The following is a 144,179-nucleotide window of genomic DNA, read 5'->3' as shown; positions in this document are numbered from 1 at the left end:
GGCCCACCTCTTGCCCAAAAATTTGGAGAGGTTGACAATGATCAAGATGAATCAGCACTTCATACCACCAGATAACAAAATATGTGAATCCACGCAGGAAGAAGAGGACACCGACTTAGGTGACGGAAGTTCTTCTCTGTTAACTGACCAACTCCCATCTCAATTCACAGAGTTTGAGGACGAGCTCTAATTCCCTGACATCTAGGCCTGAAACTGACTTCCTTTTTTTTTCGTCCTGACTCCTTATTCACTTTTACTCCTGTGTGTCTTTCTTTGTTTTGCAACTTTTACCACAACACAACTCTAATCACAATAAATCCATCAGCAGCACTATCTTCCTCTTATTTCCTTATTGAAGTTGCTACTGTCTGCAATCCTGAAGTTCACAAGTTCACAACTCAGTCATGCTCCTCTATCCTCCTCCTCCAAACTCCCCCTATCCATTTCCCTCAAGGCAGATGGCTGAATTACGCAGAATGAAGAAACTGTCACTTCGTAGACGAGTCCCCTCAAAAGAAGTGGTACTGGAATTACTGACTATATGCTAATTGCTGACAGTTACTTCTGAAACTGACATGAGAGGCTGCCCTGTGGGCCTTCACTTTAAGAACAAGATGTGGACAAAAAGTGGAACAGGTAATGAATAATGAGATGGCATGCAGTGGACAGAACTGGCTGTCTGGCTCTGATGAAAGTACTTGCTGTTTGTTTGTTGTGCATGAAATGAATCATCATATGTCTTCTGTTATTATTTAATCTTTTACACACTAAATGTAATTCAAGTCTACTCTTGTTTTTCACCTTGTTAAATACAAATTGTACTTCTACTGCAGGGGCCACTACGTTGCATTTTTTAATATGCAAAATGTCCTTGGACTCACTGTGTGCGTAGACTGCGACTGCATGAACAACATTAAGTTGCCAATATACCATGATGTTGATGAGTTTTGAGGATCAAAGTTACATAATATCTTTTTTATTTACAGTCACTCACTAGGATGGATGGATCATCATCGTCGGTTTATGGACGAACTATGGCAAACGAGTGGCAAACAGGTAAACCAGTCAACAACAACTACAGCAGAACTACATGTCTGTCTAGTCGTGGTATGGAGTGGTCGAGCCAGTTTAGAGTTGTTATTCCAGAGTCCAGATAACACTTCATGTAAAATTACGGCTATGGCTGCGTGGCTTGCTGCATACAATTAGATATTCTTTGTCTGTCTGTGTCACAGAGGTATACTACATCAGGTTGCTTCACTCAGTGGTGCCTTCCTTGACTGTCTGCATGGCCCTGGCCTGCTGTGCTGTGTGCTAATTACTATCCTTGAAAAGGAGACTCAGAGTACGCACTTTAGAAATAATGCTTGTATGTAATACTACTGTTGCCTCTGAAACTAAAAGTGTTATTTTTGCACTACACACCGTACCTTATATATATTTTTCCCGTGGTGTTGTTTAATATCACCTCCTGTTTTTCCATCAACAATTACAGGCCGGCTTTTACCCTGTGCGATTGGAAAAACGATTAACTCAGGCTTACCATTAGCGATCCGCCATTCCGCATCCGCCAGGCAGGTAGTGGACAGTGTGTCTGTCTGGTCACCAAGATTGATCGACGGAGTGTCAGATGGAATGGAGGAGTACCGCGAATAGGAGGAATGGCTGGATGCATGCAACGTCCCAAATTGAACAGGACAACTATAACATACAGTTACAGTATCCTCTTCACTTCTCCTTATCTTTTAAATAATGTTATTGTTGTGAACTTCAATGATAGTGACTCTGTGCATTTGTTTGCTCTCTGCTTCAAATTCATCCCTCCAGCTATTTGATGAGTTTCTTTGCTATTTTTAAAACTAATTTAATGTACTAATAAGTGTTTTTTTTTCTCTCAGGGCAGAGAGGCAAGTGAAATTGTGTAATTACTGCAGCCCTGTACTGTCAAATAATGTTTCTTCATAGTTAGTAAGTTGTAGTAAGTACTACTTTTCCGTAACCTAACCATCCATTTAGCAAACAACTTCATGAATGCAGAAGTGCACTTCCTTTATGTCCCTTAAAAGATTTATGGATATCTTCGTATCTAAAGATTTGTTTTTCTTCATTTGTTGTTTGTCCGTGCGGTGTTTTTTTTCCTCTCTCCACAAAACTTTCCCAAAAACCCCCATTCCCATGCAAATTTCAAACCCTAAGCCTCTTCCCCCGGGCTGTGTGGATTTCATTGTGTTGTGGCTAAATGACAACAATAATTCCACACACTTGCTGGGGAGGATAAGGTCAAAGCAACAGAAAATCAATTTCAAGGATGGTGAAGGAATCCGAGGATATATTCTTACTGTGTACTGTACTATCTATCATACTGTTCTAATGCTACGCTCAGGCCTCTCAATGTTTCATTTACTTTTTTTTCATATGCTGCAACTGCCAGTGTGTACCACTACTACTACCACCACCACAACAATGACATTTCGTCTGTCCAGGATTTCATAGCCAACCTTAATCGCCATTAGCCATGCACCCAGCCTGGTGCCTAGCCCTATTCTCAAACACGAATCACAGGTAAGATAAGCATTTTGGGGGAGGAAGAATAATGGTGTAGGAGGAGAGGAGAGACTGACGGTAGTACTAGTAAAGTAATAGGTCAATTGAATTCAGTAAATCTGTCAGTGGCACTTTTGTACAAATTTGGCCGATTAGACAATTTGCATCAACCAGCCAGTTAAGTTTCAGGAAAACAAACGTACAGTTAACCCCCCGCCTCCCCACAAAACATTTAAAAAAAGCGTATGCTATGTTTAAGTAGAGAAATACATCATTATTGGAGCCCTAACAAAAATAAACTATCCCACAAGAAGACCCAACCCACCCCACTTCCTAACCCCAACCAATGTCCATGGAATCAAATCAGTCCCCATAAGTCCAAAAACCCCAACGCCCAATTCCCACACCCCCAAAAGTCTTTAAAAAAGGGGCAAGGGACAGTCTCTCCTCTACTTCCGACGGCGGTGTCCTTTGGCCAGGTGGTCACGATGCTCTCTGCGGAGGTCTTGAGCAGGGTTTTCAGCCTCGCCACCTCCTGCTCAAGGTTGGATGCAGCTGTCGTGGATGTTGATGTCGACAGCGACTGCGTGCCCTCCTCCGCCTGGGCCACCAGCCGCCGATATTCTGCGACGAATGCCTCCAGCTTCCGTTGCCGGGCACTTCTAGCCACCTCATTCCTTGTTAGTTTGGAAGGAGCATCTATAGGAAGAAAGAAAAACATACTGTAACCAATGCTCTTTAAGATTAATGCAAAATAATTCAGCAGAAAGTTGTGTCACAGTAGCACTAGCAATTTGCAAGCACAGTACATAACATTTGTGGCATGTATCTATCTAACCTCGCACTTCGTCGCCCTCTGCTCTAACATTAGTGGGAGTTTCACGAATTATACTAACACTATATGGACTCACTACATTAGACTCAGAGAGTACACCAGTCTTCTTCTTCTCTCTTGTTTAGCGAAATTGGTACGTAAACTTGTGGAAACCGGCATATTGCCAGCACAGTCAACTTGCACCCGACCAAAACAGATGGAAGCCATGATGACACAGACTTGCGTTACTGTTACCAGTCCAGTACATGCAGGTGGTGAAGCTCTTGCATTTCTATAATGGGCGGCACTGGCCATACTCTGTTACAAAGGCTACTGCTTAGTTAATTTAACTTTCTCCCTGCCCTGCCCCTGACTACTACAAAAGGAAAATTAAAAATATAAATAATATGATCATCTATTCCTTCACAGTATATTTCCTTCCATATGGGATGACATTTAGGTGCTTGGTTTTTGATTGAGTGAACACCGATAGGCCACACATGAATGACAGAGTTGTAAAAAAATTATTACCAGAGGTAGTGAGTGAGTGGTTACCGTAATCTCGATATATGCTGTGCTTGCAAACTTCTGTTACTAGTCCTGGTAGTATTCTGAAAAATTACCACTTCTACTTTCCTCGGCTTTGCTACTCTGGCACGGACGTGCGTAGTTGCATGCTCTTCAAAGTAACACTCTTCATCCAGTGACCGTCTACTCTGTGTACATACACCTATGCTAAATATGAGGAAGATACCATACAGGCAGGCAGACATCCATCCATTCAAAGTAAATGTCAATCATTCTTCTTAATGTCTGACTCTCAACTGGACAAACTTTACTTTTTCTCACCGAAAAACAACGTTTTGCTTTTTTTTTGTAAAACGCCAGCCATGCATCCGTGCTTGACTTGCATTTGAATTTGAACCAAAGGATGTATTGCGCACACATACAGTTTCTTTTTCACCCACCCAGGCAGTCCTCTTTTCTTTCTCCTTCCACCCATCCTTGCTTCAGCCTTCAGCCGGCCATGCATCAGACCATGCATCAGATTCCCAGCCACCTCAGGCAGCATTAAAAAACAAGTATCATTCTTTGCCAGTCATTAATTTTCACTCGCTCGTCCTTCCTTACACCCTTCTTTCCCTTTTCGTTCATCCCATTCATCAAGTTTATCTCTGATCTGACTTGGCTTCTCGATAAAACTTTCACAGCTGAGTTGTAGTCAGATTTAGCGGAGGCCATTGGTTACTCGTCAACACCCGCCGCTATTGCTAATGAGAAGTCAAGGGTGACTGTCTTCTACCTAGTTGACAAAAACTTAGTTCTAAATTTGTAAGTCTTCTTAACAGTAAAGTGTACTTGTACTGTACAACATATACACCCCTGCAGAGAGTCCACTCTGCAATCTCAATAAGTAAGGAATATAATAGCTTACCAATGCCCGCCACTACTGTGGCATCCCCCACAGCAGTTCCTGCTGGCTGTGGCACCGCATCTGACCCTGGAGTGGCCACCTCTGCGCTGGCCCCGGCACTGGTGATTGGCTGTGTCGATGGTGGTACGCCTAGAAAAAATATTTAATATCTTTAAATGCCATATACACCACTCCCTATTTTGTCTAGGAATGAAAAAAAGTTACTAGTACTACATAAACAAATTTAATAATTTGTGACTCTCTAGTCTAAACTAACAATTTCCCTTTCCTTCAGGGACGGGTGTTTTTCATTCATGCTTAGCCATAACATGTGATGCTACACTTTTTGATACAACTGATGAATGCTTGCTTTTTAACACGCACCATTTTTCTCATAACAGACAGAAGCTTCCCTTCTATGAACACGAGCAAGATCATCATCATTTCTTAGTCGGAGTCGTCAACCATTCATCCCCACCAAGACTTTAAGTTCCAACCAGGTGAGGGCTCTCCAACAATTAATGTGTGAAATCAGCCACTTTTCAGTCGTTCTCCGTTTGTTATAAGACAATGATTTTAATAAATGTTTTTATATAATGCACAATTAAAATTTTTACAGAGTACACACAGAGCTACTTGTTTTACTTTTAATAAAGCTTTAAAACGTACATAGACTCTGTGGTTTTTGGTCAGGAGTGAGTGAGCGAAAGGGTTTGCAGTTTGTAAGCATGAGTCAGTGACAATGAGAGGTCGGGACTCTGACTCCATAGTCTTATGTTCTCTGGGTTGTATAATCATTGGGGTTCATTGCTGCATTCGGGAGCAAAATAATTACTCTCTGACAAACAAGCTAGTCAGTAAGAAGATTGGGTGTTCACCTTCTGGTATGACAGAGGTATGTGGAAAGTCTAACTACGCCTATTATAATTTATAACCAATGCCCTATTTCTTGTCCATAGTTCTGTATGTGCAGGATAGTCCCTGCAACAGTAGTAGTATGTCCTCCTATCCAATCAAAAAGTAAACTAGTATCTTATTCTTGGTGGCCATTGACATTTTATTGTTGGGAATTGTCAAAGCATAAACATTTAGAAGACTTCAATAGACATTATGGACAACCCAGACGACTGCACTCAGTGCCTAGAGCTATTGCTGAATAGGAGTTTTGTTTAACAGTACACCTTTTGCCAACTGTGCAAGCTTAGCTAGCTACAAAGACAGACTAATAATAATCTAGCAGTAGCACAGAGAGTCATAGTAGAGGCAGGATAAGAATTTAGAAACAGTCTACAAGAAGGTCAAAGAAGATTTAGGAAAAAATAGAATTATGAGGAACATTTGGAATAAATAGCTGCTGTAAAAGATAGGGAAGTATAATTAGTAATATTACCAGGAAAACTTACTGGGGCCAGCAGAGGAGCCCTCGGCGGACCTATCCTGGCCTTCCTGTTGTTCCTGCTCCGCGGGCGCTGCTACCTCCTCCTCTGTCCTCTTGCCCCTGGGGCAGCTGATGTACAACATGAAAGGAAGACACAAACATCAATGAATGTTGTCAACCAAATCAAACATTTCAAAAAAACAATACCAAATTATTTCGGGGAAATAGACAACAATTGCACTAAATTTATTGACCTATCTGATGTGGTCTACTAGGATATTAGTATTGCTGGATTCGCAGACCGTCTACTTGGAAAGTTATGTAACTCACTAAACCAACTACAAAAAGGTTCCACTACGACTGTCAGGCAGCACTCCACAGCATGCAAAGTGACAGATACAGTCCGTCATGATTGCAGACCACTAAAAACTTTCCTACTAAATAATCAGTCATAATATACTCAAACTATCAATCCAACACCACTATCTTGTGGCAGGAGTTAGAGTCTCTAGTGTCTAGCATTACGTAGGTCTGTAAAGTACTCACTCATACAAAATCGGTCAGGCCAAATGATCACAAAATTGAAAATAAGTAAGCATAGTAGCACCCCCAGTGAGCAGGTGAGCACCTGCAATCACAGAAGCTTTTGAAACATAATTTATCTGCAATGTAATCGGCAGCATTCTTCCTCTTTGGAAAAAACTAATTGCAATATCATAACACAGAGCAGGAGAAAACAAAGTAGTGATTAAATACTAGCTACTACTACTCACCAAGGCCCGGGATCTCGACTATAAGCAGGTCGAACAGGTCTTGCTCCCGGTCCAGGATGTCGGACCACCAGTGCGTCGCCTGGTTGTAGGTGCGCCGGACCCCAGACTCCTGATACATGGCCCGGCACACCTTCCCCCATAGCTGGCGACGCTCCCGGAACCTGTACCCAGCACCGGGCCTGTCGCCTGCCGCAACGGTCTTGGGGGGGTGGCGCTGGATGAAGAAAACCAGTGCGGCCACTTCCACTGTGCTGAAGATCTCCCGGGCTACTACTGCCTCCCCCCTTAAGTGCCCGCAAGGGAGCCGGGTACGAGGGCGGGACCCTACCCCTTTATATTCTTTCTGGCTTCCTTTGCCATGGTCCTGGACAGGTCCTGGACAGGAAAGGAAAATAAAATAGGAAAGCAAGAATAGGGAAAAAGTAAATAAAAGAATAGAGTTAAATAAAATGGTTTTAAGTAACCAAAGGTAGAAAAAAACACAAAATATAGATGTAGAAATATAAAGAGTTAAAAAAATTAAAACAAAGTCCAAAGAAACAAAGGATTGCAAAGATTAAAGGAGGATTGAAAAAGCATGCCTCGAACCATAGCAATGAATGAAAAACAAGAGGGCTGCGCCTATTACGACCGCGGGGGTATATTTGCGTGATATTTCCTCCGCGAGCACGCAAAAACGGACGTGAACACGTAATTGTGGCCCGCACGTTGGAACTGCACAATGCGAGCATGCAACTGGCGCTTGGAAACGGAAATACGCAACGTGAACAATGAAAACAAGATGGCCGTGCCCATGTACGACCGCACGGGTAACTTCGTGGTCGCCGCACTGAAAAAAAAAATACGCAAACACGCAAAGCACCCCGCGAACATGCAAAAATTAAAAAATGCGGACCGCGAATTCGCTTTCACGCAAATTCTCGTACCGCGAATTCGTAAATTTCACCCATACTTAACCAAAAGTCTAACTTTACTACTACTAAAGTTAGTCTTTTAGTCCAAGTTAAACTTTTGGTCTAAACTTAGACCAAAAGTCTAACTTTACTACTATTACAGTTAGACTTTTGGTCCAAGTTGGACTTTTGGTCTAAACTTAGACCAAATTTCTAACTTTACTACTACTAAAGTTAGACGTTTCGTCTAAACTTAGACCAAAAGTCGAACTTTAGTAGTAGTGAAGTTAGACTTTAGGTCTAAACTTAGACTTCAGGTCTAAAGTTAAACTATTGTTCTAAGTTTACCTTTGTAAATCAGGCCCTTCATCTTTCAGTATAGCAAGCATTATAACTTCAAATCCCTTTAGTTGTGACAAAACATATTACATTTTATTTTTGTTTGTCAGTCACTTCATCAATCTACATCGTATAAATGTTTACTAAATAATTTAATTAAAAACATCTCTTGTTAAGGTGAACTCTTCTAGATTAAACACCAAATGTTTCCTTTAAACTTAGTAAAACAATCTATGTGAGTACTATAAATTTTGTAGCAAAAACTCTCTGAATCCATTGTGTCATGAGTAACGTGTGCAAGTATCATTGAGACACATAAGACTCATGTGCAAGGTGTACATTCATTTTGTGTGTCAAGCTCCAGTTATATTTAGGTATTGTTACATACAAAGGGTAAGCAGTATTGCACTGCACCAATCTCCCCTCTGATGTCAAATCAAGCCATCACATCCATCTCTTATTAGATGTACAAATTACAGCTTTGTTGCGTCATCATTTTCCTTCTGAAATTTTCCTGACATTTTAGGCCTGATTACGATGTTGGGCAGATTTGCATATGCTCAACACTGTCTCAGTCCTCCGGTCTGTGGTCCCAACAAGCTAATTACAATGTGACCAAACACTGTTCAGTTATATACTCTCATTTCTCAAAGGGAGCTCATGGTACGGCCGTAAACCAGCAGTAAGACAAGGTCACATTGAGAAATGGGAGATGTTCTTCATCCCTGCACCCCGTGGCTGGCTCCTCAAGGGGCCTGCCACATGGTGCAGAGATCAACACTCAGCCCCCAACCAGAGGCCAAACAAACAAGGGGTCCCTGCTGGGGGCCCCCAAGCATGCTTTCTGACATGGTTTCCATATCGGACAGGCCGGCGTGGAAACCGTGTCAGAAACCGTGCATCATAATCCTAAGGGCGTAAAGGTCAGCCCTTTGGGATTATGAGCCGGCTCTGACTAGCCAACGGGCTCCATGAACCTGTCAGAAGCCACCCAGAATAACCGTCCGGTTTACTTTCCGACCATCAGCATTTTAATGCAGCAGTCGTAAAGTAAATCGAGGGGCAACTTACAATGCAGCCCGGAAGGTTCCGACCGTCAGTCGGAGCTTTACGGGCTACATTGTAATCGGCCCCTTTATCTCATCAACAATTTTACTCTGTCTCTCTTATAGTTCTACATATTCACCTTTGCTTTTCACTCCCTTTCTTACTTGTGCACGCCTGTACACTTTAACAATTACAAATAACAATAATATACAAAAAGCAATTATCACCAAGGGTCTGAAGATGATTCCAATTATTCGGCTCCCTAGATTACCAAACCATATGTCTTTAGCAGAAAATCTATTCCCAATTGCTTCCCAAGCACCTGTTGCTATAAACCCTTTCAGATCTTTCCTCAATCAGCAATGTTACAAGTATATTTCTCAGATCTTTACTCTCATCTGGGATATAAGTAAAACATTGTTGAACTTTTAACATCTGGTGAACCCCGCGCTTCTTCGTGGCTGCACTCTTTTCTGAGCAATCGCACCCAGGCAGTACATATGAGACAGTTCCATTCCAAGCCCAGCCCCATCAGTTGTGGAGTCCCCCACGGAGCTTCACTAAGCCCCACCCTTTTCAATGTCTATATGTCATCTCTTGCCAAAATTGGAAGGAAGTGGGGCATTGGCATCTGCTCCTATGTGGATGGCACGCAACTGCTGGTGGCCTTGGACGAGAGACCCAACATTATCGAATCCAAATTACATGACTGTCTCTCGGAAATGGCCCAGTGGATGCATTCACACTGCCTGAAGCTGAACGCCGGAAAATCTGAAATCTTCTGTTTGGCGGCGCCAAACGTGTGTGGAATGACTCATGGTGGCCACCCTTGCTGGGTATGGCCCCCATCCCTGAACTACATGCAAGGAATCTGGGCGTCATTATGGATGACGCCCTGTCCATGAAAGATCATGTGCGATCCCTCTGCGGTAAAGGCTTCACCATCCTGAAGCTTCTTGCCAGACTATTTCCCTGGAAACCCCTGGACTGTAGACGTTCAGTTACTCAAGCCTTATTGGTTAGTCACCTGGATTATGGCAAAGCGCTATTTGTAGGTATGAATGAGCAACTGTTTTCACGTCTACAGGTATTGCAGAACTCGGCGGCTAAACTCATCTGTAACAAAGGCAAGCTCGAATCGGCCTCGGAATGCCTGAAGAAACTGCACTGGCTGCCAATGCGCCAGAGGGCGGTCTTCAAACTGCTCAGTCATGCCCAAAGGGCCCTAAAAAAGACTGGTCCCACTATTCTTCAAGGGAAGATTGAATTTTACGTCCCCATAAGGAACCTACGCTCACTCCAGTCTGCCCTGGCTAGGACTAAGCGTATTTATAAAGTAAGGACAGGTGGCCGCTCATTCTCCCACCTAGCAGCAAAGAAGTGGAATGAGCTTCCCCTTCCCCTTGCGCTCTACAAATACCGCAAAATAAAAAATAACAATTAATAAATAAACCGGTCCTAGGATGCTTGATTCAGGTCCAGGGAAGACATGGCTTGGCAGTTAGGGCTGGACTATTCTCATGAGGCAAGGGTCAAGGCTGATTTGCATATGGCCATGTCTGAACTGGGGTGGTGTGGAGTGCAAAAAAACAATGGATTTAGGCCCAGAACTCTGTACTGGGGTGAATGTATGACATTGTTCTGCATTCTTTCCATCAATTGTTGTTTTTGCCTATGCACGGATACTACATGCTGGAGATGTGGACACCACGATGCGACATTCATACACTTGGCGTGGTCCTGTAGACCAATAGCGCAATTTTGGTTAGAGGTAATAAGACATATTGGAGACATTCCCATCGTTCAGGTACCACTCACACCATTGGTAGCGTTATTGGGGTATGTCTAGGAAGTCCCAAAGGGATCTCGAAAGTTGGTGTCAATGCTACTACTGCTGGACAAACGTCAAGTGGCAATACACTGGAAGAGATCACGCCACCCGCAGTTGCTGGTCGGCTACATACAGTCACTTACTGTAAGGACCAATTGACCCGATATTGGTAGGTAATGCCCAGCCGATCCAGGCCAGTAGATATTTGGGAGCCATACATTACATGGTTGGAATCGAGGGGTGCTGATCACCGTTCAGGCACTGTTGCGTGATATGCATAATTCTGCAGTGGACTGGGTGCGAGAGATGTGGGGAAGGTGAACAATAGGGATAGGGGATAGTATTGAAGGTACCATATACAAGGGTTATCCATCAGATGTAACCAGATATTCCATGTGGAACTAGACATGGACAGATTGAGCGGATGTTGGCAGATGGGGAGGGGGGTGGGAGGTATATGTACAATTATTAGTTTATTGAAGGTTGATATTTGCAGGATTGAACCGGATGCTATTTTGGTAATTTATTTTACTGCTGTCGCTACAGATGCTTTCATATAGATTTATGATTGACTCACATTCGCTGCCAGGCCCCCGGGATGTCGGCGTTCAAGCTGTGTGTTTAATTATAGTTTGTTGATATTCCACGCTGCGGGCCCCAGGGTTGTAAGCACAATGAAGCTGTGTACAGTTGACCAACCAAAATAAACTCTTTAAAACTCAAAAAAAAAATTATAAGCGAAATAACTAAAACTATAGTTGCAAAAACAAATTCTCCTTCACATACACATTTTGTGTTAGGCTCCCTGAGTTCACTAGTGACAGACAGTTAGCTTTAGAAGAAGAAGCAGCATTATTTTTAGAAGTTAGTTTTCACTTGCTCGAGCAGCAAAGCACAGATCAAATGTCTTTTCGATAGTCAAATGCAACTTTGTAGATGCTCAGTTCGAATACACTGATGACTATTTGCAGAACAAGCTGAGTCAGTCGTTCTAGTGGCAATGCAATTTCAAATCTCAGTTCAGCCACAAAGTTCAGTTAAAGGAGGTTCAAGTGGATGTTAATTGTTAAAGCAAAAGGTGTGAAAAGCTCTCTTCAAATCATTGGCTGCCAAGAAAGTCCATTCATGTGAGGAGTACCTCTGGCAGGGTACTATTACTATCTTTGATTTTTTTACTGTTGGCCCTCCGTCCTTGCTATCATTCTGGCCAAATTTATCTAGGATAGTGTGAGGCACATGCACTTCAATTAGACAGCGTCTTCCTCTCTCCTGTCTTCTGGGTCATCCGTCTCCAGTTACAATTTGCATTACTATTGCCCCAAGCCCTTTGCTAGGGTCAGATCCTCATGTTGTCAACTTTACTGAATTAGACCCTTCTGTACCGACAGCGGTTGACTCTCTTGGACCCTTCTCAGGCCAAATGAGTGATGTCCCAGCAGCTTGCTAATTCCCAACAGTTTGACTAGCTGGCTCCCTCTATCTCACTGTAACCACTGGTACATCAGGAACAGGTTTGAGGCGGGCAGTAGCCTCTCCAACTTAGTGGGGGAGAGAATACACCCCACTGCAGCCAATCCTTTACAGTAATCAAGAATCATGGTGGCGATCACAAGCACATTCGCAATCACAGATTGTTGTCTCATTGCCCTTCCCATGATGATTTCATCGACCAAATATACTGTCCTCATGTCTAAAGTGCGTTGCAGACTGACCAACACAAAGTAATGCATCAAGCCACTTCAGGGATGTGGAAACACACACTTTCGCAAAACTGGATTTCAATGTGCCATCTATTTGCTCCACAATACCAGAAGCCTTTGGTCTGTAATTGCAATGTAGTGCCTGCTCCACTTGTAATTCTGCACATAACATGTTCAGGACATCATCTTAAAATGAGTTCCTTGGTCTGACTTTAGAGAAGTGGGAAAACCATAACGTGGTATTATCTCTCTCAGCAAGACTTTGAACACCTTGAGACTGTCATTCATCCTAGTTGGGTAAGCTTCCACCCACCGGGAAAATAGGCACACAATCACTAGAACATACCTCAATCCGTTACAGACGGGCAACTCTATTAAATCCATTTGAATTCTATTGAAGTGACCTCCTGATCTCCCTATGTGGCTCATTATTAATGGTGTTTTCCTCCCTGCATTTTTTTGTTGACATACCACGCATCTGTGACACAGGCTTTCAGCCATCAATCTGAATCTTGGATTGAACCATGTTTGTCTAAAAAGGCACACCATTATGTCTCTTCCCACGTGTGCGGGACCATGGTAATGCCTATACTTAGGTGGTAACAAGCTGTCTGGTAACACTGGTTTTCAATCTACACTTCATTCGCATCACTTTTAACACAACCTGCTCTGATTCAACTGAGCTGTTCTGCTTCTGGTACTTCTTCCTGCAATCTCAGACAACAACAGATTGCAATTTGTGACATCTGAACTTTAATTGATGTGGGCCCCATTAAAGGTGCAAACATTTATTTTGCATTACATAGGAGTCTCGTCTGCATACTTGTTGCCCACTTTCACATAGACTGTACCTTATCTATGGGCAGCAAACTTCACCACTGCAATTTTGGTAGGCAATTGTATGGCGTGGAGAGGATTTTGAATGCTCAATCCATTTCCAAGAATACTGTACTCCCTTGAAATCTCATGGCAAATTTACCGACTTTATATACACAATCCAACACCACCCCCAAGCAGGAAATTCCTCTCCTACCCAAGTAAAAAAAAACCTAAAGGCAAGCTCCCACTTCCTTCATTCATGGCAGGTGAAATAAATAGGCCTGGGCGAAGCACTACGCTACGCTCGCGGAGTTTGCGAAGTTTGCGCAACTTCACACTACGCGAGCTGCACGTAGCACAGTGCGAACATGTGTAGTGCAGCATAGCGTAGGCAGCGCTCATTTTTTGCTTGTTCGCGGTCCTGAACGTCATGTACGCGACCGCGAGCAAGCAAAATTACATCCCGGAGAGATTCTCAACGCAGGGAGGTAAGGTTTCTCATTGTGAGTGGTTGTGCATGCTCGCGACCGCTCTCAATGAGAAACTACCAGTTTGCGTTGAGAAAGCTGCAGCTCGAGTAATAATCTACTCGAGCAGCAGAAAACTACAGCTCGCACTGTGCAAGTTGACGTTTTCAATGATTGCATAGTGCCGGATGCTTGTCCGCACTGTGCAATCATTGAAAATGCATCTTGCACAGTGCAAACATGCTACTACGCAGCTCGCGTAGTGTTACGTGAAGTTTGCGTAGTGCGAAGTGCACTTCGCGTAGCTTCGCGTAGCACTACTACGCGAACTACGCCCACCCTTAGAAATAAGCACATGAAGTATAAAATGAATGCCAAGGAAAGAGAATATGTATTCCTACTTTTAAGGTTGAGCCTTGATAGCACATGCGCTGTCTGGAGACCTCTTGTATACACTTCATAGCCTTACATCCTTCCCATTGCTTTATAATTGTAACTTGGGTTGTCCTTCCAAAATGCATGCTTGCTATTGGTGAATGCTTCCTCTTTGTCCCTCTTTTTTGTTTCCTCCCACTGAGGAGGCATCAAGTACAGTGGGCCTCATTTATGAGAAATGACGCATCGCTGCGTGAAAGCAGCGATGCGTCACTTCTCAGTGCGCACTCCTTGCGACATTCCTGATGCGTTATATTTAATGTATGACGCATCATGTCGCAAGGAGTTACAGATACGTCAGTATTTCTGACGTATCTGTAAGTGCAAAAGTGACGCATTGCTGGAGTGTGTCACAAAAGTGACGCAACTACAGCAATGCGTCCTTTCACATGGGGCAAGCCCCATGTGAAAGGGCCTGCGTCAGTCTTACGCCTGCTGTGAGGCAGGCGCAAGATTTTGACGCAACGGCGTCCTAAAAGTGACGCAGTGAAATCTCATAGATTTCACTGCGTCACTTCTACGACCCTTCCTTGAGTCAATACGCCCCCCTTGCATACATTATACCTGGAGCAGGTATAATATGGCGCAGGGGTTTACAAAGTGACGCATCTACCTAGATGCATCACTTTGTAAATATGACGCAACAAGGCGCATTTTTTACGCCACTGGTGCGTCACAAAAAGTGACGCCATGGCGGCGTAAAAGTGACCCATAGCCTCATAAATGAGGGCCCATGTCTTTAAGCTTTCATAGTTTATATGCACGATTATTAGACTATTTCTTCCTTTTATTCCTGTTCGTTATTGTTTGTCTGTGTTCAGCTTCAGCACCCGCAGCTGCTTGCATTTCAATGCTGCATTTCACCCTCCCATCTCCTCTCATGTTGCCACATGCCCGCCCCAACTAACCCCACATCCCTGTTTTTTTTTTTTTTAAATTCCTATGCAATGCTGTTCTGCCAGATTTCTGATGAGCGCATGAGGCATTGCATCCCCTCCCACTCCCTCTTGCTAAGCATGTGAGAAGCTCTTTGAGACCTCACACCTTTCTTATTTTCTGCACAAGCCCACTTGGTATTGTAGGTACAGAGAAATTATGTGATTTGCTTAAAATCACATGATGTTGAAGCATGTTCTGAGACTCGAACCGGGTTCCCCAGCTCCATAGTCAGCACAGCACATCCCCACCACGGGAAAAATTGCTCAATTAACAATGCAAAATTATGTTGCATACAAACTGTATTTGGAAACAGTCATCTGAATAAGATTTTGCTGCGCACCCTTCACTATGGCCACACCCGGTTTGACTTTATTTCCGTGCTTATAGCTGCATACTTTTGCTTTTCAGGCTAAGTGTCCGGCCCCTTTCTCCTGCATCTTCTGTTGGCTATGAAACTCCTTGAACTGAACATTATTGGTAGTTCCTCCATGAACCCACCTTCAATCTAAGAGCATTGAAGGTGGGTCTAGGAGGGTTGAGGAGCGACCTCTGACCCTGTTTGCAGGCATGTCGCTTCCCACGCCACCACAAGGCTGCCAGCTGCCTCGTACCTGCTCCCTGCCACCCGCCTGTTTTCCTGCTGTTTCCCGCTCCTTCCCGCCGCTGCTTCCCTGTGGCCCTAACCACTGCTCCCCATTGGACACCCGCTCCTGCCTCCCAGCTGCTCCTCCCTCCCTATCCCCCTCTTATGGAGGTCACGCAGTGGACGCGCCTGTACCACACCCAGCGCCAGAACCCCTGGACACTGTGAACGCCACAACACCAGACTCCGCTACGACGCCAGCACCCTCTAAGCATTCAACACCGGCTGAAACCACAACTGCTTGCAAGCCACCCAAACTAGACTCACAGACCTTCCTCCTGCCACACCTGTAGGTTCATGTGCGACAGAGCCTCCAAACCTCCAAGGACTGGACCCAACCATCTCCGCTGCCTTTTCCTCAACATCCGCTCTGCACACAAACACGCCGTCGAGCTCTGGGATCTACTCGACAGCTCGACCCCAGACGTGGCCTTCCTGACCGAGACCTGGTAGAACGACTCCTCGGCGCCAAATATCGCCATAGCCATCCCAGACGGCTACAAGATCACCCGCAGGGATCGTGCCAACAGAATTGGAGGAGGAATATCCATCGTCCACAAGTCCACCCTCAAGGTCACCACCCACGCAGACAACACCCTCAACACCGCCGAACACCTTCACTTCCGGATCCACACCAACCCCAACACCACCCTCAGAGGAACACTCATCTACAGACCCCCGAGCTCAATTCAGTGACTCCATTGCCGACCTCGCCAGCACCCACGCACTCGCCTCCATGGACTACATTCTCCTCGGGGACCTGAATTTCCACCTCGAGAACAACAATGACGCCAACTCCGCCACCCTGATCGACAACCTCGTCAGCCTCGGCCTCAGATAACTCGTCACTGCACCTACCCACGCCGCTGGCCGCACGCTGGACTCCGTCTTCTCCACAGGCACCCACGTCACCTTCGACCACCCCACCGAACTCCACTAGACCGACCACCACTGCATCTATTTCACCTTCAATAAACCAACCACGCACTACCACACCCAACAGCTACCTCGCTGGTGCTGGAGCAAAGTCACCCAAGACCAGCTGATCACCACCCTCACCCAAACCCCACCCACTGACCCCACCAACCCAGACAGCACAGCCCGCAACCTCAGACAGTGGATCGACAACTGTGCCAACACCCTCGCCCCACTCAAGAAACCCTCCAACGCCAGCAAGAGAGCCACCTGGTTCACCAACGAGCTGCACACCTCCAAACGTGCATGCCGGAAACTGGAGAAGATATGGCTCCACGAATGCACTCTGGACAACCACGCAGCCTACAAGGACGCCACCCGCAGACATCACCACCTCATCATCACACTAGCCAAGAGATCCTCCTTCAAAGACCCCCTGGAAAACAACGCACAAGACAGCAAAGAGCTTTTCAGCATCGTAAAGGAACTATCCAACCCCAGCGCCAACGACATACTGCCCTCACAAGAACTGTGCATCTCACTGGCCATCTTCTTCCACCGCAAAATCGCTGACATCCATGACAGCTTCAACACCATGACCGCCCAACTACGCCAGACCCCATCTCCCCTGTGAAGACCACCAGCGCCAACCGCCTGACCTCCTGGTCCAACGTCAATGACGACGAGACACGCAAGGTCATGAACTCCATCCACTCAGGATCTCCGTCAGACCCGTGCTCACACCACGTATTCAACAAAGCAGATGCTGCCATCGCACCCCAACTACAGAAGGTCATCAACATCTCCTTCGAAACAGCGACATTCCCGGAAATCTTGAAACACGCCGAAATCAACGCCCTCCTCAAGAAGCCCAATGCGGACCTCAAGAACTTCCGGCCCATCTCCCTACTCCCGTTCCCGGCGAAGGTCATCAAGAAAACCGTCAACATGCAACTGGCCCGCCACCTGGAAGACAACAACATCTTGGACCTGTCCCAGTCCGGATTCAGACGAAACCATCACACCGAGACAGCCCTCATCGCCGCCACAGATGACAGCAGGCACCAACTAGACATTGGCAAAACATTAGCCCTCATCCTCCTGGACCTGTCAGCTGCCTTCGACACGATCTGCCATCGCACTCTAAAGTCGCGCCTCCTAGAAGCCGGAATCCAAGAGAAGGCCCTTGACTGGACCACGTCCTTCCTCTCCGGCAGAACCCAGAGCGTCCGCCTCCCGCCCTTCTGATCCGAGGCAATCGAACATCATCTGCGGCGTCCCAAAGGGCTCATCCCTCAGCCTGACGCTGTTCAACATCTACATGGCCCCCCTCACTCAAGTGGCCCGCCAACACGATCTCAATATAATCTCCTACGCTGACAACACCCAGCTAATCCTCTCCCTCACCAAGGACCCGCACACCGCCAAAACCAACCACCGCAAGGGAATGAAGGCAGTCGCCGACTGGATGAGGAACAGCCGTCTGAAGCTGAACCAGGACAAGATGGAGGTACTCATCCTCGGACCCACCCCCTCAGCCTGGGACGACTCCTGGTGGCCGACCACACTGGGACCAGCACCAACACCCACCAACCATGCACACAACCTAGGATTCATCCTCGTCTCCTCCCTCTCCATGTCTAAACAGGTCCACACCGTCTCCTCCTCCTGCTACAACACCCTCAGCATGCTCCGCAGGATCTACAAGTGGATCCCGACCAAAACAAGAAGAATGGTGACACAGGCCCTCGTCAGCAGCAGACTGGACTATGGCAACGCACTCTACGCAGGAATTCCAGCCAAGCACCTACGACGACTACAACGCATCCAAAACGCCTCCGCCCCACTGATCGTCAACGTCCCCCGCCACAGCCACATCGCCCCCCACCTGAGAGACCTACACTGGCTCCCCGTCAACAAGAAGATCACCTTCAAGCTCCTCACCCACGCACACAAAGCACTCCACAACGCCGGACCAGCCTACCTGAACAGCAGACTCAGCTTCTACACCCCCATTCGCCAGCTCCGCTCCACCAGCCTCGCCCTCGCCGCTGTTCCCCGCATTGAGTGAACAACCTCCAGCAACAGATCCTTCTCCTACCTCGCCGCCAAGACCTGGAACACCCTCCCTACCTTCCTACGGCAGACCCAAGACCTACTCACCTTCAGAAGACTCCTCAAGACCTGGCTCTTCGAGCAGTAGCAGCACCCCCTCCCCTCAGCACCTTGAGACCCTCACAGGTAAGTAGCGTGCTTTACAAATACTCTGATTGATTGATTGATTGATTGATTGATTGTGTTTCCTGGCAACTGGACGTTTTACACTGGTGCAAGCTGTGCTGTGGCTTCAGCAAAGAGCAGGTGGCTGCGCCCGGACTTGATAAGTATACTCTACTGATTGTATCGTTTGGTTTCACCTACTATTTCCTCGGGCCTAGGAATGATGATTCTATGGCTTGCACCCTGCCTCTATCCCACATAATGACTTTGCAATCTGAATGTTATCCAGTTTCACCATACTACGTTTGCGCTCAATTGAGACTTTTGCATGCCTTTGCTATCGGATATGGATGTGGGAGGTCTGTCGCCTGGTTTCCCTTGCCCCTGTGCTTCTTCCTTCCCCTAGCTTTTTTGCAGCCTCCCTTGTGGAGTCACCACCACATCCCTGCTGCTCTTTCCATCTTGCCCACACCAAATCTCTGCTTCATTGTTTTCATCCGCTCTCTTTGTTTATTTTTGCAGTTTTATGTAGCTGGAACTATAAACAAGGTTACATTCATATTTTTTAGGTACAGGGAGATTAAGCGATTTTCCACGAATCACAGGATATTGAGCCAAAGGTGAAACTTAAACCTGGTTCCCCAGTTCCAAAGTCGTCAGCTCTGACCATTACGACACATCCTCTCCTATTCGGGAACTTTGGCAAATTGTTGAGCAGATCACAAAAAGAGTAGCGATCCCATGAGAAGTGGCATTCACACAAAGCAATTGTGCATACCTCTAAATAACAAATTATCTTTATTTGGTACCTGATTCTGCACTTATACCTATGTAACACAGATTATACCGTGGCAAGACTCCCCTGGGGAATTCATGCACTAGCTTGTTTAGATTTCATCCGGTGCCAACTGATGACATTTGGTATTTTTTTCCTACAATTAACAACAAGTTTCTTTGGTATATGTTTATACAGATTTTGAAGCAGAAGCTACGCAAAGACACAACACATAAACATAATGCCCTTTCTGGACCGCAGCCCTGTCTATAACTCTGCCTTCCTTATAAGTCAATTCCTGTTCCCTTTTAATCAAAACTTTAGGGCAATCCTATTTCCTTTCCCGAAATCTTTGTCCATCACTCTCTTAAAGGGAACTGTTTGGGCTGCTCCAATTGAAGCTTGACACAATTATTCACATCAAGGTCTGTGTGATCAGCAGAAATATAACGTTTCATTTATGCTCTGTCAGGCTCTTTAAGGAGTCCTGACACTTGTCTTTTTCCAATAGCCTTAGTATTTGTAGGTATAAATTAGCAGTCTAAACACTTATCTCCGCAGCGCGTTGTTATCTTCATTTTAACCTATCAGAATCAGCAGAGCTATGGATAAAAATGAAAACATTTTTAGAATCCCCTTTTTTCCATCATGATTTTTTCAAATTTGTTTGTGTGTGCTTGGTGGGGCCAAGGTAAAATGCAATTATACTTCTAAGTTTGTTTGCCACTTTGATTACCCTATTAGATTAGAATGTCAATTAAATGGCTTTTATATACATACATACAGAAGCCAATATGTTATGTTAAGTTATGTTGTTATGTTATGTTATGTTATGTTATGTTATGTTATGTTATGTTATGTTATGTTATGTTATGTTATGTTATGTTATGTTATGTTATGTTATGTTATGGTGTCTTGTAGAGCGCGACAGCTGCCCCAGCAAAGGGGAGTCCCGGCGCTAAAAGAAAAAACTGACAGACAGCAGAGTAACACCAGCTAGTTTGTGGGGAAAAGAAGAGTCTTAAAAGCCTTAAATTCTATTTTGTATTAAAGGCCTGTACTTTTAAATATTACGGCCCATATGTGTGAATTGCGCAATTTCATTTTAGGAAATCACAAAGATTTCCTAAATACTTTTTCCTTACAGCGATTGCGATTCCGTAGAACATTGCAATTATTGTTATTTGCAATTCACAAATTGGGATTTCATCGGATTTACTATTCAGGAATCGAAAATGTGAAATTTTGTATGTATGGGCCAAAATCCTTCTGGTGCTTGCACCAGAACGTTTTTCCTGTGCACTGCAGGTAGACTGATCATGCCCATTGTACTGAGAACGTGCTATGGTGAACAGTTCATGGAACGTAGTTAATCAGAAATGCAGAGACTGGGTCTATGCTCCTCTCGAGAGAACTTGAAACAGTGGTAAGATTACAGCTTGAATTGAGATGGGATCATGTTATCCAGGCTCGTGCTCCTTCTACTTGTTCCAATTAAAATAGACAATTATCTTTACGTTCCTTGTCTTCTTTGAAGGTGGCACCTTAGATTTAGCAAGCTTTTGAAGTCCAGGCTATTCAGAGCTGCATGATATATTCCCTCAATGGTTATTCTTCAAACTTCAGCACCACCAGTACACCTACATTCGTGAAAGCGTCGTCAAAAGTAAAAAAATTTGACCGAACATAGGAGCATATTACCAACAAGTAGCGATATTTATCGCTAAATAGGCTTATCAACGATTTTTTTATCGCTGAGTATCGCCGAAATGTATCGCTGAGATAACGTGCTATTAGCAACGTTTATCTCCAAAGGAATACATTTTCCGGCGATAGTGGCGAAATGCGTGAATATCGCTGAAAATACAGCAATATTCACGTACTAGCGACGAAATGCTCTTAGCCATGTTATCCACCTCCCATTGGATAACATGGCTAAGAACTGGTCTGGGCAGGTGTTTTTGGAGATATTCGCGCTTAGCGCGAATATTTCCATCGCTACGCCTGCCTTGCTAATAGTGGATAGCGACGTTAGCGACTGCTTTCAGTCGCTAACAGGTTGGGTACACCCACTTTGCATGTCATTAGCGATAAATATCACTGACATGCAAAGCGGGCCCCACACCGCTCGCTATCGCCTACAAGCTGTCGCTAACTGCTGTTAGCGACAGCTTGCTAATAGGGCAATAGAATTAGCGCCGCTTAGCGGACGAAAACGGCTGCTAAAGCGGCGATAATTCACTATCACCTCCCTTGATAATATGCCCCATAATACTACAAACAGTGGGATTATTGCACCCCCCCCTATTCGCAAAGCAAGAAGGCTTACTAAGAAAGGGCCTGAGAATGGTACACAACCACAAGGGAATAGTGAAGTAAGCACTCCAGGTATTGCAGTCATGACTACGTCAACCTTAGACTTCCAGATGTCAGATTGATGAAAACCCATCCTCATAAAAAAAAACACAAAATGTTGTTTTGATTTCTGCTTGTGATCAAAGAGAAATCTAGCAGTAGAATTTTCTACTTCAAAAACAGTAAACCACTGAAAATAACGAAGCAAACAATGTCAGCTGTACCTAACAGCAGGAATGAGAGGCACCCCCCGCATTTAGGGGAGGGGTGCCTTTAGTGGGATTTTAGTGCCAAGGGAACGGTTTTGTTTCCCTGAAAGTGGGCAAGGGGAGGGATGCCTGAAATGCCATTAAAGAAGGAGAAGCATTGGTGGTCCCTCCCCTTAGGTGATAAAATAGCTGGAATCAAGCGAGCAGCCCTCTTTGTCCTCTCGCCTCGTGGAGTAGCCAGAAAGGCGCAGCGGGAACAGTCTGCTTTGGGTGGCTACCTGGGCCCGGCGGCGTTGGAGACTCGCAGAGGTGAGGGGGCCTCACGCGTAGTTTAGGAAGCGTATGGGGCAACACTAGCTCAATAATAATGGCCTATTGTTGAAAGCAATTTTTCATAACGGGAAGCGCGGCTGGGTGTTACTAAGTTGGGAAACTCTTTGAAGGTTTAACGTGTGGGTTGTTTCGGCATCCACCGCCACTATATCTTGTGATTCACTGTTTGCTACCTCTTACATTTCGTTTGCTTGTGATGCTTGCACGGGTTCCAACATGGCCTGTTTGGTGTTTGTTCTTATGCCTCAGGGTCTAGCAAATTATTGCAGTGCGTTACATTTAATTGTACTTTGTTTTCTCTTGTGGCCGGCACACTTCGTTATAACTGACGCACAATCTTAAGGCAGACCCTGGGGGCTTATTTGCAATCCCCTTGCGCTATTTGTAAATATGCCCCCCTGTTTTAAACCTGCACGTTCAGACCTTACAAACTCCTGTGTAGTTTCTTTAGGGGCAATTCGCAGAAAAGACGCGTTGAAGCCTCGTCAGAGGTAGTAAGCGCTAGATAAATACAATTGTATTACAATACAGTACAATACAATACATCGATCTTTTACATTTTAAAATCGGCAAATATGAAGCTTAGCATGTCATTTCCTGTTTTCCACGGTGGTGCGCTTGAGTGGGTTTTTAGCAGTCTGGCCCACCAAAACCAGTATAAATGCAAGCGATTTCATGTTTGTGTAAAGCAATGCACGATGAGGCGAAGTGGCGAAAATATATGAACACGTTGTGGAATGCAGCATAGTTTTGACATGTTTTCGTTTAATGCTAATAATGCTGGTAATAGAAAGGGGAGGGGGGGGGGGACCACTACTCCCCTGAACATTATACATGCCAGTCAAGACTGTATGATTGTTAAAAAATTGGATTAATACTAATAGTGGCCTGTTTATTTAATACGTTGGATAAATACCAGCTTTTTCTCTTAAGTTAATTAAATCTTATGTCACTTTTTCATTGAGGCTTACACCCCTTTTCTTTAAACCACCACTTTCTCCCTTTTTTCTGGCACCCTTATAGAAGCACTAGCTCTTTCCTTTACCGTTCGCTGTGAATACTGTACAAATGTATATAAATAAATGTTTCGCTGTATTTGGAGTACTCTATTAAAACTCCTTTTTGTAAATAAATGAGTTGTGATAGGTGGTTGCTTTTCCAATGGAATGAACATTTTATGATTTAATCATTTTGGAGGTGAATAGCTTTAATCCTCGTTGAATTTCAGAAGTGATAAACTGTGAGCATATGATTGATTGATCCAACCAATAAATACGGGTTGGGCCATTGTTTTTGATAATACTGACTACCCAGGTCCAACAACCGTTTTGGGTTACCCCATTTTTATAATGGCCGTTCTCAAAGTCAGCATGTTTCTAGGAGCGCTCTTAGTCATTGGTGAGTTGGGATTTTATTCACAACACAAGTTGATTCCCCATGCCCACTTGATGGGAATGACCGCAAATATAGAGCAGCATTTGACCCTGCTGTAGCTCTGCGGAACCTATCTGAGTAAAATCTCAGCGTGCCCCAGGACCAAGAACAGACTTTTTACGTCTGATGTGGGCATGCTCTCAGTTACAAAGTTATTGGTTGGATGCAATCATAGGTTGCAGGGGGCAATGGGGAAAGTAAGTGTTCCGTCCATACTGTTGTGTACCCTTGTGGAATATTGGGTTTGCAAGGACCTCTGGGCATCAGCAGACAATTTTTAAGTATGTGGAATATGGGGTTGCAAGGACCTCTGGGCATTAGCAGACAGTTTAAGTATGCGGGTCAGTGCAGACAATGGTTCTGTTCTATTTTACACCTGGAAAAATCACGAAAACAGGAGTACATTTTTCTGGGTTGAAGAAATAAGCAACACTGTCGGGGAGTAGTTAAAAGGTGGAAATGGTGCTCATCAAGGTTGAATAAGACTGTTTTTAGGGCTGTTACCCATTCTGGTGAACGAGTGCTGCCAGCAAATAAAATGGTAATTCCCATAGATTTCAGGGGCTGAGTGTGTGTTTGATGCTGAGCGTGCTTGCATAGCTTACGCATAGGTATGAGAAGCTTCAGAGAGCATTGGAGCTCCAGCGGTTATACCGGGAAATTGCTTGGGGTTAATAAAGATGAACTTTCTGCTCCACACATATGAGCGCCTTCGAAGTGGAAGACCATCTAATATTAACTGCTTGCTTTCTTTTCCTTTATATGCTGGCGAGGGCGCACTTTGCTGAGAAGGGCGGTAACATGGTCGCCGGACGGCAACTGGTAGGAACTTAAGGATGGCCATCATGTCGGTGCCAGCAAACATGGGAAGGAGTCCAGGTTCTCTGTGGTAACAGTATGTATCTTGCCATAGGATATGCCATGGTGGTGGAATGGGGACCTGAACGGCAAGAAGGGAAGCAAGTTCGCGTCTCAGTGGGCTCATTGGTATGGGGATACTTTGTCAGATACAAGTTTCTCCCTTGGTGCTAACACGTCAAAATTTTGGTGGTGGCTAAACATTAAGGGGGATTATCCTCGGGGGCCAGGTGGATAGAGCTTGCCCAGCTAGCCCGGTGGGGTGACCTCACCGTTGTAGTGTCCTCCTTTGAGCTTGGTTGCTAAAACTCTTTATGGTATCTTTTACACACAGTAAGAAACAAGTGGGCATGGTGCCGGGCAGATTGTCAGATATGCAAAAAAACGATCGTATGGTTTCACACCTAGGTAAGGAGTTTTTGTGTAAGTTAAACCGAATTTAGAAATGTTTTGTTTTCTTGTGAAGAAATTGCATGCTACTGTCTGTCTAACTGAAAAGACCCAATCATTTCTCAATGAATTAGAATGCAAAGATAGACTGTGGGATGCCCACAGTCAAGGGAGTGCACAGCTATTGGACAAGAATGTCTCAAATAAAGCTATTTCAATTTAGTTAAAACACAAGTAATCAAAAATGCTCAAGGGCAAAAAGGTTTTATCAAATTTCAAATCATCATTTTGCAAAAGAACATAAACCCATGGCTACAAACATTGTATGCATGCTAATAGTCATGTATCGCTCTTACAAATGTTTCATTATTTAGTTAATTGAGTAACATAAGATTGTGCTTAAACATGTAAATCTGAAACACAATCATTGACTTTAAAAATCCCAATGCATTTCCGGTTCAAAATCGGAACCCTTCTCCAGGGGAGAATCAATTCTGTCAATAAAGGTGTCTTCCCAATGTCGATCCAATCCACAGTAATCTATAACACAACAAACGCAGTAAGTCTACTGCATCCCGAGACTTAGGATTTGCACTCTAAAGTAAAATAGGTGCTCATTACAGAAAGTGAATGGAAAGTTCTATTCTTGTCTTTGTCTTCTTAAAGTGAGTAAATAGATTCCAGCATTATAAGATCACCCCAATGTGTGTATCATGCATTTATGATAATCGGTGACAAAGATACCACACCCTAGAGTTGATATAAACAAATGTATTGTGTGGAAGCGGAAAAAAATAGCTTGCCTTTTGGAGTTCACGTAATCACCATGGATCTTAACTCAAACGGTAAAAGTAAACACAAGGTGGTCCCGACTGATCTCACAGGATCAAGGTAACCTGTGGGACATGAATGCGGCAACTGTCAATAGTGTATACTAGGGTGGTGGGTATTTAGAAAGAGTAAGCCTGAAAGACCGCTCTCACCTTAGTCACTGAAGTACTTGCGTCCGTCAATGCTCGGGACGTAATCTTCGTGGGACCTAAAAAAGCATTATCGTATTATAAGTATCGGGACCCACAGTCGTGTCTTAAAGTCTAAAGAATGTATGACATTTAGTAGTTTACATACCCGAAGTGAGTAATGGTTTGTGTTTTCTTCTATCGAAATATCCCCGGAGGCAGCAGAACGCCGATGTAGCATCGTGTAGGAAGTATCCCACAGTGCTTCGCGAATTTAAAGAGTCAGTGTCATGGTCCGAAGTGCACGTTGAACTTTATTAAATAAGACTGTCCTGTCTTCACATAGCGTTCTCAGTATGTAAAGAAGCATGTATTCTGCTAGTGTGTGTTACTATAAGGTGAAGGTATGTAAAGCGTATCACTGGATGCTTTTAAAATGTGAACTCTGAACTCCGATTCAATTGGGGTTGAAAACTTTATTGGTTTGAGAGATGTCTCCTGCGCGGCGGCTTATCAGTGCGATGAGGGCATTTCTATAGGGTATACAAATATGCCGTATAAGCAAAGGTGACCCGTGGGTACATTAAAACTTATTGGTATTATGAATAGAGAAATGTGCCAAAGTAAAAGTGAGATAAAAATACATTTTGGGTAAAAGGAAAGATAGTCATGAGAAAAGTTGCGTGCAAATCCTTTACGGATTCAAAGAAGTGATGCAATTATTCTCATATGCTTCTGTTACAAAAAACATAACATTTCATAATGATCATTGAGCCCATTTGGGGCTACTGTGCCTAATGTTTTTATCCAGTAAGTTTCCCTATGTTCTAGGGCTGTGTTTTAGTCGATACCTGAGTTATTGCTAATACATTCCAGGACTGTTAAACGCAACTGTGGTATAGTGTGTCCTGCCGTTCCCCAATGTGAAGCCAGGGGGGGGAGTTGTATTTTTATTTCTAATTCTACTCTTGTGTTCTATGATACGTGTCTTGATTTTCCTGCTGGTTCTGCCTACATAGACTAGGCCGCAGGGGCATTTAATTGCGAATACTACTTTTTCTGAGTTACAGTCAGTGTTTCAATTTTATTGAATTGCCCGTCTGCGGGTGCATGAAATTGTCACCAAGAATTACATTACTGCATTGGCCACAGTTGTGGCATTTTGTCATCCCTTTGAATGATTTTACTGGCTCTTCATGTTGAGATTTCAATAGTTCACGTACATTCCTGGATCTATTATGTGCAAACAGTGGAGGATCAGGAAAGAGAAGCTGAAAGTCTGGTTCGTTTTCAATAATTTCCCAACGCCTTCTGATTATAGTTTTGATTTGTGCCGCTTGGGTAGAATATTTTAACACGAAAACTTCTTGCTGGGATGTTGTTCTGGTGGAGGCTCTAAGTAGGTCCTTCCTAGATTTTTGCGCTGTCTTTTGTTCTGCTTCGTTTAGTATTTCCAGTGGGTAACCTCTAGCTTGATATTTGAGTTTTTGGTCTTCAATCTGTTGCTTGCATTGCTGTTCATTTGACGTGATCCTTTTTATTCTCGTGACCTGAGAGGTTGGTAAATGTTTTTTCAATGAGAACAGGTGAGCACTTTTGAAGTGCAATGCACTATTTACATCAGTGGGTTTTCTGTATACTGATGTGGTTAAACCTGCCGTGGTTTTGTGAATCTCTATATCCAGTAAATGTATTTTTGCTTCTTGAATGTCATATGTAAATTTAATTCTGGAATTGTATGTGTTCAATGTTTTGATGGAGTCTTCTAGCAGAGTCTTGTTACCTTTCCATATGACTAAAATGTCATTGATATAACAGAAAAATGCGACTGCATTGGTTTTCCAAATTGGGTTGGTGAGAATATGTTGATGCTCAAAGTAGGCCATGAAAGTGTTTGCATACGAGGGGACTCCGGGAAAGCCCATTGATGTACCCGTCTTCTGTAAATAAAATTTATTTTGCCAAATGAAATAACTGTGGTACAAAGAAAAGTGTAACAGTTCCAAGCGAAAAATTGCTTGTTCGGGTGGTATGGTAAAGGCCAGCAACCTCCATTCCACTGCCTCTAAGCCTTTATTGTGCGCTATTGAAGTGTATAAGGCCACAACATCTATTGTGCACAAGAGAATGTCATCGTTGAATACTTCTTGAATTGCATCCAATTTCAAGAGACAGTCCGTGGTATCTTTTATGTAAGTTTCCTAAGTTTGTACAAGTGGTTGAAGATGATGATCCACAAAGTGTCCTATAGCTTCATGTATGGAATTGCATCCGGCCACTATTGTCAGAAATGTCATATTATGGCATCACATTACGTAGAACAGACATTGCAATATAATCGGTTTATCCATAAGCACTTGTCTCTCATTAATGACAAGTCTCTCATCATCAATTACTTTGAGCTCACTGGGGTTAATTTCACTTAATTTAATAACCCCTAATTTATTTCATGCACGATTTTAGCAGGTTTTTGACACACTGGAGTTTGTTTCACTTGACTTTAATAACACTAGCAGGCCTAATGTATTCCTGCACCATTTCATCACGTTTCTGAAACCATTTAATCTGGTAACTGCAAGGAACTGTTGGATCGTAGCTCAGTGGGGACTGTAGTAGGGGGATTTAGGCCTGCAGAACATGAGCAGATCATCTCATATGGTGCATGTTAGGACCTAACATAGGCTTTTCAAATCCCTTTGGAGTAGTGATTAAGGGCACGCAAGGTTACCTTGCGCCAGTTGCAGGTGCAGGGGTTGGTGGGGCAACTCAATTTTGCTTTATGAATTATGCCCATGGGCAGGGTCTTCTCCAGGAATATTGACAGGGCGATGTCAGGTTTAAGGAAAAAACACCACCACACTAGGCTATCGGTGGGGGTATAGGATGACTTGGTCACGTGGAGACAATTTTGGAGTGTTTCAATGGTTCGGGGATTGGGCAACACCCGGCACAGGCGAACAGTGAGTTAGAGCGTTACACAGATGCGGCTGGTAGTGTGGGGTTCGGTGCAGTGCTAGGTCAAGGTGACTAGAGAACAAGCGCATTTTTTTTTGGTCAGGCAGCATGTCGGTACTCCTGGCAGTGAACAGTCAAAGGACACGTGGGTACTTCGCTTGCTTCAAGAGATGGTGCGGGGTTGCCTCAGGCGTAATGTGTATTTTACGGCCAAACATGTACCGGGTGTGGATAATGAAGTGGCTGAGGCTCTGTCTCTTTTTAAGTTGACAGAATTCAGAGCGTGATGGCCGCAGGTGGGCGTTCAGATGACGGTCTTCCTGGAAAGCCTAAACAGGTTTTGGGCCCCATTGCTCCCGAACTCATAGCGGCGTCAATGGCACCCAAGACTAAGTGGATGTATGAGAAGGCATGGCAGGTATACATAGAAGTGGTGTGGAAAGATGGGAGCACAGTGGAATTCACCAGACAGGGGGTGCTACGGTTCATAGTTCATCAGAAAGAGAAGGGGCAGTCGTTGACCGTTGTTAGGAGGCAGTTGTCGGCAATTGCCTTCTTTGCTGGATTAAAAGAGGTAGCGGATCCTTCCAAGTATGTTAGAGTTAGGCGGGCTCTAAAGGTTTGGGAAAGGCTGGCTCCAAGCGTGAAGGATAACAGGAGACCGATAGATGCCAGTAGGTTGGTAAATATCCTGAGCGTGTTACCCCAGGTGTGTTGGTCGTCATACGTAGTACATCTGCTGAGATTTGCGTATTCCTTCGCCTTTTTAGGAGCATTCAGGATATCGGAACTCGTATCGAGCTCTAAGGTGGACAGAATAGGAGGGATTGGCCTGGGTAATGTGGGGTGGCCGGGGACGACGTAATGCAGGTCAGAGTAAGGAGGTCAAAAACGGGCCCGCTAGGGAAAGCCGCTTGGGTCCAGCTACCATTAAGCGCTATGTCAGACTACAGCTGGTATAGGTAGGAACCAGGGGTTTCGGGGGTTTGATAATTATGCCCTCTTCTGTCTTTTGTCTGGGTGCTTATATGCAGTGGTGTCAAGTAAAGAGACGCAGGTATGCTGGTGTGGAGATTCGGTTATACACAGAACCCGGAGAATTGGGAATGCAAAGGGCCATGGGAGTCAACCATAATTGGTTAGGTATTGATGGGCATCGTGTGGAGGACATTGCAGGCCATTTGCAGAGTGCGCTGGACGATGGTATGCCCATTCCAGATATGTTGGTTATTCACTCGGGGGTGAAAATATGGTTCCAGTGGCAGGAGGGGATGAAGAAGGCCCTGTTCTCTACCTTCTCATGGGTCAAGAGAGTATTGCCGGACACCATTATATTATGGTCAGAGGTGTTCGCTAGTAGAGTCTGGGGTGATGGAGTGTCTTTAGCCGCTGTGAACACATCTGTGGGAAAACTGAATCGAGAGGTAGTGAAACTATAGCAGGGTTCGCAAATTCATCCCAGTAGGCATAGTATGCTGCAGGCATTAAACTCAAATTTGTATTGGGCAGAGGGATTGGAGCTGTCCAGGGCAGGATTGGAGCTGTTTGTCAAAACTATACTGGGGGGCTTTGGAGTTGCATTCAAAAGTATAGCCCAGAGCATCACAAATGGAAGGTGGAGCAGCTTGGGAGGGGGGGCAAGAGCGCCAGTAGGCTACTTGCCCGTTGGGGGGGCCCAGGACAAGAGGAAAACGGCCTCACCTTGCAACAGGAAGGCAGTCATTGGGGCTCTGGGCTGGCGAGAGAGGGGGCTGTCCTGCTGGTGGTCCTGGACTCTCCGGCCCTACCCTAGTAGCCGGTGCTTAGATGAAGCAACATGGTATCTCATATGGACAAAGTGGTAAGGGGTTGGGATGTTGGTACAACACGCCTCGAGTGGCTCTAGAGATGCCGAATTGTAAATACATGGTAACCTGAGGCGCAGATGGATACGGCGCCTCCTTATGTTCAGTAATGGTATTAAGTGGTAAGGGGTTGGGTTGTGTCCTGCTGGTACAACCCGCCTCGTGTGGATCTAGAGCTGACGATTTGTAAATACATGGTAACCTGGATACTGCGCCTCCTTATGTTCAGTAATGGTATTTTGATGGTTAATAAAATTGGTCAAAAGTTGGAGATTTAATAACAAATAAAGATGGTGTTATTGACAAGTAATAAAAGCTACACAGTGAACACCAAGTTCGTGTAAAGTGTCTTTGTGGTGGGGGGGTGGTGGACGAATGGCATGGATATCCCCACTATGCTTCTTTTGCTTAGTCTAAATAATGCTACACTGCCTTTCTGTGTGAGCAGTGAATAATTTATGATCTTGTGGCTATACAGTGACTTAACACATATTTGTTGAATTTCATGCGCTTATGTGGGTGATTATTTTCTAGACAGAACTCGCCTCATACTGTGCAAGTTGTCACCAAGAAGTCGACTGCAAATTTGAGAGTCACTATTGGTCGCCTCTGTCGAGTTAGACAAACCCCCCAAGAAGGATGCTACGACATAAGCCAACACAATTACAACGTGGAGCTTGGTTCCTAGATTACTCTACTCAATGCCACACTCTTTTTTTCTTTACATAATTGTCTGAAATACAGCTTCTCACCCTAGAAGCAATAACTGTTGTAACGGTGCACATCTGGCTTTTTAACATTACACCTTAATGTAGGCTGCATTTCATTAAGCCACCCGCTATTGAATTTTACTTGTGTTACCAACACATCTGTAATTGATGTATTAAATGCAGCTGGTTTAAAAACGTCTTTGTACTGAATGTCACTTCGCATTGAATTAAACATCTCTTCATTATGAGTTAGCATAATAAACGTTGACTCATTCACGGGTCGACTCATTTGTACAGTGTTATATTGCCTTGCTGTAGTGCTGTATGTTAAATGTGGTTTATTTTTATGATTATCAGTACATTCATTTTTCTTCAAGATGTTAGAGCATCTAATCTGAGGTAAGGTGTAAATCATGAAATAATGAAATTACCTACATGTATGCTCGCAGATGAATAATTAAGGGAGACAGTTTTACACCCCAGGCGTTTCATTGCAGGGCCCTTAAAGCAACACAGTAAGCAAATATGATTTCATACACCACTTGTTAAGCAAGAGATCAAGTCTGAGATGACTAATTCGTTTCTAGGAGGCTGCAATTGATAAGCAATTCCCAATATTTTGTCACTGGCTAGAGTTGCAGGGAAAGAAACATCAGCCAAAATGTTTCTTGTTGGGTATGACACAACCACTATTAACAGACTGTAGGAAATCCACCATATTTGCATGCTCAACCTAGCCAAATTTGTCACCTTTTCTGTCCCCTGCTTTGCTGGCGTTAGACTTCTAAGCACTTTACCAATGTTAATCAGGAGAAAAAGGGCATGCGCTCTGCCTTTAAATATGGTTACATTTGCTTATTCCTGATTGGCACATTTACCATGTCTATATGTCCCTAGAATATGGTGTCGAGAATTCGTCCGGGGCCTAGTTAAATGTCACCCAGTGTAGCATGACTGCTGCAGTGTAAAACCTGCAGAGTCACCTGTCAAAAAACCCTTTTTGTCAGGTAGACTGTCACTTTTATATATTAGTAAGTCACACCTATATTTACCATGTAGCCCACAAGCCAGGATGTTTGGTAAAAGTGGGACATGTAAAAAAGTAATAGTACTATGTCCCTACAGTGAGAAGGCTTAAAAAGCTATTCTCACTGTGGCAGGTCAGCTGTCCTATCAGTTGCGTAGCTAGAGCTTGTGCCGACCGGTTCTATTCCTCAGATTGCTGCCCCAGAGGGGGAAGGGTGCTGGGAAAAAGGACGACGAGCACTTGAAAGAGGTCTGAGAGACAGGTAGTATAGCCGCTAATAGTTACCGCGATCATGCAAGTTACATGCACATACATGACACGGTCCAAGGCTACACAGTTGAATACACCGGTGACCAGCAGTACAAAGGAGAACACACAGACTGCATGATCTATCTGGAGATTCAGAAAACTCGCATGTGACATCTATCAGAGAGCTGCGTGAACGATTAACTAGAAATTACTTTAGCACAATGCAAACATACACATACATGACACTGTTCGGGGATCTGTCATCTACAGCTGACATTAAATGACCAAACATCATGGTCCCCCCATTAAAGCAGTGGGGACGTGCACACATGTGATGTGCTCTGGGGACCCAAAATCAACATAACAGTGTTGAAGCCTGTGATTCTTTATCTTTCAAAAACAGCAAATCAATTATTCACAGGGAATGACTCACTATGTGCCCTTAGAACTAAGCTCGGTACAAAAGGGGGTGGTGATGGATGGAGCATCTGAATCAATTAAACACTCACACCCAGTCAAAAGATCTGGGTTTAATCCATCACCGTTCTTTATCTCACTCTGCCACCCCAGTTCAGACATGGCTATATGCAAATCAGTCTGACCCTGTGCCTCATGGTAACAGTCCAGCCCGAACTGCCAAGCCATGTCTTCCTTGGACCGGAAACAAGCTTCCGAGGACCGGTTTCTGGCATTCCAGCCGTCTTCAGCCCGGCTTGCTTGAATCCAGCGGCAAAGTGAGCACGGGACTCATGTCTGAGCATACCCTGCCACACTTATGGCGGCCAAAGGCGGTACAAAAGGAGGTGGTGATGGACGGAGCATCTGAATCAATCAAACACTCACACCCAGTCAAAAGATCTGGGTTTAATCCATCACCGTTCTTTACCCCGCTCAGCCACCCCAGTTCAGACATGGCTATATGCAAATTAGTCTGACCCTGTGCCTCATAGGAACAGTCCAGCCCGAACTGCCAAGCCATGTCTTCCCTGCACCAGAAACAAGCTTCCGAGGATCGGTTTCTGGCATTCCAGCCGTCTTCAGCCCAGCTTGCTTGAATCCAGTGGCAAAGTGAGCAAGGGACTCACGTCTGAGCATACCCTGCCACACTTATGGCGGCCAAAAGCGTTACAAAAGGGGGTGGTGATGGACGGAGCATCTGAATCAATAGAACACTCACACCCAGTCAAAAGATCTGGGTTTAATTCATCACCGTTCTTTAGCCCACTCTGCCACCCCAGTTCAGACATGGTTATAAGAAAATCAGTCTGACCCTGTGCCTCATGGGAACAGTCCAGCCCGAACTGCCAAGCCATGTCTTCCCTGGACCTGAAACAAGCTTCCGAGGACCGGTTTCTGGCATTCCAGCCGTCTTCAGCCCAGCTTGCTTGAATCCAGTGGCAAAGTGAGCAAGGGACTCACCTCTGAGCATACCCTGCCACACTTATGGCGGCCAAAAGCGGTACAAAAGGGATTGGTAATGGACGGAGCATCTGAATCAATCAAACACTCACACCCAGTCAAAAGATCTGGGTTTAATTCATCACCGTTCTTTAGCCCACTCTGCCACCCCAGTTCAGACATGGCTATATGCAAATCAGTCTGACCCTGTGCCTCATGGGAACAGTCCAGCCCGAACTGCCAAGCCATGTCTTCCCTGCACCAGAAACAAGCTTCCGAGGATCGGTTTCTGGCATTCCAGCCGTCTTCAGCCCAGCTTGCTTGAATCCAGTGGCAAAGTGAGCAAGGGACTCACGTCTGAGCATACCCTGCCACACTTATGGCGGCCAAAAGCGTTACAAAAGGGGGTGGTGATGGACGGAGCATCTGAATCAATCAAACACTCACACCCAGTCAAAAGATCTGGGTTTAATTCATCACCGTTCTTTAGCCCACTCTGCCACCCCAGTTCAGACATGGTTATATGCAAATCAGTCTGACCCTGTGCCTCATGGGAACAGTCCAGCCCGAACTGCCAAGCCATGTCTTCCCTGGACCTGAAACAAGCTTCCGAGGACCGGTTTCTGGAATTCCAGCCGTCTTCAGCCCAGCTTGCTTGAATCCAGTGGCAAAGTGAGCAAGGGACTCACCTCTGAGCATACCCTGCCACACTTATGGCGGCCAAAAGCGGTACAAAAGGGATTGGTAATGGACGGAGCATCTGAATCAATCAAACACTCACACCCAGTCAAAAGATCTGGGTTTAATTCATCACCGTTCTTTAGCCCACTCTGCCACCCCAGTTCAGACATGGCTATATGCAAATCAGTCTGACCCTGTGCCTCGTGGACTGTTCCCATGAGGCACAGGGTCAGACTGATTTGCATATAGCCATGTCTGAACTGGGGTGGCAGAGTGGGCTAATGAATGGTGATGGATTAAACCCAGATCTTTTGACTGGGTGTGAGTGTTTGATTGATTCAGATGCTCCGTCCATCACCACCCCCTTTTGTACCGCTTAGAACTAAACTCAGCACAAATGGGTCAGTCAGCTCCACAACCTTGCCAACACAGACCAGATACAAAGCCCACTCTGGTGACCCAAAGGCAATAACCAGGGGTCGCGCCCTGTCATTACTTCTAAGCAGCAGCAACCAACTCCCTGGGAATTAAAAGAGGTGTGCTCTTGGGACATAAAGCCCGCTTGTAATAGTGCATCTCTCCTTCAGAGCTGCCTCAGCACACACATGGTGCACAGCCTGCCCAGGGGGCATAAAAGTTAAAATACAGGGAGGGGCGACAAATTATCATCACAATCCTTAAACACAGCTGTAGGGGCCATAGGAACATGTTCAACCCTATTTAAGGTCCGGGACAAACTGATTCGTCACTGCGACACTCTGTGGAATAATCAGAAGACACAAGAAACATTACATTTTTCTGCAATTTTGTTTTCACATTACTTTTAAGGTAACCAACATTGTTAAAAGTCCGCAAAAATAGTAAAATCATAATAATGTGTCTAGTATGGAACGGCAAGGCTCTGTAACACACATCACTGTAACATACATCTTCAACTGCCTCTCAGACCCGAATGTAGGCATGCCAGAATCATGGTCTGGAGAAAGATAGTCACTTAAAAGAAGTCTGAATACGAAGTAAGTTATGTGTGCATTTACGCATGTGTGTTTCAGTATGTCCATGGCTCAATCATGGAGAGTAGCAGCTAGCTACTACTGATGTCGCTCTACTCACAGACATCTGAGAATAAAGCCCTTCATCAGATCCCTTACGCATTTCAAAAGGTTCATAACCTTAGTGGTACACAGACATGGATGCGCCTAGACAACTGCTGACTGACTGGAGCAATCACACTGGCAACCTGCGATCACAACTGGAGCTCTCGCAACACCAGGTTCTTCTCTTGTATCTTTATCTCAATCTTTTGTGTTCCTTTCCTCTCACAAGCCAAAACTCTTAAGGTAAATAGCTCACACGCCATTCAACTCTCTCTAGAACTATAGGCTCTACAGATGAATGCATTATTTAGGAAGAGAGAGTAGAAAGGCTTGCCTGTGCTTGCAGGTAAACCATGAGAGAATAGAAGCAGAAAGGCCAGTTTATCCCTGCTGTTTCCTGAGCAGAATTACAAGAACACATCGACATAAGGGCAGGGTACAGACTGGCATTCAATCAATCAATCAAGAACTTGTAGAGCGCACTACCTACCCATGTGGGTCTCAAGGCGCTGGGGGAAAAAGGGGGTGGGAGCCGCTACTGGTCGAACAGCCCGGTCTTGAGTAGCCTCCTGAAGGTCAGCAAGTCTTGGGTCTGTCATAGGCTCAGTGGGAGGCTGTTCCAGGTCTTTGTGACGAGGTGGGAGAAGGATCTGCCACCAGTGGTTGTTCTTCAGATGCAAGGGACTGTGGCGAGGGCGAGGATAGTTTGATGCACATAGGAAATACAAATATTTACTAAGGAAAATGCAAAAAGACGTATTATAATTAGTGTACAGTGTCATTTAATCACACTGGGCTCCTAATCATTTATACATTTGGTAATATAATGTTAAAAACAGTGCCCCAGGAGGGGGGGGGGGGTGAGCGTGTTGTGATTAGGGCAAGGATTAGGGAGTGAATATACAAATGTGTGATTCATACAGTATATTATTTATACAACAAGGCGGCTTATGAATCAGCCAAATTATTCAAACAGTGTCCTAATTCCCTAAAAGCCATGTTCAAATATCAAAATCACAGTGACCCATCACTGTTGTTAAAACTGGCTATTGTATCAAGTGTCGACGTATCAACCCCTATAGGATTGTAGGTAAATGAGTCCCTTACGTCGGGGTCTTCCTCAGGACAATGATGGTGAAAGAGGGGAAGGGTTGTAACCTTGGAAAAAGATGAGAGAACATTCAGAAAGGGGAATATATTAAGGGTCACAGGTATGAGTCTGCTACTTAACCCTAGAAGAGGCCCTTGTGGGCCTGGACGTAAGAAGGATGGGCGCATAGGCTCCAGTAAGGCGAGCGAGAATCAAAACAGCCTGCAGAAAAAATGAGCAGGTTCAGTAAGAAATCTAGAACCCAACATCATCAATTAATTGGACAAAGAAACACTACTTACACAAATGGTCTTAATCCCTGAAAGTCAGTGCAAAGGCCATGCGTACAACTCAATAGTGTCTTTGAAATCACGAAAGTTCCTTGGTAACATCATAGTGGGCAATTAAGCTCCTTAATTAAGAAGCTCTAAACCAAAAAAAGTAGGGGAAAAGAAGGGGTAATGAATAACAGTTCTACTGAGTGCCACAGGGGCATTTGGGAAAACAAAAAACAAAAATTGGATCAAAAGCAGATAGTCTAGGGTCCTGGCGTCTGTCCTAGTTTTTATGAAGTGATAACATGGCATATTAGAACGTAGTATGTTTAGGCGCACCCATGGTGTAGAGGCGGGGCTACATACTAACAGGAAATGGAAAAGCCACTTGCCCTAGGGTTAAAAGGCAGGGTTTGGGAATAAAGAATGGCAACAAACTGAATTTAAAAACATCATCCCAAACAGTAAAAATGCATCATCATCTAAACCTACGCACGGAACAATTGCGTGTGCAGAGAATATGCTGCATTGCTAGGAAGGCTATAATAATAGTGGTCATCAGGGTAAACAGGTTACACATAAACAATAGAGGCTAATCTTATCTAATGAAACTGACAAAGGCTTACTGCTGCTCCGTAGCGCTTCTCTCTACAAAAGAGGGAACAGGAGTGATGGACAACGCCACATAAGTAAGCTGCCAGGAGCCGGAAAAAAACATGTACACGTGCCAACTGGCAGTTCTTCATTAGGCGTCAAGGAAGAAAGATTTAACAGGCCATACACAACGTGATAGTTACAAGTGGAATGTCTAGTGTGTGTCTCAGTAAAGTAAATACCTGAGCTAGCGTATAGAATTAATTAAAGAAACAACGCATGAGGGAGGAGCCAAGCTGGCGCTCGGATCGGACGTGTAGTCCCTCGGCTCCGGGGACCGTCTCCGCCTTCGAGCCTCTCCTGCCAGATATCCTGTACCGAAGTGGCTGATTTCGACAGCAGACGCACTCCGGCGACCCGCCATGAAATCCTAGAGCATTTGCTCTTTAGCAAGTTGAGGAAACGCTCGGACGCAGTTGACGGCCCGCATCGGCATAAAGACCGGGACCTCGCGTGACTATCGAGGCCGGCCGTCAGATGCGCGTTCCCGGGCTTGGTGACTGTGAGGTCCCGATTGGCAGTTATCGTCGGGCAGCGGACCCTGCACCCACGTCCCGCTGCACTGTTGGCGCTGCGACAAGTGCACCAGGCTACAACTGTGAGGCTAAGGGCACTCGCACTGCTGTTTGTGTGCTTATTGCCTGCATTTCGTCCCGCTAATGGTGATGGGCTTCCGACCTGGCCAGGTACTCGGAACTAAGCGGGGCGACATATTGGACGGACTGAACTATTATCTGCACCCAGGCCCAGTCATCTGCCCTCGCAGTACGCCCAGTTGTTCTCCTAGGGTGCGCAGCCTGTTCCGACCCGGGGAATCCCTGCCTGACGCTATGGTGGACATGCTGTTATGTATCCTGGCGAGTTGGCTGTGATTTGTGTTTCTGGACCCACTGAGCGGAAAGACATGCCTGATATACTGTGTGCTACCTCTCACAGCTATGGGAGTATATTGGAAGCGGTCATCTCCTTCCGATCTGAGGCTCTACGCTTTGGCTGCGCCCTGCTGGACAAGATGGAGGGCATCCTCAGTGCATCGACCCGTCCCAAGATGGCCGACTTGCAGGGTCTCGGCGCCGCTCTTTGTTCCACCTTCGCCTGTGATACGATGGCGTCCACTGGGGTCGGTGGCACCCTTGTGACCCCAAGCCTGTCACTACCATCAGTTGCGGGAGATTGGCTCCCGAAATCGTATACCCCTCCGGAGCCTCCGCCACGACGTGAGCCCTCCCTCCTCGCCATGGTCGCGGATCCCCGAGACTCGCCCCGAGAGGTGATGGACGCAGGGATCTCCCTCCCTGCCCTGGCTGTACCCGGAGAGTTTGCGATGGCGTGCTCGGCGCTTTCTTTGGGGCTCCTGGATTTAACTGCCCTGGATGCATCGAGTCACCTGCACCGCGGTTATTTCCCTGGACTGCCGTCTGCACCTACATCGACCACACGGGTCTGCGGTGGTAAGGAGAAAACGGGACAAGGATAGACGCTTCCCTTATCGAACTGGTGGATTTCTTGTTACTGATTGTGACGGAGGGGGACATGTTGTTGGTATTCTGTTTTACTGATATTGCCGCTGTGCTCCAATCTGTGCTCTGGGACTGTTTTATGGCCATCAGGCCACTGACTCCTGCTCTTGCACCGTTCTTGCGGGTGGGGCAGCCGGGGACCTAGTTTTCTTTGAGTGACCGGGACATGTATCGGTGGTGCTAGAAGACTATTACGGGGGCCTACGCTTGGGTTGGGTGTTGCTGCCTTACATACACTGTGCGCTGCTGCTGTGACTCCAGTTTTTTCTGCATATTGGGCATGTTACTATTATTGGGCGTCAGACTACTGCTGCTACTATTGGTATGAGATGGCGGAGCTGGGGGACGGATAGTGGGCTCCTCCCCACCTTTCTTTATTTTATGAGAGTTTTAGGATTCTATCCTTTTCTTACTCTCAATATTTCGGGACTCCTTTTATTGGGCGACAGGCACACTGCTAGGGGGGGACAGGCCGTAGCCAGCTGCAGGGGTGCAGGGTGGGGGGTACTTGGGGGGCGGGGTTGCTTTCTTTTTGTTTTTCTTTTTTGTTCTATGGGCCTTCTATTCTTTTCCCCTTTTTTCCTTCCCTGGGGTTTAGACGTTTCTTTTCTGGGTGCCACGCAGCGACTCTGGTGTTTTCTTCTGCTACAATATTGCCTATCCTGATTGTCCTATACCAGTATTGACTTGTTGTACTACGATATCCTGTTTATGTCTATCCTACAAGGAAAACTTTTAAAACTAGACCTCAGTCCTTCTGTAATGCATCCTCTGTGCTTTCAGTAAGTTGTAATGTACCGTATGTGTGAGCCCCTGGGCTCCTGTTGACTTGTAATTGCCTTTTTCTATCAATAAAGGTCTTCCAAAAATTAAAAAAAAAAAAAAAAAAAGAAACAACGCATAAGTTAGTTAAAGAAAAGCAGTTAAGCATTTTGAGTGAAAAAGCAGGACATTAATTACACATAAAGGTGGTCCAAATTACCTTATGCCAATGGGATAAGATCGTCAAGCGAGGCCAGGTCCATTCTAATGTCTCTCTGCTCAGCACCTTCTCCGTGTCCGCGGTCTGCCAGAGGCCAAATTCCACATCAATGGTGGCATTAACAGTTAGGCAGGGGGTCTGCTGTGCCTCATTTGACATAGAATGCCGTCCACATATTGGCGCGAACAGCTCGAGCGCAAGGAGCCTCACTATAGGAGCGTCACAGGCCTATGAGGTGCTGGTGTGCGTGCGCTGCACGCTGCAGGCACCAGTTGCAAGCAGCAGGTGATGGTGCACTGGTTGCCCATTGCGGTGGCATTTATAATTTATTTGGGGATGCTGACACTACTGGAACAGTAGTGTCAGCGCCCCCAAATTAATTATAAATGCTGCCGCAACAGGCCACCAATGATGCGCGGCCATCGCCCCAAAAATAGTGCCGACTGGGGTGTCCCTCCCCCCCAGATACACCCCTGGGTCCTATGCAGAGAACCAGTGTATCAATTATAATACTAATGCTGCATCACAAGAATGGTACCAGCTAGAATAGTAGGGAAACCACTATTGGTAACCATTACTTAAACTCCAAATCAATGGTGAAGTTGGATATTTAATACATATTAAAGCAAAGTTACTTTTAGAAAGTTAACTTTACCCTGCCTGAAGCTCCTGGATGCTAATCTGCAAAAACTCTCCAGCAACTCCCAGCCAGTGCTTCGCTTTAAGGAGCTGTGATTGGGATGTGAAATTCCTCTCAGGGGCTACCTAATAGGTCATCTTAGTTGGCAGGTTGACCAGAATGGTTAGGGAAGAATCCTTTGAGCTCCGCAGAATTTTTAGTGTGGGGCTATGGGCATATGGATGGCAACATTGTCAAGTCCTGCCTGACAGGTACTGCAGCATTTGGAAAAGTTTGGGGCACTTGAAAGTGAGCAAACAAGATGTCAGGACTACTGTGCCCTGTTTCTCCCGGATGCCGGGTCTGCTTCAAACTGGATTTTAGTGTTAGACACGTGGGTACACAAGTGATTTCCCCATGACACTTTCCCAGCCCTGAGACCCCAATTTAAGTCTGCGCAATTACTTTCACCATTTTGAAAAAGGCCATTTGGGCCTGTTTAGGAAAGCAAACAAGGACTACTGGAAAAGTGGGTAAGATTGTCCTTTCATTGATTGAAACTTCTAAATCATTGTTTAAGGAGTGCCCACGAGTCACCCACATCCAGCAGCTGGTGCCAGGCATAAATGTGGCACCCCAAGGTACCATCCACAGATCACTTTGTGGGCCTGCAGAAGAGGACTGGACATTCTGTCTGTGACCTTAGAGAAGCCCTGAAGTGCTAGACTTGCTCCCTCCTCATGTACCCAGGGCAAATAAGTGAACTGAATCAATGTATTGACCTTCTGTGAGCTACATTGAACACAACCAAGAGGCCTTTTCCCTAAAGTACTCAGCTGACAACAGGCATCTAGACCTAGACTAAACTGTGCAGGTGCCATTGCCTGACTCCCTACTTGCCTTCTCTTGAGATTCTGGAAGCATTAGAAGTTTGTTTGAGCACCAGAAGAAAGTCAGGAAACTTTTTCGAACTTTTTGACTTCAAGACTTTCCATCAAGACCAAACCTCTTCTTGTATCCGACTTGGGCCCCATCGCGTGTGCTGTAAATTTGGGAGCCTTAGAAGGGTACTTCAGTAGTTGTCAGGCCAACAAAAGAACGTTTGAAAATGTTTAAAAACTTTTTGACTTCCAGACTTTTCACCTGGATCTTGTCTAGTGCGTAATTTGAAATGAGTTGCCTCTAGGCGTTTGTAGCGGGGCACAATTGGGTTGTAGTTGAAGGCAGTGCAAGTTTCTCTCAGTGGGGTAGTATGGTGTTCAGTGGGGAGAGGATGTGGCACTATGGTCAGAGCTGCCGAATTTGGAACTGGGGAACCAGGTTCAGCCTTCATGACCAGTCCACCAGACCAATCTCCCTAAGGGAGCATATTTTCTTGCTAGACCTTGGAAGGACCCGCAAGACCTTACAAGCCCTGGTGTCTTAGCACCAGCAGGTGAACCCTAGCAGTGGCAAGTATGGGTTAACCTTGAAGGCCTGTCTACCACAATCCCTATTGAAGCCCACCGCAAGTCTTTTGGGCAGGCCTGCGAAGCAGCACCCCCTTGAGCAACAGTGACTCTGTCATTGAGGTCACAGGACCCTTGAGCAGGGAGGCTCTAGTGCGGTGCAAACAGTGAGATCACATTGAGAGCTGACTTTTGGTCATGTTTGGGAGTATATTATGTTTCTAAAAGCACTTGCTGCCTCCTTCCGGGCCTCCAGGAATTTTCGGCAACAATAAAAATGTCATGAAACTCCGGTGATCAATGTTCTTCCTAGAGAGAGATGGAGGTTTGTCAAGTGGAAGTTTTGACTCATGGATAGGTAGCGCAGAGGGTTAATGTGCTCGCTGCAAAGAACATGTACCATGCAGATCACTAAGTCCACATAATGTAAATAGGCCCGTGGATTACTGCTTTTCTCAGAGAGATCCTATTGGTACTTGCAGTTTATAAGTCAAAATCCTAACATAGAACAATGAGCTATTAACTGTCATCTAAGAGCTGCATGCCAACTGCAAGGTATAATTTACATCCTTATGTTTTTTTCCCCAGTCTTTGATTAACATAATGTTGTGAAAAGGGTTCACTTGAACTGAAATCAATTCTGGTTATTAAAGAGAACTTCCAACCATGGTATTACGGTCTAAATTCAGAGTTTGTGTTTCTCCAGATCAATCACTATTAAACTATACTGCCTACTAGTACGATTGTCATGTGACTCCCAGTCATTTGTCTTATGTAAAATTACCTATTGTGATTTACACAAGTATTATTGATTATCTCTGTGTAATGTGTGATATAAAGTTCTCTGACACTCTAAACTGGTATCAGTGGTGCTGTTTATCAAATTAAATGCATCTGAGAGAGAGTGTAGTTATGGAGACTTGAGGGGCACTGTTAAAGGGTGGTAGTGAGGGAATCTGTTGCAGAGCAAGTCATTGGGGGCACCAATCTTGTCGCACAGGGCTCCACCAGTGCTAAATCTGGCCACATCTACTTCCCCCTTGAATCTGTAGCATACATTCAAGTCAATGTATGATTTAGCAGTGGTCTCGGTTGTTCTAAGTCTTTTTTTGTTTATGTACAATTCTTTATTTGTTTGCAATGGTGTCTTGTAATTTTGTACTATATGTGTTGTGTTTTTGCACTTAACATAATTCTGGCGAGTAAAGAGCACACACACAAAAAAGATTGTCCTACGTCTCCTAGAATGGGAGTGTGGGATTCTGGTGAGAGGACTTACGTTAAAACAAATTACGTAATGTCATCCTAAGGAAGCACTATAATGGCACAGAAAGATAAGGGAGCCTTTTGAAATGTGCAATTATATCCATGGTGTGAGAGGTTTTCTCTTGTGTAATTTTATATTTTGAATGATCCCGCCCCTCATTACCTCAACAGGATCTCCCCCCTTTATGAGGCAGAACTGGAAATTGTATCATGCACTCATCTGGAAACAATCTGTTAACGAGGAGTAAATAATATAGATCTTGGTGAGACCTGCACCTAGCTTTTCCATCTAATGAGACAAATGTAATCCATTTAACAGTTTTAAAATATATGGACTTATTTCATTTGTATATTTATCTTTTTGTCCATGTTACTGATATCCACATTAGGTCTCTTCAGGGATGCGAAATAAGATCAATAGTCCTGCGATGTCACTTTCTAAGATGTCACTTCTTGTGATGTTACCAAGGGCGGCTCCTTCACGAGGGCGGAGGAGCAACGCCCCACTACTTTCTTGCAAAAGCAGAAACACAAAATGCTACAATGTCCATTTTATGTTTCTGCTTCTTGCACTGCTAAAAAGCAGAAGTGTTTCGTTGGGGGCGGGCGGGTCTGTTTTAGGACAGGGGAGGATTGCCTTCATAACTGCTAAGGGCGCTGACTGTTCGGCCAAACCAGTCTTGCGCACTCTGGCCTTTCTCTATGTAGGCTGCAATGTAGCCTACATGGGGAAAATGGCCTCCCCATAGGTGCCTCGCTGGTCGGCGTCCTGATCAATCACAACGCAGCCATTGCAGCATTATGATTGGCTTAGGGGAGGGGAGGGGAGGGAGGCTGCCTGCTTCATGTTCTCCCCCAACTTCTGAACTCCCACAAGACCATCCACCCGCGAGTCATGCCGGCTGTGACTGGAAGATACATGCAGATTAGAGGGGCCTCACATCTTCTCCTTCGCCCGGGGCCCCAGTAGTTCTAGGACCGGCCCTGAATATGACTATTGGATCAAAAGGAGTTGGACACCTGGAATCGGGCAATTGGGTTTCAGAACCTCCACCCAGAACCTCTGAATATGAAGGCAAATCCACCACATATGTATTAATGGGCCCATCTTCCCAAAACCCTTCAAGCAAAGCTCCAAACCCCCCATAATGGAATGGAGCTAGGTGGGAGACAGGTAGTTTAAAGGCATAATATAATTTCAAGGATGGTGCTTAAGGGCCATCTTACAAAAAAAGACGGATGTCCCTTTGATCTCATGATTGTCCCACCAACTCATTTGGAGGGCAGTAGATGACATTGTCTTTCCACTAGCAAAACCTATTTGGCAGGTGTGATGTTACTGGAAATGGTTGATTGCCTTAAGGGAGTGCCTAATCATACATTTGAAAGAAAGATCGGAGATAAAAGGAAAAAAAATAGAGATCATTGAAAGAGAGGGAGATATTACAAAGAGACTAGAGAAACATAAAGGCAAAAAAGTTAAAACTGTAGCCTGAAAGGGGTACATAAAGATACAATTTAGATATAATTATAAATGAAAAGGTGAAAAATATAACACTATAAAAAAGGACTAAAAGGAAAGAATGACGCTTAACAAAGAAAGAAGACAGAGCAAGAGTGAGAAAAAAATTAAATGTTGCTTAATTGTACATTGCAGTTACACGAGGGCACTGAACAATTTATCCCTTCAAATCAAATCGTAAGGGATTTATGAAGCGCGCAGGCACTCCAAGAGTTCCCTGGCGCTACAGGTTTGTTAACCACTGATATCACTGTAAGGGAAGAGTTAGTAACGAAAGCAACAAGAGGTGATTGCATTGTCCTTTTGGGATTACGTCCTTTCACTTGCAATTTACCCACATGGCTATATTATAGGCCTCATTTTTCTGTAACCGAGCAATTCAGTCGTGAGGCTCATTTGATGCTTTTGTTTAATCTATCTGTAATTAATCAGACTCTCTTTCCATAGGCTATAAAACTGGCACATTTAATTTTCTCCTTTGGCAGAAATGTTCGATTAATTGTTATTGAGAGGTCACTTCCTTGAGATCTCACCTCTCTGGGAAGAGGGGCTCTGGGAGGAAGGGAATGCATATCTCTGTGCTCAGGAATGCCGGGCATATGGCTGGAGGGCTTGCGGATGTATGTTCCTTAATGTGGCAACCATGAAGCTGATGTGCAAAAGCCCTAACATTTACAATGTGCACAACAATAGAATCATTAATTTGCTTATGCTTATGCAAACACAAACATCACGGTGGCAGGGCAATGGCGGGGAAACAACCCTTACAATGCAGTCATCACATCGCACTACATTTATAACGCAGTCATTACATCACAACATCCTTTACAACGCATGTCACTACAATGCAGCCATTACATTGCATGCACTGCAACGCATGACACTACACTGCATGTCACTGCAATGCAGGCATGACATCGCATGTCATTACAACGCATACCATTACAACACATAGTACCCCTACACTATCCAACACTTAATCTACTGTTGCAACCCCTGAAGTTAGAATAGTAATTTTTACCCCTACACTATCCAACACTTACCCTACTGTTGCACCCCCTGGAGTTAGAATAGTAATTAATACCCCTACACTATCCAACACTTCCCTTAAATGCAATGTAATGGTATGTATTGTAAAGGTATAATGCGATGTAATGGAGTGCGTTGTAAATGTAGTTTTAAAAAATTTGTTGTAATGGTATGCAATGTAAATGTATGCCTTGTAAGGGATGTTGCAGTGTAAAAACTGTGTTGTAAAGGCAATGGTTGTAAAATCATATTTTCCAATGGGGTTGCAGTAGAGAGCACCATAGCAAAGTCTGCAAACCCATGAGCTGGTGGGTGGCTCGAAGAACGCATGGAGGTCATATTAGTGACCAAGCATGGGCCTATGAAACCTAAAGCGGCGATATTTGAAGGGGTGGCAATTGTGAGAATACAGCCATCAGAGGAAATGTCTTTGTGTGACAGACCTATCAGATCTGAAAAACACTAATTTCATTGGCCCACTGAGTGTCTAGCGAAATGAGCCTGCAACTAATATATTTACTGTGAATTGTTTACAAGTAGGTCTGTCCAATTCCTGGTGAGATGCACCCAGCATCAGCAGTACAAATATAGCTGCAAAAAATGCAAAAACACTTTACAAACTCCTCAGTTTTATCCCACCTTTCATATAATCCCACCGTATAAATAATATTTGCCAATAATGCATACCAGATCAACAATAAATATCCTGCCCATATTTAGTTTTTCTCACTAGTATTTGGCAGTGATTGGAGGCACAATGGGAAATCAGTTACTAGTCATAGTATTTTGCAACCGGGCAGACTGCACTGCTATGAATAATCACCATTCTTTATTTCTCTGTTGTAAGTAAACTGGTTACAGTGGGGTATCATGAAGGTGTGAGGGAGGAGGTAGGGAGCGGAACTGGGCAATGAAGCAGATGAGAGAGGATGTGGCAAAGCAACCGAGCAGCCAACTTTGAAGCTGGGGAACCAGGTTCGAATCTCGGCGTTGGTTCAGCATCCTGTGATTCTGGGCAAATCACTTACGTGCAGGCAGGTAAAACCTAAAAAGTGGATCATCTGAGGCCCCCTTCCCCACCTGAACAGGAGCAGCTAAAATTAAAACATCCTGAGCACTGTAAGGCAAAATCCTTTGGGAGTCTTGTCAGACCATAGAGGCATCCTCCGGTTGTGCAGCAGAACACATGGTTTAAGGAAACTTGCTGTGTCACTGTGTTTTTCGGGCAGTACAGGACAAGAACACCCCCAAAGAGCCGGTGCCGAGAGGATAGAAAATATTACACATCTCCATGGCAGCTCGCCACTCTGTGACACCCACCTCACTAAGCAGCTCCTGAGGAGTCCAAATAGCGAGGGCACGGGGTGCGTGCAAGATTAACAGAGATAATGTCAGGGCCGGACTGGGAACCACAACTGGCCCTTGCAAAGTGATCACCCCTCCCACTCAGGGGGGGCTGGGGGGGTTGAGGTGCTGTCGAGCTCTTTGCCGGGGACTGGTTTATGGCCAATTTTGGTTCAGGGCCGATTTTGGGGCCCAAAACCGGCCCCCACCCGTGCGGTGCTATAGGGATTGCCCGGGGCCCGCTATGGCCAGTCCGGCCTTGGAGAATGCCCTTGTGTAGCCTTAACAAATGCTTCTTGGCCATGCATTGATGCTAGGTAAATTAGTTCCAAGGCAACAAGGAATGTAAAAACAAGGCATCCTAGGCAAGAATGTAAAAAACAATGCATGCTGACAGGATGAGATAAATGGTGTTAAGAAGCACATTATAAAAGCATGCAGCTAGGTAAAGATAACAAAATGTAAACAGTAAACGCTGTGCAGCCTTAAGCAAAACCAATAACTGCTGTGTGTGCAACAAGCAAATTAAAGTAGTTCCACCTATCAAAGCGACATGTGGCAGATGAGAATGAATACTTTGGCCACTGGAGACTGATAAGAGAAAGACACATGGTACAACAAGAAACAGAATGCCTACAACCAATGAAAAGGGGGAAACGTAAATTGACAAGAACACTAACCAGTAAGAAAGGAAGGTGGGATGTAAGTTCCTTTTAAGATATATTAAATACAATAGATTTCACAAGCACAGCATATATACATGTAACAACCAACTGCAAGGCTTTGATGAAGTGTGGAGCAGATTCCTAAAATACACACACTTGATTATTTACACTGGGGCATTTAGCAAGAGGGGTTTTCTATATTTTATCTTATACAATAGTTTTGACTCCTGTGCAAAGTCAAGTTGCAATTTTTAGGAGAGGCGATATAATATGCATACTGTGATAACCTCTACCTGACTCATAAGGCGGAGGAGGCAGTACATTGTATTGAGATCCATTACTGTGGAAGATGTGAATAGTATATTTTGTGGGAAAATAATCTGATATTTCCTTGCTATTGTTTTCGTTTCACTAAAGACTGGAAAGTATTACTGTGAAGGATTATTCTGATTTGCTATCACATATTAAGTATGCACATGTGGAGTTATAAAAAGAATTGAAATAGGAACTCCCAAAAAAGAGTGTTCACAACCTCGTTTTCCCCAGTAATGACATTACATGTCAAGTCTTGAATTTTCCATATGCTGCTCTGTGAAGCTAGGAATGCCCATTGTGATATTAGATAGAATAGTGTGAATTTTTATGAAATAATGTCATCCGTCAAAAACAAGCAGATATTTCTTACACATTTTGCAGAAATAAACATGCCATGGCTGGTTTAAAACAATATTGCTGATTTTTTTATGTTCAGTAACCTCTCCAAACTTTTGCATCCATTGTCAGGAACATCTGGAAGAGGACTTTGCACAGGTAGATTTAAGTCGGGATTCAGCATTTCCTCTATATATTGGGTTTCCCATTACCACAGAACTCTAAATCAGGTCCTAAACATTTGTTCATGTTTTTCCCTATATATATTTTGACTTTTTGAATTTATTTCTACTTGCCTCTCTTTAACTCTGCCTTGAAGTTTCAGCTGGCTAGTTGATCGTTCATAGCTGCTTGTTGTGTGTGTGGGAGGGGAGTGGGGAGGGGGGATGAACATGCAAATCATTTTCTGTAGCTATTGATAAAACCAGTGCTAATGCTTATGATGATACACTCGCATATACAAACAAAATCGTATTGTTATTGTCAAATTTGCCTCTCATTCTCCATCAACCTAGACCCCAAAATACATGAAAAAGCAGGCTTTGCAACCCAGGCTCACAGTAACTGATTGACAGGTCACAGGTGGGGTGACAGGTATCCGGCAGACAAACGTGTGAATACGAAACTCAGGTCCATCCCCCAGATAAGTGCAGTAACACTACAATGCTCCAGGGAAATTGACAAAATAAAATACATATGGCCAGAGGGGTACAAGCATTCCCAAGCACCATAAAATCAGATGTCACATGGAGTTAGGAACATACAGCCAATCAGGACACAGCACATACATTACACGTAGTGATCATGCACACCTCAGGCTGGACATCTTGACACAGTACGCACTGGCACAAGTTGGGTCCAAACAAGGTCGAGCCATCTGCATTTGTTATTAAAGACCCTTGATTTATGACTCCACAGACAAGGCCCACATTCTTTGCCAAACAAGGATCACCAGACGCTCTTTTATTGTACTCGAAACTATATATAAGCCTAATCAAAGTTAATATATTTTGAGATAGTTCTCGGATCCATTTCTGTGGGTAGCACTCCTAGCTGAAGTGTTTAACTAAATCAACTGTTCCTGTTTTGCCAACCACCTCTTGTCTTTGTGTTTTTCAAGGTAAATTCATATTCGAGCAACATTGACTCTGCAAGGATCATTCACATTCCTGGGATAATAATTGGCTCATTGTAAGGACGTGAGTGAGTTTCTTTTACTCTTTTTATGAATAAACATAAGCAACACCAGGAATATTTCCCAAGATTTCTGCACATCAACCAAACCATATGCTTAAGATCCAATTGTCATCATATGCACAGGATGAATTGCCAAACTGATGAGTCTCAACTACTGCCATTACTATTACTGTTGTGATAAAAACAAATGCAAACAAGGGTACAAAGATACCTTATATGAAATTAACAAATCGTTCATAATGAAGTGTAGTAGATACAAATGCTATTAACAGAGTAATTAGGCACCTACATGTACTCGCGGCGATCTGATGAATCACTCTTGGAGAACAGAGGTCTTCAAATAAACACCAGTTTTGCTACACATCTTCTAATTATATGTGAATCACAAACTACATATAATGGGGCTGACACTGTTGTGACAGCCATTTGTGAATTTTACCTTACACAGTAGCATACCGATACCCTGAACAGTTACGACTTGTGATGCACACACCTAATGTGGTTAAATTCTGAATTCATTCAATTATTTGTTTCCCTACACACCTAGGAGCTTTTTTATGAGAGGCTTGCATTACAGGAGAGTTACATTTTTTGACACTCTGGTGATCCAAGCCACTCACTCATATCCATGAGGCTTTGCAAAGCCACTCTGCATGGCCTCATAGATAAGGAGTAAGACAAAACAATGCAAGTCACTGCTTTGCCTTACTCAGCATCGAGAAGGCATTCCATGGGTGTTGGGATGGGTTTTCCTACGGAGCACCCATTAATTTTGATGCTGCCCCAGATTTACTTAATCATATAAACCTGGGCAAAATCTTACACCTCACCAGAGCAGGCATAATGAGGAGAAATATTTTTATTGTCCTCCTTTTTTCCTCTTTCCATATGTGCTTCATTCTGCAGCACATATAGGAAGAGAAAAACACCTCTTGGGATTATTTTTGTCCAAGAAGGCGTCTCTTCCTGCACAAAAACTATCCTGCCTGCAACGCAGGCACCTTTTATCATGGAGCACAAGTGCCTAGAGTGACACTAGGCAATGTATTGCGGGCCAGCACTGAGGTAAGGAAAGAAATGCGCCGTATTTTGTAAATACAGTGCATTCCTGCCCTTTCACATTGGCGTAGGGCAGCACAGCAAGAAGACTTGCGGGACAGCCCTAAGACAATGCCTCATAATTGAGGCCTCGAATATTTTTGTTGTCGGAACCACTCAATGACTGGTTCAGGTGCACCCATAGGGACTCATTTATGTAAAGCAAAACAATATTCCCAATTCCGATCTCTGAAAGACGACAGGGCAGAGTCTTATAGCCCACGATATTGAATGCTGCTTAGAGGCCCAAAAGGAAAATTGCAGCCAAATCAACTTGATCTAAGATCTCCTCTATGGCTCCAGCTGTTTCCATGTCCCTACTGGAGCAGAAACCAAGTTGGCAAGCACCAAGCAAGTTGAATCTTCCAAAAAGAAAGCTAATTGTTGTACTACCACTTTTTCACTAACATTCCCTAAAATTGGAGAAGGGTTGTAGGTTGGTAGTTTTCTAACACTTCTCTAGTTGTGTTACTTCTTTTTTCAGTAGGGGAGTTACTACTCTTTTCTTCCACTTCAAGGGAACTTCAACAAGACATAGATAATAACTCACTATATTCTTAAGAGTTGGGGCAATGACTTTGATATTTGAGTGTAGGAAAAACATAGGACAGCTATCATGTTGGGAGGTTGATTTAATGGTGTTACATGTCAATGTGGCTTCTTCTAAGTTTATGGAGCAAACTTGCCCTATTTTACTTCCGTTTTGGTCACTTCAGAAGGAAGCAAATCACAAGGAAGAGATGGGTGACAGTTTCTCATTTCCAAGTATATTGTCTGGATTTTTGTTACAAAATAACAAGCAAATTCTTCACATAATTTTTGCAAGGAAAGGGATAGTGATTTTAGAAGCCTATAGCACTCCAAAGCACTTGACAGCCTTACATAGACCTAGGTAGACCCCAGGGATTTAGTGATTCCAGCTGTTGACCATGCATCACCCACACTCACTGTGCCTCTTCTGCAATGGGTGCAGAAACAGTAGTTTTATAAAAACGTTTTCCTTGAGCCATTTCAGTCTTCCTGACTCTCTTTTACCCTTTCTCAAACACCTAATTCATTTACTCATGGCACCTTTTATGGCTCATATAATAATAATAATAATAACAACAATAATAATAATAATAATAATAATAATAATAATAATAATAATAATAATAATAATAATATTAATAATAATAACAATAATAATAATAAGCCTCTCCTGTTACAACAAAATCCTTCTTTGATGATCTCTAATCCATTGCAGAGTATCTCATCCCCTTTGACTTGAAGCTGACTTGAGGATACACATATATAAAATTACCTCTTCCTCACTAGCACATTCACTTCTCCTCTATATTCATATTTGCTCTCTTAAGTGTGATCTTATCTCTGACTCTCTCCTTCAGTTGACTTGGCCCACTTCAAATCTGTTTGCTTTTGCATCACCAAGCCTCTCACAATTTTTTCTGTATTCTTCCCTGGCCACCTCATTAGTTTAAGCTTCATTTTCCATAGAATTTCTTTTTTTCTTTCATTTACAAAGAGGAAAGGGTCCCAATGGATCATTCTCTTTTTCAAATGCATTACCACTTCCTTTGGGGTATCAGTAAATTATGAATACCTGGCAGCATGATTTTGGTTGGAAAGCATTGATACATAAGATACCAAATAATGATTGGAAGGGGAGCCTGAAACATGCCCCTTTGAGATATCAAATTGGTATCCATTCAAAATCCCGTTTTAGAAGTCAAAAGAACATTTTAGGAGTCAGATACATTTTTCTGACTCCTACATGGATTTTAATTGTTTCAAAACACACATTTACGGCTGTCAGAATTGTAAATGCATCAGGCCTCAGGCCTTTAATACAGGTTGTGCACTATATGCTTCAGATGAACACACCTAGCCAGGGGCGCTGATGGATGGAGAAGTGTGCACTGCAATGGACAAACACTGGTAAACAGTGAGTTATGCATCCTAGCTGGGGCAGGGATGTGTAACACATATGCACTAGAGAATTTGGGCAAAGAATATGAGGCTTGAACCAGCAATTGGTGGTTATTGAATTGCAGAATATGAAACATGATTATTCAAGTAATTCAGGCTATGCCATGTTCTGGATAAAAATTTGTGCACAGATTTATTCTTCTGTAAGAGGTGTCACCCCTGTAGTGGTGGCACTTAATGCTTGTTAGAACTGGGGGTCTCTAGTTGGCAGAGGTAGGTACCACTGTCCAAATAGGGACCCTTGCTTCTAGTCAGGATAAGGAGAAAACCCTCTGAGATAACCCCTGTTCACCCTCTAGGTAGCTTGGCACGAGCAGTCAAGGCTAATCAGAAGGCAATGTGTAAAGTATTTGTACCAACACAACAACAAACTGACTCCACAACAGTTTTAGAAAAATAAAGGTATTTAATTTAAACTACACAAGACCAAAACAACAAAAAAACAACATGCACAGTTCAAGAATATGGTTGCGAAAGAGTTCTTAAGGTTGCAATAAAAATAATCCACCGATACGTGAAACGTTCACAGTTGTGTCACGTTTAGCCAACAGTACCTTTAAATGTGACAAAGTTCCAAAAGCAGTAGCTGGTCCGGTGGAAAACAAGCGATGCGTTGCTCCTGAGATCTGGGGGAGGCGATTGCGACAGCCCCGCTGCAGCAGCGGGCGTGTTGCGACAAATCCGGTCTGTAGGGGGAGGAAGGCCACTTGTATGGATTCCGGTGCGTAGGTTCCGTAGGAAGTTTGTTCTCGCAAAGGCACGATGTGACAATCTTTGGAGTTGCGACGATATCCGGGGCGACGATGCGCGGACCAACGGTGATCTTCTCTTTCACAGCTCCTCGATGCGATGGCTTCGGCGATCACACTCGCAGTGACGTGATGCGGTGCGCAAGCAGGCGGTGCGGCGATCTCACCCAGCGACGACAGGCTCTGCGACAACATTCGCAGTGATGTTAGACTTCCCGCACAGATCGGGTGCATCCCGCAAGCGAAGGATGTGATGGCTCTGACAGCGGCAACAGGCGCTGCGACGATCTCGGCCTTCGTAGCGGCGGGAATTTCCTCGCTCTGTCGGGGATGCGCTCCACAGCGAGCGATGCGATAACTTTTCTGTAGCAAAGTCTTTAAATATTGCTTTCCAGTTTCCCAGCACAGGTACAACTTTCAGATGCCCCACACATGGGCCACGCACTCCAGGAAGGACAGAACTCTCTCAGTAGAGCTCAGGGGAAGCTGGTGGTGAAGTCCTTTTGTTCCTGGGACTTTAAAACAGGGAGCCAGCTCTTCTCAGGCCCTTGGAGATTCCTTCAAGCAAGGGGACACAGCACAAAGCAAAGTCCTTCCCCTCTCCTTGGCAGCAAAGCAACAGCAGGGCAATCCAGCAGATCAACAGCTGGACAATCTTCCTTCTTCAGTTTCAGCTTTCTCCTTGGCAGAGGTTACTTCTTGATTCCAGGATGATCTAATTTTCTGTTGTCATGGGTCCTGTACTTATACCCCTAAAAGTCTTTGTTCTCTTTGTGCAAGTGGGCCCTGAGTCCGGTCTGAACTAGGTCTGGGTGTTTCTTGAGCACTTTGTTTTCCTGGCTTCTCCTTTCCTTTCAGAGGGAGGGGCAGGGTCGTCAGCCGCCCAGCAAGAGGTGGAGCCAACATTGTGGAAGGCAGGCACAGCCCTATTCAGGCCTGTGTTCTATCTCCTCCCACCACTCAAGTTGCAAATGCAGTCATCCAGCCTAGGTCTGACTCAGCCAGCCTCCTGAGGAATCCCCAGCCCCTGTCACTCTCAAACCAGACAGTCAATACACAAACAGGCCAAGGCACACAGGAAGGTGAGACAAGAGAACAGCAACTTTCTAAAAGTGCTGTTCTCAAACACAGGATTCAAAAACAACCTTTCCTAAAAGATGTGTTAATAAATTCTGAGTTCACGAATACTAGACTCTTATGTCCTATCTTGTTCCTATGGGAAGATATGCTGGTAGCCACTTTAGCCAGCATCCCCCATGTGAACCTAAGGAGCAAGATAGCCTTACAATAGTGAAAAACGAAAATGGGCCTTCCATAGGGGTGACCAATGTGCACAAAAGGGAAGGGTTAGGCCTGGTCCGTGGGGACCCTGACCACGAGAACATGGAAGTTAACAGACTGCACACAGGCACTGCGGTGGAAGGCCAGAGACACCATTTTGGGGCTACTCATGTGGGTGGCAGAATCAGTGCTGCAGGCCCACTAGTAGCATTTGTCATCATCAGCCCTGGCACACCCAGTGCACTTTACTGGGCACTTCTTGGTGATACAAATATGCCAATCATGTATATCCAATCATCATTACAATTTACACAGGGAGCACTTACACCCTGGCACTGATCAGCACAGAATCAAAAATACAGGAGGTAGAGGCCAAAAAGACAGGGGAAACCAAGCCAAAGATGCCAGGTCTAACAATGCTGTTCATGAAAATGACTGTGAAATGATTAAGTTGTTTCATATGTGTTTGCCAATAACTGGTTAATGAGCAATACCCTTGGGGCATTTTGTGCTATACCCATCAAAATATAAATGTTAACTAATAAAAATGTGTCTGCCCTAACCGTCCTTTGATTTAATTATTTTGAAAGCTGTAGAAATTGTATTATACAGAGAGTGCAGGTTACCTTATATGTCAGGCATATTTTAAGGATTTATTATCCTCTGATGTGCCTTAATAAGAGCAAAACCAGTCTTCAGGTGCTATTGTTCTGGTTCAGAGAGGACCTGGGCTGGCAGTTCAGATTGGACTTTTTCCATTAAAGAAGGGTCAAGACCGATTTTCATATGGCCGGGTGCCAACTGAGGTGGCATGGTGTGTAAAGTAACAATAGACTGGGATGTGGCATGAGTGAATACTGGTGGCTGAAATTAATTTAAGCGTTTCATTTATTACTTCATGTATACTTCAGCTGGACCATTATTTGGCAAAAGTGTGGGCAGAAACTGGTCCAGGTGAATGTCTCATTGAACCTTGGTATTATCCACCCTTGCTTATTTTTAATTAGTGGACAATTATTAAAGGTCTTTCCTTGGGTTTACCTGAAGGTATGCTTATCCTCCCTGGATCCCTACTCTATCCAGTAATTATATTGTAAAGAAGTCCCTCATACTGCGGTTTGAGTGCACCCTGGTAGTATCATCTTATCAGTGAGGGATGAGCATGCCAATTATAAGGCATGCCAGAAGATGTGGGTGAGGCTTCCTCATCCAGTATAATGGACTCATGAAGAGTTGACTAAGGCATAGGACAGTGCAATGTTGGGTACTACCAAAAACACCATTGCTTTATTGTATTTGTCTGTGATTTCATGTAGGATGTGAAATGGTTATACCTCCTTCTCTCCCTTGGTGATGAGGTATTAAAGTGTAACTAATAATTATTCTACCTGTACTCAGGTACTATAATGTACATTATATGTGACATTATGATAACAAGTAATGGTTTTTCATTGGTGTATTCATATTTTGCATGCAATGGAACACTTCGTTTTATACTTGCAAAGCTTTATACTGCCAAAAGGTCAAATAACTTACAATATAATGTCACCTACCTGCCTTCCCCTCACATGATGGAATTTGAACAGGACCAACATAAATGGTGAAGGAGTTTTGGGAGAAATCTAAGGAAACATTTAAGGCCATTCCCGGTGAAACATGGAAATGATGGGAGAGAAACCCTTTCTGCATGCACCCATATGACGAAGATGTGAAAATGTGTAAACATAAAATGCAGCACCCTTGAATACAGACAAACAGGATCAAATTCTCTGTAAATGTTTAATAATACTATTTTGTTGATCTACGGACACAACCTCAATTCCCTATGTTGCTGATTCTACACATGATAAAACCCACCAGGACCTTGCAAATGTGGTTCTTTCTCTTAGATGCAGAAGAGGAAGGGTTTACATTTTTGCCGCTGTTAGACCTGGCATCATTTGGCGTGATGTCCCATGCCTTTTTTTCTTCTGATCTCCAGTTTTTGATTGTGTGCTGCATTTTGTTTTGATGGTTTTAGGACATTGGGCACTTTATCACTGATAAAGTGCAACTGCTCCCTGTGTAAAACGTATTGTTATTTGGTTTTATCCATGATTAGCATGTTTGATTTACTAGTAAGTCCCTAGTAAAGTGCACCAGGCATGTTCAGCGCCTGTAAATCAAGTGCTGCTAGTTGGCCTGCAGCACTGATTGTACCATCCACATGAGTAGCCCTTCAAACATGTCTCAGACTTTCCACTGCAGTGTCTGTGTGTGCAATTTCAAACTGCCATTTCGACCCAAACCTTCCCTTTATTACATGTAAGGCACTCATAAGGTACGCCCAAGGCAGCCAAATGGGCAGGGTGCAGTGTATTTAAAAAGTAGAATATGAACTGGTTTCTTTTACATGTCCTGATAATGAAATACTGCTAATTTTGTTTTTCATTATTGCAAGGATTATCTCTCTCATATAGTAACATGAGCATTGCCTTGAATTATATTTTAAGTGTAATTTCCCACTGGGAGCAGATAAAGATATGGAGTTTGGGGTCTCTGAACAATCTGTCAAAACCTCCAACTTGAACTCTAATTCTTTGCTCTTCAGGGCTAGATCTGCTCCAATGGGTTATTAATGTACTCCCTGAGACATACAACATTACTTTATCAAAACATGTTTATTGATTTTTTAAATTATTTCATTATTGGTATCCAAAACTTCAAAACCCATACATAATATTAAAACATGTTCTAATTTTTCCTTGTTTGGTTTGATTGTCTCCCTTTTCTCCCAGACCTTAAATGTAACATTTAGTGGGGGTTCCCATATTTAGGAGTTTGGGGTCTCTGAACCCACAATTTAAAAGTACACCTTTTGGTCAAATTGGTTTTTAAATTGTGTGTTTGAAAAAGCCACTTTTAGAAAGTGGGCATTTTCTTGCTTAACGATTCTGTACCTCTGCCGGTCTGTAAAATCTACGTCTAGGTTAGGATGACAGTTGGCCTTTTGGGCACTCACTCTAGACACTCCCACAAAGGGAGCTGAGATATACATTACCAATCCTGATGGACCATCGCCAGCTGATGGGCCTTCCTGAGCTTGAATGGTGGGTGTAGTTGCCACTGACACCTGAATAGGTCTGTGCCTGTTCTCAAACAAAGCTGTCCCCACCCCGTGTAGTGTGTCTGGAGACAGGTCAGGGAACGGCATGGTTTTGTGTAGTACATTTACTTTCCTTTGAAGTTTGCTTAATTCAAAGTATTAGACCTCTGACACTCTCAAATCAAAACACTTCTGGACCAAAGGACATTCTGCCAGGATGAAGACATGAATGCTATAGGAGGGACTACCACTCTGCCTATTGCTTAGTTGTGCTGGCCTGCTGCTTTCTGCTTGTGTGCTAGAAGAGAAAGGACTGGACTTGCTTTTTGAATCCTGCTTCCGGGGCTCTCCAAGGACTTGTGCTTGCTTGCCTCCAGGTAAAAACTCTCATGGCCATCAAAGACTTCACCTACCAGTGCCTGGGCTCTTCTGCTCAGAGCTCCAACTTTCAAAGTGGTGTCACATCCAGTTCCAGGGCCCTTGTAAGTGCAAACTGGCGAGAAAGTCCATGCAACAACTTTCAGCGCCTGTTTTCTCAATGCAGGACCACTATGCGGCTGAAAAATCGATGCATCATCACTGAGCAGCTGAAGAATCGATGCATCGCCTGGTGTGCAGCAGAAAAAACAACGCAGTCCAAATCCCAAGCACCGTGTCACCGACCTCTATGGCACAGGCTATGTCTCTGATGTAGTCACTGCTTTGCTGCTGAAAAATTAATGCATCGTCTGCTTTGCGGCTGTGAAATCGACACAGTGCTAGCTTCGCCGCTGATGCATCAACACAGTGCATCTTGATTTTTGACACATCGTACTTCAACACTGTCTCTTCATCAACATTCCCTAGCAGTAAGGGACCAAGGCTGTGTGTCTGGAGATTGATGCATCACCTCCCCTTCCATTGAAGAACCCACGCATCACATCCCTTGACAGTAAGTAACCAATGCATCACCTCACCTGCATTGCATTAAGGTACCAATAATCCCTTTCGCCTGCTTTTGTCTTCGGATTTTTTAGCAACTCAAGTACTTTGTGCTAAAAGTGACGTATCTATAGATTTCTAAGGACTACATTTGCTTAACCTTTCAAAAGTAGTATCTTTACTTGTGTATGTTGGATTGTTGTCATTTTAGTCATTTTAATGCAGATAAAGATTGGCTATTTTTGGTGTGGACTCTTTTTGTACTGTCTTCACTGTGTTACTGTGTGTGCATGTACAAAGGTTTTACACATTGTCTCTGAGATACGCCTGACTGCTCATGCCAAGCTACCAAGGGGGTGAGCAGAGGTTGTCTTCCCTGTCTGAATCCCTTATCCGACTAGAGTGTGGGTCCCTATTTGGACAAGGTACAAACCACTGCCAACTAGAGACCCAATTCTAACTGCCATCTTTGAACTGCCGATGAAAAAAGATGCCATGCTATCCTAACACTAAACCATCAAGCATGCAGATGGCTAGCCAATGATTGTCCGTGCTCCGATTTTAGTTGTGTTCCATGAATTGATGAAGGCTGAGTTAGACATAGGAGTGATCATTTGACTACACATAGGACGATATTTCATCAAATAACACAAATCTCACTGTCAAAAATGTTAATGGGTTTGACTCCTATTACTGCCTTACTTAATTATAAAGTGCATGTTTTTTTAATTGTCGCTGCATTGTTCATCAAGGTGTACATTAGGAGTTTGCCTTATGCTTGAGTGCCTCCTCTGTGTGTGCCTGTGTATGTGGTGTTTTGTCTATACTACTATAATAAAGTAAGAACTTTCAGGCTTTGAGGCGGGTTAACTCGGGAACCACTGCACCAATCTACACACCCGATACACCGTTGAAATCGTCAGGGTGTGTAGATGGTTATAGGCTATATAAATGTCAAAATAAAATGTTATTTACAATATTTATATTTTTTTAAAAAGTAGTCCCCCCCCCCAAAGTAGCGCCGGCCGCGACGTGCGTGCTCACGTCACCACGGGGAGGAGAGACGTCTGAGGAGCGGCGGACATGGCGCGGGAGAGGAGCGGTGACGTGAGGCCAGCGGCGGTGGGAGCAGTGGAGAGGCGGACATGGCGCGGGGGAGGGGTGGCGGCGGACAGGCAGTGAGGAGCAGAGAGGCGAGGAGCGGTAAACTAAGACGCGGCGGATCAGGTAAGCCCCCGGGGACAATGTCGGGGCAGGCGGGTGTCTGGCCGCGGTGATGAGCAGAGAGGTGGGGTTGGGGCAGGCGGGGGACGGGGCGGGCGGGGGCATGGGCTACTGCGGGGTCGGGGCAGGAAGGGGACGGGGCGGGCGGGGGCACGGGCTGATGGGCAATGTCGGGGCAGGCGGGGGTAGGGGAAGCCTGAATGCTCCCGGACAAGGTCGGGACTGGCTGCTAGTTTCTCTATAAAGGAGGAGATTTAGAGTAAGAGGCATGGTTAATTCTCCCACAGAGGTTGCACCTCTTAATAGGTTGTTTAGGTGGCACAGAATTTTCCCCAGACCTAATATTGGATTTCAACACAACTTTAGACTGCAGTTCTGATTTGTTAATTGCACCTACCTCTGAATTCTCAGTACTCTGTTTTTTTTTCTCCATTTCCCTCATGCATAAATCTGATTGCTGAAGAACTTTTGCAATATCTATTGCATCTTATAATGTGGGATTATTTGCCACCAACAACTTCTCTTGATTTTGAAAATTCTTGTAGTCTATCTACAAACTCATCAATGGACTATTCTACTTTCTGATGTTGTGTATACAATTTATACCTAGTCATGACCAGATTTTCTTCCTCAGCATATCTAATCTCAAATCTACACCTGGCCTCTAAAAGTGTCTTGAAAGGGTTTTCCATCAGACTCAAGAGCCTCTGGTGAAAATCTAAAAATGCGCTGACACTATTTTCCTAGAGTGTTTAACAGCAATACTTTCTTTCTCATAGGGTAAAATTCTTTCCCATCCAGAGCTTCTAAGTTGGTATCAAACATAAGGGAACAATCATCCCAAGGAATTGGTGGGGTCTCACTTTCCATTAAAAAAACATGGTGGTGTAATAACTGAAACATGCGAGGGGGGTACAATCCGAGAAGCATCCCTGTTAGACCTTTCGGAAGCTTTCTTTACTATAAAAAACTAAATTTAAAAGAATAAAACATAAAATGTCACAGAACTGTTGTGGAATGCCTACCAAGATGAGATTATTTGTTTAATATTTCAAATTACTGTTTTATTGTGTGCGCATCACTGTGATGAAATGCGCTTCAATTTGGTTGTAAATGTGTGCATTATCTATGTTCCAAAAGGCCTAATGTGTGCACAACAAGGTGTGCCCATCACTGCCACTCAATGCACTTGCAAGTAATGCATTACAACGCACTGCTATAAGGCGGTGTGCACTTGAAAGTGTGTTCAAAACACATACAGGGGATACTCGTAGATTCGACACACTCTTTTGTGGCCCTTACAAGCTCTGGGCTGTGTTGGCAAGAGATGAACTCCGACTAGCTACCGATGAAACTGCCCACTCATGTATTGTTATGGCAACTGCATCCTACAAATGATCCGGTACACTAATGCCCGTCAGTTATTTCCTCCAATTAAATGGCCGCCAACATAAAGGTAGCATCTGACGTGACCAAAAGACTTGTCCCTGCTTCCTTAAAAGTGCTTGTTTCCCTTCAAGATGGCCGCTCAACATACAGTCGGCATTAAACGTCATGATTTCGCTTAACTTCACTTGTCTGGGGGTGAGGCCCTCCAAAAAATAAACGTAACTCCTTCTTTACTTTGTTGCGGGAACTTTCCAGGTTATACCCTTTCCGCAATGGTACTCGCAGGGATCCTCAGACCACGAACTTCTCGAAATTGTGGCTCCCAACTGCTGCACATGTTTCTTCTCTAATTTCCACACTACTGATGCTGTCACTGGTTCACTGGTCATCGCCAATCTCCTCACTCTTCTCTGACCAGCTCGTCACCAAGTTTGTTATAAAGGAGATATCGAGTATAACATGGTTTCAATAAACAGTTATTTTTCTTAACAACAGCATAGAGCGGTCTCTTCCCTGCTTGCCAGGGTCAAACTGATCACCAAAGAACATTTGCTTTCAAACCAAGACGTGGAATCCAACAACCATGAGAATCCACTACACAGATTGCATGAGTCACAGTTCATTAAAGTCAAATAGTTTGCATAACTGTGGCACATGTATTCCATGTGAAAATGGAACAACTTGTAAAGGACAAATTATGCAAGGATTATCAGTATGAATTTTGTGTCAGTTCTTCCTGTTTCTTTCTTGACTGTGTAATGCATAATGTGAAAGATAACAAACTGGTCTTTGTAGTTATTGTTTGAGTATTAGCCCAGGCAATTTGTTAGGTGCCTATATGTTGACCATGTCTGTGCATTTGTGTGTGCATGTGTGCAGGTCTGTTTGTGTGTCTGTACGTATGAGTGTTTGTTGTACAGTTTAAAATACATGTACAGTCACCGGGGGCAGATTATGCACTATGTACGGTGCCATGAACTTTATTTGCAGAGAGGTCATCATTTCTATTGCACTCTCAAAAGGGTTTCGTATTTTTCTTTTTAATATTTCCTTATTGGCATTTTCAAGTCGGTACAACAGTGATTAAGACACTAGCAAATAATAGCGTTTATATCAGCACGTAGAACAGTAAATATTACAGTAATTTAACATTGTGTTATAAAGCAATATGGAGAAACACATGGTAAGTAAGTAAGTAAGTAATTTTATTTAGCATAGTTACTTAAAATCATTGCAGTACAAAACAGATTAAAATAAGAACATTTTAAAACTATATGTTTGGTAAAATCGGTATATCACAGTCACATTTCCTCAGTTCAATTGTACACAGGATATCTTCCTGAGCGATTAGTTTTTAAAAAGTTTAATTCAGTTTTGTGTTATAAAACGCATGGTACATATGAGGACCAGATTTATATCGTGCGATTTCAGCGCTTGCTTGAGGGAGGTGGGCTAGGTCAATGCATTCCCCCGGTCAATACCATCAGTATATATTAATTCCACAACAAGGGTCAAAATCAAACCGTCTAAAACATGTTTAAACAATCTAAGAAACTGGGGACTGCCATGGGAACTCAATGTTAGGAACCATACGATAGCAAAAAGTCAAGATACAAAGGTGGAAGTATCAGGGGCATCTATGTGTGGCTATGTATAAGATAACACTGGGGCATATCACCAAGAAATAGCGATAATTATCGCTATTGCTTGGTTAGAGACAAAAAATTACCGCTGAGCTGCAGTGATTTTTACCGCAAATAAACCTTGGTATTACCAAGGTTTAACGCAAATGCGATAAAAATCGCCGCAAAGCATGAATATCGCTGAAAAGTCAGCGATATTCATGCATTACCGAGCTAATGCTCTTAGCCATGTTATCCACCTCCCATTGGATAACATGGCTAAGAACTGCTCAGGGCAGGTGTTAGCTTTTGGAGATATTCGCGCTTAGCGCGAATATCTCCAAAAGTTGGTAATAGGAGATAGCGATGTTAGCGACTGTTTTCAGTCGCTAACATCTTGGCACACCCACTTTGCATGTCATTAGTGATAAATATCACTGACATGCAAAGCGGGGCCCAAGATGGTCGCTATCTCCTACTAGCTGTGGCTAACTGGTGTTAGCGACAGCTAGGTAATAGGGAGATAATTTTATCTCCGCTTTCTTTGCTTTTAAAGCCACAAAAGCGGAGATAAACCCCTTGATAATATGCCCCAACACTGTCTGCTATTAGGGCATCTAAGGGCGGGGACAATCCATGTGTGAGGGGACAGTGGAATCCCATTTTAAGGGCTCCACTGAGCTGGCAGATTGGCAACCATCCCACATGGCGTAAGAGTCCAGGAGTATTTCAAAGTGTCCCAGTGATCAAGTAGGTGTATCTAATTTGCCCTGCAGCTTAAGCACAGAAGCATCCAATAGGGTGGCAGCCCCTCGCACATGTGAGTCGTGTGCCATAACGTCAGCCTGGGAAGTTGCCCACCTAAGCTCAACCCGGTGCCAGCAGTCAATCGAAGGTGGCTTCGCTGCCTTCCATGACATAGCTATTAGTTACTTAAAGAGGGCCTTAACCAGGACATCCAGTTTTACATGTTTAGTGCGTTTCATGCACTTGATAATACAAAGCAAGCAGAGCAGGGGGTTGGGTGCTTTTTGCACATTGATCATCTCTGACACATGTTCATTAACTTGCACCCATATCTGTGCCAATGCAGGTCATTCCCACACCATGTGGAGAAAGGCTGCATCATGGTTACCTCATTGGGGGCACACTGGGGCCACCCGGAAGCATCTTATATAGATGGTGTGGCGTATGGTAAGTGTGATGCAGATAGTTGAACTGGTTGAACTTCAGCTGTGCATTGCAGGACACCCGTTTTACCTATTTAGGCACCATTTCGCACTGCTAAGCAGTCAGAATTGTTCCCGGATATGTGTCCCAGCAGGGGTTGCCAAGTAACAAAAGATCTGCATCCGTGGCTTGTAGCTCTGCTTATAGCACTGTGACAGCCCTACATCCCAGTCCGTGTGTCAGTATACAGTGCATCCCATGGTGTAGGGTTGGGGCCTGAAGGACTGGGTTCTTTGGACCCAGCGGTGCCAGGGCACAACACCTGAAACCTTCGTGGGTAACCTGCTCCGGCGTACAAGTCACAGAGACACGGGACACTTCCTTCGGCGTCAAAGAGTCAAGGTTTATTTACTGCAGGGAACACAGAAGTCACAGGAAGTACATCGAGTGTAGTTCGGGGAGACTGCTTCAAATTGTATTTGTGGATCGCTCCTTTTATACAGTTTTTACCCATAGGATAACATGATACACAATAGTTTACAACCTGGTTCCCACAAGTCGCTCTCAGAGGGGTCGCTTAGATCACTTTGAAACACACAAGATCCGGAACATAAGTGCGGAAACATTTGGCGGTTCCCAACTGTAAAAACCCATCTTCCCACCATTAGCAAATTCCAATCAGCAGTAAAGTAGATCGAAATAGGAACGAAGACAGGTGCAGAGGAAGACGGAGACAGTAGGGAGATCGGAAAGGGTGTAAAAGGGGAGTGTCGAGAAGCACGAGATACAGGCATCAAAGGGACGTGCCTAATGAGATGCACGACTGAGACAATAAGCCCGTGCGGCAAGATGAGCCTCGAGCGGCGCCATCTGCCTTACAGTAGCATCCCCCTCGTCATAAAGACACTTACAAAGAACATGCGTCTTCCGCCATATCTTGGGAGTCCCAGGGTCGCGAAGCGGACAGCGTCCGTTCGCTGGCTACTTGAGGGCAAGAGACAAAATGGATGCCGTATCTAAGATGGAACCCGTGGGTACAGATGACAAACCCACATAACAAACGAACGGTTTAAGTTAGCACAGCGAAACTGCGCACACTTACAAAACTCGTCGTTTGCGGTTCATAGATACTAGACTCGACCATATTCGTGCGAGTTAAAAACACCACTTACAATTGTCACGGAACCTCAGACGCTCCTTTTGCCCTCATGTAGGCAAGCACTAGTCGGAATCATACTCGATATTCATCAGACCATCAAGATGTCGTTGTAGCATAGCTCTGTCCAACCGAGTCCCCTTGGTAACAGATGGTTGTCTCATACACGTTGTAGCACAGAGGCCACATAAGGCAGGACCACACTGCACACAAAGGCAACACGTGAACAGGAACACTACCACAACCCCGATGATCGTCAGAGTCTTCCAACCCCAAGTCGACACCAGGCCCCAAAACCAACCAAGTAGCGTCCAATCCCCTACATCCACGTGTATGGATTCGGAGATCTTGTGCAACTTCGAGATGGCTTGATAGACAGTAGGAGCATTATCTGGAATGAAAATGCAACAGCTCGAATGGATCACTTTACATACCCCACCGCGATCTGCTAAGACAACATCTAAAACCATACGGTTTTGTAATGTCATAAGTCTCTCCGCCTGAAGTTCTGTGGTGATATTACCAAGGGCACTGGCAGTAATGTTAGCTGTCGATTCTACCACTCGAGTCAAATGTCTCAGGTTCCTACTATTAACCATAGGTCCCCAAAACGGGAGGAAACCCTTGAAAAAGTCTCCTGCCTCTTGACCGGCAGTATCCTCTTCGCTAATTACGCCTCGTACAACTCTAGTCTTATGATAATCGGCATCTACAGTAAACGTCGGAGGCAACAGATTTGCAACAAAACATGAGCCCATGAAGTCTGCGGGCAACCATGTGTATGCACGATCATGACAGATAAAGTATGTACCCTTGGCAGCCAGAAACACAGGGGACGGGGACATTGGCAAAACGTAACTTTCAGTGCAAGCACTTACTCCAAGTGAGGCTTGCGAGCCACGACCCACAAGACAAAGATTACCAGTGTGGGGTACGACCCATATTGGAGACGAGCTTTTAAGCTGCTTTTCATTAATGAACATACTATATTCCCCTCTACTTAGGACCCTATAGGCTTGTACCTCTTCTTTAGGGATAAGAAAAGGATCATGGATCTCATCTTCCATCTCCTCTATTGCCATCGATAGCACCCACTGATACGAGGTAGGACCAGCGTTGGGGGAACGTTGTTCTGGAGTGGGGTGGAAACCCAGTGCGCTTCGAAGCATTGTTTGGAATGCTCGAGCTGACCCTTGGGAACTATACGGTAACACCAGATATGGAATTCCCTTACCCGTAGTATGTGGCATCAACCCACACACCCAACAATTAGTAGTGTTAACCACTAACTGATGCTGATGGAGGAGCTGGATAAAGGAATTGTTGCGGAATTCTACACGTCTAGCCTGTTCGTGTTCTGGTAACATATGAAAGGAATGAGGAGAAGCAGTAGAAGTAATGTTAGGGTAAGGAGTAGGAGTAGGGGTAGGAAGTAAGAAGTAAGACATAGTGTAATACACCCCACCCGCCAAAAATGCAGAAGCAGTTAAAAACAAAACAAACAACTGGGATACAAAACATTTCGTACGACTAAGTTTCTGCAGCTTGACTCTATATGCCTGAGCTCCTTCCAAATCATTCAGCTTCGAAAATGCCATTTCCCTACGACCGTCCGCAACGTTTCTTGACGCACTTCGTTCTGTGCAGCAATAGTCAATCCCCAGGAGTTCCTAGGAACCGACGGTCTTTAACCTAGTGTCAAGACCTACTGTCCAGAAGGAAGTACGCGCGCGGCCCTACGGCCCTCAATACACAATATGTATATATTAGCACAATATTTCTCAGCTGTGGAAGAAAAAGATACAAGGAAGAAGCTTGATATATATATATATACAAAACAATTTTCAATGATACGAATGTTCAAAGTTGATCATGGGAAACGAAGATATTGCAGTTATCAATTTCAGCAAAGCAAGCAAATTTTTATTTGTCCTTAGTGTGAGATCGCAAAGAATATCGATGTTTCCCGGGACGTGTCTGCACGTCGAACAAAGGATCTGTCGAAGAGACAGCGTCCTGCTGATCAGTTCGTTGGTCTGGTCTTGAGTCTCTTGCTGACAAATGTTCAACAGTGGCTTTCTGCTGCGCTGAGGGTTCTCCAACAAGCTGTGCGTCGCTAAAAGGTACAAACGCCGGCAATGTTTCTGTTTCTGTTGACGCAATGCCTTTCCTTACCCACGGGTCTGCCGACAAAGGAATAGGGACTCGCTTACAATGGGTAGCATGTACCCAATTTTTCCGCCCCTCAAGACGAACGGCAGTCCTCGTGGCCAGGAGCACCTGGTAAGGTCCGGTGAAGCGAGGGTCCAGATTGTTTTTTCGTGAAAAATTTCGGGTAACCACCCAATCTCCGGGCTGGAGCTGGTGGCCTGGACCCTCCGTCTGCGTCGGCAAGGCGTCGTAAACCTGTTGATGAATTAACCTCAGTTTAGCAGTCAAGTCATGTAAGTAATCAATCAACATCGGAAACTCAAGATCAGAGAATATTCCTGGCCTAGGAACCCCCCACACATTCGCAGGACGGCCGAACACTATTTCATAGGGACTGAGCCCTATTCGGGAGTGTACAGTCGCCCTAGTTGACAGTAATGCTAGAGGCAAAGCATCAGGCCACGAAAGTCCAGTCGTAGCTTGAATCTTCGCTAATTTTAGTTTAAGGGTGCCATTGTACCCTTCAACCAATCCAGCTGACTGGGGATGATTGGCGCTATGGAATTTCTGATTTATTCCAAGGCCCTTACACACACTCTTCATCACACTTCCAACAAACTCACTTCCGTTATCTGACCACACGACTCTAGGCATTCCATACCGAGGAAAGTATTCCTTCAGTAGGATTTTCGCAGTAGACAAAGCAGTATTGTCTTTGAGGGGATAGGCCTCGATCCATCGGGAGAATGCGCAAACCACAACCAAAACGTATTTCAGGTTATTGCATCGCTCCATATGGATGAAGTCCAATTGGATCACCTCAAAGGGATACAAAGGAGGAGCAAAACTGCCAGGGGGAGTTGGGGTTCCTTTGCCAGGATTGTACATTATACACACCATACAATTCTTCACCAAACGTTCAGCACACTTAGTAATTCCATCATTCTTCCACACATCAGCCAACAACTTGCAAATACCTTTCGCGCTAATATGTGCTAACCCATGTGCCATTTGCACAACGGCCAGTACATACGCATCAGGCAACATCCATCTTTTCTGATCTGACAAATCAATCCAGCAACCATTCACATCCAACCTTCCCGTACTTTCTTTCCACTTCATCTTTTCAGTGTCGGTGGCCTCATTCTGAATTGCTTTCACACTCTCTATAGTATTCTCACACATACTTGATTCTGTAGGCCACCTAACCGAATTCGTCACATACATTCGAGTGCTAAGGTTCCGGGCAGTCTCCTTAGCAATCTCATCTGCAAACGCATTACCACGACCAACATCATCCGTCACTTTACGATGCGCACTACATTTAACAATTGCAACTTGAGCAGGCAAAGTCAATGCATCCAAAAGATCGTTCACAAGCTGGCCATGCTGTATTTTCGTGCCATGTGACGTCAAGAAACCACGTTCTCGCCACAATCGTCCGAAACTATGCGCTACACCGAAAGCATACTGACTATCGGTGTACACATTCACACGTTTACCTTTTGCTAATACACATGCTCTAGTAAGAGCGATCAGCTCTGCAGCTTGGGCAGAATTCTGATTCAATCTCGCAGTCTCAACAACAGTATTCAATGTCACCACAGCATAAGCAGTAGTCACATCACCATTCGGCAATTTAAAACATGACCCATCCACATACAGGATGCCATCCGGGTCTTCCAATGGGGTGTTTTTAAGGTCCACACGACCTTTTGTTTCCTCCTCTGTCCGCAAGTAACAGTCATGTTCTGTTACTGCATCTGACTCTGCACTAATTGGTAACAAAGTTGCCGGATTTAGGACATTACAACGTTTTATCTGAATGTGGCTTGCCAAGAGCGTCAATTCGTACCCAGATAACCTCGCACTCGTCAAGTGCTGAGTTTTCGTACGGTTCAAAAGAGTATCGACTGCATGCGGAACCATCACCGTAAGCATATTATCCATGACCAATCCTGCTGATTGTCGGATGGAGACCGCAGCTGCCGCAGTTGCTCTCAAACAACTCGGCAATGCTCTAGCTACTGGGTCTAAGGTCGAGGAAAAATATGCACATGGACGTTGCTTACCACCAAAAGGTTGCGTTAAGACGCTTAAAGCACAACCTTCCCTCTCGTGAACATATAACGTGAACGGTTTACTGTAATCAGGGGTACCTAACACAGGAGCCGAACACAATGAATCACGTAATTCAGAAAAACTTTTCTGACATTCTTCCGTCCATGGTAAAGGAGTCGAAACATCCTTGCACGTAAGAGCCACCAATGGTTTCGCTAGCAATGAAAAATTAGGAATCCACTGCCTGCAGTACGATGTGATACCTAGAAAGGCACGCACATCTCTTTGGGTTTGTGGCACAGCCATGCGCGCAATCGCTGCAATTCTCTCTGGGGTCAATCTCCTTCCCTCCTTTGACAATAAGTGACCTAGGTAGGTTACTTCTTGACAACAATATTGGAGTTTAGAAGGTGACACCTTGTGATTTAACTCACAGAGATGTTGCAGCAACGACACTGTAGCAATTTTGCAAATGTCCTGAGTATCAGCAGCCACCAATAAGTCGTCGACGTATTGGATTAAAGCCGCACCAACCGGCAACCTAAACGCATCTAGTTGACCCTTCAAAGCTTGACTGTAAATCGATGGACTTTCACAGTAGCCCTGAGGAGCGCGTTTGAACCGGAAGCTACGTCCACCAAGAGAGAAACCGAAAAGGTCCCTGCTCTCTTCGGCAATCGGGATGCTGAAAAACGCATTTTTCAAATCAATCACCGAAAACCATGAAGCTGTAGCTGGAATCAGAGTCAGTAGCGCCGTAATGTCAGGCACAACAGGGAATTGAGGAACCACAATTTTATTCACCTCCCGTAAATCGATAACAAAACGATAAACAGGCGGTTTGGTAGGATCAGTACGTTTAAGAATGGGCAGTACAGGACTATTGCACACGTTTCCCCGAGTTTCTTCAATGACATCTTTCTCGATCAAATCATAGATGATCGCTAACAAAGCTCGTTCACCATCAAGGGAGATACGATATTGGGGAATACGTGGCAATCGCACATTCGATTTCAACTGAACAACATAAGGGGAGATATCAAGTAGGCCCACGTCATTTGGACCCGTCGCCCACAAAGATGCAGGAAGAGAACTCAATTCCGGTGGAAGCTTATCGAGGGACAAGTACATGGGAGAGACTACCCTCTCTCCGAACGTAAGCTTTACACCCGCAGGAGAACAATACAAAGTCGCATACAAGCGTTTAAGCAAATCCAGACCCAAAAGATTTTCGCCACAACCAGTAGACAAAATCAATGGAGCTTCGAGCTCACGTGGCCCAATTTTAAGGGGCAAAGGGCGCGAAACTGGATTGCTAACGGGGGCGCCAGAGAATCCAACGGAAACATTTGTTAAGCCAGACAAAGGTGCGCCAGGGAGTTTCGAATGCATGATAGAACTTTTCGCTGCACCAGTGTCCAACAGAAAAGGCTCAACGACGCCCGATGTAGCAACTGCGACGTAAGGCCCTCTCTGATCAACCGGAACTGATACCACTCCCTCTCCTTGTCTTTGGCTGTCCTAGTAATTACTATCGTCAGGTCCCTGATCGACGTAATAATCGTCTACATTGTACTGCGCAGATCGTCCTTGCGATGATCCACGTTGATCGAAACAGTTATTAGAATTTGATGAATGGTCAGAGCGATCATTCTGAGCACCACGACCTCTACCACGTGATGCGTGCTGTGCACCACCACGACCTCCTCTAGACGAATTACCACCACTACGGTCATTTAAAGCAGGACAATTGAATTTAATGTGTCCCTCCTGTCTACAATAAGCACATTGATTGTACCCTAATGAAGATCTCTGAAAAGATGAATCATTACGCGGCTGCGATCGATTCGATTGCGACTGCGATCTATTCTGCTGAGGCGCATTCTGATTAGAACGCGGCGGATATGCTTGTTGTAACAACACTTTAGTTTTCAGCTCTTTCGTCTTTTTATCGGCACGGTCATTTTCCTCTTTTTCTCTATTTTCGTAATATTGTGCCGTAGCCAATATCTGAGCTGAGGTAGAAACGGCCCATGAACTTTCTGAATTTTTCAATTTATGGCTCAAGTCGGGCAATAAGTTCGATACGAATTTATCCACAAACAACCTCTGTCCACCCTCAGTACCCATATCCTGCCCACTATGATCGACGAATGTTTCCTCGAACCTCGTAAAGAAGTCTGAAACACTCTCATCTTTCTTCTGCTTACAGGCTGACAACTTGTCCCAATTTACCCTCATAGCTGGCATAAGCGTTTTCATTAATGTAATGATTCGCTGGGGAAGAAGTTCAATCAACTGATCGGGTTTAGTAGCAGCCACTTGTCCAGCGTCTGCCGCTGTAATGGCAGCCCAATCACCACCTAATTCATTCGCGTGATCTTGGTGACGAATCTTGGCCCATACCGGTTGCGGTACGACATTGCCAAACAACATGTCGATATCGGCCAGATTCATTATCGTAGCGTCTACGAGCTGCGATAATTCTTTGTAATACCCCGCAGGATTTTTGCGAGGATCAGGCAAAGTTTGTTTCACCTGAAGCACTTCCGATCGTTTCCAAGGGAGGTGTATCCACACTCTCTGGAAATGTGCTGGTATTGGAGCATTAGCATTAGTATTATCAGCGGGTACCCAAACTGGCGGAACTTCACGCATAGGATATTGGCCAGACCCATCTCGTTGTTCAATGTCCTCAACGAACAATGCATGAGGAATAGGAGCGGGACGAAGAGATAGCAACCGCTCAATAGCACGTCGGACATTAGTGTCGACTATCAGTCCAGTTGCGAACTGAAGCCGGAGTTCAGACAGGGCGGTCAGCACCTCGTCAGGCGCATTGGCCGCTATCTGATCATGTAAGAACTTGCACATTTCATCAAACACATATCTCTGAGTAGGTATGTTGAATTGATCAAACATTTCGAGGACAACACGAGGTGGATTTCTAACAGGGTTTATCATCCAACCCATCGCCATATTGTATAGCGCAACACGTTCTCTATTACCAGGAAGCTGGCTACGTCTCTGTGGACCATCAGAACCTGCAGACCCAAAAACAGGTCCGAGCGACTGAAAGAAGTTTGTCGCAAGGGGAGAATCACGATTACGAGTAGAGGGAGAAGAGTAAGACACAGGACTAACAAGAGAAGGAGTAGAGACGTTAGCAGCAACAGGGGTTAACAACACAGGAGCAGTAGCGTGAGCAGTAGCGGGAACAGGAGTATGTGGAAGCGGAGGAGCAGTAGGAATAGAAATAGGCAAAGGAGCAGGAACAGTCGGAAGAGCAGGTGCAGGTTGAGGAACTGGTGGAGGAATAACAGGTGGAAGAACAGGTACGGCAGGGACCACAGGAGCTGCGGTACCCTGTACGTACGGAGGTGGCGACTTCATAAGATAGGACATTAAAGAATCCTCAACTGCCTCTTCCTTCTTATCCGACTCCGTAGGCAAAACAGGATAGCATTTGTCTATGGACATACGCTGTAATCTCTCAAACACTTCCTTATCCTTATCCTCCTTATCACGCTGAAACTGCTCAGCTTTCTTCACTATAGTAGCAACAGTATCTCGCTGACTACGTTTATTTTGTCTGATCTCTTTCTGTCGGGCTTCTTTGCGCCAGAACCGAAAGGCATCAAACATGGCCGGCCTTGATTTACGTTCGAACAACTTTATTTCCAAATTATCTAAGATCGACGCTTCGAAGCTACCGTGAGGTGGCCAACGAAGATCGCCGTCTTTCTTTGTATATTTGATCCAATAATCGTTAAAAGCAATCGGGCCTAGCCCATGTTTGCTATATAAGTCATATGTAGGAGTTCCAACCGGAGGTATCGGACACGAGTCCTCCAGCAGGGAATCCGCACCACAAGGTCTAAAGCAACTGAACAAAGTACTGCGACCAGGCATCTTGCACACTAGCCGAGTTTCACAAACTTCAAGGGTTACGGGATTTCGGGATTTACCAAGTCCCAGCAAAGAACTAAACCCTCGGTCTTTGGCGGCTGCAGTCGTCAAACAAATACAACAACAACAAAGTACGCTAGCAAAGTGTCACCGACAAAAACACTCACACAGCGTGTACAACAAAGACACCCGCTAAAGTGTCTACAACAAAAACACTCGCTAAAGTGTTTACAACAAAGACACTCGCTAAAGTGTCTACAACCAAGAACTCTGGGAGCGACCCACAAATACTTAACTCAAAGATCAATGGCGTCCTCAGGAAGGCCCGTCAATCGTCTCGCTATACCAAGGTCTACGCCAGGCGCCAAAACAGGTCTACAGTCAGGGCAGCAGTCCGTCGCAGCCGTTAGGAGGCGGGAATCTTCGCGGGAAAAGTCTTCGGGCCACTTATTTCGACAACAGGATCGATGAAGCGGGGTGCACCTTCCCTCGGAGATTTCACACGAAGTTCCTCACGATCGTCGGGCTTGGACCGGTACCACTGATGCAGCCCCATGTTGGGCGCCAACTGAAGGACTGGGTTCTTTGGACCCAGCGGTGCCAGGGCACAACACCTGAAACCTTCGTGGGTAACCTGCTCCGGCGTACAAGTCACAGAGACACGGGACACTTCCTTCGGCGTCAAAGAGTCAAGGTTTATTTACTGCAGGGAACACAGAAGTCACAGGAAGTACATCGAGTGTAGTTCGGGGAGACTGCTTCAAATTGTATTTGTGGATCGCTCCTTTTATACAGTTTTTACCCATAGGATAACATGATACACAATAGTTTACAACCTGGTTCCCACAAGTCGCTCTCAGAGGGGTCGCTTAGATCACTTTGAAACACACAAGATCCGGAACATAAGTGCGGAAACATTTGGCGGTTCCCAACTGTAAAAACCCATCTTCCCACCATTAGCAAATTCCAATCAGCAGTAAAGTAGATCGAAATAGGAACGAAGACAGGTGCAGAGGAAGACGGAGACAGTAGGGAGATCGGAAAGGGTGTAAAAGGGGAGTGTCGAGAAGCACGAGATACAGGCATCAAAGGGACGTGCCTAATGAGATGCACGACTGAGACAATAAGCCCGTGCGGCAAGATGAGCCTCGAGCGGCGCCATCTGCCTTACAGTAGCATCCCCCTCGTCATAAAGACACTTACAAAGAACATGCGTCTTCCGCCATATCTTGGGAGTCCCAGGGTCGCGAAGCGGACAGCGTCCGTTCGCTGGCTACTTGAGGGCAAGAGACAAAATGGATGCCGTATCTAAGATGGAACCCGTGGGTACAGATGACAAACCCACATAACAAACGAACGGTTTAAGTTAGCACAGCGAAACTGCGCACACTTACAAAACTCGTCGTTTGCGGTTCATAGATACTAGACTCGACCATATTCGTGCGAGTTAAAAACACCACTTACAATTGTCACGGAACCTCAGGCCTCCTGACCCACCATCCAGGTATTGGTGATCTCCAGAATGAGAACATTGTATGCCAGGAATTGGCCAGCTCTTAGATTGTTGACATTCTGCAGATCCTGAAAGGAGCACAGGTCCCCATCATTGTATAAGTCTCCAAAGCAGGACACCTCCGCCTCCCGCCAAGGTACCGGGTCATCAGCATCCAGTAGAGCCCTCATCCTAGGCATACTCCAGAGTGCTAATTGTGGGGTGTAAGGTGATGTGCCAGATTGTGAGTGGATGTTCTATTTATTTATTTTTATTTTAAAAGTTTTGTATAGCGCTGGCTAGACCCAGAGGTATCAGAGCGGTTTACATGCGAGAGTAATAAAAAGCAAACATGACATACAAGTAGATGAAAAGATATTGAAACATCAGGCGAAGTATGGAAAACTAACTAGTTATGCAGGTACAAGATCAATACATTTCAAGTAATTAGGTAGATGTTGTTCATAAAATGGACAAAAATTACTGAACAAATAAAACATCATAATTCGAGATCAGGTGTGAGTCACAGGTTTAGGTCACCCAATAAATAATCTGGTCAAACAAGGCATACAAAAAAACAAAAGATAATGAGAGCAGCATGCGAAATATGCCGAACAGATAAAATAACACAGGGGCAAGAGCTATACATAACCAGTAGTTAGATAGGAGATGCCATGGAAATGGACAAATATTACTGAGCCAATATAACATGGTAAGTTGGAGATCAAGTGCTGGACACAGTTTAGGATCCCCAATAATAATTGAGATGGTGGGTTTGGAGGTCTTTTTTGAAGCTGAAATAGGAGGGATTACAGTGCAGGTTTTTTGGAAGGGCATTCCAGATAATAGGAGCATTCAGTAGCGGCCGGCAGTAGGTGTTTCTATAGGGCGGTGACGTGGGCAGGAGGAGGGGCAGGGTGGGGGGAAATAATGTATGGATTACGGAGTTTTACAGGTAAGTAAACATTTAAATACATAAAACGAATTTCGGTGCGCACACTGCATCACATTTGGAGATGCAGTGTGCGCAACGAAATTCGTTTTATGTATTTAAATGTTTACTTACCTGTAAAACTCCGTAATCCATACATTATTTCCCCCCACCCTGCCCCTCCTCCTGCCCACGTCACCGCCCTATAGAAACACCTACTGCCGACCGCTACTGGGAGCATTGCCAGAGAAGGAGTGTGATTGTGTGACTTTCTTTTACAGCAGTGGCGGGATTAGTAGGAGGCTGTTGGTGCTTCTCAGAGGTTGTGTGGTGCCCACAATGAGGAGTTTCTTTGAGAGGTATTGCAGAGTGTTTTGGTGGAGGACTTTGTAAGTAATGCAGGCAGTTTTGTAGGCAGATCTGCCTTCAATAGGGAGCCATTTGAGAGATTTTAGAGCCGGGGATATATGATTGAAGCATTTGCTGTCTGTGATGAGTCTAGCTGCAAGGTTGAGCACAGCTTTGATAGGAACAAGGTGGATCTTGGGGATTCTGTTAAGGTCGGCGTTACCATAATCAATATGATAAAGAACAAGTGACTAAACTACAAGTTTAAAGTCATCAGTGGGTATAAAGGGTTTGATTTTCTTGAGGTGACAGAGAGTGAAGAGGGCTACTTCAGCAGAGTTTTTTATGTGGTCATTAAGTGTTAGGGTGTTGTCGATGGAGATACCAAGAGATTTGACGGAGTTGGACAGGGTGAGCGAGCTGTTAAGTGCATTAAGGTCAGATATCCAGGATTTAATGGGGAGAGGGTTCTTTTTAGGGGAGAAGAGAATGATTTGGTTTTATTTAGGGTTTAGTTTAAGATGGTTGGAATGGAACCATGTTTGGATCTTGGTGAGGGTGTTGTTCATGTGCAGGATGTCAGCATGAGTTTTAGACTTGTAATAGATTTGGCTGTCATCGGCGTAGAGGTGGTAGTTGATTCCTGCTTATTTAAGAATGAGGGTGAGGGGTTCCATAAAGAGGTTAAAGAGGGAGGGAGAGAGAATAGATCCTTGGGGGACTCCAAGGGAGACAGGAGTGGGGTTAGAGAGACAGTTTTGATTTGCTACGTTCAGTGTTGTAGGCAGTACCGTTAAGGCCGAGCAGGGTCATGAGCACATTAAGTAGGGCTGAATGTTTGACTGTATCGAACGCTGCAGAGAGATCTAGGAGGATAAGAAGGCAGGTCTTGACATTATCAAGTTATTGATGGATGTCATCAACAACATGGAGCATTGCCGTTTCGGTGCTGCAGCCTTTCCTGAAGCCTGACTGTAAGGGGTTAAGTAGGTGGACATTTTTGATGTGTGTGTCTAGTTGTAGTAGGACGCATTTTTCAAGGACCTTTGACTGAAGGGGGAGGTTAGTGATGGGGCGTTGATTATTTAGGTCATTAGGTTCAGCCTTGGGTTTTTTGATTATGGGAGAGATTTTCCAAGTTGAAGGGAGGTGGGGGTACAGCCAGTGGAGAGAGAAATGTTAATGATTGTGGTCTAGTATGGGGTGATGATGTGCTTAAGGGCAGGGACAAGGTTAGAGGGTAAGGGCTCTTATGTGTTGGAGGACGGTTTGAGATTACCAATTATTTTAAGGACTTCTAGCTCAGTTACGGGGAGGAAGTTGAGCAATGTGGCGTTGTTCTTTAATTGAGAGTTAGGGTAGTTGGTTTTGGAGATGAGGTGGGGGATAGGTGTGGGGAGTGGTTGGGGGGGTAAGGAAGTGGGTGGGTGAGTAGAGTCAATGGGGAGCAGTAGGATAGTGGGCTGATGAGAGAGGGGGTCAACTGGTCGAGGGGATGTGGAGTGGACATTAGAGGTGAGGGCGGGTTTGCATTGGGAGTTGGAGGGGAGCTGTGTGGGAAAGAACAATTGAATAATTTTGGCTATTTTATCAGAGAAGAAGTGGGAAATGTAATGCTGTGTGCAAGTCTACTCATTCTTCGGGATGGGCCACCAGGTGACAACAGCCACCCCAGTATTCCCAGACCAACCAGTTCGTATCTGACCAATCTGCCCTCACCTATTGCGTCTCTCACTAGCCAGAGTATAGGCCATTGTAGCTGCGCTGCCACGAAATAGAGCTCGAGGTCGGGTACTCCCCGACCTCCATCCGTTAATGGTCGCTGAAGTGTTCGAATATATATTCTTGTATGCACTTTGCCCCACATTAGGTCAGAAACTAATCTCCGTAAGTTCTAGAAAAAGGCCCTGGTGGGGCTCACTGATACCAGAGAAAAGAGATATAGGTGCCACAGAAGTATTACAATTTTTGCTATGGATGCCCTGTCCATATGCGATAGGGGCTGGCACCTCCAAAAGCCCAAGGACTGCCACAGCGACATCAGGGTTTTGCCATGGTTCTCATCAAGGAGGTCCCTGAAAATGTGGTATATGTTCACCCCCAGATAACGAAACATCTCGAACTGCCAAGGTAGATGGTCAAATTTGATATCCTCTGCATACGCACGTTACACCTTCATCAGGGGAAAGAAACAGAACTTCCCCCAATTTCCTCAAAGACCTGCCATGTCTCCGAAAAGAGCTAAAAGAGTGAAAAGAGCTGGCAGCTCCCGTCCAGAGTTCCATGGGTAGACCAGGAGATTGTCTGCAGACAGTGAGAGTGTATGCAAGAGGGGCCCCACCGCCACGGCCAAGTCCGGGCCTCTTGCACGCAGTAATGCGGCCAGAGGTTCCATGGCCAGTGTGAAGCTTATGGGGGGGAGCAACTCTGCTGTGTACCCCTACCAATTTCAAACTGACAAGATATTTGACATCCCATCCGCACTCTGGCTCATGGTGCTGTGATTACACTCTTACAAGGGATATAGGGCCATATGCATGAACACATTTTCCCATAGACACAGAATGGACAAAACCCTTTGATGAATCTGGCCCATAAGGAGTAATCACTGAATGACTATACTTTCAATTATGCCTTTTCTGTTGATAGGTTTGCAAATTAGTCTACATTAATTAAGTTAACAAGTCAATAAGAAATAAATGCTTCTTTTATCATACTACTCTTAGTGTGAGTTTGGGTTTAACCCCCAGAGAACACTTTATAAAGTCGAATGCCTTTTCCAGGATTGTGCCTGTATACCTGAGAATGGTGAATATTTCCAAATGTTCCGCTGAACAAGTTTGTGAAATGGAAAAAAATCTATAAATGTAAATTCAAATTTATTTGTAACTCTCATCAGATACTTCTACGCATTTTTAGTGAATCAGGACCATAACATTCTCCCTTAAATATGTTTTTATGCATTGCGACGGAAGTCAGAGAGGAGTGCATGCTCACTGTTTCTTAATCATTGACCGGTCAGAATTTTTTAATCACCTATTTCAGTTGAGTGAGGTGTGATACACTCTAAAAGTATCATCTAAAACATTCTACTTTTTCATGACAGCTAATATATTCGCTGTATGTTTGCACCAAGAATATTTTTTTATCATTTATAGGATCTAACACTAGTGAAAGACTGTTGTCCACTTCACCTGTACATTTGAACGTCAATTAGAGGTTCCCAGTGGTTGTAGCTGACACTTCTGGTGTGCCCTGTGGTACCCACCCACTGGCTTTGCTACCACTTGACACAGGGGTCATAGAGTGAGGGGGGGGGACAAAAAGTTCACAGGGTTTTAAGAGCCCTGTTTACTTTCTGTAGTTTCCAATTCTTGCCTTTCCCTTCCCCTTTCAATCAGAAGTAGGCAATTGTTGAAGGGCTAGTCAACCATGTGATATGTTCATAGGGCATAGGTTGTGTGGCTCTTGTCTGCCAAAGCTTGTGTTTCAGTGAAACTACATCCATGTTTGTACATGGCATTACAGACTAATTTTAAACAAAACTGAGGCATATGTCTGCAGCATGGCTGTCGATGCCTTGTTAATTGCATTTCATATTTGGACTGCAGTAGAATTATTTTCAAACTTGTCCTGTCTAATTTCCAAACCCAACACAGTTTCAGTAGCAGTGGTGGCAATCACCTTTCCTTGCTGTCAGGAAGCTCTTTCAGGGTGTCAGAGATAGCAGTGCTTCTCTGGCAAACCATCTGAAAACTGCTAATATTTCTTTAGCTTGATACTTCATGTCATGCTAACTTTCCTTATCTCCTACACAGTTCCCCGGCTTGGTGGAACAGCATTGATTTTTCCAGGAAATTCATTTCACACGACGGTTTATTTTGGCTGGAGCAGGCTGGCGCTAACAAACAGGTGATTTGATTTTCTGTTCAACTCAGCAAAGAGAATTTCGACCTTCCCTTTCTAAACATGGGAAATATTTAATATATGCTCACTGTTTTTCTACTGTCCTCTCATACGTGGTGTGCCTCGTGCTCTATTATATTCTGCATACCTTTTATATCCTTGCCATGATGCAACATCAGTTCTTCAGCTCTGTCTGGTGCAATGCAACTGATTTCCCCCCTCACAGCGCATTACTTTTTACATTACATCTTCTCAAGTTTTGGATCATGATTGATAAATCTACCTTAAGTGTAATCGCTTTTGCACGGAGTTAATCCTAAATCTACCATTCAAATTACTAGTTTAAAAACATTTGCGATTCATTGAAGTATAATTAATTCTTCGTAATAATAAGTATTATTTATTAAGTAACCCCTAGGTGCTTCTTATATCATGTTCACCTGCACGAGTTTAGTGCAAAAAAAGTGAAACATTTTTACTCCGTGCTTCTTCTGCGGACTGTGTAATACTGCCTTTGATTCTGTTAAAATAAATATAGCGGCGGTTTTTTAAAAGCTGTTCCATGATCAAAACCCTGGTCTTGAATAAAACTAAAACCTGATATTATTTTAATAGTTGTTTGCAATCTATGGGGCAGATTTACAATAACTGGAGCATCCCCAGCGATGCGCCAGTTATTGTGCGCCGCAGCTCCGCCACCCATGGTGCGCCACATTTACAATGTGGCGCACCACGGGGCGAAAACGGCACAGATGCGTGACGCATCTGTGCCGTAAAGGTGACGCATTGCTGGAGTTGCGTCGCAAGCGCGACACAGCTCCAGCAAGGCTCGGGGGTGCTTCAAGCAGGTGCAGGGTTTTGACGCAGCATTGGCCTAAAAGTGACTGAGTGAAATCTTGTAGATTTCACTCAGCCACTTTTGCGAGGGGCACCTGCCCCAGAATGCCCACCCTGCGCCGGAACGCCCACATGTGGCGCAGGGCTTTACAACGTGACGCATCTGCCTAGATGCGTCACGTTGTAAATAGGTCGCAGGGATGCGCCACCTTTACGCCGCCGTTGCGTGACGCAAACGTGCCGCAAGTCCAACATAAATCTGCCCCTACGTCTTTTCTATCTCAATATTTGAACTAATTTACATTTGTATGGCTTCTATATCTTTTTATGTTGAAATCTAAACAAGTCCCACTATTTCACTAATATAGTATCACTTGTATCACCTTTGGGCCATCATAAATTGCATAAACGTAGAAAAGATTACAAATGTGTTAATAATCTTCGGGGCAGATTTATGATGCCCTTGCGCCGCAATTGCGTCACTTTATTTGACGCAACTGCGGCGCAAACAATGCGCCCTATTTACAACGTGGCGCATCTAGGAAATGCATCACGTTGTAAAGCCCTGCGCCATAAGGAGGCGTTCCTGCGCAGGGGGGGGGGGCGTTCCTGCGCAGGAACGCCTCCTGAAAGTGGCTTTGTTATGTGTATGTAGAAGGTCTGCCCAGACTTCCTGGGCATATGTTTGAATAGTGTCTGAATAGAAATTCAGCTGTGGGTTTAGAACAAAGGCTGAATATAAGTGGTTTGTACAGGCCAAAAGCGAATTTCTTGCAGCCATTCCAATCAGTTAGCTAAGAATGTAGAGCGGAGCCTTGTTAGTTGGGAAGGTTTGACCTTATGGCTTTCAACAGATATGATTGCAATTGAAGGTATTTCTATAATTGCTTCTGGTCAAGGTGGAATTCAGCTTGAAGTGTTGCAAATGGTTTCAAGGAGTCTATAGTTGTTAAATGCTCCAACATTTCCATGCCACATTTTTGCCATTAAGGACAGGTAAGTGAATAGGGATATATGATGTTACAACGCGTACTGTTACAACGCATACCGTTACAACGCGGATTTTACAACGCGAATACTATTACAACGCATATTTTTACAACGAGTACTATTACAACGCAAAATAGTACTTCAATAGGAAAAATACCATTACAACGCAACATATAACAACGTATACCATTACAACGCATATATATATAAAAAAAATTCTTTGTAAAATAAAACCGGGCACGGGATGCAGGGAAAATAGGGGTTTTGGGTGGGTAAGTGTATTAAAAAACGGCATGAAAAACTACCATATTATTACGATTACCAACTAATTATTTATTAAATAAATACTCGAGTATTTTTAAAAATAATATATAAATATATATTTATTATTTCCTTTGTAAAATAAAACTTGGCACGGGATGCAGGGAAAATAGGGGTTTTGGGTGGGTAAGTGTATTAAAAAACGGCATGAAAAACTACCATATTATTACGATTACCAATTAATTATTTATTAAATAATGAATAGAGTATTACATTTATTTATTTAATATATTATTACAAATAATATATAAAAATATATTTATTATTTCCTTTGTAAAATAAAACCTGGCACGGGATGCAGGGAAAATAGGGGTTTTGGGTGGGTAAGTGTATTAAAAAACGGCATGAAAAACTACCATATTATTACGATTACCAATTAATTATTTATTATATTATTACTCGAGTATTAAAATTAATACTCGAGTACTTACATTAATACTTCGATTAGTGATAACATTTTACTTAATTCCTTTCTTATAAACTAAAATATACACTTTTTTATTAGTATACACGATATTTAACTTTTCAGATTAAACAAACAGATATATAGGATTCATGGACGCCATTTTGAAAAGGTATCACAATATTTAGTCCTACTATTATTTCAATGAATTATTACCACAACACAATAGCCAAAATGGATGCCAAAACAGCAAACATAACGGTATATAAACTACTTATAATTGATTTTTAAATTATATGTTCTCAGAGAAATAAATGTAAAATTTAAAACGATTTCCAGCGCATATTTTTACAAATAATTTTGTGATACTACACCAAACTTATAAATAGTAGGGAGACACCATTTTGAAATTAGTTGATCCTCAACTACCCGAGAGAGCAGACGTGAAATCTCATTCTGTGACCTTTTCACCCTGTCATCCCAGTTAAAGTTACTGATCTACATAATAGAACGATTACCAACGATTTACAAGTAAGTAACGTTAACTGAAAACGTTAACTGAATAAATATTAGTCATTTTATATAAATATATACTAAAATATTATGAACTATATTTCTTATTTCTAATATAATAAAATATAGGGAAAATATAACTGGGAATAAATAAAGATAAACAATAAATAATTACATGTTTTAAAAATACGTCCAATGTAAATTAACACATAAAATGAAATTATATTATTTTCTGAGGAAAACGTCATTTTAATAGAATACAATAGCAATAATATATTCTTTATTTATTATATTTCTCTTAGAATTCACTTCAGAACGGTTAAAAACGAGAGACCAAAATATTTCATTTATTTGGGAAACCGACCCGTTTTTGAAAGTTAAAATAAGGTACATCATCATTATTAAATACATACATTTATTATTTAATATATGTAAAAGGTCACATTACGAATAAACTTTACATATTTTTTTCTGACAGAGATATTACTTCTAAATTATATCTCGATTCATAACTGGCCCCAAAAACATTTTCGACATCGTTTTAAAAGGTAATAAACATATTTTATTATCAAACTAAACACTGCAATTTAAATTCCAAAAATAAATCTGTTAACACGAAATAAAATAATAATTTTTTTTTAAATATTTCAGATAAAAACACCAATCTAAGAATAAAATAAAACCAACTGCAAGTGCAAGAACCCATTTCTGCAAATCAAACATCCAAACCGAAAAGTAAGTGAAAAACAGTTTTCGAAATACATGTATGAATAAAGCATAAACACTAAAGAATGCTAGATAGTGTAAAAGTACAGATACATATACCAACTCTAGCTAAGTGCAGCAATGAAAAAAGTGTAGGATAGTGTACAAGAGTAAATTACTATTCCAACTCCTGGTAAGTGTTGCAGTAGAGAAAGTGCAGCATAGTCTAGAGAAGTAAATTACTATCCCAAAACATGAAAAATACAGAAGTAGAAAAAGTGCAGTATAGTCTAGAGATATAAATTACTATTCCAACTCCAGATAAGTGAAACAGTAGGGAAAGTGCTGGATAGTTAAGAAACATTTAAAATATTATTCAAACTCGAGGTAAGTGCTGCATTAGGGAAAGTGCAGGATAGTCTTGAGGTGTAAATTACTATCCCAACTCCATCTAAAAGCAGCAGTAGGGAAAGAATTGAATAATCCACAGTTATAAATTACTATTCCCACTCCAGGTAAGTGCAACAGTAGGGAAAGTGCTGGATAGTTAAGAAACATTTAAAATACTATTCCAACTCCTGGTAAGTGCTGCAGTAGAGAAAGTGCAGGATAGTCTAGAGGTGTAAATTACTATTCCCACTCCAGGTAAGTGCAACAGTAGGGAAAGTGCTGGATACTTATGAAACATATTAAAAAATAATCTTACTCCTGGTAAGTGCTGCTGTAGGTAAAGTGCAGGATAGTCTAGAGGTGTAATTTACTATCCCAAATCCATATAAGTGCAGCAGTAGACAAAATACTGTATAATCCACAGGAGTAAATTGCAATTCCAACTCTGAGTAAGTGCTGCAGTAGGGAAAGTGCAGAGAAAGTGCTAAAGTATGCCTTATTTCTATATGTCTTGAATGTAAACAACATTTAAACTGTAAGGATTTAAAAAGTCACTCTCCTCACAAATTATAACTGACACATTTTTTACCATACATTTCTTTTTAAAGGACTCTACCCCTCAAGAACTTGAAAAACACCAAATTAAACCAACTGCAAGTGCAAGAACCCATTTCTGCAAATCAAACATCCAAAACGAAAAGTAAGTGAAAAACAGTTTTCATTATACATATAACAATTAAGCATAAACACTAAAGAATGCTAAATAGTGTAAAGGTACAGATACATATTTCAACTCCAGGTAAGTGCAGCAATGAAGAAAGTGTTGGATAGTGTACAAGTGTAAATAGCTATTCAAACTCCCAGTAAGTGCTGCACTAGAGAAAGTTCAGCATAATGTAGAGGTGTAAAATACAATTCCAACTCCTGTTAAGTTCTGCAGTAGGGAAAGTGCTGGATAGTCTAAAGATATAAATTACTATTCCAACTCCAGGTAAGTGCAACGGTAGGGAAAGTGCTGGATAGTTAAGAAACATTTAAAATACTATTCCAACTCCTGGTAAGTGCTGCAGTAGAGAAAGTGCAGGATAGTCTAGAGGTGTAAATTACTATTGCCACACCAGGTAAGTGCAACAGTAGGGAAAGTGCTGGATACTTATGAAACATATTAAAAAATAATCTTACTCCTGGTAAGTGCAGCTGTAGGGAAAGTGCAGGGTAGTCTAGAGGTGTAATTTACTATCCCAAATCCATATAAGTGCAGCAGTAGACAAAATAGTGTATAATCCACAGGAGTAAATTACAATTCCGACTCTGAGTAAGTGCTGCAGTAGGGAAAGTGCAGTGAAAGTGCTAAAGTATGCCTTATTTCTCTATGTCTCGAATGTAAAAAACATTTCAACTGTAACGAATTAAAAATTCACTCTCCTCATAAATTATAACTGACACATTTTTTACCATACATTTCTTTTTAAAGGACTCTACCCCTCAAGAACTTGAAAAACACCCAATTAAACCAACTGCAAGTGCAAGAACCCATTTCTACAAATCAAACATCCAAAACGAAAAGTAAGTGAAAAACAGTTTTCATTATACATATAACAATAAAGCATAAACACTAAAGAATGCTAGAAAGTATAAAGAAACAGATACATATTTCAATTCCAGGTAAGTGCAGCAATGAAGAAAGTGTAGGATAGTGTAGAAGTGTAAATTGCTATTCAAACTCCCGGTAAGTGCTGCACTACAGAAAGTGCAGCATAATGTAGAGGTGTAAAATACAATTCCAACTCCTGTTAAGTTCTCCAGTAGGGAAAGTGCTGGATAGTCTAGAGATATAAATTACTATTCCAACTCCAGGTAAGTGCAACAGTAGGAAAAGTGCTGGATAGTTAAGAAACATTTAAAATAATATTCCAACTCCTGGTAAGTGCTGCAGTAGAGAAAGTGCAGGATAGTCTAGAGGTGTAAATTACTATTCCCACTCCAGGTAAGTGCAACAGTAGGGAAAGTGCTGGATACTTATGAAAAATATTAAAAAATAATCTTACTCCTGGTAAGTGCTGCTGTAGGGAAAGTGCAGGATAGTCTAGAGGTATAATTTACTATCCCAAATCCATATAAGTGCAGCAGTAGACAAAATAGTGTATAATCCACAGGAATAAATTGCCATTCCGACTCTGACTAAATGCTGCAGTAGGGAAAGTGCAGAGAAAGTGCTAAAGTATGCCTTATTTCTCTATGTCTCAAATGTAAAAAACATTTAAACTGTAACGAATTAAAAAGTTACTCTCCTCACAAATTATAACTGACACATTTTTCACCATACATTTCTTTTTAAAGGACTCTACCCCTCAAGAACTTGAAAAACACCAAATTAAACCAACTGCAAGTGCAAGAACCCATTTCTGCAAATCAAACATCCTAACCGAAAAGTAAGTAAAAAACATTTTTCATTTTACATATAACAATAAAGCATAAACACTAAAGAATGCTAGATAGTGTAAAAGTACAGATACATATTTCAACTCTAGGTAAGTGCAGCAATGAAGAAAGTGTAGGATAGTGTACAAGTGTAAATTGCTATTCAAACTCCCGGAAAGTGCTGCACTAGAGAAAGTGCAGCATACTCTAGAGGTGTAAATTACTATTCCAACTCCTGGTAAGCGCTGCAGTAGAGAAAGTGCAGGATAGTCTAGAGGTGTAAATTACTATTCCCACTCCAGGTAAGTGCAACAGTAGCGAAAGAGCTGGATACTTATGAAACATATTAAATAATAATCTTACTCCTGGTAAGTGCTGCTGTAGGAAAAGTGCAGGATAGTCTAGAGGTATAATTTACTATCCCAAATCCATATAAGTGCAGCAATAGTCAAAATACTGTATAATTCACAGGAGTAAATTGCAATTCCGACTATGAGTAACTGCTGCAGTAGGGAAAGTGCAGAGAAAGTGCTAAAGTATGCCTTATTTCTCTATGTCTCGAATGTAAAAAACATTTAAACTGTAACGAATTAATAATTCACTCTCCTCACAAATTATAACTGAAACAATTTTTTCAATACATTTCTAAAGGACTGTACCCCACAAGAACTTGAAAAACACCAAATTAAACCAACTGCAAGTGCAAGAACCCATTTCTGCAAATCAAACATCCTAACCGAAAAGTAAGTAAAAAACAGTTTTCATTATACATATAAAAATAAAGCATAAACACTAAAGAATGCTAGATAGTGTAAAAGTACAGATACATATATCAACTCTAGGTAAGTGCAGCAATGAAAAAAGTGTAGGATAGTGTACAAGTGTAAATTGCTATTCAAACTCCCGGAAAGTGCTGCACTAGAGAAAGTGCAGCATACTCTAGAGGTGTAAATTACTATTCCAACTCCTGGTAAGCGCTGCAGTAGAGAAAGTGCAGGATAGTCTAGAGGTGTAAATTACTATTCCCACTCCAGGTAAGTGCAACAGTAGCGAAAGAGCTGGATACTTATGAAACATATTAAATAATAATCTTACTCCTGGTAAGTGCTGCTGTAGGAAAAGTGCAGGATAGTCTAGAGGTATAATTTACTATCCCAAATCCATATAAGTGCAGCAATAGTCAAAATACTGTATAATTCACAGGAGTAAATTGCAATTCCGACTATGAGTAACTGCTGCAGTAGGGAAAGTGCAGAGAAAGTGCTAAAGTATGCCTTATTTCTCTATGTCTCGAATGTAAAAAACATTTAAACTGTAACGAATTAATAATTCACTCTCCTCACAAATTATAACTGAAACAATTTTTTCAATACATTTCTAAAGGACTGTACCCCACAAGAACTTGAAAAACACCAAATTAAACCAACTGCAAGTGCAAGAACCCATTTCTGCAAATCAAACATCCTAACCGAAAAGTAAGTAAAAAACAGTTTTCATTATACATATAAAAATAAAGCATAAACACTAAAGAATGCTAGATAGTGTAAAAGTACAGATACATATATCAACTCTAGGTAAGTGCAGCAATGAAAAAAGTGTAGGATAGTGTACAAGTGTAAATTGCTATTCAAACTCCCGGAAAGTGCAGCACTAGAGAAAGTGCAGCATACTCTAGAGGTGTAAATTACTATTCCAACTCCTGGTAAGTGCTGCAGTAGAGAAAGTGCAGGATAGTCTAGAGGTGTAAATTACTATTCCCACTCCAGGTAAGTGCAACAGTAGGGAAAGAGCTGGATACTTATGAAACAGAATAAATAAAAATCTTACTCCTGGTAAGTGCTGCTGTAGGGAAAGTGCAGGATAGTCTAGAGGTATAATTTACTATCCCAAATCCATATAAGTGCAGCAATAGTCAAAATACTGTATAATCCACAGGAGTAAATTGCAATTCCGACTATGAGTAACTGCTGCAGTAGGGAAAGTGCAGAGAAAGTGCTAGAGTATGCCTTATTTCTGTATGTCTCGAATGTAAAAAACATTTAAACTGTAACGAATTAAAAAGTCACTCTCCTCACAAATTATAACTGAAACATTTTTTTCAATACATTTCTAAAGGACTGTACCCCACAAGAACCTGAAAAACACCAAATTAAACCAACTGCAAGTGCAAGAACCCATTTCTGCAAATCAAACATCCTAACCGAAAAGTAAGTAAAATACAGTTTTCATTATACATATATCAATAAAGCATGAACACAAAAAAAAGCTAGATAGAGTAAAAGTACTGATACATATTCCAACTGAAAGTAAGTGCAGCAATGAAAGAAGTGCAGGATAGTGTACAGATGTAAATTACTATTCCAATTCCTTGTAAGTGCAACAGTAAGGAAAGTGCTGGATAATCCACAGGTGTAAATTACTGTTCCAAGTCCTATTAAGTGCTGTAGTAGAAAAAGTGCAGAATAGTATAGAGGTTTAAATTAGTATCCCAACTGCACGTAAATGCTGCAGTAGCTAAAGTGCTGGAAAATCCACAGGTGTAAATTACTATTCCCATTCCAGGTAAGTGCAACAGTAGGGAAAGTGCTGGATAGTAAAGAAACATTTAAAATACTATTCCAACTCCTGGTAAGTGCTGCAGTAGAGAAAGTGCAGGATAGTCTAGAGGTGTAAATTACTATTCCCACTCCACTTAAGTGCAACAGTAGGGAAAGTGCTGGATAGTTAAGAAACATTTAAAATACTATTCCAACTCCTGTTCAGTGGTGCAGTAGGGAAAGTGCAGGATAGTCATGAGGTGTAAATTACTATTCCCACTCCAGGTAAGTGCAACAGTAGGGAAAGTGCTGGATAGTTAAGAAACATTTAAAATACTATTCCAACTCCTGTTAAGTGGTGCAGTAGGGAAAGTGCAGGATAGTCTTGAGGTGTAAATTACTATTCCAACTCCAGGTAAGTGCAACAGTAGGGAAAGTGCTGGATAGTTAAGAAACATTTATAATACAACTCCAACTCCTGTTAAGTGCTGCAGTAGGGAAAGTGCAGGATAATCTTGAGGTGTAAATTACTATTCCAACTCCAGGTAAGTGCAACAGTAGGGAAAGTGCTGGATAGTTAAGAAACATTTAAAATACTATTCCAACTCCTGGTAAGTGGTGCAGTAGGGAAAGTGCAGGATAGTCTTGAGGTGTAAATTACTATTCCAACTCCAGGTAAGTGCAACAGTAGAGAAAGTGCTGGATAGTTAAGAAACATTTCAAATACTATTCCAACTCCTGTTAAGTGCTGCAGTAGGGAAAGCGCAGGATAGTCTTGAGGTGTAAATTACTATTCCCACTCCAGGTAAGTGCAACAGTAGGGAAAGTGCTGGATAGTTAAGAAACATTTAAAATACTATTCCAACTCCTGTTAAGTGCTGCAGTAGGAAAAGTGCAGGATAGTCTTGAGGTGTAAATTACTATTCCAACTCCAGTTAAGTGCTACAGTAGGGAAAGTGCAAGATAGAGTAGAGGTGTAAATTAATAGTTTACAAGTGTGAATTACCACATGTAGAAAGTGCAGGATAATCTAGAACTTTATTTTACTATTGCAACTGAATATAAATGCAGCAGTAAGTACAGTGCTGGATAATATAAAAATAAACAATTATCTTACTAATGCAAAATGAAAACTGAATACAAATCTTAATGTTTAATGTTTATATTCAAAAAATTTTAAAAATGTTTCTTTCTTTTCAGAAAATGTCTACACAACCAACTGCTAAATATATTGCTTCCAGGAAAGGAAAACAATTACTGAATCATGCAGGTTACATTTATTGTAAGGATAGGTTAAGTAATCCACGGATTCATTGGAGATGCGTGCAATACCATACAACTCGTTGCAGTGGCAGAGCGGTTACGGTCAATGATATTATTGTAAGAACAACTGACCATAACCACTCTGCCTCTGCAATGGAAGTTGACGTTAGAGAAACTGTAAACGAAATGAAAGCTATTGCAAGCACATCCAATGAATCCACAGGATCTATTTTGAGACAGGTTGCACAACATGTCCCTACTCATGTTGCTAGTAATATTCCAAACATTCATAATTTGCGTAGAATTATACAACGTCAAAAGCAGGCAAGTAATACTCATGTAAACACACCACATACCTTTTCTGATATCAATATTCCTCCTGAACTTACTATTTCTTTTTCTAATGAACCTTTCCTCCTGCATGATAACGAAAACCCTCTTAAGCGCATATTAATTTTTAGTACTCCACGCAACCTTGTTAAGCTTGAAACAAGTGAAATTTGGATGATGGATGGGACGTTTAAAAGCATGCCCCATCCATTCACCCAAATTTATACTATTCATGCAAAAATTAATAATAGTGTAATACCCCTGGTATATAGTTTGCTGCCTGATAAGACTTCAGCAACTTACACAGAATTTTTAACTGTGATTAAATCAAAAACAAACCAAAGTCCTAGGAAAATAATTATCGATTTTGAATTGAGCATGATCAATGTGATCACCAAAATGTACACGGATACCCAAATTCAAGGGTGTTTTTTCCACTTTTCCCAGGCATTCTGGCGTAAATTACAGAAAACACCCTTAGTTACTGAATACTCAACAGACAGCAAACTACAAGTCGAATTAAAAAAATTAACAGCTCTTTGTTTTGTCCCTCCCGAAAGTGTAGACGAGTACTACACTGCCATTACAGAATCAGATTATTATTTAACAAACGAAGATAAATTGGCACCCATTTTAAATTATACGGAAGACACATGGATTGGACACCTAGGCAGATCGGGTCGCAGGAGGAAGCCACGTTTCCATGTGGAGTGGTGGAACTGTTATTCGAGTTGCCTACAGGGAGAGGCAAAAACAAATAATGCCATTGAGGGATGGCATAACTCCTTCAATCATTTAATTGGTAAACCCCACCCTAATTTCTATTCATTTCTTGAAACTTTGAAGAAGGAGCAAAGTTTTCAAGAAATGAGACTTTCACAAACTCTCACAGGTAGTCTAAACTCACGGATTACTCAAAGAACTAAGGAAATGTCTGAACGACTATTGGCACTATTACAACAATTTTCGTTGTGTGTGGCGCTAGATTACCTTGAGAATCTTGCTAACATCCTTTCTTTCTAAGCTATTATTGACATTACTTTCCTGCTTTTACCCAAATTAACTATTTTTCTAATTTAAATTGGCCCAAAAAAATTTTACTAAAACATTTTTTTTAAATTTAATGTTGGGTCACCTTTTTTTCCATTTAATTAATTTTTTACCAAACATTTTTGAATAAATCCCTTACATGATTTTTTTTTTTAAATTTGAAAAAAATAAACTTTTTGAAAATTAGCAGAAAAAATATTCCCAACATTCATTTTCTAACTGCATTATTAAATAATAGGAAATTACTTTGCAAATGAAATAAATGCATTTTCAATAATGTTAAAAACTCTTCTTTCAAAACCACACCATAAAATTAATGATTAAAATATATATGCAATCTAAATATTGATATTTCCATGTTTCTAAAATAAGCGCAAATTCCTAAAACAATTGACAAAACAATAAATAATTCATATATGAATTTACGTTATTTTCTTCAAAAAGTGAAAAACAATCTGGCCTTGTCATTTAAAAAATTCAATGTAACCTCATTTTCTAAAAACAAATTTATCAACTCCTGGTAAAACAAGAAATACCGACTTCACCTTATTTTATGAAAAAGCATAAACATCAATTCTGCCTTTAAGTCTAATAAAGCAAAATAAAGTAACTCTCTGAATCTTTTGCTTTAATAATTTCAAAAGAAAAACAAAGCAGAATTTATACCAAATTTGTAAGTTAAAACTAAAATGCAACCAATATAACCAATCATAACATCACTTATTCGCAAATAATCCCAACAATTGAATCTTCAACAAATACATAATTATTTTTTGAAAGCACGAATAAAACATTGGAAATATCAGTATTAACATTCGTATAATATTTTATCAACAATTCTTTGAAACTAACTTTCTCAAACTCCATATTTCCAAACTGTAACATCAGTCGAAAATGCATTTTAATACTTTGCATACATAAATATATTTTTTGTATATGAAATACAATTTGAAACACTTTTTCTTCATTTAATGGAACTAATTAATGCTTTTATCTAATTACCGATCTTCCCCACGCCCAACGACCCAACATCGGCATATTCTAATAATACGAGTAGCGACATGTTGTTTAAATAACATTTTTTTGATTTCGAGCAACCTCTACTTAACATATCCTTACAATAAATGTTAATCTTATTTTATTTTACATTATTATTTAATATGTAATTGTTTTCCTACCTGATCGTAGATCAGCGTCCTGCTGCTTCCTGCTGCTTCCTGCTCCGGTACTCCACAAAATGGCCGATGACGCTCGCGTATACGTAATGACGTCAGGATATGCTGCAACAATAAACAAAGGACTACTGTACATTTATGTATAATACTATTTTTACATTAAAATTATTTTTTATGTATTATTACATGTATATGAAAATAAAACAAAAATATACATTACATTTCTAAAAAATTGAAGTTTATTTTAATATATTTCTTATTTAATAAAAAAAAAATTTTACTTAATAAAAGACTGTCTCTTCGTTTTTATTTATTTAATGCAATATATCTTATCTTTAACATTTTCATATAAAAATTGTACTTTCTTATCTTAGCTGTTTTCTTCTTTCTTTTCCATTTTTTTCCAAGTATTTCCTTTCCTTTCCTTTGCTTTAATTCCGGACCGCTATTCTTCTCTGGATGTATCATGAAAATAAATGAAGGACAAATGTATCCATAGAAAACAATGTAAAACCGTGGGAACGAAAACATTTCTATAAGTATTTCACAAACATAATCAATTAATTATCTTTTAAAATTAAAAACTTATTTATTATTCAAGTCTAAATTAAAAAACCATTATATTTTAATTAAGTTAAAACTAATACCTTTACAAATAAATAATTTTATTAATATAATTGTCTATAATATCCCAAAAATATTTAATTAAAATTTTCTTAAATTATTAAAAATATACATACCTAAATTCAATAAACATACATTAAATTTATTAAGAATACATACATTACTTCAAATAAATAAATGTATAATATTTTTTTTAATTATAAAATACACAAATTAATACTCAAATAAATTTTTATTTACTTAATTAAATAAAACTCCACTAAATAAAATTAAATCATTTTTTCCAGTAATTATTCTATTTTTAAATTAATACTGTAATACCCTAATTAAAACACAATATAATAATAAATACAATTAAATTATTATTTATTATATCTTTCAATAATTAAATATTTAATACCCAAATTTTAACACACATAGATGAGTAAAGTAATATTTCTTATTTATTTATATTCATAATTATTAATTATTATACATACATACATATTTATTTCACATTTCCTTTGTTTAATTCATTAATTAATTAATACTTTAATCCCCAAATTAATACTCATAATACTAAAATTAACAATATAATGTAGAAATAATAATCCTTTGTATAATTCATTAATTAATTAATACTGTACTAATAACATTAAATTAACATTAAAAATTTTAAATTATTCATTACTATATTTATACACATTTAACCATATAAATTACCATATAAATTAATAATACAAAAACAAATATTAATTTTTTAAAATAAAAAAAATATTACTAAAATCAAAATTATTTCTAAATAATAACTAAATTTAAATAGATATATATACATATATATATGCGTTGTAAAAGTACCTGTGTTGTAACAGTACCTGCGTTGTAACAGTATAAGTTGTAAATGTATGCGTTGTAATAGTACCTGCGTTGTAAAAGATGCGTTGTAACAGTACTGCGTTGTAAAAAATGCGTTGTAACAGGTGTATACCGTGAATAGCCATCGATCAGTAGGTCTGTGTTATGGCAGGCAAGGTTTCAAGTGCAATGTGATCTAGTTGTTTATGACCCCAGAACCAGGAATTACTGAATGCTGCTCTGGTGGGTTAGTGTGAGAGCATCTGAGAGGTGTTGGGTGTAAAGTATTTTGGGACCGGTCTCCCTGTTTTGGATATCACTCTCTATAAGAACCCAGTGAGGTGATTCCAAGCCTGAGTTGAAATGGTACACAAGTTGTGAGAGTTGCCGGGTCACGCATAGTGACAACATGTATTCAGCATAGTACAAGTCTCAGGATCTCACCTTGCTATATATATGCTTTTATTCAACAGTCTAGTTTTTAGGTTGAGCCTAGACACCACGCTTGTGCTCTCTGCTAGAACTGGTGTAATCAGTATATGGAGTGTAGTCCTGCCTGCTGCTTGCCATTTGTCTAACCTTTATTTTGCCATTGTTTGGCTCCTTAATGGTTGTTGCTCCTGATACAACACTTCCGTTTTATGGGAAGTAGCACCTACCAACTACAGTTTACTTACGCTACTAGATGATTCAGGGTTTGGTTTAGGAACAAATATTTGTGGGTGTTAGGGATGTTATATCAATATGGTGCCTACCACAGCACCCGCTTTCATGTTTGTCTTTGTTTAATCATGGTAGCCACTTTAAAGGCTTCTGCTTTCATGTTTGTATTGGTTTCATCATGGTGATTGCTTCAGGGCCATCCGTGCGCATTAATTTAACATGCAATGCGCTTAATAATGTAGCACGACGGCCACTTCATTTAATATCCTCAGGCTTCATGCTTTATGTTCTATCACGGCGCCTGCCTTAATTTAATATGCAGGGGCGCCAAGTTTGATGTTCTAGCCTGGCGCCCATTTTCAACATTATTATTATTATTTTTTTTTAAATCACCCAAACCGGGCCTCCTAGTGCCTCATTTAACAAAGGTGCCCGATTAATTTAATATGCACAGTGCTTCATGTTGTAGCACAGCGCCCGTGTTACGCAGCCCACCTACGGAGCCACAGCCAGCTGCCCAGAGAGCAGGGTAAAAGCATACTGCTCATCTACAAGGGCCACCTTTATATTCACACCTCAACCACACCAGCAGAGTTACCAGTGCATCTCTGGGTATGGAAGTAGCACAGGCGGAGGAGCAAGGCTACTGCCTAAAAGGGGTACAGACATGGAGGCACCTGCTGATTGATGAGGCCCTGTATCACCCTCCCCCTCGCTCACTTTACTTGCCAGGCATGTTGCCTACTGTTTACAGCCACAAGAAAACTGCCTCAGGATGTTGGAGGATACCCTAAGTGTTGGAAATGGCCCTTTATGCAGAGTTATCCCCAAACCTTTTGCTCCTTCCTCCCGTGTTTTTCCTGACCTGTGGATGTTGGCAATAGGACTCTGGGCACTTTACCACTGCTAATCAGTGCTGAAGTGCATATGCTCTGTGGGTAAATTGTTATTGTGATTGGTTAGCCATGCATATTTGTATCACCAAGAAGTCCCTAGTAAAGTGCACTGAGTGTGCCAGGGCTGGTGATACAAATGATACTAGTGGGCCTGCAGCACTGATTGTGCCACCCACATGAGTAACCCTAAAATGGTGTCTCAGGCCTGCCACCACAGTGCCTGTGTGCAGTCTGTGAACTGCCTTGTCTTCCTGGTTAGTGTCCCTCTGACCAGGCCTAACCCTTCCCTTTCTGTATACATTGGTCACCCCTATGGAAGGCCCAAGGTACCCTCTTGGGCAGGGTGCAGTGTATGTGAAAGGTAGAGCATGTACTAGTGCAGGTGACATGCTCTGGTAGTGAATGAGAGCCATTTTCGTTTTTCACTATTGTAAGGCTACCTTGCCCCTAGGCTATCATGGGGCATGCTGGCTACAGTGGCTACCAGCATATCTTCCCATAGGAGCAAGGTAGGACATAAAAGTCTGGTATCCCTGAACTCAGAATTTAATAAAGCATCTTTTAGGAAATGTGTTTTTTAAATCCTGTGTTTGAGAACAGCACTTTTAGAAAGTGGCTGTTCTCTTGTCTGACCTTTCTGTGTGCCTTGGCCTGTTTGTGAACTGACTGTCTGGTTTGTGAGTGACAGGGGCTGGGTGGCTCCCAGAAGCTGAGTGGGCCATCCCTAGGCTGAATAGCTCCATCTGCATCTAGAGTGGTGGGAGGAGTTGCACTTGGGACCTGAATAGGACTGTGCCTGCCCCCCCACAGTGCTGTCTCCACCCCCTGTTGTGCGTCTGATGTCTATGCCCTGCACTGTGAAAGGAGAGGAGGAATCATGTCAACAAAGTGCTCCGGGGCTGTGCTTTCCCTCCACAATACTGGCTCCACCTCCTGCTGGGCAGCTGACGACCCTGCCCCTCTCTCTGAAGGGAAAGGAGTAGCCAGGAAACCAAAGTGCTCAAGGAACACCCAGAACTGGTTCAGACCAGGCTCAGATCCCTCCTGCACAAAGGGAACAAATACTTTTTGGGGTATAAGTACAGGACCCCAGACCACTGAACTTTAGATCATCCTGGAAACAATAAAGAACCTCTGCCAAGGAGAAAGCTGGAAGACTGAAGAAGAAGGACTTCCCTGCTGTGTGATGCTGGACTGACCTGCAGTTGCTTTGCTGCCTAGGAGAGGGGAAGGACTTTGTTGTTGCTTTGTCCCCTTACTTGAAGGAATCTACAAGGGCCTGTTCTGAGCTGGCACCCTGTTTTGGAGTCCAAGGAACAAAAGGACTGCAACCCCAGCTTCCCTGAGCTTCGCTGAGAGAGCTCTGTTCTTCCTAGAGTGCTTGGGCCAGTTGTGGTGCCTTTGGAAGTGGTACTTGTGTTGGGAGACTGGAAACCAAGATTTGAGAGACTTTGCTACAGAAAAGTTATCGCATCGCTCGCTTGCAGAGCGCATCCCCAACAGTGCGAGAAAATTCCAGCTGCTACGAAGGCCAAGGTCATCACAGCGCCTGTTGCCGCTGCCGGAGACGTCACATCCTTCATTTGCAGGAAGATTACCATCGCTGCGAGCATCATCGCAGAGCCTGTCATCGCTGGGTGAGATCACCGCACTGCTTGCTTGCGGACCGCATCATGTCACTGCGAACATTGTCGCAGAGCCATCGCATCCAGGAGCTGCTAGAGGAAGATCGCCGCTGGATCAAGCATCATCGCCCCAGAGATCGTCGCAGCCCCTACAGATCATCGCATTGTGCTGTTACGAGAACAAACTTCCTGCGGAACATACGCAGAGGAATCCATACAAGTCATCGCCTTCCTCCCCATACAGACTGGATTCGTCGCAACACGCCCGCTGCAGAAGCGGGGCTGTCGCTAACGCCTCCTCAGGGTCTCAGGAGCAATGCATCGCTTGTTTAACCACACCAGCTCCTGTTTTGGAACTTTGTCACATTTAAAGGTACTGTTGGCTAAACGTGACGCAACTGTGAACTTTTCACGAAACTGTGGATTAGTTTATCGCAACTTTAAGAACTCTTTTGCAACCATATTCTTGAACTGTGTATGTTGGAGTTTTGTCGTTTTGGTCTTGTGTAGTTTAGATTAAATACCTTTAATTTTCTGTTGTGGAGTCAGTTTGTGGTGTTTTCACTCTGTTACTGTGAGTGTTGATACAAATACTTTACACATTGACTTTGATAAGCCTGACTGCTTGTGCATAGCTACCAAGGGGGTGAGCAGAGGTTATCTAAAGAGTGTATCCTCCTTACCCTGACTAGAAGCAAGGGTCCCTATTTGGACAGTGGTACATACCTCTGCCAACTAGAGACCCCTAGTTCTAACACTAAGGAACATCACACAGGAAGCAGTATCATACAGGTAAAGTTCCACTAGCCACTGCTTTAATGTTAATTTTTTTGTCATCATGGCGCCAGCTTCATGGGCTGCTGCTTTCATATTTATATGAATATCATCATAACAGGCGCTTCACAGGCCTCCGCTTTTGTGTTTGTCTTTCTATCATCATGGCGCCCGCTTCTGAGACTGCCATGGGAACTAGCACGCAGTACCCTTTAACATTTGTTGCTGTAGATGAGTGTGAAGTTTGCTCACTGCTTACGTCAGTACTGTGTCCATCTAATTACAATATGAAACCTGTGCATAATAAATTAGCAGGTACCATGCCCAAACGAGGAACTAAGGGGTCTGAGTTGGATGATTAAAAAAAAAATAGGGATGTAAATGGGCAGTGGGCTATACCATCAAGCGTAGACGGCCTGCATATTAAATTAAGAGGACGCCACGCTTTATGTTGTGCATTAGTCTTGCCGAATCACATTACTTAGTGCCGGCGTGAGTCATTCATTACATAGCCGCGTTTTCCTCTGCCTTGCTGAGGCCATGTGTAGATCCCGAGAGTATTCCCACTCTGTGCTTTGAGGGTCAGCTGTAATATTAGCCAGAGCAGCTGCACCGTGTTGTGAGCTGCGTGCGAGCGGCAGTCCAAATCCCCATTGTTGAGGACTCTGGATGTGGGTTGAGACCTCGCAGGAGGCCGCCATTTCACCTTTTGGAAGATTCTCTGATAGCTGCCCTACAACACTTTGTGGGCGCTGGAACCCCAGACTAGGGCTCTGCCATAAAGAGTCTGACAAGGGCACTGCGCCTCCTGCGCTTGGCACCGTAGGGCCCAGAGCTAATCACTCTGCAAGGCAAAAATGTCTGCCATTTGCAAGCTAGAAGATGCGCAAATATCCTAGTGCCAGATAATCGTTTATGGCAATTTGTGTCCACTTATTGTCATAAGTCATAAGGTTTTTTTGAGCGCACATGTCACCCAGAGGAATATATGATTTTTCCACGATTACTAGTTCCACGCATGGCATTACCACGCAAATTTTAGTTCACAAGAGGCTTTACCACGCTGGAATTTTCAACAAAGGATTATTCCACGCGTAGAAACGTCCATTAAGCATAAATGTCTCTGTAATTAACATAATGAAACTGATTGGCAAAAAAGTATTTCTAGAGTATGTAGTAACTGCTTTACAACCCAATCGATCGTTTTTTTCAACATTTATGAACTACAAATTACCTTAGATTTATTTATTCTTTTATTTTACTGTGCGCTTAAATATATATATATTTTTTATAAAGATTATTTTCTTACCTGTCACCTTCCCGTCTTTCACCAGCAGCCCTTACTTCCATCCACCATGGAAACAAGCGTCAAAACACGTCTACCAAAATTAAAAAAGGACTGCTATTTTGACGTACACGGCACGTGTTTGGGGGAGGCACTTTCCTTTTACTTCAGTGGTACTGAAGTGCGTTTTTTTTATTTAAGTAACCCGCTCCTTTGTTTTTTGTTTTTTTTTGGGGGGGGAGACCCCCCCCAGCTCCCCTCCGAGCCCCCCCCCCCCAGCTCCCCCAAGCCCACGCATAACGACTGGAAGGAATACCACGTCTCCCCCCCAGCCCACGCAGAATATACTTGCGTGGTAAAGACGGTCGTGGAAGGCACCCTCGTTGAAAAGACGTTTGCGTGGTAAGTGACCCATGGTAAACGTTATAAGTGGTAATGCCTTCGTTGTAAATGATGTTTCCCCACCCAGAGGGATCTTAAAGTGCTTGTGTGCCTTTTGCTGTCGCATCTGGGATGGCTAATGGGTGCTAATGTCATTCCTTTACCGGTTTGATTCATAATCTGAGGCACTACCAGACCTAAGCAATTGCTGCCCTCTTAGATTCATATTGTGTTGGTTTTTGCACTATAAGGACACTGGGTGCCCTAGCCGTAGTTGTTTCATATGTGCAGTACTAGTGATATTTGTCGTTTTATGCCTGCCTTGAACCTGATAACGGTTGCTGTAGTCATAGCTTTACTATACAGTTGCAATAAAAACATATATTATGATATAGTGTGCACTTTTTTAATCTAAATAATCACTTCACTGCAAACAAAAAATCATAAAGAGAAAACATTCCCACATACAATGTCAATATCATCAACTCCTAAAATGCGAGACCAATTGCATTGAAAATGCTTGTTCTAAGTAGGTGTAAAGTTAGAGTGCTCGGTAGCATGCCAAAGAATCAGTTGTAGCTTGGGTTCCCAACCATTTTAATTGTCTGTACTCTAACCCTATAGGGATCTTTGGCTGAAATATAGGTTAGTGCATGCACTCTATTTTGAGCCCCCTGGATTTATTAAATCTCCATCTTGAACGATGGAACATGAATGTTGCTAGAATGGGGAATGCTGTGCTCTCTGTGGTTCAGATACTTACATTTACTGTATAGATGTTTAAAAACGTGTTGTTCCCTGTCTGTTTGCATGGGGACATTTGTTTTCAACGGAGTAGAACTTTAACTTTAGGGCTGTATTAGCACCGCTCTATATGTGGGATTTACAGATCCATTTCTTGAACTTTTGCCCCCCCTTACCTTGATTTGTTTCATTTAAAGCAACAACATTTCATGAAATTATCTGTCTGTCCATCGGCCCACAAACAGGACTAATTTTACTACAACTCACTTGCATTCTTATAAGATACCCTACCTCTTTTAAGCACACAACTACCACCTTCAAACCCCCAAAAAGGGAAACAACTTAACTTGTGAAGCCCACTTTTTCCTGCTGAATAGGACTACACAATTTGAAAATTTGTTGGGTTTTCAGACAAAATTGTAACTTAAATAAGTGTATCGCCACGAGCCTAATGTCATGTAGGGAGCCTGAAATCTCCAGTAATGTTTCTCAGCCAGATCTGTGAGGTTTCTGCAAATTAGTGACAGGTCACTTCACCTACTCGAGATTCTTGTAAGGTAAACGGAAGATTGACAATTAGATTTCCCTTTATCAACATTTTATGGTTCACTGCAGGGTCTTGCGACATGACATAAGCCATCCACTAAGCCATCGTAATATTATCATTCTACCACTAATGTAATTCTGTTTTGTAGTAAATGAATCCAAGTGAAATACATGTATGTGACAAATAGATCAATTAATAAAATAGCAGAAAGTTATTAAACATCATTCAATTCATTTTTTCAGTTACATTTCTTAAATGCTGTGCATTATTTATTTTTACCATTAAACTATCGCAGTATATTTTTCATTGAAATATGAATGACACGTATCTGTTTTTCTAGTCTACCTGCACATCTAGCAGTTGGTCCAAAGGTAATTAAATTATATGTAAAAAACATTGCATGATTCATCACTTTATGGATCTAAGCCATCAGGCAGCAGTTTTATTAACATCTTCAGACAATTGGGGCTTCTAAAATGCTGCATTTCGATTGGTCCATAGCAGCACTGGGGTTTCACAGCCAGAGCCGTATTACAGCCACAGTTCACATCTGTTTTATCTTGTTCTCATAACAGCTGCTTGTCAAGATCACAGAGTTCTGAGCAATACTAGGGTACTCACCTGGCGCATAGAATATCCCAATTTTTTTCATTCTCGTTGTTCAGAGAATGAACGTACGCTCGTACGTTCTTCCAGCCAAGCCCTCGCCACTGTACCTCGCATCAACAAGACCACCATGGGAGGCAGATCCTTCTCATACCTGGCTGCTAAAACATGGAACTCACTCCCCGCTAACCTGCGCCTCACCCAGAACCACCTAGCATTCAGAAAGCAACTTAAAACATGGATATTTGACAAGTAATCTTCCTCCCCTTCCTAAGCGCCTTGAGACCCTCTGGGTATGTAGTGCGCTATATAAATTCTCTGACTTGACTTGACTTGACTTTCTTCAAATTCTAGAAATTAATGAGTCCACAAAATCGTTTCTCTTTTCTTCATTTTGAATTTTATATTTAAAAGTTCTCTGATTGTAGAAAACTACTGAATTTTTCGAAATAGGCACAAGATATAGAGCATCCCATCGGCATACACCTATCCATGTAATAATGACCCTGAAACATGAAACCAAGGAGACGCTGATCGTCTGGATGTACCGGGAGCAACCGTAACGCTGACTCGATATCAGATTTTGCCATCAGCGCCCCGGGCCCCAGGCGATTCAAAATGGCTACGGCCTCATTGAAGGATGCGTACCGCACCGAACACACTTCCGGGTCTATCGCTTCGTTTACGGAAAGACCACGTGGGGCTGATAAATTATGTATCAGCCGAAACTCACCCGGGTCCTTCTTTGGGACCACACCTAACGGGGAACAAACAAAGTTAAGAACCGGTGGTACACTAAACGGACCGGCGACTCGACCCCGAGTAACCTCCTTCCTGATCTTATCCTGTACCACGGTCGTATGCTGGAAGACCGATAGCTGATTTTTACATTTCTCTACACCTTGAAAGTCCCCCACTGGGATGCGGAAACCATAGGAAAACCCGTTCCGCAACACCCCAGCAGAAGTACGATCCGGGTATTCACTGAGCCAGGGAATCATTGCCAAGGTATCAATCGGGGTAGGTAAAGGCGCCCCTCGGACTATGTTAGACCTGTTTGGCGCCTCCTCTACCCCCGTTATCACCCGTTTTGGCTCTGCACGTGGACTCAGGATGGGATGATTGCCCACACCCACTACATTCGTGTCTAAATTTGCACGATCCCTGGGGCCTAGTACATTTACCCCTGTTGAAGTTCCAACAAACCCCCCTTTTTCCTGTATTGCCGGCAGGCCTCGAGTAATTGTCGGTACCCGCACCTGATCGAAAGGGAGTCCCCGCATACTGGCGGGAGGGTTCGCCAACGTTACTCCCTACTAATGGCAATTTCAACATACCAGTATCCTCCATTTTGGACCATGACACAGAATCATAACAGTCCCACGTTAAGTTTTTATCATTTTCTTTAGCCTTTCTAAACAGATTATCATAACAGAACCAATGATTACCCTCGTGTGATACCGAGTACCCCATGATTCGTGACTGATAAATCGGCAATTCGGATAACAGATCGGGCCTTCGTTCCCCCAAGATCGAGGTAAAAAACCCCCACGCTTTGCCCCAATTGCCAATGTTTTCATTTACCTTAAAGGCGGCCATTTTTGCGCGCCAAACACTCAGATGCATGAGATCCTTCTGGCCCTTAACATGCTCCATCTCATAGTGATCAGTAAGCAACGAGAAGATGTTTACGTACTCCCCTGCCCATATCTTCTCTTTAATAGCCAAAGGAACATGCTGACCCAACTTTTCCCTACGAGAGGGTGCTGACTCATCCCTCGCAATCGGCAATGGCCGCTTACCTGAACCGGACGCTGCCTCTGCTACTGAACCCGTCCCTTGTGGCTTCTCTACAGCTGCAGCCGGCGTGGACACCTTCGCTGCTTCCCGTGACTCACGCAATTGCTTCATCAGCACCTGTGCGTCGACAGCCGTGGCGCCCTCGCTACCTTTACCCAACCACGCTGCTAATTGTGCTGCCAGCTCGGGCGGCATATCTTCCCCGGACACGGGGGTGACCACAACGGGAATCGGATTCCCTTCCTCCGGCACGGGAGTGGGTGCCTCGAGCGGGGTACTGGGACCCGGGATGTCTTCCCCAGCTGCTCCCCTCCTGGGCCTCTTGTTTTTCCCTCCCGGGGCTGCTCCCGCCAAAGGACGTTTCGGTCCCCCTTCCTCGTTTTTATCCATTCGCCTCTTTAGTTCGGTCATCTCTTTCATGAGAACGCGCAGCATCTGTTCAGTAGTCATGCGCTTTCCCGCCTTCTTCGGCATTCTCCGACAGAGTATCTGAAAAACAAACAAGAACGATTACAACGCTCAAAATTGGCTCTTCGTTCCGTCTCGAGCTCACGTGCAGCGAGGAGGTGCAGCTTCAGAGCACAGGAACAAGAGGATGCCTTCGGATCTTGCTTCTCCTTTTATCCGTCTTCAGGGCGGGCGTAAACCCGCCCCTGCCTGCCCCAAGGGCGTGGCCAGCCGCGTCAGTGTCTAGGCCAACCCACTCTAGGGCGGAAAAAGGCGCGCCCCGGCTACGCCGCTTCGGGCATACCAGCCGAGACTCGCCTCCCGCCCAAGATGGCTTCCCGGGGGGATCATGGTACTCCGCCATACGTTCGGGGGGACCGAGTGGTCGCCCCTTTCCAAAAGCTCAGGGACCATGCAAGATGACAGGAACTAAAGGAAGCATGTGAGTCTCGAAATCCTAAACTATTTTGGAGTAAGTATAAATAGGACAGGGGGGGTGCCCAGAACCCCCGCAGAATAATGTTGCCCGTCACTTATGGGTTGAACACTTTAAACCTCAGTATGCTTCCCTTGACGATGAGCGAAACATTGATCCGCTTGATCACACTTTTTTAATAGTGGGATATTCACATTAGTGGAGGTGGATAGGGCGTTGGATTCTATCACACCAGGATGTGCACCTGGAATTGATAGCATCCCAGCGGATCATTTTTTAAATTATAAGTCATCTTGGCGCCTGTATATTAAACATGTTGCAAATCCAATTGCATTTGGTGCTCCTATCCCGCCTTCCTGGAAAGGGGCGGAGATAATTCCAGTATTCAAGAAGGGTGACAAATCAGTGGCAGCAAATTATAGGCCAATTAGCCTTATAGACTCTATCCTAAAGATTATGGGCAGGTTGATTTTACAAAAGCTCCAGTCATGGATAGAAGATGAGCAGATTCTAACCCCACTCCAGGTGGGTTTTCGACCCCTGACAAGTACCATAGATCAGGTCTTCCATTTTATTACTATCTATTGGAAGACAGTTGTTCTAGGGAAAGGGTCTTTGTACGCGATATTCGTGGATCTGAAGGCAGCCTTCGACCTAGTACCGCAATGCGGGTTGTGGCGTGTCTTGAGTGAGATGGGGATGGCTCCCAAACTGCTATCCCTGATCGTCCGCTTACATGAGGACAACCATGCACGGGTTCGGTGGGGGGCCAGGGGTGAGGTTACTGAGTCATTTCCCGTATACAGGGGAGTGCGCCAGGGATGCGTGTTAGCACCTACCCTGTTCTCACTCTTTGTGAACGGGGTGGCCGATTTCCTCTCGGTGGTCCCCTCCGAGGCCCCCATGCTGGCAGATGAACACATACCTATCCTCATGTTCACGGACGACACCCTGATCATCTCTAAGACACTTAGTGGCCTGCAAAAAGCCCTACGCATGTTTGAGGACTTTTGTTCTATCCGGGGCCTAGTTATCAATAGGGCAAAGACAAAGTTCATGTTTTTCAATGAACATAGATCATTTCGGGCCAAGGTATACATGAACAACGCACCCCTTGAAAAAGTCGATGCCTTTACCTATCTGGGAGTTACGCTACAGGCAGACATGAGATGGTCAAACCAAATCGATGTGGCCACAATAAAGCACAAACAACAGTCAGGGATCCTTGCAGTCAAATTCGAATCCTCCTTCTCCAAACCGATCAGACCATTACTGGAGCTTTATGGTATGAAGGTCTTACGTTCCGCTCTGTAGGGAGCCGAGCTATGGGGGTTTACGAACTTAAACCCTCTAACTACAGCTGAAAATTCTTTTTTGCGAAAGGTCGCTAGTACTCCAAAAAGTACACCTATGCGACCACTATTGCTAGATCGAGGTGGAAATCATTAATGGATTTGGCGAAACTTCGCCCTCTCCTATACTGGTGAAGATTGTGGTGCACGGTTGAATTATCGCATTATGCCAAGGGTCTCAAAGACGTAATGGACGCAGATCGCTTTTACAAGGTTAATTGGTTGAAGGAGATTAGGGTGTTATTGGTGAACTTGGGCCTGAGTGAATTGTGGGATGATCCCCTTAATGCTGCTTTTCCTTCTAAGAAGATCCTGAAGGAAATGTACTGGGATATGATTACAGTATGCTCTAGTGGATCAGCAAAGCACTTAACAGGCCGGTTCCTAGAATTTAAGTCAAGGCCCGCTTTAGAACAATATTGGGATGCCATAGAAAAACCCTTTGATGGGAAATTGTATTTCCAGCTGAGGGTTGGTACCCTACCTGTCAGGTCATTCACTAATAAATGGGCAGGGGTCACTGAGAATGTATGCCCTAAGTGTTCAGATAGACAGGAAACGATCAGTCATCTGTTATTTTTTTTGTCCATTACATAACAAACCCGCTCCACATGGGTTATACCCATCTGCAAGCTATTAGGCTTTAGAAGGCACGAAGAGGCGCTGAGAGTCCTTACTACGGATCCAACCCTTCCAATAGCAAGTTTTTGGGATGGGCATAGAATATTCGATCCAGGGTGCTTTTATAGGCTTACACTAAATGATAACCTTTAATGTCACCTTGTAATACAAGTATTGACCAGGAGTTATGAAATGCTGCTGGTGGCTAATGTTGAATCTTACGGTACTGAATATTTAAAAAAACATTTTTAGATACATCTTATTCGTCAGCTATCAAATGTTTAATAATTTTTTTTAAAACATGTTTTTAGGCCTGGAATATTTATGTAAAAATGTTATAATGTGTATGTTGTAATGTCTATGTCTGTGCTATTATGACATATCTGTCGAATAAAGCTATTTTGAATTGAATTGATAACCATAGTTAAGCCTAAATTATTGTTATGAGACTACAAGACGTGAGATCAGCCAAAGACAATATTGTTATGAAAATACAGGACAATCAGTTAAACAGCTCAAGGATTGTACAAGCAATAGAACAGTTGTCTCCACCCATTACAGCACAACACTTCAGAATGCACTTGTAGGATCAGCCAAAGACATTATTATTAAGAGAACACAGGGTGTTAAGATCAGAAAAACAGCTCAAAGATTGTGCAAGAATACAACAGTTGTCTTCACCCATTACAGTGCAACACTTCGGAAGGCAAAGGTGCCAACAGGCCCTTTTTCCATATCCCACGCCCACGCCCTCAACTAAAGCCATCCAGGGCATAACTTAGTGGCAACTTCCCCTCCATTACTCAGAATAGGGGCAATACTCGCAGTTCCACATACACCCGGGCAGCTCAAAGCACTCTGTTCCCGCCGGGGTCTGTCACAAAGCAAAACCTCCCTAGAGGTTCAACTCCAGGCATCCAAGTTAGAGAAGAAAGGTCCAGGACCACCAGCAGGTCAGTCTCCCCTCTTGTCTGCCCAGTGCTCTCACAAAACAGCACCCCTCTCAGAAGTAAGTTCAGTAAATCAGTCCAAATTTTGAGTAGCTGACAATTTCTCCTTCCTCCAGGTGTTGGTGGTTGATGCTGTATGTTGTCTGGGTATGCAATGGAGAGTAGAAGAGGCCAAACCTCACAATTCCTTATATGGTCCCATCCTGGAAACCCCCAAATGGCATAAGGGAATCTCCTCTTCATGGTGAAACAGACAAGGAACTCCCCATCTTGGATCCTGCCCGTGGAGCGTCTAAGGGGGCCCCACATCTATTTGCAGTGGGCGCCTGGTCGTAGTGAGCTCACAACATGCAACTTGCTGTCCCCCACCGAAACGACTCTCAAGAAGATATACAAATGCAATTAGTGTGGTTTAACCAAGGACATAGGTTTTTATTCACATAGTCACATCACATCAGTTGATAAGGATAGCCACAGTTAAGCATATATTATTGTTGTAAGACTGCAAGACCAAAGATCAGTTAAAGACATTATTTCGTCTACTTACTCTTACTCTTGGGGAAATAGTGATCCTTGCCCCTACAAGGATGGTGTGACCGAACGTACTCTAAATAAATGCAACCAACAGCTGATCTGAGTTCAGCATGGCGCGTGCAACAACCAGGACATTCTGAAAAACACGGTTGTCCTGTATTTGCTTCTGTTACATGGCGGATTCCATAGGTACTTAAAGGTACACCTGTGATGGTGTCAAGGGGAGAGCCAGAAAATGCTGCACTTTCTGAATTTGTGTAATACCTTGAAGCCCCTGTGGTCTTGCCTCCCTCACTGGCTGGTAAGAATATTTTCTGACATACCACGCTCTTCAAAAAATGTCCAAAATTCATCTGACATACCACCTGATGTGCACCATGCCCCAAGAAGTTAATCATATCGTCCCATTGCTGGGGCGTAGTATGGCCATACAACCCCTGCGGAATAGCAGTGGAGCGCCATGTCAGTCACTGGCGAATTGAAAACAGAGCGAGAGAGAAAGAGACACAAATCTCGAACATGTGCCCGACAAGCTCACAAAAAATGTATCCATCACTAACAATCTTCAAAGTTGTCTGCTCAGAATGTTCACTTCCACTCTGAAAAATGCAAAATGCTTTTGGTTATCTTTTTGCGTTTTAAATAGAGCAAACTCACCCCAAAGGTATCGGAGCACTTTACCTGAGCACCAGTTACATAACACAATGACTCATACATTTTTACAGGGACGGGGAGATTACATGATCTGCACAGAATCACAGGATTTCGAGCTGATGCCAGGGCACAAACCTGGCTCCTCATTTCCAAAGTCTGCAGTTTTTACCATTACACGAGCCCTGCAGCGGCTCCCTAATTCAAGTTTAAAAGAGGGCTGCCCTCAGTAGGCCAGGGTAAACCTGGTGATGCTTCAACAGCCCTGTTCTTACTGCTGTTGGTAGAGGTTTCATTATGGTTTCACGGTCTAGTACGAACCGAACAGAACGTTTTTATTACTGAGTAAGCAAACTGATAGGGCGATATCTTTATAATACAGATATATTCCCACCTTTGCAGACATTTGTGATTTTGTTACTTTTCCCCTCTGGATTTGAGTCTGTGATAATGGGGTTAAACACTCAGAATCACTGTTAAAAGGAAAATCATTCATATTTTTTTGTTTGTGTTAAATAATTTAAGAATGTAAGTTAGGCACAAGAAAATGGAGTCACTTGTTAGAACACATCATAAGAGAAAGCAAAGAAAAATATGAATTATGCATTGGAAAAACTTAATTACAACTATGTGCAGTAAACAAAAATAAGAAAATAGGAAGAATATTTAATTGAACAATTTTATAATACAAGGGGAGAGGGGAGGGGGAGGAAAGGAAAAAGAGAGAAAGGAAGGGAAAACAGAATAATTGTCATTTGAGTATTAGTGTGAAGAGGGATATGAAGATAGAAAAGTAGTGAAAGGTAACAAAAGTAAATCATAATCAGACTTAATTGTTTTGGGTAAAGATAGAGATGAAACAGTAGATATTCTATGTTCGTCACAAATAAGATTCCACCATTGTAACATACAAGTGTTGGAATTATCCTTCCAACGGGTAAGAATAACTTTAAATGCCAGAGCAATAAAAAGATAAAGAAACTTACATTTCAGCAACGTATCATTAAAATCAACAGATAAGGAGCCAAGGAATATATTATGAATTGATAGAGGGATACAAAATTGAAAAATCTTGGAACATTTAGCTCAGATAGATTTTGAAAATATTTGAACATTGGGAAGATAATATATCAAATGGGATAGAGTGCCATTGGAGGAAAGACAGGACCAACAGAGGGGAGAGGAAGAAGGGTCATATTTAAGTATAAACACTGGTGTCATAACAGCTCAATTGTATAGAAAAAATAAAGATTGGGTAATATTAGCAGCTCTAGAGTTGGACATTTGTTTTTAACCATAACCTATCCCATTTTGTAGGTGAGAGAGTGATGGAGAGATCTAGTTCCCAAGTAAGTTCAATTGGGGATTTTGGTCTATCAGAAGTATGAGTGGATAAAAGTTTAAATATAAAGGCAGCTTTAGGATTGGTGTCAGAGGATATGTTGTGTAAAGGAGTTAGGGAAGTAAATGGAGCACTATTGATTGGAAAGGTTTTGGTTGCGATAAATGATTGAAGTGCTTGTGATAGGTGATCATATTGAGTGATGCCGGAGGAGGGTAGACCATAATATTGTTGTAATGTACTAAAAGGAATAACAGAATTATTAGATAGAAGTTGGTAAACATATTTCTTTCCAATGTTTAAAATAGAAGGATTTGTGGCAGAACGTAATACTTTTTGTACAAACTAGAAGATGCAAGGAAAGCTTGATAGAAGTTAGAACCATCTATATACAATGAATATAACAAGTGCTGGGAGTATTCTGGAATAGGATGCGTAGATATAAAAGTGCAATTAGACATAAACAAATATCATAAAAAGAGAAGTCATGTAAAAGAGAGCATTCAAAACTGATCCAACTGGGAATTCGAACATCTTGGTGTTGGCTGTTTAAAGCATATGCTTGTCTAATTAAAGAAAGCAGTGTGATACAGTTTAAAGTTAGGGAATCGTACACCTCCTTTGTTTTTTGGTTTGACTAATTTAGACAAAGCAATACAAGCCGGTTTATTATTCCAAAAGAATTTAGTGCACATGGAATTGATTTGATTAAAATAGTAGTTAGGAATTTTAAAGAATAACATAGATAGTAGGAAGAAAATAAGTGGCCAATCATCATTTTAATGGTATCCAACCTATCACACCAAGAGAAATATAATGGAGACCATGAGGAAAGTACATTTTGAATTTTAAGTTTTACGGTAGTAAAATTATGGGATTAAGTTTGAGGGATGGTAGAGAAAAACCACACACCAAGATACTTAATTTTAGCTGGACATTTAAAATTGGTATCAGCGAACTTGATTCGATAACAAATTGAATTAAGGCGCAATATTTTAGTTTTAGAGAAATTTAATTTATTGCCAGATATTTTAGAGTATAGGTCAATTTCCTGAAAAAAGGGAGGTAAGGAGGTTGGGGGTTTGGAGAGATAAACAAGAATATCATCTGCATAAGCAGATAGTTTATTTCACAAGAGTTGTGAGAGAAGCCAGTAGTTATGACACTCAAGAAAGGGTTTGAGACACAAAAGAAAAAAAGAGGAGAAAGGGGCAACCTTGTTGTGTACCTCTATATAGATTGAAGTAAGGGGATACTAAACCATTAACTGAAACACACGCGTGGGGGTCAGAGTACAACAATTTGATGAAAGACATAAATTTGGGGCCAAAGCCAAACCACTGAAGACTTTTAAACATGAATTACCAATTTATGCAATCCAATGCCTTCTCCCCATCGAGGGATAGAGCAGCTAAAGGATCAGGATAACTTTTCCCCAAAGCCAGTATATAAGAGTACATTCTGGCATTGTGTGAGGAAAGCCTACCCTAAAGAAGCCGGATTGATCGGATTTGATACGAAGGTAACACCCTCCAATCTAGAAGCAGGGATTTTTGCAAACATTTAGCATTCATAATTGATTAAGGAGATTGGGCGGTTGTTTTGGCAAAGAGAGAGGCCTTTGTCACGTTTAGGGAGAATGACGATAAGGGCTTCAAGAAAAGAACCTTCAAGTTTAGAGTGGAGTAAAAAGGAATGAAAAAAGTGTAAGTAAATGTGAAGCAAAAATAGTTGAAAAAGAAGATATAATATCAATGGAAAAATCATCAGGACCAGAAGCCTTAGCTCTTTTTAAAAATGTAATTGCATCAGAAATCTCTTAAAGAGTAATATCCTTTTCCAAGAGGGCCATAGCTTCCGAAATAGGGCAAAGAGAAGGGAGACCATAAACAATAATTGAGTGTCGGTTGCAGTAGGATGAGTATCTTCCGTATAGAGTGTATGATAAAAAGTCCGAAATGCTGAAACTATGTCAGGATCCGAATATAGTTGAGTGTTATTAAGGGTATTGCGACTGGGACCAATGGTTTTGCTTTCTGATTTGACTTTTAAACAAATGGCCAATATTTCACAGCTTTGTTTTGTCCCCCATGATATTTAGATTTGATTTTAAGTAGAATGTGTCAGTGGTAGCCAATTTGTTCAGATCGAATTTAGCCTTGATTAGGTCACGAAGATGGACAGAGGATTTGGATGTTTAAGGCCTTTAATATGATTAAGTGACGAGAGGTCCTGTGAGTTCACAGAGTGTTTTCTTTCTAGCAGTATATGCGATGGTGAAGCCTCTGAACCCGGCCTTGAAAGCATCCCATTTGTTATGTACTGAGGTGTCACCTGACTTATTGAAGGGAAAAATTCTTATATAAAGGAAGTAGCCTTTAAAATAAAAGTTTGATCTAATAATAGGGAGTTATTAAATCACCCTCTATCATGTTTGGATGTAGTAAGGGACAAATCAAGAGAAACAGAAACAGGGGCATTATCAGAAATAAAAATAGAGATTTTGAAATTAAAACATAATCAATGTGGGGCATAGTATGATGAATATTAGAGTAAAACGTGAATTCGCAATCGACAGGATTAATAGTCTTCCAAGCATCAAAGAGTGGATGAGAGGCAATAGCAGATTGAAACGCTTTATGAGATTTATATGGTTTAAATTTACAATCAGACTTCCTGTCGGAAAAAGGGTCAAGCCAATTATTTAAATCACCAGCAACAATAATATTAGGGTTGGTAATTGAGGATCATTTTAATTTTATAATGTTCGAAAAATCAGGGTCTGATTTAACCGGCCCATAAATGTTAAAAAAAGTAACACGCTTATTATAAACCATGGCGTAAAGTATTACCCATGGTCCACTGGCATCATGTTCAGTAGATACAATTTGTATGTTCAGAGATTTATGGCAAAGGATGGCAACACCACCTTTATGGTTAACAGCAAGGGAGAAAACAACCTGGCCTACCCACTGACGCCTGAGTTTAAGAGATTCAACGTCATTACAATGAGTTTCTTGTAAAAAAAACTATCTGAGAGTTAAGATTTGATAAATGGGAAAGTACCTATTGATGACACAGACCACGAACGTTCCACGATACAACATTAAACATGTTGATGTTTAACCCCTTCCAGGCTCATGACGAGCTGGGCTCGTCATGAAGTAGCCTGCTGCTACACTGATGACGAGCCCAGCTCGTCATGAAGAATGGCATTTACGATTTCTCAGCACAGCAGGGGAATATCATGAGCAGCCATGGGGTTAAGTAACAAGGGGAAACTCACAATGGTCATGAACTGCAAAAAACAACAATAAAAACAAAAAACATTGATCATAAACAGTAGACAACAGGATAAAATTAAGAAGATTGTACAAAAGCACATAAAATAAATATTCATACAAATGTAAGTAGAAGAAAGGGAAGATAAGCAAAGAGAGGGAGAGAGAAAGAAGGAAGGGAATCAAAACAAGGAGAGAAAGTGAAAAATGATCAGAAAAAAGAAGAAGAGACAGATCAAGGACGAAAGCCAGATCTGTAATAAGTAGGGAAGACAAAAACCGGGCATGTCCGCACTCAAGGACAAGATAGACAACGTAGAGAGGTGGAGAGGAAGATGATAAGAAGAGTACAGAGAAGAAGATAATATGAAATATAGAGTAAGTGAGATAGTACAAGAAAAATTATTTGGACCGCTTAAGACATCATAAACTAATGAGGAACATTAAAAAGTAAAACAAGGTGTAATAATAAACAGTAACACAGCAACAGTCTAATCATATAGCTGCATAAAGGATTTCAAGGACATTGAACGTTTTTGTCCATAGGCATTCTGGTGATAGAATGCAAAAACTGTTTTAACTTGAGCGGATCTTCAAAAGAGCGGTATACACCTTCATGGGTGCTTTTTCAAAGACAAGGATGAAAGATGCCATAACGGATGTTCTTAGATCTCATTTGTGGTCAGTGGGCTAGGAATTCTTTATGCCTAGCATTGGTAACATTAGAGAGATCCTGTAAGATGAAGATTTATGTCTCGACCAGACAAAACAATGTTTTTCACTAGCAGTTTTTAGGACATGCATTAGGTCTGTGAATTCAAGAAAAAGCATAATTATGCCACAAGGCTTGTTGGAGTGAGGTTGAGGTCGACCAAGACGATGAGCTCGTTGGATGTTCAGGGGCGTTGAGGATTGGAGATTGAGGAGGTCTGCAAAGAATTTTTTCGAAAAAGAAAGGAGATCCGAACCTTCGATATTTTCGGGCAAACCATAAAGTCAAAGATTGTTCCTTCTGTTATGGTTTTCTAAGTCCTCAATGTGGAGTTCAAGTTTATTGATTTCTTGTTCCAATAATGGTATTTTTGAAGACACATCTTGAAGATTGCTTATACTTTGTTCCATTTCAGACATTTTACCCTCCATACTGATCTATCTGTCTTCAATCAGTTTCTAATTTTTCTTAGGTGGCACTCATGAAGGGTTTTTTAATGCTCGAATTTCATCCAAAATAGAATCTAAGGCATGGTTGGAAGAAGACTGAACTTGAGAAGGAGGATCATTTTTGACTCTCTTTGGTTTGGAGCCCGACAAAGATGACTTTGTGAGAGAAATGGAGTTGTTGGCCATCTTGACAAGATAAACTCGGCGACGAGGTTGAAGATGAATTTTAAAAGTAGAGATCCTTCCCATAAATAAGATTCTCAATGTTGTAGTACCCAACAAGGGTATAAAGCTATTTCAGATGCAGTATTGATGTGGTTAGCAGGTAAAATCAGATGATGGAGGATGTTGAGTGTAGTAAGTTTACAATCAATGACTAACCATCCACGACCATCTAGTAGTAGATTACCTGTGAGAGAATTCCATGTCAGTCAGCTCCAGCAAAAACCATTCAGTAGAGGTGGAGGCAACATGCGGATAGGGTAAACAACACCAGTCTAGAGAAATTGCCAAAGCACCAAATATCTGTAACTGCAAGGAGAGGTGACTTGAAGGTATCCTTTGTTCCCTCACACCATGACAAGTGATGAACTATACAACAGAATCCCCACACTCAAAATCAGCTGGCAGTAAAGGCATGAGGCTGAAGAGCAAAAGGAAAAAAAAGATGTAAGGAAGCATTCTCCTGAGTAAATAAAGTATGGCAATGTTGAGAAAAAGGCATGAAGGTTGCAAGGTCTGGTCTTGCAAAGGAATGCTTTTACTATTTAGAAGGATCCCCCATTATAGAGAAGCTGTGTAACAATTAATTGAGGTGTAATTATCAAGTCAACATGTCCTCTGCAGCAACTTGCTTGAACACGTTGGGTTTCTCCTCAGGAGACACAGGTGCCGTGCAAACAAAATGGCAGCTCACCACATCAGGAAAACCAATTTGTGGCAAAAGCGGCTGAAGCAGAAGAAGCAGAAGAAGCGTTTCTTCAAGATGCAGTAAATGCGAGCCGCCATGAAGCGGGAGGCGTTCACTGCCCAACAACTGCAAGGCAGGGTCCAAATGCGGTCAAAATCCTCCTCTGACGTTCTGCAATGCAGCGCAGCTCAGGCGAGAGCCGCCATCTTGCTCAATGCGGTAGCCACGCCCTCACAAATCATTCATATTAATCCCGTCTGCTGGGATTCAACACACACAAAGTTAATGTTCGAAGACAACCTACAAGCCACTGCACTATAGATGTAGCAGTTGGTTCTCCACGGCTACAGTCAGCAGTTCAACCGTAACATGCCTTCATCCTGGGTAGGTGCTTTACCATGACAAACCTTCCCGTCTGGATAGTTAAGGACTGAAGCAGTATAAACTCTTCAAAGCAGCAGTATTTGCATCAAGCATTTAAAACTCAGTATTGGTGGAATCACTTCATAAACAAAGAGGAAATTAAGTCTTATTTCTTTTATAAAGTAAATATTTGAACTTGCATTGTTGTGTATTTCGATAATTCCATATTGTGAGCGTACATTTTCCTTCCTGTTACTGAGCTATGATCCCTTGACTGCATGCAATAAGGGCTTTTAAAATCTTTGTGAGCAGTTGCAATATTACAGTATTGCGGGTTGGAGGCTGCAATATACTAGAAGACAGCTGTGTCCCCCGAAGAGACTCCCAGACCACCTCAAAAATTCACAAGAAACTCCAGACCAGATGCTACGTGAGATGATGCGGAAATATCAATGCAGAATGTAGAACAAGGTCTGCATAAGAAGATGTGGACAGCCCAACATGATTCTGCCCGGGTTGGCCTCCTTCTGAAATAACACCCAAATACTGCCTATCTGGAAAATGTATACTAACCATGCCTCCTGATGCCGTGACAGCCATCCAAAAGATCTTGATGAGATTCCGTCCCCACCTGCATTATACTGCGGTCACCGGCTGGTCGACCCTCATGATGGGCCAGTCGAGACGTAGACATAAACAGGAAGAGAACAATTGCACAATAAATGTTTGGTGCACTTGTATTACTGCAAAGTATTTGCAGTGAAGCTCATGGTAGCCCCCTCTGTCACACCCCTGCATTTACTTACCACGCTCACCATTGTAGCATCCCCCAGCATGATAATGTTGAGCCTATACGAAGACTCGGACCTGGTTCCCTGTTCCATAGTGGGCAACGCTGACCATAACACAACATGCCTGGTCAAAACCTGCCACCTGGTTGATAAGGTATATTGGCTGAGTGTGCGGTGGAGAGAAAAAGAGGCCAATCCTCGCCTCACCATGCCTTATATGTTGCCGCCCGTACGCCCCCAGATGACATCACGGACATCCCTCTTTATGGCAAAACAGACAGGGACTCCCCACCTTGGCTCAGTGGAACAATTAAGGGCGCCCCCAGTTTTAATTGCAGAGGGCGCCTGGTCAGGAGCCCCATCGCAGGCTGGGTATGACATAGAGACTCAATTGACTCCAAAGATGCTAGCCGCCTCTGCCTATCTCTCTCACACAGTTCGGAGAACATGTAGCCTACCATGAGGCCAAGGAGTCACCCACATTGGAACCCTCAAGACGAAACTGTGTCTAGTACTGCTATCATGAGAGAGACAAAAATTGAGAAGTGTGGTAGCTTTGATCTGCCTCTTGGCTCCAACACAGAAGACACAATTGTGTGCAAGAGGTCAGAGGCTGAATATACAAACTCTAAGAGCTGACCTTTGAATGTAAAACTCCTCACACAATACCAACAGGGGTACATAATACATTGCATTGATTAATCTGAATGGTTGAAGATAAACATAAGAAACGCATTGTGAGAAGACATGAACATGGATCTGCAGCAATACAAAGCCCCAAACTGCTCCATGAAGACCATTCTGCTGTTACTGCAGCCCTATGGATACAACAGCCTACTTCGAAATGCCCCTAGAGTCCACAGATCCTCTGCCACCTATTCCAACTAAATAGTTCTGCAAAGAAAGAATTTCAGATCCCACCTTCCGGAAGAAGCAGAGATAAACTGACCAAAGTTGTGGAGATTATGACATTTGAGAAAGGCAACAATAAATTAAGATTGCCCTTGAAACTGACAGAGGAAGTAGCACAATCACCTCCTTGTTTGTCTGGTCAGACTGGCAACTTGCTAAATAACTTATATTTTTCCCCTTTCACTTCTTATCAAGACTATCTTTTCAGTTGTGTCTGGAACATCCAGTGGAGTTGACAAACGTTTTTACTGCTGTTGGTATTGTTATGTGGTGTTATATTTTCAAATCTATTCCCAATTTTATTTTCCATCTGCTAGGGTAGGCTGTTGTGTAATCCAAAGGTAGAACATGTACTTTTAAGTTTGCATGTCCTGGTAGTGAAAAGAACGCCCACATTTATTTTTCATTACTGTGAGGACTACCCCTCTTATAAGTTAACATTGTGGGTTCCTAATTACACTTAGAACTTGTAATTTATAATTGAGAAGAAGTAGATCTATCATGTTTCATGTCACATCAATGGTAATGATAAAAACTCTTTACTGAGCAGGATGGAAGGGAGGACCCGACACTTAAACCTGAATAGGTTGTGTCCTGTCCCCACACAAAGTGATGCATACCCCCAGGAATGAAACTGGAGCCAGAGATGGGAGGGACGACCTCTGTGCAAGTTACCCTCAATTCAAAGGAACCACAAGGTATTAGAACTGTACTTCTGACCCTATCACTACAGACACTACTGGACCTGTGAAGAACTCTGCCAGGAGGAAGGACTGCTGTGCTGCTACAAGGATTGCCACTCTGCTGGACTACTGCTCCGGAAGAATAGCTTTTTTTCTGTGCTGCACTGCTGCCTGCTGCCCTCTACCCTGCTGAAGAAGGACTGGACCCATCTCACTTGAACCCAGAGTGACTCTAAGGGCATGTTGGCTTGCCCCTATTGTGAATCTTAGGGAAAACAAAGACTTTACATCAACCTGCATCAGCACCAGGTCTTTGCTTGCTGCAAATCTTGCCCTGCCCAATGGTGTGAATCATGCATCGACAAATTTCAAGCATCAATGAATTTCCACCAATCGGAACTGGCTCATCTCCCTCAAAGGAGATGCAACATCTCTGCTGCATGGACCATGGCCAAGCATAGCTGAATGTGTGGCACATCACCTCCAGTTTCTAACGCATCTCCGACTTTGCACAGTTTGGCACCGATGCATCACCTTTGATTCAGCGGTTTGACATCGACAGATTGCCATCAATCCAGCGGTTTGATAGTTATGCTTATCCTTTTTGCTTTTTGTATCTCAACTCTGTATACGATGCATCCCAGGTACTTTCAGCGAGCCAAGACTGGTCTCTGTATCCGACCCACACTCCATCGTGGTCAGCCTGAATCCTGAACTTTTAGATCTATCCTAATCAAGCACGATCAAATATTACTGGCTGGTGCTTTAATCTTTCAAGCTATACATTTTATTCTTAAAAAATGAATAACTCCAGACATACTTATTGGATTTTTGTCAAATTAGTCTTGATTTGTTCATAAAAAAGTAAGTTTTTTTTCTAAACTGTGGAGTTTTTTGCGGTGTTTTCACTGTGGTATTGTTTCAAGTGTTGCAAAAGTACTTTATACATTGCCTCTTAAGTTAAGCCTGTTTGCTCTGAGCCAAACTACAAGATGTTGAGCACAGGTTCATTTATGGTATGTATCGGCCTTACCCTGACTAGGATTGTGGTTCCTGCTTGGATAGGGCACATACCTTTGCCAACCAAAAAAACTATTTCTAAGAATGGGACAACATCAAACTATAATATTATTGACTGTTTTGAGGTTCTGGGCAATTCTATACTACCCATCTGGGTTCTGCAGACCCATTATCAGGGAATGTCATGGACTCTTCAGAATCTCCTTCAAAATTCCTTGCTCTTTCATAGACTCAATCACTGAGGCAATTCCAGCCACCATCGCTGTGGAGAGATTATACTGGGTTGTTCAGGTATACTCTACATTTGATTTGATTGTTATTCTCACTGCCCCTACATCTTTGATTATACCAATAACTTAAACAAAGAAGTCCAAGACTTCAGACTTCACAGAGTCTTTCAGATCAGGAGGCAACTCATCTTTGGTCAACATAGAAAACAACCTAAAGGTCAATTTCTGCCAGGTCAGTTTCAAAGCTACATGTTCATTGTGTGTCTGGAGTTCAACACTCTCCGGTGGGAGGTAGAATATACAGTTAAGCTTGCAGAGTAAATACCTGCCAAATAGATTGACTGGACATGAATCACATACCTTGAACTGATGGTCTTTCTCCTCAAAGCGACCTATTTTTGCAGGAACAGGGTTCACAATTTGTTTATTATCAATGCATACATCTTGAACTTGTTTTCCTAAGAGGAGTAGGTTTGGGATTTCCACTTTCCTTAGAGTAGAATGGGTACTACCATTGTCTGTCAAAAAGGATCCTTGGTGGCCATTTACCTCACCATCCACAAATGCCCCACTTTGGTCTACCACTAAGACTGTTACAAGCCTGCAATCTTCCTCCCTTCTTAGGTACCATCATTGTGACTATCATGACTCACAAAAGGTTTGGGTTAGCTCTAGGAACTGTATTTGCATAACATTTTCGATTTCCCACATTTTTTTGCATAACCACGGCTTGAGGCATACTTGGATTGTGAGGTCTTGGCATCTGCATGTTTTGCGCTGCCATCATATTCATAGTTTGGATCTGACTGTCATTCAATACTTTGTTCGGATTAAGCTTACACTCATGTTTCCAATGGCCACATTTGTTGGAAAAGTGACATTGATTAGACTTTTTAAGGGTTCCCATGTCTGCTCCAGTACTCAGATCAATTAGCACACTATAACCTCTACCTTGCAGAACACCATTCGAGTGTTGGCATCTGTCCTTTGCCTTGGAAACTAGCTCCATGCTTTCTGTAAACACCCCTAGGGTTATAACCTGTATTTGCCAAATAAAGGCTATTTTGAAATCAGTTCTGGGCTAACATAGTCTGTGCTCTTATTCTGTTTCATCTCTAATTCATCGCTGCAATACTTGGTGTATCGAAGTATTTTGTCAAGGGGGTTGGCCTTCCATTAACTAACATTCTGCTGCATATGAGAGCTGATATCATAACACAGTTCAAGAACAAGGTGGGACACAAAATTACTGAGATTTCCTCTCTCTGGATTTTCAACACCTTATGTTGGTGGAACAAATTCATTAACATTTCATAGAAGCATGCAATGATTCTTTAGCCTCTTGTGTAGTTCAAGTTGTCTTCAACCAATCAATCTTCAAAAAAGGTAATCAATTGATCATATTTCTGCATGACAATAGGACATGGGCACTTTTTCGGGCAATCCTCTGGGGCTCAATGTGTGGTCATTGTATCGCCACTTTACAACTAGGAATCATGGGGCATATTACCAAGCAATAGCGATAATTATCGCTATTGCTTGGTTAAAGACAAAAATTTACCGTTGAGCTGCGGCGATTTTTACCGCAAATAAACCTTAGTATTACCAAGGTTTATCGCAAATGTGATAAAAATCGCCGCAATGCATGAATATCGCTGAAAAGTCAGCGATATTCATGCATTACCGAGCTAATGCTCTTAGCCATGGTATCCACCTCCAATTGGATAACATGGCTAAGAACTGCTCAGGGCAGGTGTTAGCTTTTGGAGATATTCGCGCTTAGCGCTAAATATCTCCAAAAGTTGGTAATAGGAGATAGCGATGTTAGCGACTGTTTTCAGTCGCTAACATCTTGGCACGCCCACTTTGCATGTCATTAGTGATAAATATCACTGACATGCAAAGTGGGGCCCAAGATGGTCGCTATCTCCTACTAGCTGTCGCTAACTGGTGTTAGCGACAGCTAGGTAATAGGGAGATAATTTTATCTCCGCTTTCTTGGCTTTTAAAGCCAAAAAAGCGGAGATAAACCTCCTTGATAATATGCCCCCATAACATTAAAGAAGGTATTCAGATCTTCCTACAACACCTCAACATTTTTCACAAATAGCTCAATCTGAGTGTACCACAAATCAGGACTCCCTCGCAGTTTTGGAAATTGATTTCTAATTTATCAAGAGCAGCACAACTCCAGGGCACATGCACATTTTCTCCTCCTTGTACCTTTCTCAAAGGATAAATGCTACCCTCAGAGTCATCTTGGTTATCCCCTTTTCATGTTCCTCTTGAGTCCTCCTTCTCTTTTTTTCCTTTTCCTCTGAGCCAACGTATCATAGATTTTCTCAAGGTTACTTCACCTTTGTATGCTGCCAACTAACTCCCTCTTAGGTGCTTTTAACCCAGGAGTCCTCATACTAATGAGAATATCGTCTCTTGTATGTACACTAAAATAGTTTTGCAAAGTCTGACCTTTTGATAGATGAACTCCAACCAACAAGGATGTCCCATCTAATACCACAGAATTTCCTCTACATGATATCCATTCATATACCTTGCATCAAGATATCCTTTGATAAGTTCATTAAACTCCACATTTACATCCAGGGGTCATGAGGCAGCTTGTGCCACAGGGCCATCATTGATTTCAGCTGTGACTTGAAGTCCCGTTAGACCAACGTCGAGTTCCCATATCCAAAAGCACTATAAAGCCATATATACAAGGCGCTGAAACAACTCTTGACTGGTCAGGGGGTGTTGCATCCACTTGCATGTGTGAAAACTAGGTCCGGGGCTATGGTTCTGATAACTGGAGTTCCTACCATTGGAATTGTGAGGACAGGAGGTAAACCTCGCCCTGCTGGCCAGACGAGTTGGAAAACTTTTACTAGTAACTAAGGTTTGCTGATTTCCTCCGGTGGATGGAGTTACGTTACATGGAGATGGCCAAGAAGTCAACAACGCTTCCAAAAATAAATTGCTGGAGTCACTACCAGTACTTGCTTCTATCTGTGCACCTACACCATCGCCCTCTTGCACTTTTTCTCTGATTTGGGATTAGTCAGCACAGTGAACATTTTAACTCACTCAATCATATATTTCCTCCATGAATACAGTTTTGTATCCACTTTGCATCTATCTAACCACAGACTCTCCTTTTGGCTCAGGTCTGATATTTTTCTTTATCTCTTCATGTGCAGCATGCTCACATGTGGTTAAACACTCATTCAGCACTGTTCTTGGTAGGGATTTCATTTCATACAATATCTGTTTCAATTTTTTTTATAATGCTTAGGTTAAAGGAACTTGATTGAGGAAATTGCAAGGAACCTTCTTTCTCTCTGCTCTTGTCCCATTGTTTAAGCCAAATATATATGTGGAGTATGACAATTACGGCTATACAATGACTGGGAATGCCCTGTGGAGGAGGCTCTTCAACCTCATGAACAGTCACTCTTACATCACCTCTAAAGAATTTTCTTAATGTGAATTTTCTCAACGTCTTAAAACATTTAAGTTTTTTGCTTTGAAATCAGCATAACAAAGTCAATAACTTCAATGTAAACAAGTAGTGACATCAGCAAATCACAATACAATACACAGCCATTCCAACACACAATCGCAGTGCTGCACAGCTATGCTGGCCCCTCACAGTGCAGCACTCTCTAACGTGTTGTCTAATACCAGCGCAGCACACACACCAACCGACCAATGACAGCACCCTATGACATACCATGCAGAACCTTCCTGAGGCTTTCTCTCCTTTACAATTAACTTCGCACAGGCAAGATTTTACAAATGCCAAAAATAAAACAAATTTACTCCTATCTGTTCAACTCAAGAAATGCAAGCTAACACTCATTCAAGGAGAAAATGGGGAATAACGTTTTCCTGATGCTATCACACAAGTGAAAATTACAGACTAGTGTGGTTTCTCCCCTGCACAACACCCGGGCTGTGATCTTGGGTTCCCTTGCTCTGCGGTTCTTGAGGGGGGTCTTTTATCCAGTTCTGCTCTCGTTGAGGCTTCTGGGGCTCATGAAGGTGGCTGTGTTCATGGTGCCTTGGGCGCCTTTTTATCTCCGGCCTCTGTGGGTACATCTGTTGGCCTGTTGGGATCCTCTGCCTCATAATCTTGGCCTTCTGGTTCCGGTGTCTCACTCCCTCTGCCCTGCCCTGCGCTGGTGGAGTATGTTGGCCAATCTTTCCAGGGGGCTGCCTTTGCCACCCTCTCCTCCTATGGTCCTGATGACGGATGCCGGTGCTTTTGGGTGGGGGGTGAATTTGGGGTCCGGCTCGCTGCAGGGCCGTTGGTCTCTCCAGGAGGGGAGGGGCTCCTGTAATTGGAGGTAGTGACAGCTTTTTACAGGGTAGTTGTGGGGCTACAGAGGCTGTTGTTGGAGTGGAATGTGGTTGTGCGGCCCGACAACATGATTATGCTGGCCTACCTCAATCATCAGGGGGGATTAGCTCTCAGTCTCTGAATGCTGTGGTAGTTCCCTTGTTTTGTTGGGCAGAGGGGCACCTATTGTCTCTGCTGTTCACATCTGGGAGGTGGATAATGGGGTGGTGGATGCCCTCAGTGGTTGCCCCCTCCTCCCAGGAGTTGTATCAGGCTCCGGAGATCTTTCAGCAGATGTGCGGGAAGTTTGGACTACCATTCATTGCCCTGTATGCTTCACTGCACAATGCTCAGCTTCCTCAGTTTTGTTCCCGGATTCATCATGTGGGGGCTTCGGGGATGTATACTATAACAGGTCCTTGGCTTTCACACCTGTTGTATTCCTTCCTGCCCATTGCTCTGATCCACACTTTCCTTGCTCGTCTGCTGCAGGAGTCTTGGCATGTGATGGTGGTGGTGCCCATTTGGCCTTGTATGTCTTGGTTCCTCGCTCTGAGGCTGTTGGCTGTTCAAGGGCCATGGTTGATCCCCTGCTTTCTGTGTCCCCTGCTATCGGCTCCAATATTACCTCTCACATGCCTGCAGTTGTCGGTGTGGAGGTTGAGATGTAGGGGTGGTGACATAGGGGTACCCCCAAGCATTTAGCTTTGGCTATCCAGCATTCACAGAAGCCTTCGACTCTCAAATCCTGTAAGCAGCATTAGGGTAATTTCCAGCACTGGTGTCGTGCTCTTGAGTTATCCCCCTGGGGTGTTCTCTAACAGGGGTGCTGCAGTTTCTCTGGGAGGGGTTTGAGAAGCATTTGGCCGTTTAAACCTTGAGGGCTCAGTGGTTTGCGATTAAGGCATTTTGTTCCCCGTGGGAGAATTTGTCTAATGTGGACGACTTGGCCTTCAGATTGCTGAAGAACTATTCATTGTCCCATCCTTTGGTCTGGCCTTTATTTCCCTTGTGGGACCCTGGTGCTGCCTCCTTTGGTGGCAGATCCATTTGAACTTTCGGCTTACATATTAAAGGTGCTTCTTTTTTTGGTGGCAAAAACTTCAGCCAGGTGCCTTGGTGAGTTGGGGCCTCTGATAATGAGGGAGCCCTTCCTGTCTTTTCCTGAGGATGTGGTGGTGCTCCATTTGGATTCTTCGTTTGTCCTGAAAGTGCCTTTGTAGTTCCATCATTCCCAGGAGGTGGTTTTACCTACTTTGTGCACTGGTCAGGTGTTTGGGATGATCTTCCCTGGTCATTGCTGGATGTCTATCTGGATAAGACTTGTCCTTTCAAGAAGTCGGGTTCCCTGTTTGGGGTTTTCTCTTGTGGAGGAAGGTTTCTTCTATGTCCATTGGCTGTTGGTTGAAACAGGTCATTGAGTTGGCATACTCCCTTTCTGGTTCCACTCCACTGACAGGAGTGCAGGGGCCTTCTACTAGTGGGATGGTGGCCTCCTGGGCTTAGGTACAGAGGGTTTCCCTACCTGAGATCTACAGGGCTGCTACAGGGGTGTCCTATAATACATATGTGCTACATTATCAGATCCAAAATGTATTGGGTGATGATGCTAATCTTGAGTTGGGAGTGCTGCAGGCTGTGAGCTCCTGCCTTGCTTCTGTGTCCCAATAAATCACTGGGTGTTGCTACCTTCCTTGTTTCCTGGTGGTTTGTTGTTACTGAATGCCGGTGTGTTGCTTAGTTATTCTTAATTGTAAATGAATGGTAGGAGGACAGGAGGGATCTGGTGACAATGCCCTATTACTTACCGGTAATCTTTATTACTCCTGATCCTGTTGTCCTCGTCCCATTCATTATTCCCCTCCCTCCCGGATGGTGGGCCTTCATCTGGGGCTTGGTGGTTTAGAGGAAATGCTGGGTAAGTACGCCTATGCACTTCTGGTGGGAGTGGATGGGAAAGGGGTCCAGCATTCCTTCGTTCTTTTTTCTGTTAGTGAGATAGTAAGTTGTAAATGAATGGGTGGTTTCTGTTGGTGTGGTGACTTGTAAATGATTGGGACGAGGACAAAGGGACCAGGAGTAATGAAGATTACCATCAAGTAATAGGGCATTACAGGCTTGGAGAAAAGCCTTCCAACATGAGGAATTAGCACCTACATTTATCACATGCCCAGAGGAGAAGTTATATTTTTTAATGTAATGTCTTACAGCACACGAAGAAAGCGCTTTTTGAAATCCATATTGTGTTCTGCCAAGATCACTCTGTGCAGATCTGCACTTTCATATCCTCAAATGCTCTTATCTATGTACAACTGCTGGGGTTTAGCAAATAATACAGAGATATCTGTGAGGGAGAGCGGGATTTGCAAATGTATTGATCTGCATTTAATGGGCTGTGTTCTAAGCTGATTTACTGGTATGTATTCTGGCTTAGATATTTATGAACATAGCTATATTACTTTTAATATTTTCTCAATGTTTTTACAATTAGGTAATGATTATGTGATGCATGTTATTAATTTTATTTCATAACTTTTATGGTTATTGCAACCAAATAAAGTATCTTGATGATAATAAAATGTAGTGTCAACTTATTAAATTGTTTGGAAACAATGATAAAAGTAGTAACATTTAAAAATATGATAGTTTTTTAAAAATGAAATCAATTAAAACAATTTAGCTGTATTTTATAATTGTTTCTTATCTGCAGGCTGTGTATATTAAAAGTAGGTTATATGTGAAATACCTAACACTGTGCTATTCAATATTTCTCATAATATTCAAACCCTGCACTATACATTAAAGATGCAACATATCATTTAGCATTTAAATTGTAGATTTTGTTATGGCATAGCAACATTACTATATTTATCACCTAACTATAAAAGATCATGTTTAATTTCAAAGTCCGACAATCGAATCACAACACCAGCAAGATATCAGTGTGTAACAAATAATTATACAATTGTAAATAATGATTTTAAACACAATTACTGAGTTTTTTATGGATATGTGTATTAGTTAGTATCTGAAAATAGAAATGATAACAAAACATAGGCAAAACTCCTCATATCATATGTTAAAATATGTTTCTTACTACGTAATGAGAACATTTGTTTGAAAAAATAAACAAATCCAGCAAATTTGTAATCAAATATAATAAAATCACATTTTGCAAATGACAAAACATTAAGGGGCAATTTTTAGTTGAGGAAGAAGAAGGGTCACTAATTTGAGCAGCACATATATACCTCCTTCGGTGTACTCAAGACTTCTGTTGGGATGAGGTATAACTATGAATAGGTTGAGGGGAATGACTGCTTCGAGAAACTAGGAGATGGGTCCATTTGTATAGTTGAATGTGGTCTCAATAAACCCTATTTAAATGCACGTTTGTGCATCTATTGATCATGGATAGCTGGCCCTTCCCATACATGGTAGTGGAATAGACCACATGGGTAAAGCGATAGGTGGCTATCCTGTTCACTCTTTGTTCTTGTAGATCAATTTCACGCTGTCTTTGTACAGAGCAAATATTGCATGGCATCTCTTTGTGAGGTCAAAAATCTTGCTGTTCAATTTGCTGAGTCTTCACTAGCTGTTCTATAGATTATGTGACTTGTTGAAGATGTGTTCCCAGGTTTTGAGCTGCATTTATACAGTCACTTGACTCTACAGCAGGGTTACCTGGCTCGATTCCATCACAATCACTGCTCTAGAACTATTTTTGCGAGCCCAAGCAATACCACTACTGTTGGTTGAGACAGATGGAATGTGCTGAAGTGGCATTGGATATTGTGGGTCTTCTGAGGAAGATCTCCATTCTGTATCAGCCTTATAAACTTCCTAAAATGCACATTGCCTGCCTCTTCTTCCTCTTAGGATATTTCAATGATATGTGGTACTGGAGTAGAAATTTGAGGTGTTGCCAATGAGAGAGATCTTGTAGTAGTGGCCCTAGTTGAAATCTCTCAAAATGTTATTGTGATTGTGTTTGACCATTGCTGCCATTCACTACAGTGACAATGGTTGTAATAGTCACAGAAGCTTAAAGAGGTTGGGTAGGTGGAGTTGAAAGTAAAGTAGTTGAGCCAGATGTTCTGTATTGTTGGTATTAGGACAAGAGTTGCAGTGTTTATTGTAGGTTTAGTAGTTGGTGGGATCTGGGAATCAGTAGTGGCATTTCCGTAAAATGTTGCTTTGGCATGTCTTGCTGGTGGTTGTGGCAGCGCTGGAGTATAGCTCGTCGAAGACTATTCCTCCTCCTCCTCCATTGCTATCTCCCATGCAAAGTTAGTAATTATGAACATTTTATTTTTTTCTGTTTCTTCTATATTATTATTATTTTAAATTCTTTGTATCAGATAATGTATATTGCACTAGCTTACCCGTTGTGCGTTGCTGCGATCTCCAAAGAAAGGAAATTCAAGGAAACTCGTTATAACATTCAATTTACATTGTTTCATTTTTATTGAAACTTATTCATTTTAATATGGAAAACATTTCAAAGTGTCGTTTTAATTGTATTTATTTATTCGAGTGCTTGTGGATACAAGATTTTTTGTTTTTCCGTCTGGTGCTTACATCAGTATTCAAAAGATTATGAGGGCCCTGAGGGGCCAATATTTAAAATAAATGTATGCCAGAAACCTTCACGTGAGTGTACTCAACAATTTCCCATAGTTTCCTGGCGATCGGATGAATGCTGTTTTAATTCTATTTATTTATTCGAGTGCTTGTGGATACACAATTTTTTGTTTTTCCGTCTTGTGAGTACATCAGTATTCGAAAGATTATGAGGGTCCTGGGGGGGGGGCGATATTTAAAACAAATGTATGCCAGAAACCTTCGTGGGAGTGTACTCAACAACTTCCCAAAGTTTCCTGGTGAGCGGATGAATGCTGTTTTAATTCTATTTATTTATTCGAGTGCTTGTGGATACACGATTTGTTGTTTTTCCGTCTGGTGCAAACATCAGTATTTGAAAGATTATGAGGGCCCTGGGGGGCCGATATTTTATAAATAATTATGCCAAAAACCTTTGCGGGAGTGTACTCAACAACTTCCCAAAGTTTCATGGTGATCGGATGAATAGTGTTTTAATTCTATTTATTTATTCGAGTGCTTGTGGATACACGATTTGTTGTTTTTCCGTCTGGTGCAAACATCAGTATTTGAAAGATTATGAGGGCCCTGGGGGGCCGATATTTAAAACAAATTTATGCCAGAAACCATCGCGGGAGTGTACTCATCAACTCCCCAAAGTTTCATGGCGATCGGGTGAATGGTGTAGTAATGCATAAAGGACAAACAGACAGACAGACAGACATACATTCGTTTTTATATATATAGATTATGCAACAGATTCTTTTTTAATTCCAAGACTTTTTATTGAGTTTGAAAATATTTTTATAACAATTACTACATTTTGGCACTCTTTTAATGCCATGTGATTATTGTTTTATTCTAACCAATTCTTCTTTATTATTTGTACGTGAGTGTGTTCGTATATATTTATTAAACTTACTATGCTCCTTTACTCATCTAGCTTCTTCTTTTCCTTCAGTCCTCTCAGTGTTTGTGAAGTTGATGATGGAGCAGACTTGCTCCTCCCAGGGTCTGAGCTTGAGTACTGGGGATGGCTGTCCTCCAGTCTTGTATAGTTCATCATTGGGATGGGTCTACGTTATCTTTAACTGTTATATAATTCCAGATTTTCCCTCGAGAATTAGCAAAATGTGTTTTCAATCACATATACCTTCAGTCTGGCCGCTTTCTGGAGGAAGTCCTCTCCCAAACATTACAATTCAGACTCGCTGAATTCACATTTTATTAACCTGCCATGAGCCATAGCATTAAATGCTAAAAAAGAGACGGAAGTCAAAATGTTCTCCCAGATAAAAGTGGTTTGAAATGCCTCATAATGGCTGACACTAGCTCTTGGTTTGCCAAATGTAGCCAAAAAGTAGTAGATTTAAATAAGTTAAACTTAAAAATAGAGCCCAATCAAAGACAATGATATCCAGTCAAGCTATGACACTTTTATGTAACACATTTTCAGAATATTGATGTAATTTCCTGTCAACACAGTGACTCGTGCTTGCACTTTTCCCTGACGGTTTTATATGCCAGAAACATTTTATGTGGTAAAATCACACCCAGAAAACTTGGGTCTGATAATAATCCCACACAGTGAACTTGTTACAGCAAGACTTTGAAAATACTTGCAATCGAGAATTTTTTTCTGGTCCTGCTGATGATTATACCGACTTGTAATTGTGAAATGGATGCAAGTATACTCTGCTTAATATGTTAAAAACACCTACGAGGAAGAAATAATGAAACAATTCACCTCAAAAGAGAGGTCACTATTATCCTCAAAATAAACACTATATGTAGTGGCAGAACATCTAAGAGTATCAATACATCAGAATAAAATTGTCACATTCAGCTCATGGCAGCCGACCACTCACAAATATCAAAGACAGATTTCACAATGAAACACCTACTATAATTAACGATACACGACCTGTGAAATTACTCTCCAGAACGTATAAAAGAATAGACATATGAGAAGCAGAAAGGACACTCCAATATATATAGGACTAGGACTTTGAAATACAAATCAGTTGCCGATAAACACATGGCAACATATTGCCAAAAATAAGTATAAATTCTGACCAAACTATAACGCTGATTGTTATCCCTAAAAGGCTGGGTGCTCCCATGCATGACACCCAGACACCCTTATTGTAGTTCCTTGAATTTAGGCCTTGACTGCTGAGTTAAAGGGAGCTCACCTCACTCCTTATCTCCCTCTTCATTGTACCATGGATGGCTTCCTATTAGTGTTGAGAAATGGCTGTTTCCTTCTTTAGGGACATAATGCTGGAAAGGTGACACCTATGGACCTAAAAATGCTAGCGCCTTCTGCACACAAAATCACCTTTAGTTATTTGGAATCCAAGAGTATATGAGCAAAGCAGCAAAAAAGTGTTCATCAAGTAGAAGGCTAGCTCATCTTCAACCATAATCCTAATATACCTGTTCAATACAGCATCCATGACACATTTACCAAGGGCATGCAGGAATTGACAACTTTATATGCACTTGCACCACATGTGACAGCAAGTATTGGTAAACTCAACAAATCTGGCCTTCGCAAGCTGATGCAATGGTTATTTTTTATTACATGCACATGAAGCTAAACTAAAAAGGGAAAAATAAATGATGTCATCATCTAAACGTGGTTGGTTAATGGCTTCAATAGTTTTTTTTATTTAACAAACATTCACTAACGCATTTGTTTTAGTAATGACTTGTTTGTTTTTTGTTTTTTTAAAGTTTGAGTTTATTAAAGAATAAGAAGAAAAAGAACAGAAATAAAATGAATAGAACAAATCCCATTTAACATGCATTTTTTTGTCTTAAAATTAGGATTTTTCTCAATTTAGTAGTAGTAAAGTTAGGATTCCTAACTTTAGGACTCCTAAATGCCTTCTGTGAATACCGAAAGTCTTAAAGTTAGGATTTTCTCAACTTTACTACTACTAAACTGAGAAAAATCCTAATTTTAAGACTTTCGGTATTCACAGAAGGCATTTGGGAGTCCTAAAGTTAGGAGTCCTAACTTTACTACTCCTATACTGAGAAAAATCCTAATTTTAGGACTTTCGGTATTCTCAGAAGGCATTTAGGAGTTCTAAAGTTAGAACTCCTAACTTCTGTGAATACCAAAATAAGTGTCTTCTGTGAATACCAAAATGAGTAAGTGCCTTCTGTGAATACGGAAATGGTAGTAAGTTTAGGATTTTGTCTTAAGTTAGTTCTGTGAATCGGGCCCTCAATAATTCATATATAACAATTAAGAGTAAAAGATATAAGAAATAAATACTTTAACACTGTAAGCATACAATAACTGAGATTGAATAACGAGATAAAAACATAGGGGTGTAAACACCTTCTAATCATCTAGGAATCTAGATGCAAAGGCAGAAATTTAGATGGTTTCCGTACATCATCTGATACGTTCATAAATTTAACAATAGAAGAGGAATACAAAGATAAAAATGTTGTTAATGGGAGCCATAAAAAATCTATTTTTATTGCTAGAGATATAGGGGAGACATAATTAGTGTCTAGTCGATGATGAAAACAAACAGTGTTCCACCAGGAACTGAAAGTGACTTTATCTGCTTGCTTCCAATTTGAGGTTATTAAATGAAAAGCAATAGCTAACAATAAATCTAAAAGTTTAAAACTCAGTGGTCAAGCGGGCCACTGGGGTGACAGAGTGCCTAGGAATATATTTCTTAGGAAAAAATGGACCTGAACTTTGAAAATTGTCTTAATTTGAGACCAGACCAACTGCCAAAATTGGTGGATTGGGGACAGTCAAAAACATGTTCTTTAAGTCAGCAGAAGGACAAGGGCAGGACCAACAAGTAGAAGACACATCTGCTGAAAAAGATGCCAGAATCACTGAAGAAAATAGCACCCGTTAATAAATGAAGTAAAGGGTTTTTGTGGTATTCGCAGCATGGGATGTTTTGTGAAGCTTAGACCATAATTTGTCCCAAGTAGTGATTGGCCAACTTTGTGATAAATCCTTTTCCCAAGCCAAATACATTTTAGATTTGAGTCTGTCTAGAGGCATTTGTAAAGATTTGTATATAGTGGACGCAGAGGGGGTAGTGCACAATATTGAAGATAGGTTTTTGTAATTTGCAGGAAAGTTAGAAGACCTTGGTAAAGTAAGGAGATATTGATTGAGGGAGGAACATAGTAGATTATATTGCAATCTAGAAGACGCTGGTAAAGAACATTTTGTTTGGAGATCAGAAAAAGAGAGGGGTTGATCATCAAGTAGAAGTTGACATATCCAACATAAGCCTTTAGAACGCAATTTTTTTTAGTACATAAAGCCAGTATGGATTCGTAATGATTTGTTATGCCAAATGGGTTGTTGTTGATAGGAGTTAGTTGAGGGATATAATGAAGGTAAGAGAGGAATCAAGAGTTTACCAGAGTGGGAAATGACAGGCGAATGTAAAGATGAAATGTTAGTAGTAAAAGCGAGAACTTCCTGAAAATCGAAAGGGGCAATAAGGAATTTCTCTATTTCTAACCATAATGGAGGATGTGTAGGCAGCTCCATAGAGAGCCAACAAGCAGCTTGTTTTAGGGAGAATGCAGAGTGATACGTTTAAAAATCAGGAAACCTAAGACCTCTATTAGGTCTATCCTTTTTTAAAGAAGACAGAGCTATATGTGGGGGCTTGCCTTTCCATAAAAATGTTGTTAAGCTAGCATCAATTTTCTTAAAGTAATACCAAGAATAAGTATTGGAATCATGGAGATAATATATAATATAAGAGGAGAGAGCATCATTTTAATTGAATCCAATCTAACCCACCAAGGGAATCAAAGGGGGTGCCAACGTGTAATGGCATCATTCAATGTTTTGGTGATATAATCAAAATGTAATTTTAGTATTTCAGGTATTAACAGGGTGAAACACAATCCCAAATATTTTATTTTAGATGATTGCCATGAAAAATGGGAATGGACAAAGAGAAGTTTTTGACATAAAACATTTAAAGGTAAGACTTCACATTTGTCAGTGTTAAGACGGTAGCGTGAGAGTTGAGAAAAGGCTACTTGTTAAAGAAAAGGGGGAATAGAGGTTGCAGGGTTAGAACAGTATAAAAAAATGTCATCGGCGTACACTAACATTTTGACTTGATGTGTCCCAAAATGAAATCCTGAAATATGATCATATGGTCTAATCTTAGTAAAAAAGGGTTCTAATGCTATGACAAATAACGAAGGTGATAAGGGACACCCTTGCTTAATTCCTCTAGTCAAAGGGAAGTAATAAGAAGTTTTACTGTGGACAAAATATTGAAGCTTTGGGGCCTGAGTATAAAAAAGAAATTAAAGCAATCAACAAAGGAGGACCCCCCCCCCATTTTAATGTATGGAACATAAAATTCCAGCCAATTCTATTGAAGGCCTTTTCTGCATCCCAAGCGATACCAGCAATAGGGTAATATAAGGACGAGGCTTTGCTTAGGACATTGAAGAAGACCCGAGAATTGTCGTAGGCTAGTCTTCCTTTAACAAAGCTGGATTGTTCAGGGCCAATCAGTTCAGATGAAACCCGATCAATACGAAGTGCCAAAATCTTTGCGAAGATCTTGTAGTCAGTAGCAACTAGAAGATAGGTCGATAATTCGTACATAGAGAGTGATCTTTATCTTCTTTTGGGATTGAGCATATCAAGGCTTCTTGAAATGTGTCCTGAGACAATCCACTAACAGAAAAAGATGTAAATAAATGTAGAAGATTAGGTAAAAGAAGTTTTTCAAAATGATCGTAAAACTCAATAGTCAAACCATCTGGTCCGGGAGCTTCGCAAAGAAATATCTATTACCAAGGGATCAAAATCAATGTGTTGAGAAGGAGGAGTAGCAATAGATTGAAAATAAGTAGAAAGATCACAAAGCAAGGGATGGTCCTTTCCAGCAGTTTCTTCAGTTGTTCCTTCCTTAGAAGAGGTTCCTCTTGACCATGAAATGGGTCTAAGCCTTTTCAGTCTCAATCCATTTCTATTCCAACATTCAGGGGCCCCAGATCTCATAGGTATACCCCTAAATGTCTTTGAAGTTTGTTGTGCTCAGGAGTTCCTGAACCCTGGCTACATCAGTTCTGGGTGTCTCCCTCCTAGTGTCACCTTTCTCCCTTTGATACTGAGGTTCTGGATCTTTAATCACCCAGCAGGAGATTGGTCAATTGGTTTATAGCAGCAGCCCAGGCCTTTTCACCTCCCGGTCTTCTCCTCCCCTTACTCTCAAATGCAGGGCAGCCTGGTGCCATCTCAACCCCTTCCTGTGTCAAGACCTTTCCTAGCTCCTCTCACCTCTCAGATCCAGACAGTCAATCCACATTCAGCAGAGACACACAGGAATGCTTAAAGCACAAAACTCATCCACTTTCTAAAGGAGTGGTTTCCTAACACACAGTGACAAAACCACTTTCATAGAAAGATGTGTTATGACACTGTGAGTTCATACATACTAAACTTCCCCTATCTATTTTAAACTTATAGGAAACTAGGCTAACTAATACAATACCCAGACTCCCTCATTCTGTCCCATGGGCAGGATGGCCCTCCACCAGTGAAAAACGAAATGGAGTGTTTTTCACTGTCAGGACACAGCACACACCTCAGTATATGTTGTGCCTTTTACTTACACTGCACCCTACCCAGGGGCTACCCAGAACCTACAACAGGGGTGTCCACTGTGTGCACAATACGAAAAGTAAGGCCTGACAAGGGGTTTCACTTGTCAGGACAACATGCTAACTTAGCAAACTGCGATCAGGCCCTACACTGCAGGTCTGAGTCCCCTTCTCCGTGCACCTTTGCATTACTAGCCCTGGCACACACAGTGCACATCACTAGGGACTTTACTAGTAAGGCAAACATACCAATCAAGGCAACCAATTACCATTACACTTTACATAGGGAACACTTGTACTTTAACACTCATTGGCAGAGGCAAAGTATGCAAAGCATCTAAATTGGCAATTCTATGTCAGGAAAACAGTCTAAGGGGAAAGCAAAAGGTTTAGGGAACTTTAGCCAAAAAAAGCCAAATCCTACATAGTCCCATTTTAAATATGCACAGTCATGATTTCGTTTTGCCTTATATTGAGAGACACATTTCAGGTACTGCATGCATGAATGTTATATTGTTTCCCTCCCCATGCAGGTATATGTTACCTATTTCACTTTTAGGACAGATTGCTCATATATGCTTGAAGATGTCTCAACTTCTATTTAACACATTTTTCTATTCTTCAACCCTGACTGTAAACATCATTTTGCCCCCGCATTTTTTCTACACTGCAAAGCTTTTTCTACACAGTGCTCAGCCGTTTGTTGTAAAGCTGTCAGCTTTACAACAAACCAGGTAAATAAATAATTTGTGAACATATTGTCAGCAAATGCTATGGTGGTTATGAAACACAGCACATAATGCATAGATAAACAGGATAGCATGGATAAGCCCCCAAGTCATATCTTCCATAAAAACTTGCCCATAAAATCTTTATTGTCCCTAAAGCAGGAAACTGCCTTTTTTCTAAACTAATAGGAAGCTGTCCCTGTGCAGGTCAGAGGAGGAGGAGGAAGGGAGCTCCCACATACTCAGCAGACAAAACAGCTTGAACATAAAACTTCCACAGCACCTGCAGCGAGTGTCAACAGAAGCTCGGAACAGACGCGATGCATTTAATACACACGTGTGTCCATCTGCTGGCACAGTCTGCTGATTTGCGGAAACCATTCAATACAATTATTTATCATGCAGGACCCGTACACATAATAACGTAAATGATCCCATTAGGTTACAGAAGTTATAAAAAATTCACACCCTCACATTTAAAGTAACAAGATAATTTAGATAATAAAAGAACAACCACCTCTGGGGAATATTCTCAAGACATGTGATAATCATCGCCAAAATTGGTTAACGCAATGTTTCATATCGCCATCTATCGTGGGAAAATAACTCAGTGTTAACGTCCTATTCACAACACAGTGGTAACATACAATAGTATCCCAATACCACGTGAAAAGTCCGCGATAGCGTTTCTGGTACGGCGATAAAAATCTAAACCCCAACGTGAAAAAGGTCGGAACAGACGCTGATGCATTTAATACACAAGTGTGTCCATCTGCTGGCACAGTCTGCTGATTTGCGGAAAACCATTCAATACAATTATTTATCATGCAGGACCCGTATTCATAATAACGTAAAAGATCCCATTAGGTTACAGAAGTTGTAAAAGATTCGCACCCTCACATTTAAAGTAACAAGATAATTTAGATAATAAAAAAATAACCACCTCTGGGGGATATTCTCCAGAACATGTGATAATCTTCGCCGAAATTGGTTAAAGCAATGTTAAAAAAAATCTGCGATAATCTTCGCGAGGCCTGCAATTCACACAGGTTAGGTGGGAAAAATCACTATAAAAGTAGAAAAAAATACAAACAAAAGCAAAACAATAGTGAAGCGTAATTGAGGTAGCCAGAGCAAGTACAGAGTACAACCAGAACACCACAAGCCCCACGGAGGACCAGCCTGGGACAACGGGGTCAGGGAAGGGCAAGGACAAGAATAGGAAGAAGACGCGCTTCAGTCCACAGGAAAACAGGATCCTGATAACGGAGGTGATAGAACACCATCAATTACTGTTCGTCACCTCCACTGTGTCATTGGCAACAAAAAATGGAATATGGCAGTCCATCGTGGACAAGGTGAATGAAGTCGGAGTGCTGAGGAGGACAATTGAAGAGGTCAAGAGGCGCTGGAATGATGTGAAACGCAAAACCAAGCAGAAGCTCACCAACATCCAGAAGGCAGCCATGCAGCCTGGAGGTGGGAGTCCAGTGCCACAGAAAGAGCTGGATGAGATGGAGGAAATGGTGTCCACGGTCATCAATGTGAAGACGGTGGAAGGAGTTGGGGTACGGACATTGCTCAACATGACCTGACACAACAGCAGCAGGGTGAGTAATGGCCAGGCACTTGGGGGATGGGCAGAGATGGGCACAATGTCACACACGCACAATTAAGTATAGCACAGTGCACACCCACAATGGCTCTGGAGCATGTCCCTGATCCCCTTGGGACACTGCAGCACACCCAGAAACAGCAAGTTGGCCCCGTTGACTATGTGCCCTGAGGGTTCCCTTCCACACACCACCAATCTTACAACCAACCCATGCACATGTGTTAAACCCAGCAAAGCGGCGTGTCTGTGAGAAACACTGACAATGCAAGTGGCACTGCATGACGAATAGCATTGCTGCAGTCAATATATCATGAAATGTTGCACACCACAACACTGAGGTGTCTGAGTGTGGACCACATCCGTAAACGAGCTGGTCACACTCTGACACATCCACATGCACAAACAACCCCTGATGTCAACAACACATCTGCGGAGAAACCATGCCTCAGAGTCCCAACTCTCACAAAGAGCCCAATGTACCCAAGTCTGCAACATCTCAGCATTGTATAAGCACAGAAGTCAAAGGCACACTGCATAAGAGGGATAAAGGGCAGCAAAATCAGAACTGCAGGGGCGACTCTCCCAAAATGCAGGACACACACATAACATGCAGAACACATCAACATTGATAACAATGTGGTGCCAACCGCAACATGTTCACAACAGAACAACTGGTGCTGTTTGTATGTAGAATCTGGCCAATCACGTTTGGCATAGCAGGGAAATGTGAGTTGATAATGCACAAGTACAAACACACATCCGTGATGTAGAACAAATGTCCACTGTCCCGTATCAAATAGACAGCTTCTCCCAAACAGTCACAATGTACCATGTCATGCAGTCTGTTTGTAAACATGTACAATGCATCAACTTACATGTGAACACAATGTTAAACTGCATCTCCCATTCACATTCATTGCAGAGGGTAAACCAACACCTCCTGCAGAGCAGACCGAGCCTCTCTTCAATGAAGACGAAGAGGACCTCCACACCTTCGACACCGATGCCCTCCAAGAGTTCATTGACAGCTATGTCAACCCACCTCCAGGAGCAGGGCAGCCCAGCTGCATTGAGGAGACCCCACCCCTGCACAGACGACACACCATGCAGCACCCACCACCACAGATGCCTATCAAAACACCCACGAACAAAGCACAGCCTTCTAACACCATGTGTTGGGGATGCCAGGAGAAGTCGGCTTAACAGGTGCGAGTGGGGTTCGACCGCATGGCATTCAAACTAGATACCAAACGTGGGTGCCTATGTCCCTTTAGGGACCACTCACAGTCCGTAATGGATAGCCACAGTCCCCTCCATGCCCTCCAAAAATCAATGGCTGACATCACTGGAGTCCTGACTCGGAGACAAGAACAACTGTCTAGTCAGAGTGGCTCCAGCGATGTCACCCAGGAATTGGGACACATGCGGAGGATCATGGAGAACATGGAGAGGATGTAGGCGGTAAGAGCGGCTGCCACGGCTGCACACCAGTGACAAGAAGTTGGGTTCCTCAATGCCCTGCAGACCCTCCTCATGGCATTGCTGCCACAAGACCTCGTTCGGATGTATTCTCCTGCTAACCCTCCATCCACATCTCCGACCCCTGAAGTGTTAGTGCCACACAGTGCAGCAGACATTCCACCTCCGGCCCTGATGTGTCACTGCCACACGGTGATGCAGACAGGACAGCACCTCCAATATGTGAGGCACATGAAACATGAGAGGATGAAGATGTGAATGATTCTGCCTCAGTGGTAAGAAGGACATAGAAGCATTCACCTCAGCCATATGGCCTGTTTCTGCTTGGTTCTGCCCTCTGTGTCATCACCTTCCATTTTGTAAAGTGTCATTTTAGTGTAATATGTATGGTGAAGTATTTTTAGTTGTACCAACCGTAGTCGTAAAGGTATTGTAACTTCACAAGGGGACGATAGTGCCCCTTGCCAATCCGAGTCAACCAATTCTCCTAAATTCATAGACCATTTTTGTCTACGTGCCAGCATGGGGTCTGGCAAGTTGTTAACTAACTTATGATAAGTGAGGGATGTGGCCCTTTTTTGCATACATTCGGTCAACAATCTATCTTCTAGCGGAGTAGCTTCCAGTAAGATGGTACCTGGAGTTAAAACTGCCTGCAGTGCATGCCTGATCTGTGTGTACCTGAAGATCTCCGATGAGGCAAGCTCGTACTGGGCCTGTAGGTGTTCAAACTTAACCATTTTGCCCTTCCTCCAAAGATCACCCATCGTTGAGATGCCTATTGCATCCTATTTACTAAAGCCTTTACTGTTTCTGAGTCTCCCAAGCCGTTGTGAATTTGAGAGTGGTGTCAATTGCGTACTGACCCCCTGCCATCCTAACCTGGCATGCGCAGCGTACCATATGCTAACTGTGTGTGCTGTTGGCCCAATTAGTAGCTTGGATCTGTTTCTGTTGTAGAGCACTGACATGAAACCTTCCTCTCCCATTCCTTGACTATCTGCCTGAAATGCTGGGTCAGTCTGGAGGGCATGTATCCAGCAATTAACTACTTTTAACTGAGCTGCCCAATAGTACAATTGTATATTAGGAAGGGCTATACCGCCTTCATACCAGCTCCTGACTAACTTATCTTGTGCTATGCGCGCAGGTTTATTCCCCCATAGCAGACTAGAGACTTCTGTCACTATTGTTTTGAAGTAGCTCGGTAGTACGCAAAACAGGGTATTCTCAAAAAAAAACAGGAAATGTGGGAGCGCCATCATTTTAAACAGCGCTGCCTTTCCCAGCAATGTAAGTGGTAAATTGTGCCAGATCGTCTTGTCTTATTGAAAACGCTCCATGCGGTGCCTAAGATTTCTCTTCAAAATGTTGTCAGGCTTGGACGCAACATAAATGCCCAAGTACTTGAAGGTGACTGCAGTGATCTGCGGCGGGCAATTCTTTGGAAGCAACGGTGGTGGGCCAACTAATATAAATAATATCGATTTGGACCAATTAATGGTGTAACCAGACACCCAACTGAGTATCTTGCAAATGTTTAGTAGCACCAAGATGGATCATCTAGTGGATGTTAGATATAACAACACATCATCTGCATATAGGGAGATGCGGTCTTCTCAGTTCGGTGCCCACCTGAGCCCTCAAATCATCGGTTCCCACCTGATCCATGCCGCCAACACAAGTGTGAAGAGTATGGATATGGACATCCTTGGGAGGTTCCATGTGTCAGCGGCAAATCTCTTGAGATATGTCCATTGGCCACTATGTGTGCTAGGGGTTCAGTGTAGTGTAGCTGTATCCAAGCACAGACTTTTGGGCCAAAGCCTGTGTTTACGGACTGTAAAAAGATATGGCCATTCCACCATGTCAAAAGCCATCCGTGCATCGAGGGAAAGGATGACCACCGGTTCCTGGATATAAGGCATGCGAGCCAACACTCCATGCAGCCGCTGCAAGTTGAGAGCAGTGCTCCTATGGGGCACAAACCCAGACTGATCTGGGTGAATTAGGGCCGCAATATGTGGGGTCAGCCATGTTGCTAGCAGTTTGGCTAATATTTTGGCTTCGGCATTAGTTAATGATATCGGGCGATAGGAAGTGCATTCCTCTGGGGCTTTTGCTGATCTCGTGGGAGCTCCCCTGCTTCCAGACTCTCAAGATACATCCTTAATAGATATGGGGCAGTTATGTCGGCAGCCTTTCTATATAGTTCAATGGGCAAACCATTAGGTCCCATTGCTTTCCCCGATTGCAGGGAGCCGATAGACATCTGCAGTTCCTCGATCATTAGGTCAGCCTCCAGTGTGAGGGACGCCTCTGGGGATAGCTTAGATATATTGATATCTTCAATATAACTGGGAGCCTCATCTGTCTCTATGGTCACCTGCTACTCGTACACCCTTTCAATATACCCTGCCAGGGTATTCACTATGTCCTCCAGTGCATCCGCCAGGGAACCATCTGGGGTGTGCAACTACGCTACTGTTTGCTGCGCTTGCTCCTTCTTTTCAACCAAGATAAAAGTTGACTTGCCTTATCCCCAATTTCATATATCTTGTGCCCCGTAGCCTGCAGCCAACCCTTAGTCATTTCTCGCTGGTATTCCCTGAATTCACATTGCTTATTACGTAAGGTTTGGGATGTTTCTGGGGATGGGTTCTGTGCATGCTGAGCAGTAGCACTATCCAATTCAGATTCTATAGCGTCAAGCTCCGCTTGCTTCTCCCTCTTGTGACCTGCAATAGAGGAGATGGCCTGACCAAGGATCACTGTTTTACACGCCTCCCAAAGAGTACCAGAGTACTGAACCGATGAGGCTTTTTCCTTAAAATAAAGACGTGTTGCTGTAACAATGTCTTTAAAAATTTGGAGGGCATGCACATACCCAGGATACATGGGGTAGACATGTTGTCGTGCCTTGTGATGATAGTATTAAAATCCCCACCAATTAGTATTTCCCCCATAGGGAGATCCAATAGAAATGCGCTACGTGCTGTGAGGGCCACTGACTGGAGGGCTGGAGGGATGTATACTGACACTATGTTGAACATTTTCCCTTCCCACTGACAAGTAATAGCTGCAAATCGACCCTGGTCATCTGTTTAAGTTTGCTTTATTATTAGGGGAAAGTGTTTACACACCAAAATACCAACACCCCTCAAACCAGAAGAGAACTCAGAGTGCACCACCATTTGAAACCCCAAGTGGTCCATCGCTTTGCAGGCCGAGCCCACCAAATGGGTCTCTTGCAGCAGGGCCACCACCGGTGTACACCTCTTTAAATATTGTAAAACCAAGCCCCTCTTAATCTTATCTCCGAGCCCATGTACATTCCATGTAATCAACAACAAAGGAGTTATGGGGGACACCTGGGGCTCCTGTGAACTAGACTCTTGTGAGCCTGCATTATCCCCTCCTTCTACAGACAACATGTATTGTCATAGGATCACTTCCAAAGCTTATCCAAAAAGCAATCACAGATAAGTAGTGTGCCATATTTGCCCTCGTAAAAATCAGAACTAAAAACATAAGAGACCAATAGAACATTCCCCCATATCCACTCCTCCATGCTTGACGGACTCAAAACTACCTGCCACCCCATCTGTGCAGAGTGCTTGTTACCCTTCCCATTTACCATTTGACGGGGGTGAGAGTAGACATTCCCCTCCCCCCCAGAGCCCTCCCAAACCTGTAAAAATCATTGCCTTCCCCATTATCTGTGCAACTGAATTGGTCGAGTTATGTAAGGATACATTGCTCTCGTTATGGTAGGCCCCTGCCCCCATAAAAGGCCAGAAAAGATTATGTCCACTGTTGGACCTGTGCACCAGCACCACAGCAGTCTCTGCTGGTAACAGCATATTTATCCTGAAGGCCAGTCACACATTCAGATGCCAACAAAGCCATTGCTGTGTTTCATTCTGTCTCTGTTTCCTTTGAACATATTGCAAGTTCCGTTGCATAGGCCTAATCTTGTTCGTCTCCCATCTCATGGGTTCTGTTTCGAGGGTCGTCTCCTCCTGATCTTCTAGTTCGGGTGGTCTTACACCATCCCTCCAGCCATTCATGGACGTCCTCTGGAGATAGGAAGAACCATGCTTTGCCTTCAGCTTCCACCCTCAATTTTGCCGGAAATAGAATGGAGTATTTGATTCCCTGGTCATGGAGAATCCTTTAGACTGCGA

This window comes from Lissotriton vulgaris, chromosome 3_1 (assembly GCF_964263255.1).
Source record: "Lissotriton vulgaris chromosome 3_1, aLisVul1.2, whole genome shotgun sequence".
Lineage (NCBI taxonomy): Eukaryota > Metazoa > Chordata > Amphibia > Caudata > Salamandridae > Lissotriton > Lissotriton vulgaris.
This window is presented reverse-complemented; position numbering follows the sequence as displayed.